General features: G+C 42.7%; 1 protein-coding gene across 1 annotated transcript; it reads right to left on the bottom strand.

Annotated features, from left to right (window-relative positions):
• Positions 1–39,775: 39,775 nt before the first annotated feature.
• Positions 39,776–132,527, bottom strand: adgrb1a (adhesion G protein-coupled receptor B1a). The gene is made up of 31 exons (XM_034528919.1): positions 131,810–132,527; positions 107,785–107,946; positions 106,942–107,046; positions 104,821–104,985; positions 104,248–104,412; positions 103,239–103,403; positions 102,534–102,698; positions 102,294–102,395; positions 102,100–102,206; positions 101,793–101,987; positions 100,842–100,910; positions 97,866–97,974; positions 95,689–95,832; positions 88,352–88,427; positions 84,927–85,029; positions 84,767–84,810; positions 73,093–73,219; positions 62,703–62,806; positions 61,577–61,679; positions 61,313–61,463; positions 61,154–61,223; positions 60,793–60,859; positions 59,012–59,097; positions 52,407–52,505; positions 47,723–47,894; positions 46,434–46,529; positions 46,294–46,333; positions 44,215–44,876; positions 42,319–42,354; positions 41,918–42,076; positions 39,776–39,970 (listed from the first exon to the last, which is right to left on the bottom strand). The coding sequence occupies exons 1-31, from the start codon at positions 132,525–132,527 to the stop codon at positions 39,776–39,778; spliced, it is 4,761 nt and encodes a 1,586-aa protein (XP_034384810.1).
• Positions 132,528–144,179: the final 11,652 nt, after the last annotated feature.

The raw sequence follows: 144,179 nt of genomic DNA, 5'->3' as shown, positions 1-144,179 counted from the left end.
GCTTAATTTGTGTAATCACTGAATCATGAAAGCTTAGACTACATTGAAACAAAAATTTATTTGTAGCAACACATTTGGCCAATTGAATTGGCGTGGTTTTATTCACAGTTGGCTGTGGAATCATCAAAAAGAGCAATATGACAGAAAACAGCTTGAATACAGAAATGACCAGCGTTCAAGTGGATCAGTCTTTTACATAGTCCACATGACAAATACTCCACGAAGGTGACCAGAACTTACACCTTGACTTGTACTTGAACTGTAATCTGTGTTCTTTCTGTCTCGTCGTATCTTATGTGATGGTGTACCTTGAATGGAGTTTTTCAGCTACACAATAACATTGTTTTCTCATCAAAAGCGTTCATTTTTTTTTCAACTTATTTGACCTGCTATGTCCAAGGTCAAGGACATAATTAAGACACACTTGTAAATCAGACTTTCCGAGTGCTCATTGACCTGCGAACAAAATGCGTTTGCTGTGTCAACTCGAAGAAAACAGAACATTTAAAATGAAGGACTTTCCACTTTCATTACGGGACAATTAAAATAGGTTAGGTTACCACCAAAAACACGCCTGAACAAGGTCTGCCAATAGACTAATGTGCAGTGAGTGTAAGCTAAGAAACACTAAACATTTTACACAACGTTATTGTGTGCTTGATAACTTACCTTAATATTCTCCAACAGACAAAATGTGTTGGGCAAATCCAAATCCAAGCAGTCTCTCTTTCTTGCCTCAGGTTCTGAGTCCACCATGTCTTGAGCTTGCACATAGACTGAATGTTGGCTTCTGCACATGCTCAGACCCCTGACGGTTTTTCCTACTTGAGTGTTTTAAGTTAGCTTAACTCAAACCAAAAAAAGTACTTTTTTTTACCTGCAATTAACTGTTACTTTGTAAAAACTAGTAGGAAGTGATATTTTTGATAGTTGAGTAAAGTTAACTAGTCAGGACAGCTATTACATTTTACAGTGTACCATCAAATCAATGCACTTTTGTTGTGTTCACATATTTCATGTTAGTTGATAATGCAAGTGTTTAACCTTTATAATATGGCCTATGTTTAATATAACCTAACCTTTAAGAGCTATTTCAGCACCAGCTTTCCACCTTTGCAAGTTTCCTCTCCACTCGCTATGACATTTCCAAGGAATAACAACAGTAATAATATTCTCTTGTATCTATTTCAAACTTGCGCCTCTGAAGCAACACATTTCTCATCTTAATTTTGGAGTCCAGTTCATATTGTGCTTTCTCTGAATGTATTATTTTAAAATGAGTTGCGATTGCCAACAGGGAAATGCTCCGGTCCCTTTGAGCTGCTTTCTGCATCTTGATCTAATTCTTTCTGCTGGTTGTTTTTCAGACGTGATGTAGAGGCGTGATACTACACCAGAGTCATTTAAGGACTTCAAAAGACAATTTTAAGGGGGGATTCTACAGGTAATAAAAGTTTTCTTCACCTATGTTTAACATAATACAGACTATTAGATAAGCCTAGATAGGTTTTACAAGTGAACGTAATTTGCCAAAATTACGATGTCAGTACAAATATCAGTACCCTTAAATTCATACTGGTACAGATATAGTACTTTATTACATATTCATGTGAATGGAAGCAGTAAGTACATTTTGCTTTAAACATGCTGTAGTGAAGCCAACGTGAGGCGCACACCAGAAAATGACACAACCATTCTTGGTCGTGCACCTCACATGCAATCATGTGACTCTAACAAATAGTTTACTGATAAAAGCACTATTTACATGTTTAGGCCAATTCGTTTTGAGTTTAAAATCTTAATCTGAGTAAATATTTTGCAGTCAAATCCAATTGTTTCCAGGACCTTTTGTACATTGATTGAACTAATATATAATGAACAAATGATGCCATACACCATATTAAACAACAGAGCCTGGGCTACAACACTAAGTAATCCATTTGGACATGCTCCAAACACACAACTCAACAACCAAATCCAAACAAAACAAAATGTGAAGATGAAAATTGACAAAGATTATGAAACGTATGACATGTTCCCAGCCCTCAAGAGCCGCTAGCAATATGCTACACGCTAATGGCGAAGGGTTCTGTAACCCCCACAACCTACGGATTCAAACACTACCTTCCAATCTCTCCTCAGACAAAACATCAGCAAACAATGAACCAGACAAATCATTTCGTTTCCAGTGACTGTACATAAAAATCACAATTAAAAGGAGTGTTCTTAAGACTGAAACCGGACTATGTAAGGCGGAGATAATGACCGAGTTATGGAGAAATATGGTTCATGCAAAAATATTTTATGGTGATTTGAGGGCACAGAGCATTATTTGATTAGCTGTCCAGGGGCTCCCATGAAGCCATAGACTGTATAGAAGTAGTGGATGTAGTCATTGTCATGTCACTCATTGGTCTTTGGACTGCCATTTTGACGCCTTAAATTCAGCATTTTGCCGTCGCCATATATAATACTCTGAGATTGGGCAACGCCGTGGTAGCAACCTGCCAATCACCTTGTAGCTCCACCCTAAAGCATACCCTGCTTTATGGTCTATTTGAATCTAGATGGATCATAATGTACTAAATAAACATCATGCTGGATTGCAGAAGACTTGAAACTAGAGATTGAGACCATAAACTCACCAATAAATCAAGAGAGAAGTAGAGTCATTTTCTCAGAGACTTCTATTCAGTCTATACAGACTTCTTTTGCCAACAGAGGAGTCGCCCCCTGATTATGAATATAGCCTTTAAGGAACTTCCGCATTGACTTCACCTTTCAGAACCAGAGGTAACCGCACTCTTCACATACACTAGCATTACAGAAACACAAAAATCTGATTACAAATTATAATTCCACAAGATGCAATTAATTACATGAACAGTGGAGTAGTATATCAAGATGAGCAGTTAGGTCTGCTCTTGAGTAGATATACTTGATAACCCTCCAGAGACACAAATGACATTGTTAAATATGTAAACAATGCCACTTTAGTCGCAGGTATGTATTCCTAAAAAAACAATTATATCACAAGGATTACTTTTTGTACAGGTTTTATTTTGTAATGGCCAAATAGTTTGGTCCCAAGACCTGCAGTTCTACATCAATGTTGCCGCAGGAAGTCCTCTGACTTCAGAAATGGTTAGTGACAAGTTCCCAGAGAGGGACTACATCAAAGAGCCGTTGTTCCCTGTTTTTCTTCCCCCTTGGATTTCTTTGCTACGCCTGTGCATAACCCCTGAAGGGAAAGGCTGTCATGCCTGCCCCTCCAATGCTCGTGTGAATGATTGCTAATTTTTCTTTTTTAAACGATGTACTCCACTTGGGACTGATTCGAAATAGAGAATGTTTCATAAATGTGCCAATGTTAGTGGCTCGAGAAGGGTAACGTTAGTCTGGTGGTCCATGACTTTGGTCCAGACTGAAATATTACATGGATTGCCATACAATTTGGTACACACATCCATGGTCTGGGGTGAAATGAAGCCTACGGCTTTTTGGTAAATCCATGTTTTTTCATCAGTGCCTAGAGGTCACATGTTTTAGTTATCCAGTTAAACAACTACTAGATAACAGGTGTCAAACACAAGGCCCGCAGGCCGAATCCGGCCCACCATGTCATTTTATGTGGAGGCGTGTCTTATCGCCATAAAAACAGTTACCGCCGTCCACCATGGAAGAAATAACCACTATCTGTACATGTTGTGCAAGTCCCACAAACGTCGGACCATCAAGCCCTTTATTAATCTGATATATTATATAGGATGACGGCCGCTTCCAGACAATCAACTTATCCTCCATAGTTTCTGATTCAACAACGGCAAGACGTCAGTGATGTCAGGCGGAGCATCTCAACGCTAGTTTGGCTGTGCCGACAGCCTCACACACTTGTTTCGCCCGAGTTAAAAAATTTGCGTTTGCACGAATTGCACAGGTTATGACACCCAGCTTGAATCCTGGACAAACTGCTAAATATTAGCATGCTAGCAAGCTGATGTTAGCATTTAGCTCAGAGCAACACTGCACTAATAAGTACCGCCTCACAGAGTGTTGGTCTTGTTAAAGAACGGGTACATACAACACCGTTCTTCCCTGTTACCAGTGCTAGCCGATTGGTTAACCTTCTTTACAGCCAGTCAGGTACTGAGTACTGCTCTTCAGCCATCACCCTGTGAACCTACCTGAAAGCTATGGTCTACATTCAAGTTGCACCTCAGGTCTTTTCCACAATATATTTTGAACTCAAAGTCTCAGACAAATTAATGTGTCTAGAGACACTACAATATTGCAGTTTACCTCCCAAACACCCTTGCTTTGACCCATCTGACTCTGTGCTGCTGTTATTCTTCACACTTTCATAAGTGCACAAAAATATGGTTTCCTAATTTCCTCCACATATCCAAACAGAACTTATTTAAAGCTGCTCATGTAAGAAAAATATGGTGAGCCAACACTTGCGATTAGGCCACTGACTTAGTGCTGGGTGGCTCAGTGCTGCAGCGTTTACAACAATGAGCTCATTAAATTTCTGCTCATGCAATGTGACTATATTTTCTGCTGCCCTTTACAGCACTGAAAATAAGTGAATTCTTTTATGCTCATGAATACAATTAGTTTAATTAGTTCACACACATTTAAGATTGTAGAACATCTCACTATGGAAATCCCATTACAACTCTTGAATGTGCCACTCTCTCTTAAGATTCCCTTTGGATGAGTCACTTTGATCATTATCATGTGATAAAGAGGCCACCGGGTGCAAAGAATAATTCATATACATATACCACACAAAGGTTACAGATAGGTGGAGATTAGAGAGCCACTTTGATTCATTTCACAGAGTCTAATCAAGTTCAAACTCGTAGGCTTTCGCCGACAATTGAGGCAAGAATACGGTAGCAACGTTACCGTTTAAACCCAAAGACATTCTGTGGTTTATACACATTTATACGCAGTGTTTTGTTTGGTTTCTGCACAAATATGAGGCACTGTCATAGAACTCCGGGTGCTTCTGCATTTCTGATTCAACAATGCCAGGACAACAGGAGGAGAATCTCAACCAGTGTTTGCTGGTACCAGACAAAGGGTCAAGGGTTCACCTAATTCATCAGGAAACAAGATGGCGATGGTCTCCGTGCACAACTTGAGGCTTCAAAACTGCAGTCCACAAAACAATGGGTGACATAATGGTAACTACGTCCACTATACTTACATATAATAATATATATTATATATATAATAGCTGGTATATGAATGTGCTATGAAACAGTCGTAGTTTTACTTTGAAGTCAAGACCAACTCAACTCATATGATGTATCAGTGAAATCAGATAAATGTCAGGGGACCAAAGTGAGGATAAGGAATATGTTTTGTGTGGAGCCCGGCCAGTCTGGCATGCTTAAACAGAAGGTGAAAGGTTTTCCAAATAGCTGTTCCTGTTCTTTGGCAACTTATTTGGCTACATCCGACTCTCCTTGACTTATGCAGATGTTCCTCCCAACCTTTAATCTGTAGTATTTAGTCAGGCAGAGCTTGCTGAAGTGGCTGCTAGGAAAACCTTGATATTAATCAATCCTTCCTTAAAATGTAATGAGGAGACATTCAGACAACTCTTCATTTTTAATTAATTTTAGTTTGATCACAATATATTTTGTAATACTTCTTAGGGTTAATGACATTTTTCAGAGATCACAACATCACTTTTCTCATCAAAAAATGGTCTGTCAAAAACGTTTTACGATAAATACAGAGTTATTTTGTATTCAATAAAAAACAATTTTAAAATCATGAAATGGTTCATTTATAATCAGAAAAAAAACTGATGATTACCAGCAGAAATGGTCTAAAGGTCAGAAGAGTTCATTTAAAAAGAGTGCTACGGACACAATGCTAGTGTAAGTAGATTGTATCCTTTGACAAACAATGTATAAAGCTTCTCAAATTAACAATGTCTTGAACAAGCATGAAATGCAATGTGAACGGGAATTAACACACAATTATCACCTGCAAAGTGTTTGACCTCCTTCAGCTCATTGTTGTCAGCCCAAAGCTTACATTTAGTCCAGTTCAGTCTCTCCCGCTATTGAGATTATGAGTAATCCATTCGTCACCTATTAAGGAACAAAATATAGAAAATATTGTGAAAAACGGTGACATCTTTTAATTGCTACTTTTCGCTTTCCAACAGTTGAAAACTCAAAAGATATTTATCTTACAATGATGTCAAACAGAAGAAAAAAAATGAAAGGAGCGGGGACTGGTGAACGTTTAGCAGCTTTGCTTTAAAAATGACTCTAATAATCTCTTGTTGCTTGGATAAACGCTTAATCGCAGTTGGTGATTGATCTATTGTTGCTGCAATAATCGACTAAATGTAGTGACTAGAGATTAATTTATTTTAGCTGTAGTTTAAACAATTCATTTCAAAAGGGAAGCTTCTTTCGAAACTACAAGATATTCTTGACAAATATGCATGATATTGTCTGATAACAGTCCATTATATAGATAATTAAAACTCCATGTAAATAAAGATATTGCATATAGGTTGGACTATACACAGCTCAGCAGACATTGAGCAGTGTTGATCAAAACTTGGAAACCCACATCGAAATGATTAAATACCCTTACTGTCTTACATAAAAAAGTCAACCTCATTACTGATGCAACGCACGTTTTGTTTAGTTCACATGAATCCAGTCATCTTAAAGTTTAATTGGGAATTTTATGTCACTTGCAGGTGACAGGAGGCGTATTTTTCCCAGTGCAACACCTGTCGTCCAAGGTCATCCTCAATAAGGCCCTGCACAAGGAACAAGAGGGCTATTTGATTTGCATGCATAATACAGCATTTCTATGTTAAATGTCTTGTAAAAAAGTGACAGTCATAATAATATAATTCAAAAATTCAAAGATTATCTGCTCCACTTTCAATGGCACAGCTGGTTACGATCCATATACTATAGTCCTAGTTTTTACAGTGCAACGCCTCCTGGTTTGGGTTTTTACTGGCACAGGGCAGCCTTTTCTATTGCTGTGAGGAATGGCTATAGCCGGTGTTTGAATATTAATGAAGTGCTAAACTTTGAACAATATACTTGTGATATTAAAATCCCACTGTTCTAAGTATTACACTAAAAGAGTTGGTTGCTCGGGGCAGCGTTTCTTCAGAGGGGAAATTAAGTTTGGTCACTGTGGTGGAGTAGTGCAGAGAATGAAATGCCATTTTATCCCATTGAATGTGACATTTTTTTCCCCATCTACCTCCCTGCACCTCACAGAGAGGAAGTCGGAGACATGACCTTTTCTAGTTTCCTTGAGGCTTTGCTCGAGCCAAATGCCCTTCGATATTTTGCTGCACATCTGAGCTAATTGAATTTAAAAGCTTGCGTGTGAACCCAGGCCTGTGGTAATGAGAGCCGAACTGCTTGAGCACAAAAGGTCTGTCAATTGATAGAAAAGGTGGGCGATCCTTCTGACAATTTGCTTCAGACAGAGCCTCCAAAGGGCAATCTCCCACCCTGCCTGATCCTCTGCGGGAGCCAAAAGGGCATAGAGGGACGAGTGTTGAGTTATGGCCTCCAACCCACCGATCCCAGCCGTCTGCTTTATCAGTCAGACATCTTCCTGGTACTTGATAAGTCACAAGCGGTGGAGATATACCCGCAACAAAACTGTCGGAATCAAGGAATTTCCTCCGGCACAGCTGTGTCAAAAGATAGGTTGACATTTGTTCTCAAGTTTCTTAAAACAATGGTTTTATAGCCGTTTTTACCAGCCACGATAGCAGCACCGGTGTTGCTTTTGCCTGGTGAGTCTGTCTGCAGCACAGGAGTTTTGAGTACTTGCTTTGAGTACTGGCCTGACCGGCTGGTGTGATCACATGATTGTTTATTTGGTGTAATAATTCCCTCCCGTTCACACAAGAATATGGGTAAATATTCATATGGGCACTTGTACCGAACCTTTCAATTCAATTTGGCACCCGATTTAGATTATTTTGATGTTCGTTTTTTGATAGGAAGGTATACATGGATAGGTATATCGTAACTATTTAAGTATGCAGCTTGACCTCGAAGCACTTGAACCATGCCGGTTCTCTTGCCGTGGTGGGATCCGGATGGAGTTGTAGGGGGCATGTTGGAGAGGCTACGAATGACCAGAGATCAGGCCCAAAAGGAGCACTGAAACAGCACTGGGAAAAGAAAGGACCCTGTAAACGGCTACCAGTACCAATACCAGTACTCTTAAATTGATACCGATACAAATAGCAGACTTCATTGGATCCATATCATGTGAATGGAAGTTTTGAGTGTGTCCCACTCGCTAGCTAATCCTGGCACACTACACAGCGGTTGCCGCTGCTGAAAAAGTCGCCTCTCAATGCCAGGATGGACCGTGGGTTGTGTGAGCATAACGGCCCTCCAGCTCCCACAAACTGTGGCAGCACTGTTGGCGTTGTATGCATGGTTAGCATCGTTAGCTGCAAGCCGACGGCTCAGACATCACTGTGTTCCAAGCCGTGTGCAGGCTGCATGGGTTGTGGTTCCTACGGTAGTGGACCAAGCACACGTCTCATTAAATTGAAGTGCACTTGATACCCAACCCTAATATCAATAGTTTCTCTTTCTCTTTGCTGGAGCACAACTTCTTCCAATACAGTATAGCAACCTCTAAAACAGACTTCAATGCACAAGCCTGCCACCACTGACCATAGACCAGCACTAGTGATGCTCTCTCTTTAACATGACACACAGTTTTACAGAGAAAGTACAAGTACTTTACCCAAACTGTTTTTAATGTAAGAAAAAAGACAAGGTTAGGATACAGTACAGCATAACATCTGTCCCTCTGGTGCAGTAAATAAGTAATAATGAACTGACTTTGGAGAAACACAGCCCGCTCCTGAATAAAACCATCAAAATCATATTAACAGCAGATTGGACTCACAAAGCTTGTAATCAGGTAGAGGATCATTGACCTCCGTCTACCAAACCCCCTTATCCATCTGCAGGGCATTGGATGCTGATACATCAGCCATTACTGCACACACTCGCAGGTCAAATATCTTGCTATGATAATGAAGATTTAAGAAATTGGACACGAAAGAGAGAGTTTTACAGTAAGATATTGCCACTGCACCAGCACCCCGCATAGCATTATGGAACAACGAATGTCACTCACTTGAATGTAAATAGCTCACCCAGAGAATAGGCCAAAGGATGTGTCTGTTCTTGATTTGTTTCTGCATTGTTAGGCCCACTACTTATGCATTCAAGTGTCTGGCTCCATGGACCTGCCTGTATTCAGTCCCACTCAGCCCACACACTTAACACTAGAATGACATCGCAAACACTGTCTAGGCTCTGGGAAAGTGTTATACTTATACAATCTTTACAGTTAAAAAGTTTATAATTCATTTTAAAGATATCTTTCTTATGAAAGAGGCCTATGGGGAAAATGCTTTTTCTAGAGGCTGAGGGGCATCAATCTAATATAATTAATTTCACATGGCAACATTAAACAAAATGCCACAAATTCTCACTTTCAATTACTCAAATAGCGATGCTTGGTCAGTGGCCCTACGTTTCAAATTATGAGGCTCTAGGTTACCCTCTAGAGCTAGTTTTGGATGCGTCAGGGAGTGTCAGTTGTTACTTGCATCATATCTCATATCTCTAGGTTTACTTAGTTCTGAAGTTTATTTAGGCAACACAACTTCTTGATTAGCTTTAGGCAACAACACGACTTGGTTAGCTTTAAGCAATACAACTACTTGGTTAGCTTTAAGCAACAACGCTACTTAGTTAGGTTGAGGCAACAAAACTAGTTGGTTAGCTTTAAGCAACAACGCTACTTAGTTAGGTTGAGGCAACAAAACTAGTTGGTTAGCTTTAAGCAACAACGCTACTTGGATCACAGCGTCACAGAGTGCTGAAAATCACAGATGGAGCTAAGCACCGAGTAATTGCAAGGAGCCTTTACACCAGCATTACCTTTCTCGATGTGGTTGAACAATATATACTTCAACAGTTTAAATGTTATTATTTCTATCAATTCTAATGAAGCTCTTCTGAAGTCCTTCTCTAAGTAATGTATACAACTGACATGTTTTGTGCATATTTCGTGCATTTATTATTATTATCTTATCACACCTAATGACAACCTTTTACAAAGTTATTTTCATGGCAGCCTATACTGGCAGTGGGGTAAATAGGTTAAGGCATGCAAAACCTTCACAATGATCCTGTAATCCTTGTCTCTTTAATGCGTACCCGCAGCGGTCTGAAACAAGAACAGAACTTCTTCACCTCACCCACCCACATGCAGCCGTACACCCAGGAACAATAAAATCAAACTGCTGTGGTCCTGCTGATGTCTGGACCATCCCAGAGAAAGACATTTTAGAGCTGCCTGGTGCTCGTAACGGGCAGCTCTGTGAGCAGGCAGCAGTGATTAAAATGACATCAGCACCATGGAAACTGAGCATCGTGTCATTCCCTCAAGGAAAATCACAGGCCTATTTTCCAGCCGTACTTCACTCTAGGTAATTCAATATGAATTTTAGTGCCACAATTAGGACCTGAAATGTGTTCCAGTGAAGAGAAAAGGAGGGCAGGCCAGAGTGGCCCTGACTTTGTGTAAAAATATATTAGAAGATAGAAGAAAGTGACCATCGGCAGAAATTCCAGACAGAAAGAAGATCTGCACTTACTTTTGATTTGCTGTAGTCATCACAAGCAATACCTACCAGTATGACTCAACAGAAAAGAAAAACATAAGGAAACATGTGTTGTTAGGACATATCTATTTGATTAGTTGTGTTAAATTTCCTATGAAATCTGAGCTGAAGCCAGACTCAATGGTGACTGAATTGAATCGTATGGCATTTCCTGTCAGTAACAAATAGATCAATATTATTTTTGTATGATGGTGCAGAATGTGTATTTTGAGAATTCATTTTCTGAAGTTGAGTTCAGACTGAACCCAAAGCAAGTATTTTCACAAATCTGACCGCTGGAATGTTTTCGCAGTCGGCCCAAACAGCAAATATACCAGTTCTAAAGACGTTAGCTGCAGCTAGCTAGCACCAGACACACAGCCGTGTCTGTGTGCGCAATTCAAACACATGTTATACTGTAACTACACTCCCAACAAGGAACTGCAGTTCTATATGTTGTTCTAAACCTATACTGACGTATCTTTGTGACCCACATCTTTTGCTTGTTGTGTTGATTTATCTTATTTCAATGCTAAATCAACTTGTTATACTCAGACCTGGCCAGTAGAGGGCACTAGCGGAACATCTTCAACATGGGTTATGCTTTTTCTCAGGAACTGCTAGTTTTCTCCTCATTTTGTCAAAAGACCGACTGACAACAACAGACACTTCTCTCATCGTTTCTCCTGCTTAACAGGACATCATTTCTGCTTGCACGCCACCGGTGATTTGTGATTTCCACCTCTACTGCATGGCAGGAAGGGACTTGTCAAAGCCATTAGGAAGAATCTCTCCATCAGCTTGCAGCTAGTGAAGCTTTTAAAATAGCCCTCCTTATATGAACTGGTGCTCTGTAGCTTCCCCAGGTGCTCTGTACCAACACCATACTTAGTGGGGACACCTGATGGCCATCGTCCACTGCAGCTCCGAGCTCCTGAGCTCTAACGCTCCGCCTGCCTCAACCTCCCAGATCACAGGCTTTTTTCTCACCGCTCCACGTCTTCATCTCATTTTGCTTCGCAGAGTGCAAATTCAAATTAACTCCCGTCTTTCCTTTGCCGATACAATTACACACCCTCCAACATTTGCTTTGCTATCTGAAAACACTTTGAGAGTGTTGGAAAGTTGGATCAGTAAATCGGGCTGTGTATCTTCTGGGAGTAGTTAAGATTTATTCCAATTATGTTACTGCATCATCCTTATTATCCCAGCTGACCTTTGCTGTCAGTAACATTATTGCTCTTCAGATGTATAGAGCACCCTTGTCTCTAAAAAAAAATACTTTCCCAAACTACGGAAATTCCTTTGTCAATTACGTTTCGAGGTATACATAATTTTTCCCTGATTACATTTGTTTTTAAGGGCCTCACAAATATGTTTTGAATCAATGTTTGCCAATAAATAAACAGGACTTTCACCCAAGGGTACCGGTGTCTGCCTAAACATAATCAAGATGTTTTGTTTCAATCTATGATGTAAAACAATTTTTCTAAACTGACAGTAATCCAGGTGAAAATACATTTCTACGAAACGTATTTTAGAATGCAGTTTAGTTGTTTGGAGGTTATTTTAAATAGACACGTCTGCAGAGAGCATCTTGTCGCTGCTGTTGTCTGATTTATGAATTGCATACAGCATTGTGACGTTTCCGAGCTTATTTTTATTAACATCCTACAGTAATTATAGAGAATCTGTCCGGAGGGGAAATTATGGCCCGTATAATGATACAGTGTAACTCATTGAACCCTGTCTTTGTGCAGCCGTGGCTATGATTTTATCTTTCCTCCGAGGCCCACGGAGATCTAGCCACATAGACTGGCCAGACTTATTACTTCACTTTACAGTCCGTCACAACACTGACGGCCTCGGGGAACACACCTGACATGAGTGCAGAAAGGGAAGCAGGTAAGTACTAGATCATATCGGTCTGGGTTTTGTTTTTGCATGGCATTTTTGAGAAAAATAGCAATCACGTTAACAGTTTGCGCAGCTTATCAGCCAGCAATTACAGACTCCTCTCTAAAGCCATTTCTTAAATAACACAGTCGAGGAAATCCAGTACAACAGCAGCTGTAATACTGGTTGGGTAGCTTTCTGATCTTCAGTGGTTGTTTGGAAAGAGAGGCATGAAAGTCAGTGAAATACCAATTTGAAGGTCACGACCTTTCGTTGATCTGAGCAGATGGACCGGTGTGTGATCTGAACCTTTCAAATGGAGGGTCAATGTGCGTAAGTGACGCTGCGTGTCCAAACAAGGGGAATACAAAGACTGAACATGTTGTTCTTATGAAAACAACTATAACAAATGAGTTCCATTAGACCGTTACAACAACCGAGTCTCTATTGACTGATGCTGACCACTGCCAACTGCAATGATACTTTTATATACAAATAGATGTTGCTTCTGTTCATTAAACCTGATGGACTCCATTGATTGTAGAAATTTGTAAGAAAGATTAAATGGATCATATTTCCCATGATATGCAAATATATAGTGAAGGCAATACATAAATTATTGAATGAATAAATTGACAATTGAAAAAATAAATTATATAAATACGTATTGAATGAAGTACTGCTCCCTAAATATTTGTATATCAATATAAATTATATGAATAAATAAATGTTTGTCTTTTAATATCTATTCCGATGTCAGTTTGTGTAGATGTTTGCTCTGCCTTGCAAGAACAATTGTACAGCGTCATCCTGCTGCTTTCATGTTTGGAAATACTCTGAGAAAGATGTGTGAGATCCTAAATCGCTGACTTTTACCATCCCCTCCCAATAACACACATTAAAAGAAAAAATAGCTAGCTAGCAGTTAGCTTTTTTACCCCCTGGAGAACCACCCCATGTTAAATAAGATTATTTTTTTTACCAGTGGTTTGGTTTGCAACAATTTGAACAAACAAACAAGTTTAATCTCTAGTTTTTCCTTCAGAAGACATCATTTTAAATGTGTGCTATAAAAGATACGTCATTCAGTTACTTATTTAAGATAAATACAAACTTCTGACCAGTAAATAACCCCATCGCCTCAACATACATACAGCATTTACGTGACATCAAGAATGACAGAACCTTTGTAACAAATTATTTCAACAGTTTAACTATAATAGCTTGGTTTATGTTAGTTAGGCTGCATTCACACCAAATCCGGCGTTGCGCCTAAAACACCGGTTCTCTGATTGACATGATTGTGGGTAATGCATTTAACCTGCGGAGGAGTGGAATGCTGGGAGTGCCTTGGTGTGACTTAATAGCTTTTGTCTGAATCTTTGCTAATGACAAAAGCAACCAATCATAATTGTTTTATTCCGCCACCAGAGGATGATTGCACCAAGAGATTGAACAAGAATGAATAAACTAATCAATTATGAAACAATATCTCTGATCATATTGATTTATGCGTGTTCTTAGGATCTCAAGGCATTCAAAAGGTGGCTTCTGTGTCTTTCTTCTGTGTCTTTTCTTCTTTGTTGCCTCACTGTTTAGATGCATTGGTAAAGCCACATTCAAGGTTGCATTAACTAGTGGTGATGTGTCGCGTTGTATTACAGTAAACAGGGCAACAAACTGAAGCCGATCAAATCCCAGACCTGCACCTCTCTACTGATGGAGCTAACCCACTTGATCTTGTTCAGCCTGTCCCATTATGTGCTGTGACAGCCTTGATAAAACTTTTAATTGCATCCCTCTGAGCTTTTCTCTGATGCCGGAGACAAATTGACTTTGGGCTAAAAGTCAGATGGTATCAGACATTTTTACTGCAGTCTGCAGCAAATAATCTTTTGTATATTTGATCTGTACCCCACTAATGCCAAGTGCAACACACAGAGGAGCAGATTTCCCCTCCCGTCTGCCCCAAGCTCTTTACTTACACCTATTTATATGTTAGTGAGAGAGCTCAACAAACTGCAACTGAAAAAAGAAAAGAAAAGAAAAATATACGTCACATTGAGTAAAGGCTGCAATCGAATAAAACATTTAAGTAAACACAGAAGCAAGTCATACACAAAAATGCAATAAAAAAAAGGTTTACGGTGGGACACAAATACTAATAAGCCATGAACTCAAACACTCAACATGTTGATTTTATTTGAGACAGCATTATTTCAATGATATTGTAGACACTGGCTTCACACCAAAAACCATTAGCCTTGGACTTAATGTTAGAGCACTTACACTTTATCATGTCATGTGATAGGATTTTATTAGAATCTTCACATTGAAAACAAGAATTGTATGAATCTGCCAACCAGTCATGTTGCAGTTCACATCCATGTCTGTTGAAACATCACGATTAGTGTGAAATTGTCAAAAAAATAGCATATGAATTCTGGATTTAAGGCCAACCATGTGTTTTTACGAGGTCACAGTAAACCTTGGCCACCAAACTCTCATCAGTTCGTTCTCGAGTCCAAGTGGACACATATTCATGTAGGAGGCACTTTTGTCCAAAATGAAGTACAAATAAGGTCAGAGAGAGAGAGAGAGAGAGAGAGAGGGACAGCATAGAGCATATGAGTATTTCAGAAGAAGTAGGTCTTCAAGCCAATTGTGAGGACAGATACATAACATCACCAGTAGGCTCACACAGCTCGGTAACTTTCACCGACTATGTCTAGATAAATGGATGAAAATGTGCTTTATTCACATCCATTCGTCTGTGCATTGACTTACATGGAATCTACTCGCAACGCTTTTGGTGTGAACGCCCCCGAAGTGTTGAGAAAATGTATCGGCTAATTTTAAGTGCCTCATTCTTTAAATGTGCCTGCTGGCAGTCGGCTTAATGGCATGCGTCATCTCAACTCTTTCAGAACAAGTAGATCATATATATATATATACATATATATATACATGTATATATATACATATATATATACGTATATGTATATATATATATATATATATATATATATATATATATATATATATATATATATATATATATACATACACACTCACACACACACACACATGTATGTATGTGGAGATGACCATATAGAACTTTTATTGCATTTACACGGATATGGCCAGGGAACGTAATGAACACATCCATAAGTTTCTTAAGCGCTAAATAAACTTCACGAACAGCGCAGCATACAGCGGCTTTCCCGATGTTCTGCATCGCCGAAATTGTAGAACAATGCACCACACTGTACGACAATGTACCACAAGGCTCTGCATACAGACAGTCAATGCTGCGGCGTTTGGTGTTCAATGTACGACTCGAGAAGGTCTTTAATAAATTATTCCTTGTGGCCAGAATGGATAGCGTTCGTATAGGAAGTCGTCATCACGTGATAACGGATCTTGGCGATCTCGAAGAACTCTCTCCCTATAAAACGTTAATCTAACTAATATCGCGCCTTCATTAATGAGGAAGGGAGCTGCCATTTTATTCTGGGGGAGTGGCCAGATTATCCAGCTAGACATGAGCCCGGGTGAGTGCCATCCAATCATCAACAGCCCTGTTGTGAGCCGTACACTTCCATCAAGGGGCTGCATTTGGTGGCTGCTGTGAGCGAATCAGAATTGTGGAAGTGACAGCTATCTCAACTGTTGATTGTTATGTACTGCAGTCCTCTGTCAGTAAAGTTTTGCTTAGTAATGGAAGGATGGACGAGTGCAGGATGTGTGAGTATTGAGTGGAAGTAGAGCAACTTCTAAAGCTATTCTTTCAGAGTTGGAAGAGTTGAACACAATATGTATATATTAGGACAGGAACAATATTACTTTTGGGTAGCATTGGTACAAATCTTGTTTAATCTCTTTGCCACATTTCCAGCTGTCTCTGCATAATGATACAAACAATTAAAGTGTATCGCAAGGTCGGGGAAATAGAAACCTGTAGTAGTGCTTCTTGGCTTTGTGGGTGTATAAAGACATGGACACACTTTATCTGGTTTTATCTTATGGTTTCGAAATAAGTCATTTGCAAATATGTAATACATATAATTCAGATCATATACTGTTTTACCATATATTTTTGGGCTGTCAATAATGTGACCATATTTTCACACGTCCTCTTCCATAACCAATCGTGAAAACCCATTTAAAAATGAAATTCCAGACTGATAAACATCTTTAACTCTGGGACCGCCCATTGATCCAACGGCCCATTATTCCGAAAACTCAATAGTCCGAAAAAATAAATGGCCGATGGGATAACGGGCTGTCAGACAAAAGTTTTCAGACATTTTAAGATTTTACTTCATATACAATTTCTATTTCGACAAAATAACTATTCAATAAAGAGGTGCACCGCTACAGCACTGCATTTCAATGAAACTCACAGATGTTCATGATGTGTTGCTGAGTTTGTTCACCTGCTGTGTGATAACACTGTGGAATCCCTTTTCTCTGTCTGTGTGTGTGTGTATGTGTGTACCAAAGTAGAAGTGCACTAAGTGGTGTAATTGATTCTTTTTAGAGAAAAAGTACATCACACTTCTAATTGCAGGGACAGGGTTTAAAGGTTTACAAGCTTTGCCACTGTGACGTCCAAATGCAGGTATCGCTGGAGGAAAACACTCCCACACCCCTCCAACTGATAACACAAACATGTTTAGATATTTCAAAAGTTTAATTAAAGGTTTTTGTGTTCTAAATTACATTGATCCTTAGTCTTTTCTTTTTGAGCAACGCTAATATCTGAAAAAACATGTATGATCTAAGATTACAAATATATCAAACATTGAAAGGTAGAACGATTAATATAATAACATTTCTTTTCAATTTTGTGATTGGCTCATATTGTTCCTGGGAACGTCCTCCAACTATACAGTTAAAAATAGTGATGTTCTCATTAGGCAGAGTCTGGCAAGCTGTTGTGACAATCTATGTCAAATTATGCTCTCAAATTACCATGTACCATTGAACAAAGCTGTTCAATGAATCACTGAGATGACTGACTGGCATTAAACTGCCCCCTAAATACAGGGGTGTTGCTGTTTCTTTTTTGCATCTACATATGAATATAAAATCTGACAGCTTCACAGTTGAAACATTACTGAGCTGTGAAGCCAATAATCATTTTTTATTTTTTTTTACATTCGGGGAAGCACAACAAGCTAAACCACATTACACAGATTCAAATATCAATAATGAGGTTGCTTGTTTTAAGATGTTGTCCATAATTCAAGAACTCATAAGCTAACTCTGACAATAAAACTGATGAAGTGAGGACATTTTGAAGAGACATATGTGTAAACTGCAACTTGACTGTTTGGCTGATAATATTTGAGTTAGTATTTGCAGCAGAATTAGTCTGTATCGTCATAGAAATGTTATATGTATCAGAAGAAGCATTTTTGACATGTGCAATGTTTTCATCAATACATATTACAAGTGAAAAATACCAGAAAAACACAGTATATCAATTGTGCTATGTTTGTAAGTCTCTCTCTCTCTCTGTCTCGGCATAATGCAACTGGAGTGAGTGAGGTTACAAAAAAAACTGGATCCAGCTGAGATGGTAAGGAGGTCGAGGTGAAGGAGGGGCAGGCCACAGGTGACAGAGAGAACTGAGGCTGGAAGGAGGAGATTGCATAGAAAGCACAGGAGGAGGAGGTGGGATCGTTAAGAACAATGGAAGGGAAGTGATGGAACTGATGAACCTTCCAGTGGAAGCAACGTCCGGGGAAGAGCCCTCTAGAAAATGAGACATATGCGCTCTCCCTTTGCTGTGCTAATGCCGGCAGGTATTCAAGGGGGCGGTTGAGATGGAGGAGGGCTTCGTGGGTCCTGAGACGCAGAGGAGGGACACCTGGGGTTATGCGGTTCCACTACCAATACACACATTACCTCTTATGTTAAAATATTTTTACAGGATTTAAAAGAAAAAAAAGGGCTTTTCAAAGCTGCTTTTGCAAATCAGATAGCAGAGTACAAAATAAAGTTTCCACGGTGAACAAGCGTGCTTGAATACAGTCGGAGCTCTGCGTAAATGCATGTATTAATTATAAAGTCCTGCCTGTAATTTACAAAGCATTACATGGCCTTGCACTTCAAGATATCAATGATTCATTGGTTTCATAAACACACACACGACAAGGAGGAGGAATCTTAGATTTAGAGGACCCTGCTTCCTGCCTGTGGAAATCACACATTGGGATGCGATTCAACACAGGAGTTGCGTGGAATAATATTAATTCTATTTGTAAAAAATGTCGTTCCCCGCCAGGACAAGGCGGACATGATTAGGACACTGAAAAACCATTCAACATGTTAGTCTTGTTATTGTTGTTAACTTGAATCAACTATGCTGAGTTTCAAGACATTAGCCAGTCAACACCAAACGTGAGCTTGAATGGGATTTGGAGACACTTTCCAGTACATTACAATGATTTAGCTGACACTTATGCGAACAATAAGTGCATTCAACCATGTTGGTACAAGCCCAAAAGTGCCGAAATCATGCAACTTCATCAAATATGCTGATCTACTTCAAGTGCTATATTTAGAAACAATGAGAGATAAAGAAACAGGGTCTTTTGATGGGCAAGTCTGAACAGATGAGGTGGTTTTTGCCTTTAACAAAAGAGAGTTGATGCACTCAATGGAATATGGAAATAAATCCAGAAGTAGTGAACAATGACCTCACAATCGATAGTTCCAGTTACAATAAAAAAGGATTTATATAAAAAGTAAAGCAAACACAATTACCAATTTGAAAAACGTTTTTAAAGTACGACAAAGTATGTTTCATGAAACGGGGCTTTAAATACATCCCACCGTAGTCTGTGGTCGTTCGACGGTCCAGTTAAGAAAGACCTCAGACCTCTTATTTCCACCTGCTTCGTCGACCGATCCTCGGTTTTGTAGTTTCCTGACAGGCGAGATCGAAAGTTGCTGTGCATTAAAATGTGCAATCTGGGTTGGAATCAGTATCTTCTCCCCAAGTGATGTTCTTCACAGTACAAAAAGAATAAAAAAGGTGGAGACAGGTGCTCTCTTCTCGTCTGTGTTCCCTGACAACACAAATTGTTTCCTCGTCACATTTCCCCCCCCCGACAAAGAAATTATTGTTTTGCCAGAGCCAGACGTATGATCAGTGGCCATTTCACGTCCAGCCCTCAGCACCGAGCCATTGTTCCGCTCCTGATCCAAACCACTCACAAGGCGCAAGTAAACACTTTTTTTTCTGTGGAGAGGACTTGAGCAATGCTAACAGTCGGCGGGGGTTTTGACTTTTTAGAGATGCAACAAACTGTCAAGCATGTGTGATTCATCGTAGTCGCTGCTCCCAAGCAGAGGCGCTCCGCTTTGTACATCACATCCTGTCAATGTTTTATTCAGCGGTTCACGGAGAGTGGTTGCTCTCTGAATGGCACCGAGAGGTCAATGGCTCTCGGTGCACCATTAGCATCTCAACCCAGGGCTGACTGTTTGTGCTTATGTGTGGAAAGGAAGAGAGAGGGAGAGAGAGACAGAGAGTCACCTCTGCAACAGTCAAATGTAAAGAAAATTCAGGTTTTTCCAAAAGGGAGATTTATTCTGTCTCTTCGATTCCACCTTCATCCACACAGGGGCCACTCTCTTTCCCTCATGTGCAAACAAACGCATGGTGAAACACCGGTGGCACTCAAGGCTGCAGTGTTCTGCGTGAACGTGACGATTTTGTCTTACATATTCAAGGGCTTTGGGTGAAGCCAGTGGGGGTGATGCAAATCTAACTTGGCTGACATCAACGTGCTCAGCCAACTGTCTGTTGCACAATAATAAAAAATTTAAAAAATCAGCTCACCAAGCGGACATTTTAACACCGCGGGGTTCCTCCGAGTGTGAAAGTGATCACTAAATTGCGTGCAGATAACATTCGATATTAAATATATAAAACGATTTTTACCAAAATTGAGACAATAACTGTTGTGAAAATGTATGAATATGCAGATGTATGTTTTAGCTTTTAATATCTTGCTATGGATCAGAGGTTAGCGAGCTTACTTTGGGCTTACCTCCGGCTTTCTGGTTTTGCAAATCCCACTTCTTTTTACCGTGAGGAGAAATGCTGCACAGCGAAGCATCTAAGCAGGTTTAGTTCAGAGGAGCGGAACAACATGGAGAAGCAGCCTGTCTGTTACTCACTGGACACCTTTTGGCCTGAGGCGGGTTCCCCCTGTTACAACACTGGGATGTTATTTCATATGTGGAAGGATCTCCATGGCGATACGCACCACTTACGCTGTGCTCTCACGCCTTTTTAATTGACTGTTGCTCCCAATGGTCCACAGACGTTTACGCGGTTCAATGTAGCCTGGACCTTAGGCCAAAATGTTCACTTAAATGCACATCAAAGTAAAAAATGTAAGCTGGGATTTTTATAAAGCCTTTACACGTTAGACCCTCCATTAGCCCTCCTCGGGCCAAAAGGTCTTGCAAGCATGATATCTAATAATCAAGCACGCAAACTGCGGCGAAATGTTCTTATTACATTCATACTCCCAACGGGATGAACCATTTTTAGAAGACCCCCCCATGACATTTTCTGGATTTATATTTGAAGCCTTCCTCATAAGGCCATCAGTATGATGTTTGCACTCATCTACATTTTTATATATCGTGATAAGAAATAAAGCCTCAGAACGTCCGGATGCGTTTTTGTCTCAAAAAAAAAAAAAAAGAAGAAAATGATTATGCAGCTTAAAAAGGGCTGATGATTTGGTGAGGAGGATGTGGAAAGGAGATTTATACAACTGCACACTGGAGCGACATTGCCGATATACACCCGACACTGGATCTAATGGATGTTCATCAGCTCATCACCGTCACCCAGCAACAAACTGCAGTTTCACAGCCATGGGGAATGACAACTGAGAAGCTTCTCAGTGGCTACACAGCTACCCTGTCACTGACTGAATCCCATCAGCCAGTTACTGCCACACACACACACACACACACACACACACACACACACACACACACAGCCTGTGGGGGTAAACTGCAAGAGTGTCTCCTCTACCAACCACCCACATCAGTACTGACCTCTGCAGAGTCCCCGGGGGAGGGTTCTGCCACAGTTGTCATTGATCTTCACACACACACACACACACACACACACACACACACACACACACACACACACACACACACACACACACACGGTTTGATTGCAGGTTAGGAGAGGGAATTTACAATCAATACAGTACAGTTATCTGCAGCACACTCACATCAGAGGCAATGGTGTGTTGGGAATCATCGATGTTACGTTTTAATTGTCCGGCGACATGTTTTTCCACTGTTAATAAAGCATTGTGGTCTGGTGTTTTTGCTCTAATCAAGATTAACATATACATAACATCTCTATGGGCCACCAACTTTAGAAGCCGACAGTGTTGTTCAAAGGAACACAATAGAGCAAATCTTGTCAAATAATGATTATTGTAGTCACATTTTGCAGTGGAAAGTGGCATCAGTTGCTAAGCAGGTATCTTTTGCTCCACTTTTATTTGTTTATAACTTGTGCCCTGCAACACAAAACACTATGTATCTCATCAAACACAATATGAATGCCTTCTTTCCAGTGAGACTATCAACATGTATTATATTACACTATTACTTTCATTTGATAGTAATGAGTTCCTTTACAGCATTACTGTCTGTGTACGGTAGTGTGTTTACACGACTTTTGTGTTACTGTCACCAAAGTACGAATTATATAATTAAAGCATCAAAGGAAGAAGCGCCAGTTTACGGCAGATCATATTTAGCCTAAGCTAAGGGTGTGGCCATATTTATCGTTTCTCTGGCAGAACAGTGCTGGCAGGTCTTCATCCCAATATTGCGCGTGGGTTATTTGTTTCCAAGACAACAATAACCTGACAACATATCACCACCAACACATCGCCTCTATGCTCTTTTATTATCTATGGTCTACTATATTTGTCCATTCATGCGTTCACATGCAGAGTTACAACTCCGATTTCTTTTGTGTCTCACACGTGGAACACATTTTGGTTTGCATCTCTGTACATAGTGAATGTAATAATATTTTGGAAATGATATGCCTTCAACCAAAATTCATAATAAGTATGTTAACAGCTACATTAATAATATGAATGCAACATCTATTAACTTACAGGTTAAAACCTATGTGTAAACAATGTGTGAACAATACACACACACACACACACCAATGTCTCCATTAAGACTCATGATGGTCCAATTCAGCAATCATGTGTAACCTCGATAGCAAGTTGCCTGTGATAAAGATTTATGGCATGCTGCAGGAGTTAATAGACATTAAATATATAATGCGTGTGCCTTTAATGTGTTACGCCTCAGTTTAGACCATATTACCCACTATCAGAATATGGGATTGTAACAGGTTTCCCTGTTACCCGGTGAGTAACACAGCTTGAGGTCGTTCCAAATGCTCTTTTATTCGCAACAAACAAATACAGGCTCCGTGACTGCTTCGGCTTCCCCCTCTCCTCTCAGTCCCTCCTGCTCTTATTTGGGGAGAGACAGCCAGATTAACCCCAGCTGAGGCTGATCAACCCTCAGCCCCAGCTGAGACTGATTAGACATCATTCCGGCACTGTTCCCTGAACCACACCCCCCACTCCACCCACTCTACAGCTGAGTCTAACCACACCCCACTGCCACAGGGATCTGTCATATTTCTTGTAAATAAAAAAAAGGAGCAATTAATAAAAATGAGGTCTATCATGGTGATTCATCTTAATCAGCTTTAGGAACCTGCGGAGACACTTCTACTCAGAAATATGAATCGGCTACTTGATGTTGCCACTGAGTGCTCTTTCTTTCTTCTTATGTCTGCTTTGTAGAGTTAATGACACACTTGTTTAAAGTCGGTCTGGTGTCTCTGAACAAATGACATCTTCTTTACATCAATAAAGTCGAACGTAGCAGTGTTTCAGCTTTTTACCCAACAAAATAGGAAGAAAGGAGAAACTCTTATAATACGTAATCCAAAAAAGTCAGGATTTGCAGAAAAGCACATTCAGTTTATTAAATCGGCTAAATAAATAATGTCCAAACAAACCAAAAGCTACCAACTGAAGACTTATGGCCCAGGGGGAATAAACACGAAGAAGGGAAGACCAACCCACAAAGGATCGTATGATCTGGGCTCTTCTAAGCTTAACCAATATTAAACTAAACCTAACATAGATAAAGCAAAAACATGACTGCCATGCTCATCAAATAATCTCACATAAATATACACAAGTGCTTGAAGAGAAGGACAAAGTTAACAAGGAAATTCAGCGTCTTGTCAGCATACACTGGAATATTATCACCGACATGGATATGTCCGATATCCATATTGAAGGCCTATAATCCCAAAGTCAAAGGCCTGTTCTTGGTTTGCATTATGGGTTTAAAAAATGGGATTAAAAAAATGGGATTATAGTCCATATACACAACTACAGGAGCGCTAGACGAGCCAACATGAAACTCAAAATGCTCCGGGGCAATGACAAGCGGCAATGTTTCTTTTTCAATCGTTTTTTCCATTTCTGATCGCAATCAAGATTTTGATATTCAAATAAAATCTGAAACTGAATGCTCTAGAAATGTAGAAATGTTGTTTTGATTTGTATCATAAAAGACAGTAGATCTTTCAGGACACGGTTGAACAACTCTTTGTGGCTGGGAAGAGTCTGTTCCTATTCTAGTTTTTTTTTTTGTATAGCCCAAAATCACAAATTACAAATTTGCTTTAGAGTTTGCTTTACAATCTGTACACATGCGACATCCCTGACCTTTGACCTCACATCGGATCAGAAGAAACCTTCAGGAGAGCAACAGAGGAGGATCCCTCTCCCCGGATGGACAGAAGCAATAGATGTCATGTGTACAGAATGAACAGCATTACAACACATTCAATGAATATGAAATGTATGAATAATTAGAGGGCATGGACCACGATCCAGACCTCCACAATCCATGAAACAGAAGGAGGAAGAGAGGAGCCAACAAGCAAGCCGCTCCTGTGATCTGAGGACTCTGCATTAGTGAGTGGGAAGGTATTTGCATAGTTGTTAACCTTTTGATACACCGGGACCTGCTGTCTTTGGCCTTCGTGCTGACATCGGCTTCAGCCCCGGTCGAATCCCGAATGAGAAAAGGAAAAAGGATGTAAAGAGAATAGAATTGACATTGTGTCAAAATCACTCATTACTGCATCGAGAATGTGAGTTCACCCGTCTGATCTTCACCAGATTTGCCTGTCTGGTGGACAACAGGCTGGCATCCGGACAGGAAATTATACTTTTTTTTTTTTCCTCATAGATGAGATGGATGAAACTGGAAGATGAAAAAAAACATCTTTAAAAAGCAGTGTTCTATATTACACAGAGGATCTGTAGAAGCAATAAAGGCTGAGTGAAGAGGAGAGTTCCATATGGACAGATATGGATCCACGCTGACGTTGCGGTTCCGCCCCAGTGTCAACTCAGATAAATGCTCATCGAAGCTACTGTTTGTCATGTTTCCCCAAGTCGCATGTTATTAGTTTATCTGTCTATGTGGTGGAGTGTCTGACGCACACTAGTTGACACTCATCCTCTACACTCCATCAAAAGTAACGAAGATGGAAGTTGCTCTTGTTGGTATTGCACTTCACCGAACCACTACCTTATTGCGCTACTTTTCTTCCTGCTAAATTTCACGGAAATATACATGTATAAAAGATTTTGTACATACTGTCAGTAACTACGGATATAGATTCATATATTTCATTTGTATTTGTTCTGTGTGTGAAGAGGTTACATCTTGTATTAATTATGTTTCTTTTACTGTGTTTGTAATGACTTAATTCAATTCCAAGTCTTCCATGTGTCTTCCATGTCAATAGAACATATTTCAGCTCGCTCAAAGGAGCCTTTGTTTTAGGGAATATGGGTCTAGGATGACAATATTGTGAAATATGATACTCTTGTATTCTATATTTGTGACAATATTACAATTACTATAAAACAAACACTTGAAAGACATTGTGTTCTGTGAACTGTTACCCTGCACAGATGTACTAATAAAGTGTTGTTCATCAACTCCAACACGTAACTCCTGGAATCACAAACTCTTGTATTATTCATCCATTTATTCATTTACATTGTAAAATAAGCCGTTTTTAGAGTTATGGACTGAGTAAGCTGAGCACATTCCCCTACTTCCAGTCTTCATGCTAAGCTAGGCTAACCACAGCCTAATTCTGTTTCCAAACAAAAACGCAGACTTACACTCAGTTCATCCGACTCGTTTGACGGGACGGTAAGTGCATTTCCCCAAATTGTTGAGTAAGTAGGTAATAAGGCATAGTAATCACTAATAGAAGGTGATGCAATAATGTATCTTGATCTTTTTGAAACAAGATTAACTGTGAAACGACGAGGGGCACTCGTCTGAGACCTCCGCCTGAGAGGAGCACAGAGGATGGGGAACAGCCGAAGGTCATTTGTATCTCATTATGAAGAAGAGTCATCTTCGCTCAGCCAGAACAGAAGCCCCGAGACTCATATCATTTCTGTGACTTCTAAATCAGCATTATTACTATGAAAGCTTTTCTGGCACAGCTCATTCTTTAAGGCTGAACCCTCCTTCTTGTGGTGAACACGCACATCTGTATCGCCGTCAACATGCCTTGAAAGGGTTTAGCTCTTCTAAAGCGCGCCAGGTTGAACGTTGATCCTATGGCCTCAAAAAGAAAAAGAGTGAGTTTATATGATATAGAAATTAATCTTTGATCACATCACTTGCGAAACCATTTATGGAGGGTAAGAAAAATAATCATGTCTTGGAGTGTGGTCACAATCTCAGCAGTTTATTGTCATTTCCTCAACATGCTCTGCTAAAGAGGACATGCTTTGTTTATGCCGGGTAAACTTTTCTATTTCTTTACAGCCGTTGTGTCTCGAATGAACGGGCAACTGATGGCTGAGCTATTATGACTGTAGAGCTAAGCACTATTGTTGATTTATTTTTAATGAGTTTTCCAATTATGCAAGCAATAGTACCCATTAGAAGTTATCCATGAGAGCCGGCTGTGGAGCAGGCCTGTGCTGTACAACTCCTGCTTTCAGCTGCCGCATAGTGAGACTCTTGGGCCACACTTTGAGGACGAGGAGTCCACGCTAAAAAAAACAAACATATATGAATGGATTCAGGTGTGGATGAAAGCACATTCTTTTCTGCTATTAGCGTAGCTATTTTTATTGTGGGGGAAAAGTTCTGTTTTGCTCCTGCGAGTGGCCAGCTATTTGAACATTTTAAAAGAAAGTGTGTGTGTGTGTGTGTGTGTGTGTGTGTGCTGGTTCCTGACAGGAACATTAATCATTGACTGTGGGCAGACACAGATCAAGGAGGAAAGGTTTGCGTCCGGCCTGCTGGCAACATTTCTCAGTCAGAGCTGGAGTGACAGGCTGTAAATCAGGGTTTGTTTGTTGGATCAGTGGCAGGTTTGGCAGATGTTGGCGGCGGCTAATGTCATAAACACTTGAATGCTAGCGGGGGGGGGGGGGGGGGGGGGGGGGTACCTGCCACTGGTGTTGTGTTTGTTAGAGCTTTACACTGCTCTTTAGGCTATAGTAAGTACATCATGTAACTTCAGTGAGGAAAGAAAATGCCTCTGACAAAAACATTGTCCATCACAATAAACTGTGTGTGAGCACCAAGCGACCATTCATGTCAACAGAGTCCGCCGCCGCCGCTCGCTCCACTGGAGCTTCGTGATGGAGCCAGGTGTCTGTAAGAAGAAGGGCTCAACAGTCACCGACCTCCCGTTGCTGGGTTAGCCGCAGTATCCCTGAGACCGTGTCGTTAGCCAGGCTGGTGGAATAGACTCAGGTCCAAGCTGGGATAGCGTATAGCTTCCCTTTGGTCTCCGTTCCCTCTGGAATCCTCGTTTGGTCGTGCATGGTGGTCGGCTGTTATCTTCTCAAATCCAATGCTTCCTTCACCATCGGTGAAGCATGGGCTATGTAGTCTATCATATCATATGCCATCCAGGTGGGTGGGAGGACTTCCCAAAAAGACCGCTGTTTGTGTGCATCGATTCGTTTTTGTCACTTGTGTCCTGTGTGTACGTGAGTCACTTGCTATAGTAGTATATAGGATATAGTCACGGGAGATGTTAAGTCAGTCAAATTAACGTCAACCACAAGCTTTTTTTTGTTCAAGTTTATTTTGAAAAGAGGCTATGCAGCGAATGAGTGTCCCGACGCTAGATGGGAACCTCGGGTCACAGTTTGAAGCTTAAGGCCACTGACCTGATCTGTAACCCTGTTCATTCTGTACACATGGCATCTATTGCATCTGTCCATCCGGGGAGAGGGATCCTCCTCTGTTGCTCTCCTGAAGGTTTCTTCACTTTTTTTCCCCCGTGAAATGTTTTTTTCTATTTTTTGGGGGGAGTTTTTCCTGATCCGATGTGAGGTCAAAGGTCAGGGATGTCGTATGTGTACAGATTGTAAAGCCCTCTGAGGCAAATTTGTCATTTGTGATTTTGGGGCTATACAAAATAAACTGAATTGAATTGAGCAAGCCTCATATTGACACGCTGTGAGAATGAGTGTGAATGTCCCTGTGAGTCAGCCCCGTGATGGACTGGCGACCTGTCCAGTGTGAATCTGGACAGGTCGCCCAATGTCAGCTGTGATCGTTCTTTATTCATTTATGTTCCATCAAAACACATTGTTTTGAGAACAATATTCGTTTGAATGTTTCTTTGGTCACCCTTTTTTGTTACTCTCTATAATGTAGTACAATATTTTTTTTAAAAACTTAACACTAAGGTCACGCTTATTGTTTTTTATTAAGCTCAACCAATGTGAAATTGTGTGCATGTGCACCAGCGTTATTTCTCCATAAGTGGAAAAAGAACAGCCAAATGAAAAAGGTGGATGGGTCAATTTCACAATAATTTTAAGCCAAAACATAGAGTTTTTTTAAATGAAACTTAACCAAGTAGTTTTTTTGACCTAAACTGTCATAAACCTAAACAACTACGTAAAGCTACATTGGAACTTTATTTTGAAAAGACACTTTACAGTAACTGACACACCCAAAACTGGAGCGTCATAGTTTGAAGTGGAGGGCGACTCACTAAGCATTGCTATTTGACAAGTTGGGATTGAAATTCTTTTATGTGTATTGCATGAGTCAATTTATGAGTTAATAGCATTGTTTTCATACCCGTTTGCATTGTCATAATTCATGCCTCTTGTATAATCTTCATTTTGCAGCAGAAAGACACCGTTTACCTCATGTGCTCTGTCTGTTTTCCTTCAACACAATAGGCAAAAATGACTTTCTTTCTTTAAATAATAATATAATAATCTGTTGAATGTTGAAGTTAACATTTTACCATGATTGTTGTTACATACAGAAGGTCCCCAGGAACTCCAGCCAGTAGTTATTGTATGTTAAATAGGTTATGCAGGGCTAACGTTGTCTTCATTTTTAATTTTCAGGATGAAATACAATCAGCCTGAACTGACTATGCAGTATAAAGTGCATGCGGAGCCGATGCATCAACACAACGTGATGTTATCCAGCTTTCGGAGTTCCTCCTGCGAGTCGCTCTGTCCAGTTTGACCAGAGCACCTCCACATGTACACATGTCAATATAACAGTTCATGTTAGAAACTCACAGTGCTTCCTCGAGGTCACTGGCAGTATCCCATGTGTACGACCTGGGTCACGTAACAGATACACACACACGATCGAGATGCTGATGTGCTCTAATAACGGCTCGTGGACTGATTTTTGACCCGGGGGGCAAACAACAAATAGTTGTTGTTTTTATCCCTCTTCATTATTGCCTCCGTTTGAATCCAGAAGACGGAAGAAGTTCTACAGGGATCCTATCGGCACAGACAGAAGCTGTTTCTTTTCAGCTGTATCTTATTGATTCTGTTTGATGAACACTCGTGTGGGTCCTGGATAGGATTATGCCTCTGGACAAACATACATGCAGAGCTGTACGAGGAGAAACAGAGCGAGAGACGGCAGCGTAGATGTCCGTTCATGCACAATCAGACGAATATCATGGCAGAAACACACTGAGCCTTTATTTCCATGTAATTGGATACAGGCCTCTCCTGCAGATTAGATTTACAGTAATTAGTCTCATCATGCGGAGAGAACACTGCCAGTGTCTCCACATTGCATTAGTAAGCTCCCCACTTATTAACATTGTTAAAACAATAAGGAGAACTACAACAAACACGTCAGCATCCTGCAAAACGGCTCTGTAGTTTTCTTCCTCGTGGGGATTAAAAATGTCTGGCGTTGAAGAAATAAAAAAGGGCGACAATGGTCCGAGCTTGTCATTAGAAGCGTTGTTGCAAAGATAAGCTCATGGCCATTATAGGACGGGCCCGCATCCAGACATCTTGTCTGCATCCAGACCGTCTGACGGGCCTTATCTCCTTATCACAGGTATCACAGAGGGCCTCCCCAAGGACAAGTTGTATAAAACACTGATGTGAAGCTTTAATTAAGGCTACATTATCAAGGGAGCAAGAGTTGGGCATAAACTTTTTTCCCGTTGTTCAAATTTGTAGTAACAGGCCCGACATATGCCAGCATGTGTCTGCGTGTTTATGTTGTGTTGGTGCAAAGTTTCCATCAGAAGTCACGTCTAATCAGTTTGCAGCTGGAGTCGGTTATAACGGCCCGACATGGGACTCATAAAATGGAAGATGCAGAAAAACAGATGTCCTCGTGAATTAGTGAGGCACCCATGAAAAATTAACAGATGACCTGGGACATGAAGCCAGGGGGCTTATGTTCATTTAATTCTTCCTTCCACATGCAATATGCTGCCTCCAGTCATTGTTTTCACTGCCTGTCCCCGTCCAGCTGCAGCAAGCCTGCTTTTAAATCTGGCAAATTAGTAGTGACAGAAATGAGTCTGACGAATAAATAACAACATGGGCGCTGGGATAACTGGCTCCATCGGGATTACTGCTAAATGGCTGAAAAATGGCTCTGGATGTTGTTGTTTTTTTACATCTTCAGGCCACTGTGAGCTTCAGAAATGTATCAACAGGTTATCTAGAGGAAGGGTTTGCACCTATTTTTGGAGGACTACAATTCCTTGTGATGAGATGAGGTGCCTCAAGAACCCCCTGAGGAACATTGAAATCCCCAGCAGCACTGCAGACCAACCAATTGTACTCATATGTTGCTGTAAGGTAACTAAATGATGTCCATTTAGCTGAAAACCTTGTAAGATAAGATAAGATAAGATAAGATAATCCTTTATTAGTCCCTCAGTGGGGAAATTACAGGATTACAGCAGCATTGCTCACAGTAATAAGTAAAACAAGTAGTATAATAACAGAATTAAGATAAAAGAGTAAAAACAAGAAGAATATTATATATTGTAACGTGATGTACTATATTAAAAGGGGTCTCACTTCGAGGGAAATTATTGCCGGTACGGTAAAAGGCCAGAGAGACAATCTGGTAATACTACAAACGTTCATAATGAAGACACGTTGTGTCGTCAGCCCTAAGAATCACGTACGTGACAGTTCCGCGTCTCAAGATTTGCATTGCAATGCCAACATTCAGTAGCAAGGCTGAATACACTGTTCCCTTTATGTAGTGAGGCTTCAAGTAAAAAGGCAGTGGATGGGCTCGCAGCAAGAGACTGGAGGTCACATCCTGTCATAATTAACCTATAAAAAGGACTTGTACTGTCTGGCAATATGATTACAGACTACATCCACAGCAGCAGCTGCTTTCGTCCTTTATCAGTGTCTATGCTGTAGCATAGACATAGAAAATTAAAATACATTTTATTTCTATAGCACCTTTTTAAAACAAATTACAAAGTGCTATGAATCAGCAAAATATCATTGTGATATTTCAAATATATATATATATATATAATAAGAGAAGAATGCACTGAAATTAGTTATACAGTGAGATATTAAAAACGATATAACTGATTATGAACAGACACAACAAGGGAAACATCTGATCTGAAAAGTGAAGCCAGTGTGGAAGTGCCTGAAAACGTCAAACATCTTTCTGACAGCCATCATCAAAAATAAGTCTGATGGGATTGAAGTAAAAAAAAAAAAGACTCTTTTTCTCACAATGTTATATTTAGTCTCAATCGCTATAGTTTCACATCTTCAATCCAGAATGATGGTATTTCGTGAATTATGTTTCCATTTAGAGCAATATAGACCATAAAGCAGGTTATGTTTTTTTGTCCATACTTTTGTCTGAGAACTTTGACCCTTTCGCAGCGAGTTTTCAGATTTTGGTCACCTAAAAATGTTTTCGCCAGCTTTCCGTTGTACTTAAATTAACTCTCACGTCACTCTCATGTCACTCTTTGGTTCCAAAAAAAAAACAAAAAAAAACAAGTGGGCAACTGCCAAGAAGCAAAGTTGAGGCTTCAAAATGGCAGTCAACACAAACCATGGGTGAAGTCACAGTGACCATTTTTAAACCATTCAAAGAAAAAAAAAAGGAGGACACGCCGTGAGCTAGCAAGGGAGCAAGTGGTGTCACAACACATTCCGGCTCTAAAGGCTAAAAGCATCCGTCTGGAGCCAAAACAGCAGAGCAGCGTGAGCATTATTTGTTGACACGTTCACCTTTGGACTTGATGTTTCTGTTGGGCGTCTGATCTAATTAGCGAGCTTAATGTCTCAGAGGCCACGTGAGTGTGAGTGTGAGTGTGTTTCTCAGTGGTAGTTTTCAGGCCATATTTTGAGACTTTAATGCCTCAATAATTAAAACTAGAGTACACAACAAGTCTATGAATTCTGTCTTTTTTTAGTTGTTTTTTTTGTGTGTGTTTATTTTTGAATTACCCTGCCTCATTTGTCCTGTGTTCACTTCACTTCCTGCCTTTGTATGTATATTGTAATAATAATAATAATAATGCATTTAATTTATATAGCGCTTTTCATAATACTCAAAGACACTTCACATAATTAAAACATCCTAAAAGCTAAAAATAAATAAATAAGAATAGCTAAAATACAGGTAAAACAAATAAATAGGGACTTTGAGTCACTCAAAGAAAACAAAAAAACCAACCAAACAATCACACATAATAACTCCATTAATAAGTCCATTGTAAGATGAAGTTTGGACTAAATGGACACCTGTACAATCCAACCATATTTGATAGCTGAACATCTTGGCAGGGACCTTAATGGTCACCATTCATGGAGGTCATGACTGAAAATATAGAGAGCAAAACCTTTTTGTTTAAACGTGTTTATTTCTGCTGTAGAGTTGGACATTACACATGGAGGTTGCCTTGCTTTTAGAGCCAGCCTCAAAGTGGCCATTTGAGGCTGCAGCTTTTGGTCATTTCCGTGTTGGTTTTCATTTCTCAGCACCGGGGGGTTGCCACTTGATTTAAAAAAGGGACGGGACAAACACAGACTGTTGTCTAATATATACATTTGTGTTGTAGCATTGTGATTTCCCTTTGTTGGAACTCAGGAGTCCACTGTCCACATTACCTTTGACCATTCCAGAAGCGTGAACTCCTGAGAAGAATCATCTGTTTCCGAGTAAGTTCAACTTAACTATTTAAGGTGCAAATTGTGAGGGAATGCGTTTTGGTGGATTGTGAGGACCAAACAACCGAGATGGCTCTAGTGTGTCATTTGAATAATGCTCCCCTTGAAACTAGTAGGGTTAGACACCTTTGAGTCCCTATTCGCTGTCCTGTACGTGACAGCTGACCGCCGGTGTGATTGCAGTTTGATGGAAGATGCAAAGTGATGCTTTGGATGGAAAACAGTATTTGTTGTCCTATTTTTTTAAAAGGAGTAAACACAAACAGATGCTAGTAAGTGACTCACTGCTGTGCATGTTGCAAAATGTGCTTCGAAGACCCCTCCAGCTGAGGCCTAAATCATTTGCCATATTACATTCTTTATATCAGTTACTCAAATTAAACTTTGCCTACGCCGCTGCAGCTTTGTAGACCTCTGGCATGTGAAACTGAAGGTAAAACAGAAAACTAGGCGAGAGAGTCTCATGCCCATATGTACGTAGACACGGTTCCAGGTTGCTGATCACGAAACGTTCCCTTCACACCGTGTTCCAATGTCGATGGCTGGCGACACAATACTTTTACAGTTCAGTTAAAGCCAACACAAAGGGTTAAACGGTCTCAGTTAACCAATGACATGGTAGACCTACGAGACAAACAGCAAGTCATCAGAGCAGGACAACGCGTTACTAGCTCTTGTTGGAGATGAGGAGCCAATCGTTTCACAACGTTAACCACGTGGCTTTGGGCATTTCTTCTAGTGTGATACGAGGCTGATATAAAAATGTATTTACAAAACTTATTTTTGATTCAGAAAGATTGACACTCAATGTGTCACATGGTCTGCAGAGATGTACAATTGGCTTTTCTTTTAACATTCTAATTACGTGCAATTGCTTTTGAACATTCTTGTCAAATCTATTACGGAGGATACTTTTAGATCATAAAAGTGCACTTCATAAAACACTCAAAATATGTTCACTGTGATTCATTCAAATTGCTCACTTTCTTTTACACGTATCGTGAAAAGCTGAGAACAACAGATTTTTGCTCTGTACACTCAATGCTGGAGGAAGCCAGGAAAGAGGAACTCTAGGTGTAGAGTAAAGTCACAGAGTACATTGTGTCTCTTCTGAGCAGCCATTTGGCATTTGGATGGTAGCTGCCGTTATTTCGGAACGGGGGACTGCTGCTAGCGCCGATCTTTATTTATATATTCACGACCTGCTGCTGGTCATCAGCATCCCGTTCTTCCTCTTCCAGCAGCCGCAGAAACACGGCAGCTAACTGAAGAGATCAGCGACAAGCGTCAGGAAATGTCATCAGAGCGCCGGTCCATTTATGGCCATTGTCAGGCCCGTGTAGGACAAGGCACCAGTGAAGGCTAATGCCTGTTGATGGTCTAATTAACGCCATGAGGTTAATGTGTCTGGATGGATACTAACAAGGTTACAGGGCACTCTTTCCTCACGTTACGTCATCATCACCGAAGGGCGCAGAGGCCGAACTGGAGGAAAATCAAGTGAAGTCGTCGCATACAGTTATTACACCGTGAGTCGGGAGTTCAGTAGTTGGAAGATAATATGTGGGCGTGTTTGACCGGCGTCACTTTTCTGAACAAAGTGCCTTCATTTCCCAGCAGAGTCAGACTATGACGACAAATAAAACGGTTGAAACAACAGGTACCTTCATTTAATAGCTTTTCGTGACATTTTTTTCAAATGCCGCATAAACGCTTCTTTCTACTGTCTTTTTAAAAAAAAAATTTTTTGTATGCAACATTGTCTTCATGGGACTTAAGTGTAGCTGTCTCGCACTGCAGGGGAGTAGAATAACAGATGATGAATTAGAGAATGGTTTAGGAGACAGAAGAAAACGGGCTATGGCGCTCCGAAACTAAAATCACAATGAAACAAAGATGATCAAAAAATCCCAGAAAAATGAACAAAAAGCAAAACAAGCTGAAATAATTGAAACGACTTCAACCCAACAGCAAGCTGCTGCCAGCAACAGCTCCCCCACATTGCAAAGTGGCTTTATATCCTGGCCCTAATTGGACTAAACCACTACATGGGGGGGTTAGCTTATTGGACTAAACCACTATATAGGGGTTAGTTAAATCAGCAAGGAAAATTCCCCCTGAAACCTGAACCTGACTGGAACATAGCAAGCATTTGAAAGGTGGGCAACTTAGCCGACAATGTCACCCAAAAGAAGAGAAAGCAACTTCTGGGACCTCCCCTTCCTCTTCAGGTCAGATTGCCAGCAGCAACAATGAAACTAAGAAAAAGGGCAAATCACATTTAGAAAACATCAGCAAAGTTAAAAACACATTGCACACACACACACAGGCACATAAAGCTGGTTAAGGAAAACGTATTTGTTTTTCCGATCTTAATGATAAACTTACAACTAATGATTGGCTCCAATCAGGAAGTAAATGGTTTCACCTTCACTCATGGGGCAAACTAGATCCTGCTGATTGAAGGCTCTATTCAACCAGATGCCTTTCCCTATAACCTTACTGTGTAGTGTCAAAGTTCAGAGAATCTCGAGCTGCCAGAGATATATAATCAAAAGCATTTAATCATAACAAACAAGGATCGTCACATGGTCCGGTCCGGACGCGCTCACGTGATTCCGCGTTCACGTGATTCCGCGTTCACGGTCTACTGGCTGAGCGCTTCTCCTCGAGCGCTCCTGACGTAGCCAACACTTTCTGTCTGGCGTCACCCCGCAAGAGACCAAAATCGCGTCTCACAATTAGTTTTATTCGCAGTCCATTCGCTGAGCTAAGCTCCCATTGGTTAGTGGAGGTATTCATTAAAATACCTTTCAGAGACACAGCATGCTACGCTGACCAGCGAATAAGACATGAGGTTCACACCTGAGGGTTAGTTCCATTGGTCAGTTCAAAGAATGCCTCAAATCGATAAACTAGCGGGGTCAAAGTTCACACTTCCGGTCAAGGACAGGAAGTTCCCCTTCAGAATAAAACCTATTATCCTGCCTTCAGAATAAAAGCTTATTCCCGGGTTTCAATCGGCATCCCTTTTAACTATTGTCTAAACAATAAAACATCATTCATTCTCATGCATGACACAATAAATCATTACATTTGTCATCAGACAGAATAATAAAACAGTGATCTTCTCTTATGCTTCATAATACATTCCTCAGAATATTCCTCAAATGAATTACCATCACTTTCTTTATGTATTCATTTAAAACAGACTCTCATTTACCTATGGAAGTGTATATAAAATCCACTACAACTCAACAGTAGCTGTGGCCATGGCTCGGCTCGGCTCGGCTCGGCTCGGCTCGTACCACTTGCCAAGCCACTCTGGTCAGGCTTCACAAACAGTCGTGGAAAAGAGTTGGAAACACTGGGTACTGGGGATTTTCTTAAATCGGGCAAACTCTCGCTGGTTCATCCAATGTTACCTACCCTCGTCTGGACCTGGACCTGGACTAGCAAACACACAAGGGCACACAACTCCAGTTTACCTTTAATATATATACATGTATATTGTTGTGTTAAAGTTAAACTCAATCATCAAACTACCACATGTTGTAATTGGCCAACAGCTGCTCACTGTCCAGACCCAGTGACCACATCTCAGTCAATGTATTACCATCAGGGACAGTGATTCCATCACAAGATGGGCTTCAGCTGATCGCTGTAACACCTCTACCAATAATGAAGCTATCATATCATGTGTAGTTTATTCATATTTCTGTCAATTCTGACTGTGAGTTAGTTGTCATTAGACTACATCTCTGCATTGTCTGTGTTCTACTTATCTTAGCAGCAGCAACTAAAACAAGATGGATTCCACGTAGATTATGTGCACGTCATTTATCAACCGACTCATTGCAACTTGTTTGTTACGATGGCGTTCTAATTTGTCCATTTTAGTAATGTTCTTTACACTGGACCAGCTTTTGGAGCTGGAGCCAAGAGACATTTAGCTTAGCTCAGGATAGCACTGAGAAGCAGGCAGAAAGCAACCTGTTCTTAGGCACCCTTTAGTGTCTGTTTGAGGCTTTCAACTAACCGCTTCCTTACTAGACGCCCAGAGCTCCCTGATGTGATGTAAAGAGTGATCGAGTCTGCACAGAGAAACAGGAAACTGCTGTTTGTGTCCCGTGTGAAACTAAGACAATGACCTAGTCAACCGTGGTCTTTTTGCGTTATTTAACACCATTTATATAGCAAATAGTATCCCGAGTTAAAGTTTAAAGTAACCCAAACCACCATCTTTTTTCGAGCGGCCCCTGAAACGTCCAGAACTTAAGCTGGAGAGGAACCTAGCGTCACAGTTGGAAGCTTAGCTTAGTCATATTTGACGAGTTGAGAGTGAGAGGGGGTATTGAGGGTTCGCAACCCCAATAACAGACAAGAGTTCTCTGTAATAGTACCTGCTGGAACTCAAAGTGAGGAGAGAAGTACATCCAGCACATCATTCTCCCTAAAACACTAAGAGACAGAAGGTGTTAATTAGTCGACTCAAAGTGTTGGTTGGTGTATTTGTGGAAGTGTGGACAGAACACTCCACTCTGAAGGCAAGTTAAGGGTATCAGCTGCTGGCTCTTGGGGAGCACTATATGTTGTTCACCTAAATATCCTCTAAATATCACTCACTAAGTAGAACTTTCAAGGGGAAGTCACTAGACATGTTCTTACTTCTTGTGAACATGTAAGTTTACCTTGAATAGATCATAGTTTGAAGCTTATGGGAATGGACCAATGCGATATTTGACGAGTACCTTATTGAGGATCATTTCAGTAAGTACTGCTGTAACTGAATTAAATGACAGTTTATATAACGCCGCATGTATCATGACACATCGCATGCTCTCCGTCATTGAATGTGTGGAAACAAGAGGACTCCTGTTCTTTTATTATATAGATATGCTTTTATTAGAAATAAGACACATTCATTTTGTGCTCTGAAAACTGTACATTAACAAAGAGGCGACCCCAGTAAATTAAAAAGGGGGAGTGAGGGGGGGAAGTGTGAGGGTGTGTGTTTGTGTGTGGTGGGGGTTGGGGTCATAGGTCGGAGGTCAGGGTTTCAAACAAATACAGATTTGAGGGAGTGACTGGCGGTAATATCAAAACACACACTGTTACATTGCGATACAGAACACTCGTATAGTCCAGTACCCTGAAAGGACAAGGAGGGAAATGGGAGGATCGGTATCAGAATAATCATGTTCATATTTATAATAATGATAACAACTATCCCCAAGCACAGTAAGAAAGATATTTATAGGCTAAAATCCATTCTGTAGAACTCTGTTGAAATAATTACAATGCTGTACATCAGGACTCCAAATGAGCCTTGTGCTTTCTCAGTGTGCAACCACCGTCCCTCTGATGCACTCTGCCTTGTCTCTATCATCACCTTTTTTTTAATCCTCATAACCATATATATTTATTAATTTACTCATCTCCCATCACTAATCACACACGTTTGTTTTTCCCTCATCTTGAAAACGCCGTCCATACTTTGCATTTACTGTACCGGGTACTACTTGTACATGGAGAAAGTGACTCAAACGGCATGTGTCTGTTGAACGTGGCCTCCTTCTGGACGTAGCCGACGCCGCGCACGTGTTGACTCCCTCCGTGGGCGGCGTTGAGGTTGAGGGCCGATGAGAGCGCCGAGCCCGCCTGGCCCCGCTCTCCGGCGTCTTTTGAGGTGTCCGTCGATGAGAAGGCAACTGGCCATTTCGGCTGATGGGGAAAAGTCTTGGGTTTCTTCCCGTACCTCCCCCTCCGTTCCCTTCACTTTGTGTCACTGCGAGGCCGACCATGACCCCGTTGGGATCACGGGGTGTGAAACGGTGGGGCCAAAAGAATCGTGGGTGAGTTGTAGGAAGGGGGGGGGGGGGGGGGGGGGGGGGGGGGGGTACTGCATTGAGGGCCACATGGGTGTCTGCCTTCCTTTTTCTCTTTCAAGATTGATGTTCTAAAAAAAACAAATAAAAAAAAAACAAGTCTGGAGGCATCTCGAGCCGTATACAACAGCGTCCATCATGAGAAAGAGACAGCGGAAAAGTGACACAAGGATATTCTCAACAGTGGGGGGGAAAAAAAAGAGACATAATCATGATTATTACATTGTATTCATTTAATACAGGGTGGTAAACATTGCATGATTACCTATGCTTTGCGGCTTCTTACATGGCTATATGATGCACATAGAGTAGCTGAATCTGCTACCATGGCAATCTGTCTACCACGTGAGCCATTGTGGTGTCTGAGATCATATACAAGAAGATGACCAGTGTTTAGAAGACAGGAACACCCTCCAAACATCAAATGAAATGACATAGAAAGACACGCTTTTTTTCCCATTCTCTCTTGAATTGGTTGAATTAATCCCCCCCCCCCCCCACCCCCCTTCACATTGTCGCGGTGGGCTTGAGTAGATATCCAGAGCAGGGCAGTGTGTGTGTTGTGTTTCAGCTTGTTCGTCTGAGGGGATTGGAAAAAGAAGGAAGTTGTGGGTGCGATTCCGGTATCTCGGTCACACCTCCGTCTGAAGGTCCATGATCTCCTGGCCCACCAGAGGAATGGTGGCACTAGTCTTCTCCCACTCCACCGTCTGCAGCTCCAGAGGAGACGCTGCCACTGTTTCCAGGTCTTTCCTCACCCAGGAAGGGGGGGAGTGGGTCTTCCTGATGCCCTCCCACGCCCTCTTACTGGGAGTCTGCTGCTTGTCCTGATGGGAAGAGGACAGGGAGAAAAAGGCTTGTTTTTCTCAGGGATGATACAATATGTGAAGTATTTCAGGAGTTATATCGTAAGTTCTTTTGCTGGACCCACTGTACCTCGCGCTGATTTTTTTTTTTTTATCTGTCTGCCATTGCAATTTCCAACACTTCTTTGTTGATATATGCATACAAATCTAGCTATATATAGGCTAGTAATAAGGACTGGAATGCAAATATGATTGTGGTTTAGACACATCCTCAAATCACATCTTGGAGAAGTTGGTCTCTCGGCCTCTTCCACTTGTATCAATTTGATGACACATTAAAACATTTTGTTTTTTTTGTTGTCTTTGGGAAGAAGCTGACTGTGTGTGATCTGCAAATCCCACATGTCTGATGGGCTCCAGACACTATCTGTGTCAAAGAACTGCACGGTTGATCTGTGAAGTGGGACGCTATGCCAGGAAAAGACCTGCCTCCAAAGCTGTGGAAACAAATGGCTTTTGCAGCAGAGGAATATAGAAGTCGTGGAGCGACAGCAGCTACAAAGCCAACATGGAACCCACACTTGTTGTTGCTGACATTGCTGAGGGACAAGTTCCCAGCCAATCCTCTCCCAACCTAGCTTCCCATTGTTGATAGGGGGAACAGATACGCCCTAGGTCATTATTTATCTAGCTGATGGACTTGCCAAGCAAGAAAGAAACCAAACCCCTGCGGAGATATCTTGAATCTCAAGGGTATAATAAATAAAACGTGCAAGGTTATAATCCCGTTCGTTTCTGCAAAGGCAATATTAGTTAACCGTCAATTGGAGCTTTTTAGAGCATGACACTCTTAATACTCAGTAAGATGAGCACACGTGTCTGAAGATGTGTATTTTTTTAACTGTCTGATTTGCTTGGCTGGCTTCATCTCTGTAGCAGTGGTCATTGAGTTTATTGGGTCTGGTAATAGTTCACCTAGTTATGGTTATGGTTTGAATTTATGGCCCCTGACCGACCTGCAGTATTGGTCGAGCTGGGAGCGCTTGCGGCTGTTCACTGTACCACAATGAAGTTGAATTAGTGTAAACAAATTGCCGTGACATAACCCTGTATAGTTCATTGTATATGTCTCTTTTGCTGCTCCCTCTGGATATTGCATATCTACGTGAAACACATGACACATATAGAAGCATAATTGGCAGATAGTGAGATGGATAGATATTTCTGAATAAATTACTTTTGAAAACAATCTGCCTATGCTGCCAGCTCGACCAATAATAAGATGCTATGCCTTTTGATAGGCTTTGTTATCAAACAAGCTCTAACAAGGTATGATTTGGAAGAGCCGCTAAGAATTTGTCACATCTGATGTTTGATTCCGGGTTTCTGGATCTGGTGTAGCAGTGGATATCTAGTCCAAGGCTTCCTATTCAGTCACTGTTTGTGGTCAAATTAGCTATTTAAGACTACGACTTTTGGATTGTCTCACAAGAAGCCAGTTTATACAAGAGTAAAGTTTGAAGCTAATAAATATCAAAAATCTTTGCCAGACAATAGCCGGCGTGTTCCCAGGATGGTATTCGGCCAACGTGTTCCACCTCTTCTCTCAACACGCACCGTTTATCTGCACGCAACTAAAGCTCGCTCAAACGTTATTGGTCCATTCTAATTGGGACTAAAAAGTGACAGACACTTCCGATACCAACACCCTGTTGCCTAAAGTATCTGCATTCATTATACAGATATCTGTTTATGTCATTTGGAGTGACAACTACGCCCCTCGATGTCCCCACAGCTAATGTATCCTTGCAATAACATTGTAAGCAGATGAATAATGCAATCTTTAAAATGGCTGCGCTAATAATCAAAACAGGAAACCTCCACTCAAGTGCGGAGGTAGGAAAACAGCATTAGATATAGGAGAGGGGGAGGAGGGGCGGCGGAACAGAATAAAGTGAAACTCTTTACACTCATGTTGGTCTTGTCGCTGCTGGCAGAGGACACGCTCCATCTTTTGGCAGCTTTGGCGTCAACAGGTGGAGATTCTCTATCCTTGTCTGCACTGTGAATCTTCCTGTTCAGGTCCTGAAACATGTCCTGGTGGCGTTTCCGGGTGTGCATAATCTTCTGCACAGGGACATTGCACGTTAACGTACGAGGTAAACAGCACAGGCGACCATCAACCCTACTCCCACCCACCCCCACCCCCCCTTTCACATGTGATGTCTCGAATCCCAACACTACAGTCACACACCCACGCTTTGAATAAATCTGATGAATGTATGCAAGCATCTAGAGGTCTAAGAGACATCAGCGTTTTTTGGTCTAAATCTAAAATAAGCTCTAGGAATCAAAGAGACTAAAATTACCTCAAAGTCAAGCTCTGCATAGCGTGATTTTCGTCTCTGGGAGGGGGGGAGATGAGACAGAGAGATTAAAGATGTGTCTTGATATCGTGTGCCTTGTGAGCACGCCAATGCTGTTTCTGAACGGTTTCATTGTGTCCCTCCACGCCGGCCAGTCAACAACGGGTGTTTCTGGGACGCGGAGCGAGTCACGAGGGAGGAAACCTTTTTTTTTTTTTTTTGTTGCTGTTGGTCATTCTGACCCTGTTGGCACAAGTTTGCAGTTAACAGATTGTGACCGAAACGACCTTTAAGTCCTCCAATCACGGATTGGGTGAAGGAAAAGCTGAATCTTCAGGGCTGCTTGGTTGCCGTGGCAGCTGCCGCGTCGCACGGCATCATGGAAGTGTGTTTTGGCCCCGAAGTGAAAAAGACACCGGCAGGCAGATGTCACTGTGTCGTCTCATCCTGCACTAGGAGCCGAGTGAAAACTAACCTTCTTAAAGATGCTGTGCATACTTGGCGGGGTGGTGGGGGGATAGAAAAAAAAGCTGTGGTACTCATTGTGATGCGGTGTTTGAAGCTAAAAATAATACGACAAGCCCTCTTATTTGATTCATTACAGAGAGGGAATGACCTAAGCAGACATGTAGCACAGTGCTGCCCTGTGGAGACCTAATTAATTTAATGCTCCTTTTTATTTATTTTTTACGGGAATTAATATCCAGTTTATTAACATGTGGCTCCCTAGCCGATCATCTGTGTTAATCATTTCCCCCAACACAGAGTGGGCTAAAGCCGTGTTGGCCAAACACAGCCTGTGGCATATTACATGGCAAATAGGAGATTCTAGAGAGAAGAAAATACAATATCACTTGTAACTATATGAATGGCTGCAGCATATGCTAAATCATAGATGGCGAACAAAAGAATAATCTGGCATGATATATGGCATCATTCACGTTGATATGTGGATAGTAAAATAAGCACATCATTTGAAATGTCCCTACGTCGAGAGAGTGATCAGGAAGAGGACATGAGATGAGGAGAAAGGCACATTCACCATAATCATACTGCCATAATTGATCAAACACAAGCTAGTATTCAAATGTTGTAATGGAATTAAAGTTGTAAACATTGACGAAGATGGATATGGTAACTACAGTGGCTCTCGTATACATGCAGAAGTGTGTCCACATCACTAATTCAATCGGTATAGCTACCCTTCAAAATAAAGTTTCTATTCACACATTTATTTCAATGACCTTTTTATTTTGACGCCTTTTTGATTCTGTCAATGAAAAGCACCACTTCCTGTTGATGTTTCACAATAAAGTCTGAAGTGTCTGTGTGTATCCGCATCATCGTTCGACGCTCAGAAAAACGGACCCAGTATAAAGAGTCAGAAAGGAGGTCGTGGTGGATGGGGGAGGAGTCAGACAAACACAGGACTCGCACTAAGGAGACCTGTGTTTGTGTCCCACGTGTTTGTGTCAAAGTTGACTGACAGACGTCTGTCAGATTGAGCTCTTATGAGGCTGATATTGTGTCATCTGAAACCAAGCATAACATCTGTGCAGGAAGTGTTACGTTTGCTTGACAGAAGTGCTAGAAAAAAGAAACTGAGACTGATGTGATGCTGTTGTTCTGATAGGAATGGTGTTGTTTCAGTATCAAGACAACAAGGAAATGACAGTTGAGTTTGCATGAGAAGCAAAAAGCTCATTAAAACAAGCAATGAAAATGACAAATCTCTGATACAAACAAGTTTCAAAATAAAGGCCTGGTTGTTGACAATGTATGGCGAGCAGTAATATCACAACATTGACATGCATATCTTTTTTCTTCTTTTTTTTTTTAGCGTATGAAGTGTGAGGTTGATCAAAAAAACGATTATGCGGATCAGTTCGGTGGTCTTACCTCCAGTGAGCTCATAGACAGCGTGGAGACGGTCTCACTCTTGGACATCACGCCGGAGTTTCCGGAATCTCCCCCATCACACATGCTGTTGACTCCCTGGGAGTCTCTGGGCATGTTCTGCAGATTGTGTGCAGGTGAGTCTCTGTCGGAGCACGACACACTGATCTGGTCGGCGGGCAGGCTCTTCAGCCCGAAGCCAGGCACCGGCTCTCCATTGACAGGGTTAGCCATGTGAATGAGCCTGGTCTGAGGCAGCTGCTCAATGCCCATGTTGTACTTGGCCGTCTGCTCCTCTTTGCCCTTGGCCGCCTTCAGGGTGCCTGTGTTGTTGGTTGGTAGGATGACGTAGCCCGGGCCTTTGCCGGTGCCCTCGGAGCTGCTGCCCTCGCCGTTTCCTCGAGGCAGCTCTCCATCCAGCTGCTTAAAGAGCTCGCCATCGCAGATGTAGATGGATTTGGCCCCCGGCAGCTCCGTGCTGATTCCTTTGGCGGGGCCCTTCTCCCTGCGCAGAGTCAGAGTGTGGCTGGTGTAGTCTGCCACGTTCTGGAGGTGAACCTTCGCCATACTGGCCGGCATGGTGTTAAAGTTCGAACCCTTCTGAAGGGTGAGGGTCCCGGAGGAGGCCTTGTCCTCCCCCTGGAGAGAGGAGCGCTTCATAGTGCCTGCAGACAAAAGAAAGACACATTTGGAACGTGGCGGAATTACCTGCTTGGGGGCCCCTGTTCCCATTATCCATTCACATGCCTTGTGGTGTCTTCAAGTAAACACATTAAATACAAATGTACTTAATAAAAGACACTGTAATACTAGATTTCAATGCAGGGCTTCTCAACAAGACAGCGTCTCAAGATAACATCGGTGTTCTCTTAGCTGATACTGGTGCAAATATTCACACAGTTAACTGGGGCTTTTGTGTCCCCTGTGATGTGGGGCCCCCTCCAGAGGCTGCCAGCTTTCCTTTTGTCAATAATCCAGCTGTGAAGACACTGAAGCAACCTTCTACTCAACCTTCAAGTGTGTTTTACCATTACTGTCTAGCTCTAAACGTGTGAAGCCATGTGTAATTGTAAATCAACAATTTATGTAGTGAACGCTGGTTAAGCTACGAGACGCCTTATCAGGAAAAGACATGCTGGATTCTGCTTTTATAAGAGCTGATGTAGTTCAGATGTTACACATAGAATGTGGCAGTGTCACCACAGAAAACACTGACAAGTCAATTTTACAACCGTGAGCAACATAATCAATAGTTTGTCACCCTTTGACCACATCTCAACCTGCTAAGCGCTCGGAAACAAATGAGGGAAAGGTTTTTTTTGCTTTGTTAAAGCCTCTCTACAGCGAGAACATGGATGAATCCGGCTCGTCTCGACCCTGTGACCCAACCTCGTTTTCCTCTAACAGCTGCTGGCTCATGGCAGCGCGTGTATCCCATATAAGCAAACATCAGACAACGCTCTCTCTCGCAAAACACGACATGCCTCACAATCTCTCGCTGTGCCCCCCCACCCCACCCCCATTCTTACTTGACATATAAAAAAGGAACAACAAACAATCATCTCTCTGTGTTCTCTTCTGTCTTTTCTCGATCAGGCGTGCCCGCGTCTCAATAGCTTTTCTGCTCCAGATGCTTTTCTTGATATCCTGTCTCGAGAGATAATCAGATTTCCACTCCCAGCGGATATCAGAGCAGAGCCGGTATCTGATGCGGCACTGTCGGGAGGGGACTTAATTATACAGCGGCAGTGTAGGAGAGACTCCGACAGCCCTATTTGTCTGCATATAACTGCTCAGCACACGTTCACCCCACTCCCATCAGCACGGTCGAAACTGCCTTATAACAGTAATGTGCAGTATTTCTTGTCAAATCCGCTCCTTGGCGAAAGGGAGGCCGCTGTGATGTTGATCGTAAGACACGAGAGCAGAACGGAGGGGGAGCACGCCTCGCATCGGTTCCGATAACGTGGAGGAATTATAAGCAGTCAAAATACAAAGCGGAAGGCGCAGAGAGACATCCGTGTCTTTCAAGCAGCGGTCCCCAAACACAAAATCAAAAAACGCGTTCCACCTGGAGCTCACCTGATCTGCAGGCGATATCCACGTCTTTCTCAAAGTCAGTCTGAGGACAGAACACAATATGTATTGCAGTCAGTGTGCACACCCTGTACATATTGAATAATAAATCCTGACAGGTGAAAAGAGCATATGCATATTCATACCATGAGCTGGGCGTGGCCATTCTGGAAAGATCCTCCTGAATCTCCATTGGCGTCCTCCTGGCGGTCCACCACGCGGCACTTCACCGCCTCCTGAACCTGTAGCAAATCAGGAGTGCACAGATCATGATCTGGGTACTGGTATGATGCATCAGTTCACAACATGTACCGCTGTGAGTGAGTCCAAAAGGCTAAAGTGAAAGGTCGGGGCTACCACCCATTTGTCCTAAATGGTGGAAGGACAAGCTGAAGTTCATGGGGGGGTCACACAAATCTAAATGGTTCACCCCATTGGAAGGTCATGGTCACGCCCCCCCTTCCCCCAGCCCTAATCACCCGAAGTCTAGGGCTCACCCAACCCATTAATCACCCTCTAATTTCCCTCCGTTCTACATTGTGGTTCTGTCATTTAGAATTACGCAAATACTATAGTTCCACTGAAACGAAATGCAACAATGTTTCACATTAAAAGCCTTCTAGCAGCTCAGGAGGGCAATCTACCTCTTTCCTTGGAGGGTTCTAGTGTGACCCAGCAGCAGGAAGTGTTGGGTTCCAGAAACCTAACACTGATCAAAAGGAACTGATTTTCTAGGATGCCTAACAACAATAGGCAAAGGGACCATGAAAACTAGCCAATCAATGTGCATTTACATGTGTTTGAATGCTGATAAATGTAACTTCCATTTTCAAATACATACATTACAAATTGCAACTAAAATCATTTGAAGAATGTTCCAAGTGTCAAAGTGCAGCTAAATGTTGAGGATGACATGATTCTGTAATAAGAGCTGTAGAAATGTGCTAGAAATGTAGTCGTTGTGCATTCATCAGTACATATCTGTGCTAGAAGATGGTATTGATGGTGCAACTGCAGGCTAAAGGCCTTGGGGATCATTAAACTCCAACAGGGGGTCCAACTGACGGCATGAGTGGAAATTATTCTCCGTCCATTTGTAGATGATATACAGAATATTGACATAATGGGTTGGCGGTAGGAAAAGGGGTTTACAAAGAAAACAAACACATGCACTCTAAGGACCACAGTGCTCACCACGGTCCATGGACCCTCATGACCATATTGATCAAGGGGTAATGTGGGTTGATGGTAGCTCTAGAAGAAAAGTCCGGGGGTCACCAAACTCCTTGAACCAAAGTGTTGGTTGATTGAATGGACAAACCAATTCGCATGGCAACATAGCCGATTCACATAAGTACACACACAATCTCTGCGGGAGCTCTAGAGCTTCAAACAAATGGAGAAGCAGTAGCCGTCTGCGGTGATGTGGGGGTACCTCTCTGCGCAGGATGCAGTGCACCATGACGATGACAAAGCCTTCCAGCGAATCAAAGACGGCAAAGAGGATCTGGAAGAGCGCCGAGCGCCGGTCTGTGATGGCGAGGACAGCCGACATCCAGGTGAGAGCCAGCAGGGGCAAAACCACACAGGAGCTCCACAGAGACGCCCTGCAGGACGGGAGGGGAACCGCAGTCAAGGACAGCACGGGTACTCGAGCAACATGACACAGAGGGCAGGCCTACAATGTTTCTAACATATTATATTTGTCATTAGCTAAGACTATATATTTTTTTAACATCCAAGGCAGGTTTTCGATATCAAACAATTTCAAGAGAAGAACTGGATGTCTGTTCCTTTGTAAAATCAAGAAGAGCATGTAATTCTTAACATCATCTTAAACCAATCTGCTTAACAACCTGGTAACTGCCCACGTTGGTAGCATTAATGCGCAACGTCACAACGAGTAATTGTGCTACTATCACAAAACAAAAACATACATCCATTATCTGCAGGTATATATGTTTCATAGTTCACATATATTACATGCATGTATGTTAAAGATGGTTCAGTCAAACCATAGAGGATCTAGTGCCACAGGAGAGAGAAGGAGGAGGGATGTGAGCAGTGGTGAAAAACGAGTGTGTGATGAGGCTGAAACAGAATGCAGACAAACGGAGGCAGAGCGAGAGGACAGAGAGGCAGAGCGAGAGGAAGAGTCCCACTTTGCTGTTCTTGTTTTGTCTTTCTCGAGAGTCATTCAATGTGTTCTCTGTGCACAGCAGGAATGGACACGGACAAGAACTACCCACTCGGATCGCCTGACCTCACCTATTCAATGGGTGCTCACGTTTATTTTTTAAAGTTGGATAATATTCCAGCAGTGGGGTGAAAAATAAAAAAACTACTTTGCTCAAGTAAAATTCTACGGCGCATGCAATAATGGAATCCGACTATTAGCGTAAGAAAAGGGGGGGGGGGGGGGGGGGGGGGGGGGGGGTGCGTTCACAGGTTTGCTTTAAGTGTAGCACATTCAACTGTTCCACAGCAGTAATTACAAGGGCCACGTCAAACTAACCAATCTGCAGCTCTTTGGAACACAAAGAATCTTCTCAATCAACTTTTTCCAATTCCTTCTACCGTTTTTTTTTTCGATCAGTGTTTAGCTGCTTTCAACGACACCTCATGGTTTCACAATAAAAGCCAGGGGAAGGGGGGGGGGGGGGGGGGGTTGGCCCTTCAGCTCCTAGAATGCTTCCTAAACTTTCTGTGTGAAGGACGCGTTGACAGCTTCACACCGAGCAAAATAAACTCAAAGTAGTCAATAGATATCTAAGAAATGTATATAATTATTGTTTCTGGTCTAACAGCACAATTACTCTTCAAAAGGAATACATAACCTGGAGGGACACACCGCTCTTAAGCTGCATTCATGTCACATTAAAATGTCCCAAAAACTGTTATACCAAAATAGTGACTATGAGTAATGTTGGAGGTGAGCACCAACATTACCAAACTAATCAAGCCATGATGATACAATCACTTCAAATCATGCACTAATGGAGATTTAATAGTGCAAAACTATTTTTATTATCTACTGTCCGTCAGAATAATGTTGCTGATGACACAGAAAAAGCCATTGGAACCAACCACTCACGCCTTACATGGTTTCAAAGCAATTGTCATTAGAACTAAATACAGGCTGTGTCCAACGCCACTCACTACTCAGCAACTACATGGTGGACTATGCGGTAAATTCACCATTTGTTATGCTGTCCAGATGCATAGTGAGAATTATTATATCCTGTATAAGTATCCCACAATGCATGGGGGGAGGGGAACGTAGTCGACAACATCATGCATTGCGCTGATGGAAAAAAGGCAGACGGATGAGACAGGAGAGAGCAACGCGACTGAGACATAATAATATATTTAATGACTCGAGCAGCACAACACAAAAATAGATTTATAAATATGCTCATTGACCCCCTCCAGTGACAATGTTAGCGTATACCGCTTTACTTGTTCCACTCTTTCCTTTCACAATAAAAGCCCTAGAAATATACACCGCATCACTGTTGGTCAGTGAAAAATTCACTCAAGAGCTTTTTTTTTCGATAACGACGTAACAAAAGGAGCTCGTTATTTATCACAAAAATGTAGGTGTGTATTTATTCTGGTTGGTCCAGCAGTCGACGCTGACGTGGCACATTTTAACTGCACGACATCAATGATATATGCAGTGAAAACAAGTGTTTTTAACTTTGTAGGAGTACATCTACATCTCTCCCGTTTAGTGAGCAGGGAGTAACGTAAATGAGTTTGGACACAGCCGTCAATTCATCACCAAAAAAAAATCATCCTAGTTTGTAATGAATATGTAGAAGTAAAATGTGATTTTAGTATAAAACTTAATGAACATACTTCGTTAAGGTACTTAGTTTCTTTCCACCTCTGGTATTAGACAGGTAGACCAATGCTGATGTTGGCCATTATTTTTCTTTAATTGATTTAATTAATTTTCACAGTTATACTCTGGAGGACATACTCAGCCATAGTTTTGGTTAAAAAAAAAGAAGCTGAAAATAGGTACAACGTAATAGTACTACCGTAAAAAAGGAGCAAATGGCTGAATCCTCCCTAAAAGTACAATCCAAGTTATTTTTGGTCCGCACATTGTTTTCCATATTTCATCATTCGTGACCAAAGTCATTTACTTTCCATTTGCAGGGAGTGCTGTTCTCCGATACGATCCACCGGACAGGAAATATTACGCTCCACCAAAAACATGACGACAACACTTGTTCATCCAGTTATGCCCACATGGTTTTATATATGCTATTAAAATAATTATGTTTGTGGTATTTTCAGTGAATACAAGCCATAGCCTCTTAGCGGCAATTTCTGCTGACATTGCTCTCTTCACCGGGCGTGACGAACTAACGCAGCATGGCAACACAAGTATGAAACCAGAGGTTACGTGTGGCAGACACTGTCAATACTCTACTAATTAAATATTGTTGGTAAAAAAGAGGCTGGCGTGTGGTTGTAAAACTTGTGGCTCACGGTGGCACCAGAATGAACATTTTTCATATGAACATTGGAAGATGTGGCCTGTTGCGTTTAGATTGGAGGTAGATTTAGGTGTCGACGGTCATTTGGCATTATGGCATGTTCTCGCAAAATTAATAAGTAGCAAACATCAGCAACCTGTGCCAACGATAAATCCACGAGTAATAAGCAATATGACGTACGGTTTTATGAACACATTAAATGAGCACCTGGTGTTCTCGACCGGCCGCGTGAACGGGATGGTGGAAGAGGTTTGTTTTCTCGGACGTTTTTTAATGCGTCTTTTGGAGTGACGAGACACACGACGTGTTCCCACCCGTGTCGCGGAGGAAGAGGAGTGGTCACGTTGTTGGAGGCGGGGCCACATTCATTCCAGTGAAAGTTGCTCAGTGGGCTCATGCAGCCAATGCCGATACAATTATTCCAGCGGTCTTCTGCATCCACGGGGCCATTGAGCACGCACACGAGCGCTTCCTTTCACCAAATGTTCATTTACATGAACGCATGCGACTGTTAGTGCATTTAACAAACCTTTAGGACCGAGTGATTTAAACAGGTGTTTGTACTGGGATGCATCAGCTTTCCTTAAAAGACTCTGTAGTCATCATCGGACATAGATACTAAACCTGAACACAATCTGGTCATAATGAGAGAATGATGACAATATTCAAAATGGTGACACTGTTCCGTATCATACTTAGATCAAAAACACATCACGGATCGAGGAAAAGTTATGAGCTGGCTACGATAAAAGGTCATAGAACCAGAAAAAAATATATAATGCGAATGGTTAAAAGCTACCATTGATTTTGAGTAGAAGTAAAAATAAATATAAATAAATGTATATCATATATAACATACTCTAGACTAGATTGAATTATCTGCTGCGTGGTTAACACACTTCACTCTTTCCTATCTTGCAGTCGTCACAGCCACTAGTCAGAAAAAAAAACAATATGCGTGTGAAGTGTGTCAGCAATGTCAGATTGCAGACTATGAAGTGCAGTCATGTGTATTAATTGTTCAGTCACAGCTATTTAAAACAAAGATGAGCTATTTAGAGGCTGTTTTTAGTGGATTGTAGCAGAGAGCAGCACTACCTGTAACAAACGAAAAAGGCCTGGTGGATTGATCGTAATGGAAGTGATCCATCTCGGCACTCATAGATCACCTCAACACACATGCACACGCACACGCACACACACACACACACACACACACTCTGACTGACATATATAGTGTCTTGCTGTCCCTCTATGCAAACACGGCCATGGCCCCCGCAACATTCCCATCAGCTTTGTGACTTTGATGATATCACACACACATACACACACACACACACACACACACACACACACACACACACACACACACACACACACACACACACACACACACACACACACACACACACACAGTCTCAGGAGCCTTTCATACTGAGTGAGACCCTGACGCCCTGGCAGGCAGGGAGAAGAGAAAATGACAGAGGCAGAGAGAGAGGAAGGAGAGGAGAGAGAGGAAGAAGAAGAGGGAGAAGAAGGGAGGCGTACAGTAGAGGGAGAGAACAGAGGCAAGGAGAGAGTTAAGGAAAAATAATTAGCGGGACTAACATGGCGTTACTGGTAGCTGTGGTGGAAACGTCAGCCGAAGAGATAACTCCGCACTTGGCACATTTGAGCGTCATATTGTACAGTGGCACTGTCATCTGACTGCAAAGTCAAATTAACACGCTGTAACATAACACAAACAGATACAAAATGCACCCGACACACACACACGCACACACACACACACACACACAGACTCGCACGCACAAGCAGTCGCGCGCACACAGTGAGTCACAGTGTTTCCTCGCACAATCTCTCTCTCAGGGCTACAGTCCAACCGGATGACGTGTGTGTGTGTTTTTTTTGGGGGGGGGGGGGGGGGGGGGGGGGGAGGGGTTACCTGTGTGTGTGTGACTCTGGGATGTGGGGGGCCAGGACACATGATGTCTGGTTCTCTGACGACTGCTTTGATTGACCTGAAGGAGCCGAGGGGCCTCTCTCTCTCTCTCCGCTCGACCATTTATCTGCTGAAAGGCTTAATCTCGACGCCTGATTTTGAGCATTCCGCACGCCGGGATGAGGAATTCCAGCTCCGCCGCTCTGCTCGTGATGATGTGCCGGATGTGCCTCGAGCCCCCCCCCCCCCCCCCCCCCCCCCCCGCTCGTCTCAATTTGTGCTAACTGCTTTAAGAGCTAAGGCAAAAGGCGTTACGCACACAGACACCTTTCAGACACACGAGCAACGGGCTCCGGCAGTCTTTTCAGTCTGCGTTCACGATGGAAACATCCTTCCAAAAGGTTGTGATGATAGAGTTAAATAACATGAATGCATTCAGCACGTAACATGTGTTCATTTTTGTTCATCAATTTGGTTCCTAATAAACTCTCTGTTTCCACAACCAGCCATTCCCGTTCCCTATAGAGCTGTAGGAGTCATCACGGAGGGGAGGTCCTGTTCATTCCACATTTACTAGATAAGACAACTTCAAGTGACAACAAAATGTTAATAAGCCAATGCGTATAAAAACTATAGTTTTTGTAACCAGTGAGATTTTCTCTAAAGCAATCTTATAGAAATATGTGAACTTCTAACAACCTCTTAACGGCGCATTATGTGGCGCATTATGTGGCGGTGGTCACAAATGTGTGTGTTTGAGACGAAGGGAGAAGGTAGAAGGTGACACGACGTTCTACACTTCTATTTTCTAAACATTTTATTCTCCTCCTTTTTCATTGCACGTTGATAAAAGACTAACATCTTTCATCATAGTTTTTGTTATTGATATTCACATTGTTTGCAACCACTTGTGTCTTACTTTGTCGTCCTGGAATTGATTCTATTTGTCATTGTAACATTGGGATCTGAAAACATGGCTGAAAATAGTTCCAACAGATCCAGCAACAGGATTATTCCGATCTTCTTTATTTTCTCCTCCCAATAAGCTGAATAAGTACGTAACTGTCGTTGCTGTTGACATCCTGATTGTCTGAACGCTCTTGTTGCTGCTCCCATCTGACCTCTTCTGATCAATGTCGCCAACATTGATCAGATTACTTATCTGAGTACAATGTTAAAATGACAGAAATAACTAATGGCCAGAGCAACGGAAATAAAACCTGAGTAAAAAAAGGAGAGGATTCAGATACAAATCAAAAGAGGCGTTTCTTTTTTTTTTTTTTAACTATGTTAAAAATTTTGTTTTCAATTGCGACAACAAAGTATCTTCCATTTCCTCTGACTCTGATTATCATTTTCTCTTTGGCATAAGTGCCAGACACTCTTGGACACAAAATAATGTTTCCAGCCCTTTGTCATACCAAACTGATGGAAACACACGATTTCTCTGAAACTATTTACAAATAATTTATTTCATATAAAATATTTCAAAAAAGCGATGTCCATGCCATAAACCTGAGACGCCCGTGTTTCCAGAAACCATTTTGTCACCACGCATCTTTCTCATGTCTTCACGTCACTATAAAACATTTTTTTAATCATAGCTACAGATCATAGCTAGATACAGTACTAGAAATATCTCAAGTTTTCTGCCCCTGCCGATTGGAAATAAATGATCCAATGATGATCACAGGAAGCTGTTGTTTGGTTACATTTTACATGAAATGAGTTCACTGAAGGACGTGATATTACCTTTTTATATACCTATTTCCTCAGTACACAACCAAAAGAGAGTAACAGATCACTTCCAGGTATGATCACAGAGAACATGACTTCCTTTTCCCTCCAACGCCCCAAAGCTAAAGAAGCTTCTCAAACCACCAGCATTCCATTTATAACTCTGCGTATATCTCCTGTGTAGTTTCTGGAAAAAGACTGACTACACCGCTGGAGATATTGACAAGTAATAACAAACTAATCTGTTACCATATGGCCTCCCGCTGAACAACAATTAAAGCTGAAGAGCCGAGGGAATCGATTTTTGTAGCCCCTGGACGCTTAAAAATCACATAATGGAAGAAATTCAATTTCAAGTAAAAGGGCAATACGGCCGCTAAATGTACGCCGTAGGCAGTGATATTAAAAGGCAATCAAGACTTTTTGAAATACAACACCATTTCCGAGGACTTACGGGTGGAGAGGCAAACGTTGGCTGGTTGGTGAGGTGGGTATAGAGATGCATTGAGGCAAATAAATAAATATCCAATATAGACAAAAACAAAATGGATCTGGTACGATCGAGTCCTCAAGCCAAACGTAAACCTTCTTCGGTATGCTGACCAGGACGCTCCAAAGCTTTGTATCCAATGGAACACTAGGGATTGGACGTACTCGTTTAAACCACAACAACGGGTTTTCATCTGAAAGCTTAATGCTCTATTACAACCTGTAAATACACAGGCTTAACGATTGAAACCATTTAAGCATTCGTTAAGGACGAAATAAGCTCCAGCGCCGGTTGGAATTATGCTTCCGCTGTCTGTTTGAATTTTCTCTGACAATTAGCGTCTAATTTTTCTGGGGAAACGAGACTCGGCAGTGAGGGTCGTCTCTGAGGTGTGAGCAGACCTGCCTGGTGCAGAGGCTGCTGCGCACTTAATTGGATGCTGCACCAATTAATTAGCTTCATTAGACATGTTTTGCATTTGAACCTCGAGAACCCCCCCCCCCCCCCACCACCACCACCACCACCCCCCCCCAACGGGAAAAAGCAGAGCGGGTGAAAAGTGGTGTGAGGTTACCAAAAGGGGAAGGAAAAAAGAAAAGCATTCAAGCCTCTTCATTTACGTCTTTTGTTTTCGCAAGAAATAACTACAAACGGGCTAATCGCCACGCGGTTAGCACAAAAGGATAAAGCGTCATTTCAAACCAGTCCGGTTACGTTCAGGAGGGGTACTATTGCATTTGGGAAATACGTTGTATAAAGCCTTCACTGTCTCTAGAAGGAGTGTGTAAAGTCTGATGAACTGCCTCAAGTACAGCGTTGGATCGAGCACCAGACTAAAAGTTTGAAAATGAAAGACTGATCTGATGTTGTGGAGCTGCATTAGCCACGACTAGCCAAGCACACCCCAATCTCTCTCAGGTAGGGGCCCGGTTTTGACAAGGAAGAAGAACGGGTGGAATGAAAAAGATAATTTCACTGGATATATTGTGTTACCTTCTATTTGAATATGTCGTTATAGGAATTAAACGCCTACCTATCTCGTTGGGGTGCTCTCTTACATATACACTGGTATTCTTACCTGAAAGCAGTGGAAGCCGACACCTTTCTGGGAGTAGGGTTTTAGAACGCGTGGGAAAAACCCACATGGAAGTGGCCGCATGTTATTTCTAGCTGATACGGACTGGACACCATTGGAGCTAAGCGACTAGGCACTCATCACATCCCCCTACAGGTCCAGCCCCCATTTCTTATTTCCAGATGCATTTAACTTAAAAATGTACAAAATGTAGGGGAGTACGTTTGTGAGCGGCCGTTCTCGTAAACAACTCGCATTTAGAAATCCCCAAAATGATCGGTAGACGGAGATCTTCCCATTGTCTTGTATCTCAAGACGAAATCGGAGCCATTGAGACTGAAGAAAGGCTCAAATTTAAACAGCAACCTGACCAGTCCTTACTGTCAGCCAACCTACTCTTCTACAAGTCTACAACTCCATCAGAAGCAGAGCACACACACACTGGAGAAATGCAATCACGTCATGGCCAGAGTAACCTTGCACACACACATGCCCACGCTATTTAAGTCAGTAGAGTATATTAATATTATTGCATTGCAACTAGCAAGTGTTATTGTTGGAAAAGTCACAGCTTCTCTAGTAGCATTCCAGAAATGGTCAGCGCCTTAGCCAGTGATGAGTTATGTTCTATCCAGCTAACAGGAAGGAGCGTCAAATGCAAGGTCAATAGTGGAATAGGGAGGTAAATAGGCAGGAAGTAATAGTAAGCCAATCAGAGGTGCTTGCTAGAAGATTCAGCGGATTTGGAGATGGGCAGGGCTGGTAGCCATACTTTGGATAGAGGGGGGGATGTGGGTGGGCAGGTATTTTTTACCCAATCACTGATGACATGGAAGGGGGCTTCTGAGACTGATGTGTTCCTGATTGGAGAGCCCTGAGTGAGAGAGAGGGGATTCTGTGCAAACTCAAACATGACATATCAGACAGCAAAAACAAGTACAGTTCAACAGAGAGATCATTGAAGAAAGCAAACATTTTCAGAGAGAGAGAGAGAAAAAAAAAACATTTGAATGCACCAACAATGCCAATGGAGACAGAACAGCCTGCGGGGTAAAGTGGAGCAGGGCGCATGTGTGCTCTGTGGCTTTTTGGAACTGATACCAACAGCCCAATGACATTTTAAGACTCAAGTCGCCAATTGGTGACAGTTTTCATGCTAAAAAAATGGTGTTCTTTACCTATTCGTGTTTACGAGCACTATAAAGAAATATTTTAGTTGCAAGATATATTTGATCCAACCTTTAAAAGGAGCACTCCAACATTTTGGAAAACTTGCTTGTTTGCTACCAAACCCGCAGTGAGAAGCAGGGTGTGCTTACCTTCATGAAGACGACACTTTAAATAACTAAGATTACCAATATTGCTCCTTTGTGTTGTGGAAGTCCAGGATACGTGAGAAAATAAAACACAGAGCTGTCTGGGTTCATTCCATCATACAGAGATGCACTCAGCTCGGGGAATTACTTACGCTATCTAGCAAATCCAACACTGACTGAATTCATCTGGTTTACAAAAGCGGCATGAACCCCAACTAAACTGATTCTGATGTCATTTATTTGCAATTCACAGATCAGAAGGATCCCGAAACAACTACGTAATGATGATATATAGTGTCTGATGTCTTGCTTTGTCCTGTCTGTCTGCAAAATGACAAGCAAAGAGCTTTAACATGCTTGTTTTCTGAATGGAGGTTGGATGAGTGCTAGACTCTGCTAGCATTGTAGCTGCTCCATCCATCGACACTTAAAATAACGTAATTTAGACATAAATATGGTCCTGACAATATTGTTTCAGAGACCATTTTTGGTTTATAGTTTTGTCCGGTTTCTACTGTCAAGCTCCGGGGTCCCAGGGATGGCTACATAATGTAATTCCTCCATTTCAGATTTACTGTCTAGTTGAATATTTGAAATATCGACTTTGAATGTAATCGTTGCGCGTGAAAAGTTTGCTTTGTGTTTGAACACACAATGAGCAATGTAGAGTTTTTTTTCCCAAAATGTTGGAGTGTTCTTTTTACAAAAAGGCTAATAATAGCCGCCCACCTTCAAGCAGCAAAGTGGTTTGTCAAGTTAACTCATCTCAACGGTAGATGGAAATGACAGTGACCTACAAAACAGGGGCTTGATAGCAAGGTAGACGATTAAGTTGTGTTTCTGTTACTCTGTCCATTGGCTCTGTTGGTAATGCCACTGGTGATTATAACATTGTATTTCCCAAAGTAAGTGCTGAGTCCTTTTGTCAGAACGTGCAGCATCTTAACTCAGGCACAACGGGGGCAGCTTTATGCAGACTTTTGGTTCAGAGGGAAAAAATCTTCCTCAGCGGTAATGTTACAATGAGCACAATGTTATCCGAACCAACAAAACCAATGGCCAACGCTACACCAATCAACCCAAAGTTGTGATGAAATTTTGTTCTTTTCTTATTATTTAGTGTGTCATTTAAAGCCCTGCTTCCCTCTACTAGAAATAACCAAACAGGAGAAAAAAGACACGGATGGATCTACAGAACTTTACATCAATAGCAACACCTGCAAACAAAGAGCAGCTGGAGGAAAATGTGACACATTTGAAACTTAAAAGAAAGCAATGAGATGAGACATCATCTTGCTGAGTCTGTGCAGGACCAATAACCAGACAGCCTTCCCCACATGTCCTATCTCCTTTCTAACGTGATTCTATCCTCCAGAAACGTTGATCACAGTCTTAGCCGTATGAGCGAACTCGTTTTCTTTTGGTTTCTGATCTTATTTTTGGATTAGTCACATTTATCAATATCTTTTTTTTCTTCACCCCCCCCCTGGTGTTAAAGATTAAGCACCATCTTCAATCAAAATTCTGAAATGAAGGCTAGTTGAGGATAGTTTCAGGCAAAGAGACAATACCTGCGCTAGTCCCTCCCCCTAGCTGAGCTACCAGGCTGGTTATAGGTCACTGTGTAAAATGGATGTGTGGTATAAGGCATACCCCGCCCTCTCCTTTAGTTTCATATCTGTAATGCCGTCTTTGGACACCAGTTTGTTAAAAACGAGAATCCCAATAACCATGTTAACCTGCCGAAGAGAAGAGGGACATGATTAAATCAGAGCAAAGACACTGTTATCACTTCAGAACATGCAGATGTAATCTGATGATGACGATGATTATGAGGATGGCAGCATGCACGCACATATGATTTCAAAAACACACACATTATCTGTACTTACTGTTGGCTCTGCATTGTAAACACTAGACTGTACCATCCTACATGTTAATGACAAAAACTATCAGCCACACAATGAAGCATGAGAGTTAAACCATGGTTGAATGGATGGATTGCTAACATAGTAATACATTCCTTAATGTAGACCGTTTTATACATTACATATAAGCTGTGTGTGAAATCAAAGGTTGGGGGAGGGAATGTATTGGACTGCAGTGACTCCTATGATGCTACTGCTTTGGGGGTTCAGTCTAATCTCTCGTACAAGCCACTGTGAAGGCGCTCAAGAGTGGGCCGGGCCTCCAGTACGGGTGCCAATGGGAGCAGTAGCTCTTTATTGGAGAAGCAGCTTGTGTTAAAAGGACACCCTGAACAAGCTGTTCCCTTGTAGGTGGGGAAGAAGCTTTGGGAAGGGAATCAAGGAAACTGAAGCTAATGGATTTGAATAGTGAAACAAGGACACTGTGTTGCTACAGTGAGTATGTTGGTGGGACACCAGGAGGGTTGAGATGATGGTTTATTTATAAATTTGTCTCTGTATGATATTCATGGTTAATGTAGCACGGCCCTTGTTCTAATTTAAACAGCAGCTGCAAGAAAGGAGCAAGTGGAACCCCTAACTGTGCTGATATTCAATCATGTAGAGGCTATATTCTCCATTATCTTCTATATTGGTTTAATTATTAATTCATTATTGAATTATTATGAAATATACATTGGACATTTACCAACGCCACTATTACATTGTAGTTATCCATGTTTTTTAATTGAGCAAAAGCCCCCAAAATGCAACCTGACACACTATAAATACTTAATAATGAATCATAAATAATTAAGTGTAAAGAAAAGGGGAGATACATAAGATAGGGGAGGAGAGGAGGTAGTAAATGAGGAAAAGAGCATGCACCAAGGAATTGGGGTAGTAAAAAGGAAAGATGGAGGCAGGGATGAAAAGGATGAAGTAGGGACGGAAAGGATGAGGTAGTTATAGTAGGACCCGGGAAATAAAAAGGAGCATGTTAATAAGAAAAGGAGGAGGCAGGGAAGTAAAAGAGGACGTTTACAAGGACATGAGGTGGCAGGGAAGTAAAGGGGGAAGGTTACGAGGGAAGGAGAAGGCAAAAGATGGACGTTAGTAAGACAAAAGGGTGAAAGGAAGTAAACAAGCATGTTGACAAGGAAATGATAAGGCAGGGAACTAAAGGAGGAGAGTTGACAAGGGAAGGAGGAGGCAGGGAAATAAAGAAAGATCACGAGCAGCAGACATGGGCCAATAACTTTGCAATGATCTAATTTGTATACCGTTTCTATTTACAATATAATGTATTTATTTTATTTTTCTCATTTTAATATTGTGTTTTCGTTAAGATTATTATTGTGAAACATCCCTACAGAATAAATATGGTTTTCTTTTCGTTTAAAGTGGCTTACAACTCCTACATGTTGCATATTGGTCATATATATATATATTGGTCTAAATATGAACTAGTGGAGAGGTTTTAAAAGCAAACCGGCAAAGAAAGACTGAACAGGAAGGAAGAAATACCAAGACGACAGCTGCAGCGGGTCCAACAAATGCATAGAGAAGACCTCCTTCCAGAGACAGCCAGCAGCTACAAGAGAGAGCAAGACAAGATGGACGTGGAGAGACATGATTACAAGAAGGAGAGATGATGGCAGGGAAGGGAAGGGGGAAGGAAAGATAAAGGGTTGTAAAGAGGAGGGTGAGACACCAGGTGAACGGTAGAGGACATGACAAGAATGAGGATGGTAAAAGACGAATGAGACGGAGAGAGAGGTTAATTATGCTGCAAACATAAACCCCCATTCCATGTGCAATATCCCTGCATAAATAGTTAAAGAGGTGGAGGTATATACATTATTGAGACATAGGAATACATGCTTACTAGCTTGGTGTTCCATATCCTTTTGCCTTGGTGAATCCCACTGAGATGGCCACCACTAGGGCAGGGAGACCTGGGAGAAGGATACAAATGCACATTAACACGGGCCGAATGAGAGAGACCAGATGAACCACTTGACGAACACCGGACGGAGGGGCCCACCCCAGCCGAGACAGAGGAAACGCTTGCGTATGATGCGGTTCCTGAGGCGACCGGTCACCGCCATGTACGACTGCCACGCCTCCGTCAGAACCCAGCAGAACGAGGACAGGAAGAAGAAATGAAGGAACGCAGCGATCAGGGTGCACAAGACCTGAACGGACGGGAACACAAGTGGAGAAAAACAAACGGCGAGGGAGATTCTCAATGAATCATTCTCAATGAATACGAAAAAGCTGGCACATTGGTCTCAGGACCGGCTCTCACCTTATTCCGTGTCTGAGTCTGTCCGATGAGAATCAGGGCATTGGAGGAGATGATGGAAAGGCAGAAGTTAATGAGGATGACTGAGCGCTCAGAGCGAATGTATCTGCAGAGAAACAAACGACAACAATGATTGTGGTTTTCACCAAATTCTTACTCTTGTAGATTCTAACGCGACAGACCAATAGACAAGATCGTGACGGTCGCAATCGATGGATAGAGAGCAGTTTGAGAGCAGTGAGTCACTTCCAATCAGTAGCTATATGTATCCGTCCCACGGTGACAAAGGAAGCTGCGATAGCGGCTGCTCGGGGCAGTTAGGTTACATCACAACTATCCAAGCAATACGCAAATGATCTCAGCAACCTGCACAGCTGCATAGATGTCATCTCTGCTTGCTCTCCATGTGGCTATTTTAGCTTTGTAATTTGATGGATGTAGCGAGGTAGCCAATTAGCTACGAAGATGGTGTCCAACAGGCAACGGCTGCAACCATGCAAGGTGCCACCTGTCTATCAGGACTATCTAACCATTCATACACTGAAGGTGCTACCATGCAAGGTGCCACCTTCACCTTCAGTTTATTTGAATGCCACTGCATTCAAATAAAATAAAATATAATTATTCTTTGATTAAAACTAGTGTTAAGAGGTTAAACCAGTCATAGTAATATATATATATATATATATATATATATATATATATATATATATATATATATATATATATATGTTATATTGCTGCGAAAGAAATCTGCTTACAAAAAATGGATTTCTCACCAAAAACTACATTTTACAAGATTACAATTTAAGGTATCATAATAAATTAGGTTATAATCCTATAGTAACATATTTACTGAATAGCACTTGAATGCATCATAATGTAACTCAATGCCTCCTCCTTCAGCGTTAGCTGTTGGCTGCGTTATTAACCTGCTGCTTTCTAGATTTGTTCCCAGTGCAGCATTGTCAGAGTAATACTTGTTATCACTACTGATCATGGCAGGATGAACTGGTAACAAGGATCCTGGTAACGGAACAACTCTAATTGAAACCTCTCGTCAAAGAGTGATCTCCAACTTTCTCTTAAAAACCGACGCAATGTCTCAAAACAAGACGCTTCATCTCACCTCCAGACAGACACGTAGATGATGATGAGCAGCAACAATGTCAGCGAAGACACTCCGCAGCCCACGATCAGCGTCACGGATGGCAGCTGTGTCTTATCCATGTTCTGAAAAGTAAAAAGAAGGACAAATAACAGCAATGGAGCAAAAGGAGCGCTGTTGTAAATACTATCGTGAAAGAAAAAAAAAAAGGCTCGAAAGCACCAGCCGCTAACAAAGCGGGAGAGGAGCTTCGGCCCGAGTCTCGCCGAGCCGCGTGTAAAGACTTTGACAGGAGCTGTCAGCAGATGAATGCAAACGCAGAAAATAAGAAACTCCCGCGGTGACTCGATTTGTTGAGAGCTCACCTCCTAACTGGGTCACTGGCGGTGAAAATGCAGTGGTCTGGATTTTCCTTTCCATCACTTCAGTCCGATGCGTTTCAGGAGGCCAAAGTTCTCAGCCATTTGGAGCTCGAGTTGGAAAAACGCTGCTTTACGTGTTAATCTCACACAACCTTGAGGGAATCTAAACGCCCTCTTGTAATTACTATATCAACACGGGATTGTTTTTCACTTCAGGGCTGCACCCAAAATTGACTTCCACGCGCTGAAATGGATTTTAAGTCAATAAGACACATTCAATACTCCGTTTGAATCGAATGCTGGCATGCAATCTGAGATCTAAATATCTTAATTAGATCTGGAAAAACTCACGTTGGTGCAGATGTTTTGCAGACAGTTAAGCTTCCAGGAAGAAAACTAATAATAAGAGTCCCCAGCTGATCCAGTCCCACTATTCTAAATCCAGACTGCATCCTCCTGTCTCTCCACTGTGTGACAGATACACACATTCTGGTACAGCCCTTCTCTGACTGGCCCCAACATATTTAACTGGTTCTCAAAGGTCTCTCAAGGAAAACCTCTCTTTAGACGCTGGACTCGCCATCTTTGGTTCTCGATGCTGAGGGATTACTGTCGCCACGACTCATTCTGAGGGAATGGAAATCGCCCTCTCCCCCTTCTTTCCAGGGATAAATGGCTGACATGGTTTCAGTAATAGAGATGGAAAGACTCAATTTATGAATTCTCTACCGTCAGGGAATCATTTATTACTTACCTAGGAGCTCGGGGAAACTCGCTAATTTATCACGGCCCTTGCTTGAGATCTAAGCAATAGCACTCTGTACGACTGGTAGACTTTTAATTTTTAATTTTTTTTTAAAACAATTATTCAATTGCATCTTACTTATTTCTACTGTTTTAATTATTTCTATTTTATTCATTTATTCTTACTTTCCCTGCTGGACATGTAATAAGTCCCAAAAAAATTCCCAGAAGCAATAATGCGATATAAAACTAAATTATAGAAAAAGCAATAACTACTACCATGTAAACAGAATATAGATTTTTTTTATTTTGCATAATCAAATATGGGCAACTGTGCTTATTAATGCCAGGCCCGAAGATCAAGTAACTATCCACACAACATATCCCGATGTTCATAACAGGTGGAGATGGGTCAGATTATTTATTCTCTTAATGTAGCGGTGGGTCTGCTCATAACATGTGTTTTTTTCCTTAAGATGCTCGGTGGCATTAAGGAGCACATCATGTTGAACGCAGCGTTTGGCTGCTCTGGCACTTCCAACAGTGTTGCCCCTCTGACCTCAGCACGGACAGGTGCGCCCTGTTGCGTTGCACCAGAGATGTCACGGCCGACTGATGCGAGTTACATCACAGCAGCGAGGTGAGAAGTGACACCGCGAGTAAGAGCGCCAACAACACGCTGCGATGTCAGCCATGTTCATGATGTTGGGCTCTGTGGACGCCGACGCGGGCACTATAGAAAAATGGCCATTTTTAGGATTCAACTCAAAAGACTTCTGATTTCATTGGAGACCCACGGGCAGATGATTGGAGTCAGGGAGTGTAAGTGGCCAGCTGGCTGTACAGCCGAGTGTTTATGGTGGTAAGTGGAGTTGTAAAGGTTAGTGGGATGACTTCACACACCAGAGGAAGCCCGGCACAGCCTCGGGGAGCTGTGAGCTCAACAAAATAATAATTTCACTGCTTTAGCTCTAAGTGAGAGGCTTTGCTACCCTGACATGAATACAATTATGTGGGGAATGATGCGCGCGCATACACACACACACACACACACACACACACACACACACACACACACACACACAATGCACATGCAGGTGTCTGGCATCCACGGCTGGAGAGGAGTTGGCAGCCTCGGCTGCAGAGCAAGGTGACTTCAAGGTGATTTATGAATAAACCACGCTACTACACACGCACACACACACACACACACACACAGGCTATAAGACTACCATTCTTTACTATCCTTAAAACTGATAGCTAAATACCCTGCATGCTACGGCAGACATTGTCTTAGTTGCCATGGCTACACTGTACCATGGCAGCTGCAGCAGCAGGGTGGGAGGCTGTGTGTTAATGCTGCTTGGGATATTTGAGCTTGCCAATATTGATCTCTAAATATAGGCCCACTAATTAAGATTTTTTCAACTAACTGTCTTGATTACAATACTTAAAACAACATTCAAAGTTCTAGTTCAATATATTTATACATCCCTTTATCCCAACTTTTCTTTTAGAGCATCGCAGGGACAAGAACAACTTAACAATTGATTAAAAGTCAATAAAGCTTTGTAGTATGAAAAAGATATAGAGCACAGGGAAGCAAACCAACGATCAATGTACACGCAGAGAATGGAAGTAACCTTGCCCACATGGTCTGGCATCCCTCGCCTTCAAGCCCTTTGATACCAACAACAGCACTGCATCCTAACAGCACTGCATCCTAACAGCACTGCATCCTAACAGCACTGCATCCTAACAGCACTGCATCCTAACAGCACTGCATCCTAACAGCACTGCATCCTGCCACCATTTTACCTCCGGCGGAAAAGAAAAGACCAACACAGCCAATACAGCTAAGCTCCGCCCCCCCCCCTCCCCCCCCCCCCCCGCCCCGCTGCTACTCGTACTCGTAGTCTATGTATTGACCAGGTATGTTGTCTGTGTTACACTGTTTGAAATTCTGAAACACACTTTTTGCCAATAAATACACAATAATACATTAGACACAATTCATTCAAAACTAAAATAAATGTGTTGTTTGCTAAACACTGCTATAGGAATACCACAGTCAATGACCAATCACCTGTACCCAGAATGCACTTAGAAAACAGAGCTTTAAATAGGAATAAATACGATTCATGTTTGCTATTTGGTGTGAACAGCAATGGAGAAGAATCTGGAGAGAGGGTTTGGGGATGGTCATTGTGTCTAATATTGTTAAGAGTAAATGCGTATTGACAATAAACACATTGTATTTGTGTATCATCTTCATTTACAGCAGGCTACTCGTAAAAAAAGACTCGTCACTTCAATGTGCAGTTTATGTATTTTTTAATGTTTTCTGTTTTCGTGTGCAGAGAGGGCCATAGTTTTAGAAATTGTGTTTTAGCAATTGCAAAAAATCCTGTAATCTGCCATCTCATTAGTTTGAAATAAATATGACATGAGGAGTAGTTTCAACACTATATTGTTACTGGTTAGCTTCACACTGAACAGCAACAAAGGTTTCTGGAGAACTTCGAGGAATTTATGCAATAATCAACATTTTTACAGCTACAAATTATTATTATTTATTTATTATCCATTATACTAAAAAAACAAATATTGCCAAATCCTATTCTGATCTCAGGTGAGTGCAGCTCTTTTTCAAAGAAACTTTCCCCCAGCTCTACTGTTAGTCTCTTCCATAATTTTTTTAAGGAATTACTTTTAAATGATGTCCATACTCTTCATTATTCCTAACTTGTATGATACAACCCATAATTCATTACTGCTCTAGAATGAATAAACTTCAGCACACAAACCCCCCCTGACATGTAGATGTTTAGCAGAAACAATTCTAATTTGAAGCTGACAGCGTTGCTAGAGGACAGGTCAGGGGTTCAGAATTAATTTACTGTGGACCATGAATGTGTGTACCAAATTTCACAACAATCAGTCCAATAATTATTGAGATACTTGAGAAATGGAAAAGTCTGGGGTGTTCATCATGTGAACCAACTATGGATGTCCACCAATTGGTGTGCCCTTCCATCCAGAAGAATAAGTCAACCTACTACTACTGGTAGGGTGGGAAGAAAGGTCAGAGAATACATCCTCTGGGAACCTTGACTATCTGTATCACATTTTAGGGATTCACCAAAAGTAAAGCAGCATTATCCTTTGGTATACGTGAATCTCTGAGTACAGTTTTGCAGCAATCCATCAATTAGTTGGTTACATATCTCCACCGGGACCAAATTTGGAGACCGGCCGTCCGGTAGACATTAACATCGCAAGCGTCAAGAGAGCAGCTAAAAATGGCTCTTGAAAAGAAAGCAAGAAATAAATCGGGGGCCAACAATCCTGAAGGTAGTTCCAGAGGTAATCATGGAAACACAACGAGGCTCCATGCAAACCATCTCCGATAAGCCATGCGGTTGGTGGTTGGGGTGGCGGGTGGGTGAAAATGAAGGGGGGCCAGGACATGTTTCACCCCCTCCCCACTCCACTTCTAGCAGAAGATAATTGGCTGAGTTTATAGCCTGTCTTGTCTCCAGGTTTGATGTGTGCGCCGGGGCCAAGTTAATTAAATCCCTCTGATTAATCTGCACTGCAAAAGCGAAAGGGGGGAGAGAGACACAGATTACGAGTGCAGTGGAATGGAAAGGCGTCTGCTGAGACAGACAAACTTTACCTTCCTACTCAGCCAATGACGGTGGCTCGGCTGGAAGCCTCACGCAGCGTCCGAACGAGAGCGCTCCCATCAAAAAATAAAGTGACCAGACTGCGTTATTCCACATGAGCAGACACGGGGACGCTCCGGCTACCACCACGAGGAAGTCCACGGGATGTCATTTCCTTTAGCAATCTATCAGATGAAGCTGCTGCCAATATTAGCGGTACACAAATGTGATTGCTTGAACAAGATGTGCTGGTATCAATTACACACAATGGAAAACGTAAATGGAGAGGCTGCATGATAAAACTACTGATGCAAATATGAAAGAAAAGTGATTCATGCGTCTTATTAAGTGGGGCTAGTTGTAAATCTAATCCTTCAATTAAAATAAGAATGAAGCTAATCAAATTGAAAATACAATACTCAATCTCTATTGTAACCCAAGACAAACAGCGTATTGATACACTCTGAAGGCTAACTGATATTAGAGCTCAAATAATTAGTCAATTAAGTGATCGGTCATCCGACAACTCTATTGCATCCATCCATTATCTTTAAGAGCTTATCCTGTTCAGGGTCGGGGGGGGCATCGGGCGAAGGCAGGGTTCACCCTGGACAGGTCGCCAGCCTATCACAGGGCTCATCTAGAGACAGGCTCACATTCACACCTATGGGCAATTTAGAGTAATCAATTACCGAAGCTGCATATCTTTCAGCTGTGAGAGGAAGCGGTGGGGGGGGGGGGGGGGGGGGGGACCTGGTGGAGAACCCATGCTGTTGCGGGGGGGAACATGCAAACTCCACACAGAATTGAACCCTGTGCCCTCTTGCTGTGAGGAGATAGCAAGAAGTATTACCACGAATAATTTAAAAAAGTATTGCAAATTGATTCTGGCAAATAACACCAAATATGGACTGAATCCACTTTCTCGCACACAGTATGAATCTTGCTGCTGCGCCGTATAAACTATAATAGGTCTAATACCCTTTCAATAATTAAAAGTTATTTCTAGTTGTGAATATGTGTGTATTCAACAAGCTAAGAAATGAAACAGAATGAACGTCATGGAGTAGTTTCTACAAACGTTTCTTATCGGGATTCATAGTGAACAATTGGGGGTAATTCATACTTTCTGTGTATTGGGAGCTTAGCATAGCGACCGGAAGCAGGAGGAAACGTAACTGGATCTTGTTTGTTTCATCCGGGGATTTCAGGGGAAGTTACATGCTGGAACTACTTTTTAATGCACAGCTTCTGCAGTCTCGTTGTCATCTTGAGGTTGCCAGGAGACTTCAGGAAGAAATAGTAGGGTATCTGTCTTTTTGTTGTTGTTTTTTTTGCCTGGCTAACAGACATAATAACCAGGGAGCTTTAAAGGTGCTGTTAGATGAATTTTGGTACTTTTGGAAAGAGCTGCTGGCTCCAGCTACATATTTACTGCGCAGACATCAGAGGGATATCAGTCTCGCCGAACGCTCAGCAAGAAAGCATATGAGCGTATCTCACACAACGTTAAACTATTCTTTTTAACTTGACCTTCCATTTGCAACACAGCGTTCAGGGCCACAGAACAAATGCTTCTCTTCTGTAAAACATCTGCTGCCCATTTGAAGTCTGTATTGTATGTTGACGAGTAGACACACATTTGTACTCCAGTACCTCAGTTATCAATCTGTGGTGGCCCCTCCAAAGATTAAACTCAGATGCATACATGGTGGGATCCAAGAATGATCACACTCCTGTCGTCCTGCAAACTTCAGGCAAGCCTGTTTACTTCCTTGTTCCTCTTAGAATGTGGGCTAATTGGCCCAGGAGGCTTGTCCCTGCATCTATCCTAAAGAGAAAGGCTTACAACATCCACAATGATACAAGCACGTTCATTCATACTCTTCCCCAACAACACACACATACACACACACACACACACACACAGATATAGCAGTGGCAGTAGACTGTGCTCAGGTTTTTGGGACTTTTGCCTTCGACTGCAGTGCATTATTCCCCCCCCCCCCCCCCCCCCCCCCCCACCTCAGTTATCCCCATTTAAAAGCCTGCAGCGTAGTTGGACTGAGCAGGATAGACACGAGGGGTGGCGGCGAGAGAGTAAACGAAGTACTAAGCAGAGGGGGAGCGCTAACATATAATGCAGCCACTGAGGGTGAAAAATAGTGTGATGAAATGACAGAGGGGGTAGAGATTAGAGGAGAGGGCTAGAAGGGAGAGAGGAGCGAGAGCAGGAGGAGAAAGAGAGGTTGGGGTGTTTATCATGCTGGGGCTGTAGGAGGCTGCAGACAGAGCGGCTGGGCCATTTAGAAGCTACCATGTGTTGCAGTAGGAATAATTAGCGTGGCATCCGAGGCTGTCTTCACAAAATAGCGGGACGTGGGGAAAGGGGACAGCCAAATGAGGAAAGAGAGGAGTCGCCTTTTCCTCCATCTCTAGGAAAAGGAGGAGCAGCTTCTCCCTCTGGGTGCTGTGAAGCCTTCAAGCTAGACAAAAAAAAAGCTGCAAACAGGCTGTCGTCTGCACAGGTGGAGGCAGGCTGCAAGGAAGACTGCAAACTGTGGACGCCCCGTTATCCACTGATGACTATTAGCTTTTATTCATATTTCACTGATGTACCAGGATCTGAACGAGACTAAGAGTGTGCAGCCATGCTAGTGGCTCTGGGAAGCTGCACTGCAGGGCTTGAAGCTAATATGGTGCCTATAGGATGGCACCATATTGACAACGCTAATGCTGCTTGCATAATGCTTATGATATTCAACACATAGACTGCATAAAAGAATTGGACGTATAGTCACGATGATGTCACCCATTGGTTTGTAAGGACCGTCTTGGCTCGAAGCCTAGAATTCAGCATTTTTGCTGTCGCCATCTTGGTTTCTTTTTTCAACCAGAAGTGACACAAGAGGGCGGAGCTAAGAACAAACAAACATCGAATAACCAAAGTCCTTTCACGAACTTAAATTGTAAGGCAAAAACACACCCCAAAAAAATTATTTAGCATTTACAACCCAAGTTGTCAAGACATTTAATTCAAAACCACAAACATCATCGATGTCGGTCGGCTTCATCATCTGGTAACCATGTGCATCTGTTCAAAATATGGTGCCAATTGATTGTGCTGGTGGCCCTAAATGAAAAGCCAAGGATCACCAACATGTGTAGGCTCTTGGGACCATGAACGTCAGCTTACAAGTTCATGGCCACCCATCCAATAGTTATTGAAATCCGTCTGGTCCAAAGCGGTGAACAGACCGACCAACAAAAAGCCAACCTGCTCTCCCTCCAGTCATGCTGGGTTTTATTGTACTGACTCAGAAGCAGGGCCAGACCCATTTGGGGCCAGATTAATATTCCCTAATGAAAATAATCCTCAACAGCAGTAAAGGCTTATTTATTTGGGAATAAGCACAACATCTCAAGAAGTGCTCAGGCCCTGCACGGTATCATTGACATGGTAAATAAATTGAGTGTTTAACCAATTACTAATTACTTTCTTTGAATAACCCATTCATGATTCGGTCAATGACATGTCGATAGAATCAGAAATGCTGGACGCTGTCAGTGATATTGCTGGAGGCTGTGAAGGTGTGACCAAAGTCTGCCGTCATTATTCAACGATGCGTTGATTCGTTTTACAATAATCGTATTAGTCATTTAAGATACAATGGGGAATTTTTTTAACTAAAATGAAACAATCTCACTTTTAATCCCGATGCCTCTATTTGTAAACTAAACCATCAGTGAGAAGATTGGCTTTTTTCTATATGGTTGTTTTTTTTATGCCTGCTATTGTTGCCACCGGGTCCAATTCTGGTGAAATTGGATGAAATCATGCAGGTTCACTATAAAGCCCTTGAGCTCCGACTCCAGCAGGATGACCAGCCCGCCGTGGACAGACCAAGACACGGCTTCTCTGGAGAGCCGACAACATGTGAAAAGGATGTCAACGTCCCTCCATTAGACATGTAGCATCTCTGTGTGTACTGTAACTGTGACTGCCCAACGTTAAAACACCAACATGATTTGGTGTGTGAGAGGAAGCTAACCAGCTGGAACAATTCACTTCAAAAGGAAGCCTAATGACAAGACAACACCGATCTCATGACTGTAGAGTAGCTATGAAGCTGAAGCCAGAGAAAAAAGGGGGGATGCTGCATTGTGGAACTATTTCTTGGCCAACAACAGCCGGCCACAGTGTCATGTTGTCACGCCGACGTTGCCACGTGTGCTATCATCAGGACCAGTAGCGAGATGCTGTGCTCGGCTATCACAATCACCCTGCGCCATAGCTGGAGATGTTACACAGAAGACAGATGGATGAACTGTGTTTTGTCAATAACTAGTTCCAGCATGCGACTTCACCCAAAACCACAAACCGTCCCCCTTCCAGTCTTTATGCTATGCTAGGCCAACCAATACTTCCCAAAATGCCCAACTATTCCATTTAAATTGCCACTGACTCCTCAGTCGACCAATCAATCGATGAGCCAATAATTTCAGCAGCGGGCGCACAAACCAGCACCTCTATCAAAAAAATGATGAAACGTGCTCAGTGGTGGTAAACCCGAGCTGTCTCCTCCCGGCCCAGAAAGCGCACTGCCCCCCCCCCCCTTGTCTTTAAGAAAGCCTCGGTGCCAATACTGTTACCAGGGCAACTGGTGAACAAACTGCTTCCGAGGCAATTTCCAGTCTAATAATAACTAATCACGCCGAATGAAAATTCCCCACAAAGACACTGCCCTTGCCCCAAAGAAACTGGGGCAGGTTTGAGTCACCGGGACGCTGCTGTGGTTTTTAACAGACATGTCCATCCTTTCTCACACACACACACGCACACGCACACACACACACGCACACACACACGCACACACACACGCACACGCACACACACGTGCGCTGTAGCTGGACACAGATCTCTAGCCTACTGTATAGTCTTATTGAACTGTGCCTTTCAGTTCAGATGACCAGATTGCCATGCAGCGCCCCTCTCCATGGGGGCCTGGTAACCATGGAGACGCAGTTGACAGTGTAATATGTGAAAATATGCTAATGTGTGAACGAGAATTGTTTCAGATGGAATAGGATGAGTGCGTGTGTGTGTGTGTGGGGTGGGGTGGGGGGGAAGCATGCAGGTAGGATCACCAGCTATAACATGATGTTAAATCCCCCCCCCCCCCCCCCCCCCCACACACAGTGATGACCACCATCTTAATGCACAGGAGAGCTCAGCGCTGCCCTTCCTGTGTGCATTTCCTCTTGGAACACAAGCAGTTTATCTCCTTCTAGGTGCAACATGAATAAAGACCCCCCCCACACACACACACACATATACACACACACACACACACACACACACACACACACACACACACACACACACACACACACACACAGGCGATAATAACCTAATAACCTTGCAGCATGGCTTTGGCATGTCGAGACAGAGAAAAGGAAGGAGGGGGAGAGAGGGAGGGTCTGTTGATATGTAATGACAATGACGCCCTTTGGAGCAAAAAAAAAACAAAAACAGCTGATGCATTCTCATAAAAAGCAACCCGTACATTTTTTTTTTAAAACACATCTGCAATAGCGTGTACTGTCTACGGAGTGAAGGGAGGGTGTCGGACTTACCATTTCGGGATTTAGCCGTGCTAAAATGGCGAAGGTGGACAGTCTGTCACACACGCATTTGGTTCGGAATGAGTCGACTAGCACGGCTTTGCAGCCCCTGGCAGACCAGGATCCCAGCAGAGAGGAGCTGCACGGGAGGAAAAAAAAAACACACGCGCGTACGCACACGCACACACACACACAGACGGACACACACGCACACACAAACACGCACACACACAGAGAGAGAGAGAGAAGCGACGCGGTGAATAAAGACACAGTCCCGGCATAAAGAAGACACTTGAGCGGTTCAAATCCCACCGCGTTGCATTCGCAGCTATTTAATCCACTTTACATCTCCGCCGGTCGCGAGCGAAGGCGAAGAGAGCCGAAGTGAAGGCGGCGACGAGGAGGCTGCGAGGCGGCGTGCTGCAGGTCTCTGCCCGGACACAATGGAGCTACCGACACACTACCAACAGCCCCACAGATGTAGTACTGCTGTTATAATTAGTGTATTATTATAATAATTATTATATTAGTAGTAGCAGTAGCAGCATTACTATTATTATTATTGTTGTGGTAATTAATAATAATAATAATAATAATAATAATAAATAGTATTAGTCGGCTAGTAAAATAATTACGAATATTAATTATGAATACATGTTACCCATATTGTTATACCCAGTGTGCACATAAGATATGAATTTAGTTTTTTTTTTTTTTTTACAAAGCCCCTGACTTTTAATAATAATACCATTTGTAAACTATTTAAAAAAGAAAGAAAAGAAATGAAGGGCATACTACAGTTTATGATGCAGGCGTGTAGTGGGTGCTACAAACATGGCCTCTTCAATGATTATCACTTTATTTATTTATTTTGTCGTCAGGTAGAGCAGTTATCAAAGACTAAGCATGAAAACTAACAAATGCTCCCCATCAGAGCTGTGTTGCCATGGTAACAACCAATTACACATGCTGGCCACTGGCAACAGATCATATCAGAAAACGACAACAACAAAATGTGTAATTAATAGCATTCATAATTCCCAGACGCTTGCTGGTTCACTGACAAGTCTTACTGAGACACTCAAATGGAATGGACCCATGTCATTCATTACACATGGGCTTTTCCTGCTATATTACAGGTCAACAAAAAGGTCCCCTTTTGATGAAAAGATGACATTTAATTTCTGATTTGCTGTAGTCCTGTGTTTGTTTGACCCGCTCATCCACCCTGACCTTTTCCTTATGCGGAAAGATACTAAAACGTATTCACGTTTCCTCCAAAAATTAAAAATAAAAGATTGGGAGGAATGATGTTGAAACGTAACTGACAATGCAGCTTCGAGACAAGGCTGGCTACTGGTAGTAGTGTTACATGTCTTCTGATCACTGGAAGCTTAATCACCACCAACACCCAATAGGAATGGTTAGCAATAGATTTTGACTTCATCAATGACGTGGTCAAAATCGTTTAGACTAGAGCTTTGACTTAGCGTCTCATCATTCTTAACTCACAATATATTCAAGTTTCTTTCCTTCCAAATATCTATTTGTTTCTGTTCTGTAGTTTATTGTGTACTACACTTCTTATATTGTGTAGTGGGTTAAATGGTGAAAGGACTTTTTATGTCAGCCCCCAATCAAGCAACAATGTTGAAAGTAAGTTGTGTCAAGGTTTTTGTTTTTTTTCCAGATGTTTTTTTTGCAGAGTCAAAGTGGTTTGTCACACTGCGGCTGCAGGGTTTGGTCATTTGACACCTCTGGCAATTAGGCCAAAAAAAAAAAAATCCATTTGACTGGGGCCCCTGACACAGACTGGCCTCGCGCTGCTCTGCTCCAGTGCGCGGAGAAATTAAAAAAACAAGTCCAAATTGATGAAAAAGCAGCCAAGTGTCACCGACGACAGATTTCAATTCTCCTCGCGCAAATCAACATCCACTCGATCGACTCAAACTCACATTGACTCGATTGAGCAGCAGCGAAGCTTTTCTGACTCAAACTTGTACTCCGGCCACTGAATCCTAAATGATTTTTGTGAGGCACTGACCAACAACGAGCTCTCAGAGTGCCAGTAGTCATGGATGGTTGTTCGCCAGAAGCTCAAAGGAATCTACGGACTCATTTCAAATGAGTTGGTTATTTGACTCAGGCACTTCCATTTCATTCCATCTTTGTTACGCCTGGCTTCATAGGTTTGCTTTGATTTGATCCCTTCCACAGCATTTGCTGGTGCGTGATCATCTTTTCCTCTTCTTGAGGGTAGATAGATAGATAGATAGATAGATACTTTATTAATCCCCAAGGGGAAATTTGTTGTCATAGTAGCGCCCAACACTTTGAAGACACCAAATGGAATAGACTAAATAAACTAAACACACAAAATAAAATATAAGAACAGGGATGACAGCTATATACAAAACATAAAATAATATATATATATATATATATATATATATATATATATATATATATATATATATATACACAATAGAATACAAATAACTGTGCAGTGTGTATTAAGGAAATTCAATAAAATTAAATGTAAACAGAGTGTGCAAAATATGTAAAATAATCGTATTGAGACTGGATTAAAACCAACTGGGTAGTAATCGGGTAGTTCACGTCCGTCTTCAAAACGTTCATTTTGACTACACTACACATCTGTAACGGGTTTCTGTCTCTATCGATGCGACGACATCTGCCCAACGACGTATAAACACCTGGCCAAAATAGCCCAAAAAGCTCTTCTGTGCTAGCTGCTGCTCCAGTAGGAGTCTCCAGGACCACATCTGGCCGTGACCGCCCACACAATCGCAGCCCGTTTGAGGACATTCTGTGTCCTACATGGACAATGGTGAAACGTGACGGTGCCAGGGCACAGCCAAATGCAGAGAACATGACGGGGTAGCCTCTAGGTCAATAAGTTGTAGTTCCATCACGAGCCTCCAGAACGGCCTGCGTCATAGATTCTAACAGTATGTAGGGGCTCGACTGATGACATGAACGGCATATTTGTTTGTGCGCTTGTTTGTCTGAGGAATAAAGACAAACAAACAAAGGTCAAGTAGTGGATCCCATCAGGCGCTCCAATCAAATGCTAAACGACATATTACCTCATGAAATATATTAGTCATTGAATTCAATCTGAAGGTTTCTTCCCTTTTTTCCCTGTGAAAGGTTATTTTTCGCTGATCCGATGTGAGTTTCCTTGGACAGGGATGTCGTATGTGTACAGATTATAAAGCCAAAGGCAACTTTGTAATTTGTGATATTGGGCTATACAAAATAAACTGAATTGAATTGAATATTTCACCTCATTTGGTGCTTGGATGACGTCTAATACAAAACCAAATTTCCCACAGGCGTTTCCTTTCATTTGTCACCTGTCTGTGGACCACCTCAACAACAGCAACAACCTCAGCAAGTGATAACCGAGGATATTTATCACAGCCCTCACACATCCACTGGTCTGATAACATCATAGACAGAGGTCTGCAGACTGTGTTTGGTTGTGTGTGTGTGTGTGTGTGTGCGTGTGTGTGTCGGTGTGAGAGAGTCAGCCCCGGGAAGTGACTCAGTGCTGACATTAGCACATCACCTCTAACAGAAATCCAATATATTAGGACCCAGTGCAGTTTCTCTGTGTGGCTGACATGGTTAAGCCTCTCTGTGAGCCTCACAGTGGCCCGCAGACAGTCTTGCCCCATCGTCTAATTGGATAATTACGGTGCCGGTCCAGCAGCCCTGCATGGAAGAATGTCCTCTGCCAACAACCGGCCACATGGATAAAAGGCAGCCTGCCAGCACAGAGGAAATAAAGGAGGCTGATATGTGAAAAAAGGACATGAGGAGGAGGAGCCCTGCTTGTTGTTTGGGTTCCGAGATCATGTATTTTATTTGCGATACACAGAACAAGTTCATATCTGAACTTTTGTATTTTTAGGGGCATTATTTATTGTCGTGTTAATATGCATTCCGATTATGATTCTTCATTTTTATTCAAATGTCACATTCAAAGTGCTGTAGGAATTTTTGCGTCGAAGCGGAAGTTAGTTCCCGCGACAAAAAGCCAACGAGACTTTCTCATTAGATACTTTATTATTTCAGAACGAAGCTTCCGTGGCAAAACGTTCATGATGGATACACGTTTTTGTTAAGGGTTCAATGCAGTCACCAGAAGTAAAAAGCTATAGTTAGGCCATAAAAGACCACTAACACCACGGTCACATGACTCCACGTCCCCACCACGAGGCTAAAGGAGGCTAGTGTTCTGGTCAAAACCCGCCTTTTAAAGACACGTACAAGCTTGTATAAAAAGATGTATTACTGATGTGTTTTTTTTTTTAATTGTAGAAGAAAACTTCAACATCTCTAAAGCTGGTGTTCACCGCAGACCTTATTTCAGGCATCCACACAACAACACATTAACTTTGAGCTGAGGGAACCGGAAGTGCAGGACACGCTGACTCATTTCCTGGTTTTAGGGCTCGTTCCTGCAGCACTCTAGATCATTATTCCATTAATTTGACTTATCAGCAGCTAAAACAAGACTGAGGAAGTCATCAAGGTTATCTCGGCTTGAGCTTGGGAGACTACACATCTATAACGGAAACCATGCACCATGGGGACATGTCACATTGCATTATGGGAATTGTTGGATCCAGGGTTTTTGACCCATATACCAGGGACTTAAAGTCAGTGTTTCTGCTGCTTCTGCTGCGTATGTTTGTTTCTATGTTATCTTTCTTTCAAAAGTCCCCCAACTTTATCCAAGTGTAATACCAACATGTTGGAGAAGGACTGTAAATATAGATTTTTACATTTCAACATGAACAAATACATGAACATACAGCCTACTGCTTCTCATCTTTACCGTGAAATTATGAATCAATATGTCGACTCACTGATATCATTAATTGTATTGCTTACTTAGAAGGTACGTTTAATTCACTGCACACAACATTCTTCATAATAAAATAAGATACGTTATTATAGAATGTGTGATGTGGATGAATAGTGGCAAACCAACGGACAACCAACGTTGCAGTTCCACCATCTTTAAGCGTTAGGTGTTCTTTCTGGCTTGCAGCAGTTGGTTTTAATCCAGTCTGACTCCCTGTACATTACCTGGGAAGGAAGCGCACAAACAGCTTGCTATTGATAACACAACCAGCAGCAAAAATGTGTGTGTGGAACAAACTTGGGCTTTACTTAACGTGGCAGCTGCTACCGGGGGGGGGGGGGGGGGGGGGGGGGGGGGGGCAGAGAATTCTGCTGAACCAGACTTTCAAATCCAAGCAGACACACAAGATAATCCTGAGCAGAATACAAACCGTTTCTGGATCAACATCCCCATTCCAAAAATAATTTATGTGTGTACAGCATAACAATGAAAATGAACAACCGTACTTATTCAATCCGTTCTCATCAAAACTCGTCAAACACAAATACTCGGGTGTAAACCCGACCGCGTCACTTTTGCTCTGAGCAACTAATGTCGTACAAAGAGTGAGAAAGTCGGATTAGGGTGTGGCTGAGGGACTTTCACCCAGGAGACCTCCATTCATGTTCAGTGGGAAACTAAGTCAACGTCGACTTATCTTCTCATAGATTTTGTTCATAAATGACAAACATACATTGTTTTACACAAACCACAATCTATTCCTAAGCCTAAACGAGTAGTATTGCTTCCTAAAGCAAAAAAAAATTAATAAACCTCCATTAGAAGTGCATGGAACCAACGAAAACTGGCACGCCGAGTCCAAGATTGTCATCGTTTGAATTATGTAGAAAGCTAATATTTTCCACATCTCTGTGGTAATAAAAACGGCGGTTATGTCATGGCCTACAGGATTGTGTCCAGACACGTAGGTGAAACTGTGCATCAGTCAGTCAGATGAGAGGGTATTCATCAATGCCTCAATGCTCTCAAACAGCTGGTGAATTGTCTGGCATCCGAGTTAGAAGGGTTCAGCATGCTTTGAATATAAATACAGAAGCAATGTGTGCAGTCTGTCACCTGTAATGGAGCCACTTTCTATTCAGGAGTACTCGTAAACAAACATGCCCTCTGCCCCAGTGAACTCCACCTCCGCCTCCTATAATTGTATTACGACAATTGATGAAAAATTCGAGTCCACAGTCGTCCGCTCCAACGCCTTTGATGAATTGAGGCAGTTCCTCAAACATCAGCACGGACTCTGGAAATTAAGTGAGACAGCGAGATTGATTTGCATGATCAGTTAGTCACTGCAGTCTGGTAAACAATGTCTGGCCTCTGCAGACATACCTCTCTCTCTCTGGTTTGATCTGCCCTGTGGTGGACTGTTTGGAGTCACACGGGTTCGGTTGGATAGCGCCTCCGCCAACCAGTCATGTTCTAGTTTACATCCACGTCTATCCTGTCACATGTCAATACGTCATCATTTTATCCTCTGAAGGCATGTTTGTGAAATTGTCAGAATTGCTATCGGAATTCTTGAGTTATGTGGGAAAAAAAACGTCAGTTCCAACTTGAGTGCAAGTGAACGTGTTTCTGAGATATAATAATAATAATAATAATAATAATAATAATAATAATAATAATAATAATGCATTTAATTTATATAGCGCTTTTCATAATACTCAAAGACACTTCACATAATTAAAACATCCTAAAAGCTAAAAATAAATAAATAAGAATTTTAGGTTCACAAGAATGGACAAATGGATGGACACATTGAAAACGTAAAGCTTCTGGCCCTGGCTGTCGCCCGGCATTCAGGCGTGACAATATTCAGAGCTAATCTCCAACCACAAGATAGAGGGATTAGTGGAATTGCACGTGCATGCCGTCCTGCAAAAATGTCCCATTAGCACACAACAATGTCCGTGTCAGTATGCTGGCTCAGCTAGATGAGTATTACAGGTGATCCAACAATGTGTTCAGCCACAGCAACGAAGTCTTGCTTGAAAGTTGGCGACTTCACCTGGTTTAATAAGCTTGCCCGGTCATCTCAACTGTGCCTGCATCGTGATTGGATCAAAATATAAAAATCAGAGCTTGCGACATATTAGATGGCATATTGGCGACTCATCTGGTTGCAAAGAAGAAGTCTAAATGTCTTGATTTATTCCCTCAGTAAACATTGTAAACATGAGTTGATGGTCTCAATCTCTTCATTCATTACATTATGGTCCATTTAGAGTGAAACAGACCGTAAAGCAGGGTATGCTTGAGGGCGCGGCTATAATGTGATTGACAGGTCGCTAGCCTAGCCGTACACGACATCTCAAAGTCACTCCTCCTCAGTCCGCATATGATAACTTCTGTTGCAAAAATCAAAATGGTCGACGGCCAAAAATGGCGAGCTTGTGACTTCTATATGGCGGTCCACAAACCAACGGGGGGGGGGGGGCGTCATGACGACTGCGTCCACTTCTATGGCGAGAACCCTTAGCGTAAGTGTTTTAGTTTGAAGGCACAACGTTCACCAGTGTGTTAGAAAAGGACAGCATGGGGCTCTGGGTTGTGTGTTCCTGTGTTCATGGTCAGGTAAGACGTTCCTGTAAATAAACCAAAGTAATAATGTCGGACTGAGTGAGAGTGACACAGACAGAAAGACGCTGCAGATGTTCATCTTATTGATATTTCAGGAGATTGAAGTGTGGAGCAAGTGAAGGCCCTGGCAGCCTCACAGCTCTTATCAACATGACAAGGACGCTTCCAGAGATTCCAATTTCTCTCCCAAATATTAACTCATTAATCATAGCTGCTGTCCGAGGTGGATTTTAATTTTGCATTGAACATGTCCCCCACACCTCTCAACCAAACAGCAGGAGATTGCCTTCTTTGTCCTTCTTTGTCTCTTATGCCTGACGGTGGCGACTTGAGATGGAAAAATATATGTATCTTCGGCATTTTAGTTGACGAATTAAATTGGGCAGTCACAGAGGATTTGAAAGCTTTATAAAACGTCCCTTGTTTATTAGCTTTATATTTCTCCCTTTTATTTATTCGATTCGTGGTAATATTGTTTGGGAAAACGCATGCCCTTCCAATATTTAAAAAACTTTATTTGCCGCAAAAAACATTTATTACATTAGCAACTATAACAAGGCCTCTCTTCCTTCGCTTAGGAAACTGAATATTCTCTCAGTATATGCAATACATATTCATCAGATGTGTGCTTATTGCTCGTGGTGTACAGATACTGAAAGCCAAAGTACACGTTTGCACGTTTTGCGTTGTATTCATTTAATTTAGCTTAGTTTTTTGTTATTTGTTCTTCTCCTTAAAAGGAGCAATATCTGAGATCGCCTCTGTTAAACTGCTGTTGATGAATGTCAACACTTCCTGCAGCTACTTCAAAATAAAAGCCTACCAAAAAAGGGAGGGACTACGGCCCTGTGAAGCTTTTAATGAGTACGGTCTGCAGGAAATGAGTTTCTCTGATGTCAGCTTAATGCCAATTGAAAAAAAAGAAGAAAAAAAAAAAAGAGTAGAAAGGACTGCAATTAAAGAGAGAAACTCACAGCAGCAGAAGGGCATTTGATCACATGAGTACATTTAACTTGAACTTATGAGCGTATTTAATGTATGCATAAATTGTTTATTTGAAGTTTAATATTCATCAATAAATCTGCAGAGCGTAATTGAGAATGGGCCTTAATATTGATATGAAGTAAAATAAAATAATATAATACTTGAACATAAATGTAAATCTCCCCACTGCGGGACAAATAAAGGATTATCTTATCTTATCTTCACGAAAGCCATAATTGCTAAATTCAACTCGAGCAAATATGACAAATGTAATGATTATAATCAAATAAATGCCGGCTTCTCTCGGAGCGTGTTTTTCTCAACCGTCACTTCGAAGCTACATTTCTTCACTTTCACGTTAACGTTTAGTCCGTTTCTTAATATTCACTCTGTCCTCTTTCATCCCCAAATCGTCTCCGTCTGTGAGTTTCACGTCTTTCCATCCTTAAGGCAAGAATGTTCTGCTTTTCGTCTCTGCAACACAAGTGTGCGCACCCATCTAAATGCAAATGTCCAAACCTGCATTGCAATAAGGCGGCCAGACATTTGCCTCTTTCTTTCACCTTCACTATTCCCCCTCGCTCGACGCTCTACGAGCTCGCACTATTCTCTCGTCTTGAACAAGTAGGGCACTTTAAGCGCGAGGAGCAAACGAGCAGTGCTTCGAAACGTGGCCACAGAAGCAGTCAAACTGTTTAATATTTTCCCCTCAGTAGACTCTGAAACTGCTCTCCGTCGTACGTTTTGATGTGCGTGGGCCGGGAGGAGGAGGAGGGGTGGTGGTGGTGGGAGGAAAGCTGTGAGCGACACTTTTAATTTTCCACATGCTGCATCGGCGTCGGAGCGCTTTTCACAGACAAGAGCTGTCCAAAGCACTGGCTTTGTCGAGATAAATAAATAAATAAAAACACAGTGACCCGCCGTGGAACTTCCAGAGGGGACACGGTGGCTCTAAAACATCCACTTGTTGAACCAGGAACTTTGTTTGGTAGACTACATGTGTGTGTGTATTCTGAATAATAATTACAAATGCTCAGCTTGCTAGAATGAAGCCTTTTGACTTGAAATAAACCTAATATCATATTGCTTATTAACCCTAGAAACAAGAAAACTATGACATCTAGAGTAAAGTCACTTTACTAATTTGTTCATATGTTTTCCTACAAAAAGCAGTCAGGTTGGTTAGATCCTGTTTATAAAACGTCCCTTGTTTATTAGCTTTATATTTCTCCCTTGTATTTATTCGATTCGTGGTAATATTGTTTGGGAAAACGCATGCCCTTCCAATATTCAAAAAACTTTATTTGCTGCAAAAAACATTTATTACATTAGCAACTATAACAAGGCCTCTCTTCCTTCGCTTAGGAAACTGAATATTCTCTCAGTATATGCAATACATATTCATCAGATGTGTGCTCATTGCTCGTGGTGTACAGATACTGAAAGTACACGTTTAGTACACGTTTTCAAGAAAAAATATATACATTACATTTTTTGGATGGTCTTTATTTTGTGTTGTATTCATTTAATTTAGCTTAGTTTGTTGTCATTTGTTCTTCACTCAGGGATATTTCAAAATACTTTTGTTTAGGCAACATAACTACATCCATCCATCCATTTTCAATACCGCTTATCCTCATTAGGGTCGCGGGGGGCGCTGGAGCCTATCCCAGCTGACATAGGGCGAAGGCAGGGGACACCCTGGACAGGCCGCCAGACCATCGAGGGCACATGTAGGGACATACAACCATTCACTCTCACATTCACACCTATGGGACATTTAGAGATCAATTAACCTGCAGCATGTCTTTGGACTGTGGGAGGAAGCCGGAGAGCCCGGAGAGAACCCACGCTGCCACGGGGAGAACATGCAAACTCCACACAGAAGGACCGCTCCGACCGGGAATTGAACCCGCGGCCCTCTTGCTGTGAGGCGACAGTGCTAGCCACTACACCACCGTGCAGCCCCCACATAACTACATAGTCAGGTTTATTAATAGATCTTCGCTTGGGTTAAAATAACTACTGAAGTACGCAAGTTACGTGACAAATAAGTCAATGTTGACCTCTCACTTCACACGGGGAAACGAACAGCGGCCTCCTGGGTCAAATTAATGTTGGTTCATGTTTATTCCATCTGGTTCACGTTTACGTGGATTACATGACATTCATTCATTTTTGTGTGGAAATCTACGATTTACAGCGGATCATTTTTTCAGAGGTATAGCTACGACACGGGCTGGAGGAGAGCAACCAGACAAGTTTCGACGTTCACGACATCACATCGTAGCAACCGTTGAATGGAACACTTCCCATCGAAATTGAACACACATTTCCACAAAATCAACAAAGAATAATGCAGATGATTGGCATTTGTGAACATTACGTGTTGCCGCGCAGACAAATACAGTTAGAGGTCCTAGTTCTCCAGTCAGGTGCCATTATTACTAAAACAATATGACATCACTGAAAGAGCTCCAGTGAAACATCAAATGATGAAAGTACCAAAGCATGACGTAAATATGACTTTACGTGTGTTTAATGTATTAATGGAACGAATATCCATCCATACAGATTTGAAGGTTTTGTCAGCTGCAATGTTGTGGCTTTTTAGTGAAGAGGAAGCTCAGGGGATGATGAAGTCAAGTATTTATTGATTTATTTGACCCTGTTTTTGTGCAAATATGCCACATTTCCATGATGGTTTGTCACTACCATCCAACATGTTCTGCAATATCTTTCTTTCTAATTTTCCATGGAGGTTTTTGCATTTTGAAAATACTCATGGAGCTTAGTACTAAAATAAATACTAACGTTTGTTGCTATTTTTGGACTCTTCACCAAAATGTGTTTGTGAGGCCTTCAAATCTGAGCCAGAAAGACCTAAATGTCTAACTTTAACATTCTGGAAACCTTTAGTTTGATAGTGGAACCAAAAGGATGATAATCAGGTTACAACATATGTGTTACTGACATGTATTAGTGACTGGCAGCATTAAGCAATGTACAGTAAGTTCAGTTCAAAAATATTTTTGGCAGTAGAGGCTGAAATATCTTGACTCCGAGTCCCTAATATGGATATCATCATCCATAGGGTCAATGCAGGTCACCACATTAGGCTGTAATCACGGTCGGATGACAAATCAACAACATGGCAAATCTCACCTGTCGCTCTCGTCCCAGGTTAAGCAGGTTTGGTTGATGGTGCCCTAATGAACAGAAACAAACATCACACATCATCACCATGACAGAGTACCGCTTATACAACGCAATAAAAACACATAGCTTCACAACTGAAATTTGCTTCGAGACCAAAGTCACTCACATTGTACATGTGAGAGAACTCAACCACGACCGGAGCAGAGAGGGAAGCCGGGGTGGGCTTGATGGTCACGGACAACACCTTGGAGTTGAGGACTGTGCTGTTTCTAGAAAGGAAGAGAGAGAAAACGGTCAGTGGATATTCATAATAATCTGTGCGTAGTCACAGTGCCTCTTTGAGCTAAACGCTAGCATCGGCATCCCAACGATGATGCTAACTTGCTGATATCAAGCAGTTACATTGTTTACCATGTGAGTTAACGAACCAGGTCTCAGTCAATTAGCATGCTAATGATTTATATGAGAACTTAACTTAGAAGCATATGGGGCAGATGGGAAAAATCAGTTTTGCAGATATTTTGCAATTTATCTAATAATATATTATCATTCATAATAATAAGCGCCCTGAATATTATCTTGGGGTGCAACCGCCGCGCCCTGAAAAGCAGAAGCTTGTGCACATTGGGTGCAAAGAAACCCGTCGATGTGTCTGTTCTGCTTACAAATTAGCATCGATAACACCTCAATTGCTGAATGAAAAAAAAAATGAAAAATGAAACAGGTGATTGACTCATAAACGCCGTGCTCGGCTCTGGAGCGGACATGTATAATCCAACCTGCCGAGTAAACCCTGAGGAGTTTCGGGACTTCTGTCGCCTTGGAAGCGGTCCACATTGTCTTTTCGATAGCTTATCTTTCAACATTTTGGGGGGCGTTTTTTTTACATTGTCCCTGTTTAGTATGCATTGCAATTTCTGCTTTTTAGGTGCCATCAATCATGCGGGAGTAGACAATCGGGGGGGCGGGGGCGGGGGGGAGTGATTTGCTACTGGAAGTACCCACACCGAAAGCTTCCAGTCGGCCAAACATGTTCAACAGCCCGTGCTCGGTTCTCCGGCTCCTCACAGCCTCACTGTATCCCGTACGCACAATCGCCCTCTCGCCATTCCAAAACACAATCAGTCAACTAAAATGTTTGTGTCGTCTAGTCTCTTGCCTCAAACTCATCTCCTCTTTTTTGTTTTTGGGTGTGGGTGTGGGTGTGTGGGGGGGCGGGGTTGGATTCAAATGCAGAAAAAAAAGGATGAAAAGCAAAAGAAAAGAAAGTAAAGTAGAGCTGAGATATATGGAAAGCAGCAGCAATCCAAAGTGGGAGGACTGGTGAGAGTAAGGGTCTGCTTCATGTCCCAGTTTTCCGTATGTTACCAGTTCATTAAGTGCTTTAAGACATTAGCATAATAACCAAAACTGCCGCGGTCATAGATAACAGGCTTTTTTTTTTTTTTTGCACACAGAAGCATGCGTACAAGTATGCACACACACATACCCAGAATTATACGGAGCTACACATACACACACACACACACACACACACACACACACACACACACAGTGCTGTGTTAAAATGTATGTTAATCATCAGCGGCGACTTCCTCCAAGAAATCTCTTCCCTCATAGAGATTAAAGACCGCCCACTGCTCGCGTGGCGCTGTATCTGCATCAGATCCTTGTTTCCGTTTCGCTGATGTCCAAATGCTCCGCAACACTCCACCAGGAACATGGTTTCACAGTGTCAGTGTTTCATGTAGCTGGCTTCTTTAAAAGGCCAAGCACCACAGTCCAATATTGAAGTCAAGTACTTTAGTCAAGTGACTGGGATACTTTAAAACCAATTGGATGTGTTTTCATCAGAAGTGATCCCCAAAGTGGCACCATTGGATGAGTTGGAGTGATTCTGTACTCAAAGAATCTTCTTCCAACCTGGTTTTAAGAAATGCTGCCGTTCAGTTTAAGTTCCAAGTACCACTCTTGACTGGAGAGGTTCTTGGGAGACAAAGGCCGTGTTCGGACCTGGCCCTTATTACATTACACCTTACCTTTAAAGACCCTCACAGAGCCGCTATAGCATGGCTGTAAACTCTTTCCAGTTATTATGTCTATTGATCCATTGTGCAGTCAGAGCTTACAAATTCATGATGAAAAGCCAACCTTTTTTGGGGGGGGGGGGGGGGGGGGGGGGGGGGATTTTGCTGCTTCAAAATAAAAGCTTTTTTTTAAATTGCAAAAATAACGTGGGACTTTTATTGTGAAGAATCGATGTGAAAATGTGTGTGCATTTTAATTAGCGGTACGCAGAAGAACTGCTGAGGTTGATAGGGGAAGTTTCACAGGTCATAAACCAACGGTTATGTAGAAGTCATTAAAATTATTATTATTTTAAAATTTCATGCCAATAATTCCAATAGATAAATTTCCATCTCTGTCATGGTCTGCTAAATATCGTGTCATTCACCATGAAAACTAAACAGACTACACATTGTCTGCATGTTGGTGTTTTTTAAAAAGCATTATCAAAGCATTTTGCAATATTCATTTGAATTCTTTCATGGAACAAGTCCGAGGCCCAAAAGATCCAATACATTCTGTAATCTGCTCTGAAGAACCGTTCATGCTCTGAAGAACCATTGATGTTCTGAAGAACACGTTCAACCGTTCCTGTTCTGAAGAACCATTGATGTTCTGAAGAACACGTTCAACCGTTCATGTTTTGAAGAACCATTGATGTTCTGAAGAACACGTTCAACCGTTCATGTTTTGAAGAACCATTGATGTTCTGAAGAACACGTTCAACCGTTCATGTTCTGAAGAACCATTGATGTTCTGAAGAACACGTTCAACCATTCATGTTTTGAAGAACCGTTCATGTTCTGAAGAACACGTTCAACCGTTCATGTTCTGAAGAAACATTGATGTTCTGAAGAACCGTTCATGTTCTGAAGAACACATTCATGTTCAGAAGAACACCTTTAACCGTTCATGTTCTGAAGAAACATTGATGTTCTGAAGAACCGTTCATGTTCTGAAGAACACCTTCAACCATTCAGGTTCTGAAGAACACCCTCAACCGTTCATATTCTGAAGAACCGTTCATGTTCTGAAGAACACGTTCAACCGTTCATGTTCTGAATAACTGTTCAGTTCATGTTCTGAAGAACCAGTTCAACCGTTCATGTTCTGAAGAACCGTTCATGTTCTGAAGAACACCTTCAACCGTTCATGTTCTGAATAACTGTTCAGTTCATGTTCTGAAGAACCAGTTCAACCGTTCATGTTCTGAAGAACCGTTCATGTTCTGAAGAACCAGTACAACCGTTCATGTTCTGAAGAACCGTTCATGTTCTGAATAACTGTTTAGTTCATGTTCTGAAGAACCAGTTCAACCGTTCATGTAAGTATTCCATGTACCCGAACCAAACTGTGAAATACATTTTGTTACATTCCTTTTTATTCCCTGACTTCCATATATGAACATAGCCCTCTAAATGATGTTGACAGTAATGTATTTTTCATGACCAGAGGGGAACGTGCTCCACAGTCAACAACGCCTCTGTAATCTCGCAGCGGCGCTTGTAAAGCAGGCGGCCTCACCTCTGCAGAGCCAGAATGCTGCCCAGGTTCCTGTACAAGACGATGCCGGTTACAAACGTCGAGGACTCGTCTGCATCTGTGTAGGGGAAGAACACACACACACAGACACACACGCACACACACACACACACACACGCACGCACGCACACACAGAGCAAGGAGGTCAAAGTCAAAATAAGACAGGAGTGTTTTTGAGCGGTGTTCGGAGAGACTGAATGGTCCGGTTTCTGTGAGTGCGCCGGCCGGCTATAGAAGAGAATGCAGGTCAGCCATGCTGCCTTCACTCCTCCAGCCCCGAGAGCTCTTTACACTGGAGTTGGCCTACATGACTAGTCAGCTATAAACACACACACACACACACACACACACACACACACACACCATCTCCATAGTGACAGACACCAGCAAAGCCTGACACTGTCTTCTCCTTAAAAAAAGAAAAGAAAAGAAAACAGAATTAAAACTAGAATTACCGCCTGGTGTCTCAGTTTCAGTTTACACCCATGTTTGTCCAAAAAATGTTTTCCAAATTAGTTTTCATTTGTATGAAAGTTATTTGCTCAAAGCTTTCCGTGAGTATTGTGTTCATAGAAATGGGAGGAACCTGAGGTCACAGCGACATCATATATCATCACATCATATCGTTTGCTCTGTACAATTGCAGAGATACTGTAGGTTGACTCTCACCCTATGTTCAAAAACAATGACAACCACTACTTTTTAAAAATTCCTCCTATTTGGGCGAATGGAAGTGAATGGAATCAACTGAAGACCCAGACTGCCTTTACTTGTTGGTCGGTGACGACGTTTAAGAATCCCCTGTTGTGTGCTTCTCCTGAATTGTGCAAATATTATCACACATACGCTTTGGTAGTCCCCGGAAAGTCTGCAGAGAAACCGTCTGCATATTTTGTTTGGTTTTCAGATTATTTCTTACATTTTTAGGAGATTTACTCGGTGCATGTTGTGACACCATCCAACATAAAATCATTTAAGAAAAAAAAGAAAAAGGTCCACCTTAAAAATGGGATTATACACACATATGTTATTTTCAGTGCCAACATCTTTTTTTGACATTAAAAAAGCCCAACATCTAGGACGGTGCAGGACAAATACACACAAAAAAAGACACATACATGCAGTCAAGTCACAGACAGTGGAAGTAGTTAATTTCAATCAGGGCTTAAATGATTATTACTTCCTGTAGCTTTCACAATAAATTAGACACATATCATAAATGCGTCTTTAATCTCTCACTTAATCTCTTTAATCTCTCTCACCTTACGTTTAATATAGTTAATATATTGCTATACCCTTGTAACACACTGTAAAGTGTCTTGTTTCTCAATGGTGCTGTGTGAATAAAATGACCTTGGCTTGCTTCGTATAAACCTACTCTGTTTGCGAGTTTCTCTATATCTTCCTATACAAAGGCCACGTTTGTATCGTGCACAGGGATCAACTGCCAAGGGCACCAAACACAGCTTGAGCAACTACTCTGTCAGACGTACAACAGAAATCAACTGGAGTATTGGTTTACAGCGCAGCCCCAACACACTGTGGCCTGGAGGACTCTGGCGTCATGTTTGTTTTAATGAAGGCTGAAGTCAACACGCCACATGGCACTGAACTCGTGATCCAAAAACAACAAAAAGAAAAAAACACGGAACACTTTTTCCTGTGAATCCCGACTGCAAGGGGCGCACAATTTAAATCCAACCCGAAAAGCACGAGGTAGAGAGGCAATTACAGAATGCAAATGCAACGGATGGCTAAATGTCAGCCGCTGATAGTACGAGAGGTAGGACGCGATTGAAATAGTTTGACTTTAAACTCTGCTGGAGCCACTGGGTGTGTGTGTGCTGAGAGTAGAAGAAAGGTCAGGGCTCACACTCTGATGGAAATGTCCCGGAGTGAAAGTGTCTTGATGTGGACGGGGTGGGGGGACGGGGACGGGGTGCTGGAGAAAGAGATGGACCGACATCACATCCACAACCATGCTGAATTGCGGTGAAAAAAGGATATGAAGTCTCTGATCGCGGCGCGGGGGGTGGGGGGGGGAGGGGCTTCATCGGCCCACCGTGGCCACGTGGTCATGATCCGCTTTGCAGTTACGTGTCCAACCTGCATTTAGTTAAAGCTGCTCCTTTCATTTTGTGTTGAGTTCTTTTGGGGCGGTCCCTGTGAACAAAAGCGCTAGTGTTTCTGAACACCAGTGTCCCTTTAGGAAAACTCTCATTTTACTGCATCAAAGTCTGGCAGTCTGCCCCGCTCGGTGCTGGTTCTGGTTCTGGTTCTGGTTCTGGTTCTGGTTCTGCCTCTCTTCCCTTCAGTGGGCCCAGCAATACGGCCCTGTCATCCAGCTGCGCGGTGCCGGTTTTGCCCTCTCTGCCCTCAGGTTATCCGACGCCTGCTTTACGGTGGGACATCTATCGGCTAATATTGATCTGTGCGTCTCTACAGCGCTCAGTGGGGGAGCGCCCCCTGCTGCCGTCGCGGAGCAACAGAGCGGGGAGGGGGGGGCAGCGTTGGATAAAAAATTTCACAAAACTCAGGACTGCCGGACTACATAAAGGCGGAGAAAAAAGCCCCGGGGGGGGCGACGAGAAGCCTCTCTCTTTTCTGGCAGCAGTGTCAAAGGCGAAAAAAAAAAAAAAAATAGAAAGGAAAGAAAACACAACTCCCATCTGCAGACATCCAGCTCTTCTGCTCCAGCGACACAACATCGGCGAGCCCGAGGAGCAGTGTGCCAGGCAGCATGCAGAGGCTGGAGCTCCCGGGCAACAGCTGAGCTCCCATGGGCATCGGGTGGGGGGGGGGTGAGATGAGTGTGTGGGGGAGGATGGAGTATTATATGTCCTGCTCTCCCACTCTTTGGCTGGCCCATCCTGTATGCTCAGCCAGATTGTCTGTGGCCAACAAGCCTGCAGGGACTTCGACCAGCGATTCGATACGTCGTGCGTCTGTGTGAGAGACGGTTCACAGACCACTATACATTAGTTTGTGCCTGTATGTCTGTATGCATGTGTAACGCGGGGGTTGGGGGGGGGGGAATGATCAACTACAGTTCACAAGTTGATCATTCCTGCTTCAACACACTTGGAAGGAGGATTCTTCTCAACCAGTTAGCGCTGAGAGGAAGCGGACTTGAAAACCTCCAGTGACGCGCGTTCAGAGAACGAGGTAAACATCATGCAATTTTAACCATGCTTCCTGCAACCTCGTCAGGTATTATTTTGATCACGAGCGTTCGAGGTATCTCGCCTCGTAATGGAGGCTTCGACCAAAAGTTCAAACGGAAATAATTCCACTTTGTCTCTAGATTAATTTGCCGCGCGTCTCCTCGGATCTCCTCAATGGGGTTTTCCTTGAGGGAGGCCTCCACTGGTGTGAGTGGGACTCCATGTGGAGAGCCACCGGAGGAAAATAACACACAATAGAAGGTTTTGAGTTTCCTTCGAACGTCCTGCATGTGCTTTACGGAGCTCAACACATCAGCGTGCTCCTTTCATATTACATATTATTATTTTTTTTTATGCCTCATTGCATGTAAATGTTCATTAGGGGCCGACTAGAAAATTAATATATGATGATAATGTATGTAATTGTTAAGTCACAATTTGTATATTTGCACTTTAAAGTCGAGATGAGATGAATCCCTTCATACTGCGCACAAACAAAAATATATGTATTAATGAAAAAAAACCCGACAACAAATCATTTATTTTTGTCATTTTCTTCCCGTCAAACAAAACACGATGTTAACGTACGCGAGCCAGCGATATTAATATCAGGACATCCATCCGTCAATCAATCTGTAACTTAAACCTGCGTCCTCAACAATCACTTTGTAACTGACAGCAAGTCGAGTTTACGTTGATATAAAAAAATTCCAGCTGTAATTAACATACGCAGCTGAACCCGGTTAGTTCATTTGTTTTCTCTCTCAGTGTAATTGATTGTTGTTGGGTTTGCGCGCAGCAAAGAGAAGTCAAATCCTCTTTGGCCTGTGTAACACGGTTTCATTAAGCTTTCGGAGGCGTTAGACAAAAACACATTTCTCTCCGTTCTCTTGGAGCCCAGAAAGTGGGCATTTTTAAAAAAAAATTCTTATGAGAAAATGCATACTTCAAAAACATATCTGGAGATATGAGAAGGGGACTAATAAATCAGAGTAAACAAGACATCAGCCATTTTAATCCCCTGTAAGCGGGTCCAAGCTGTATGCATAAAGAGGGCTGGCTGCTGGTGTGACATTGCCACCGTGGAGACACATCTCCCAGCTGGGGGGGAAATTGCCTCTAATTGCTCCTGATTGGCTCCTGTTGACTCCTGATTAGGAGTGACGGCCTCATTAGCATGCTGGTGGCGCAGGGCTGTCTTTAATGGCCGAAAACATCCCGACTGACAAATAACCCAGACTGCTACTGAAGACTGTGTATCTAACACCTGCCATGCAGTCAGGAGACTAGCTCTTAATAATGTTTGCAGCTCATGATGCACTACCCAACATGAATATTGATTTTAAAATGCTGGAAAATCCAGATTATATTCAATGGCAATGTTTCTGAGTCCTTGTGCCTCATTGGGGCCTTTTTGGGGCTTTTTCTATTTTAATTTTTGTTATTTTGGAAGAAGAAAACAGTGTAGCCAAAATATAGATTCCTATATGTGCATGTCCCCATTGAAGCCCATTAAAATCACAATGTTTGCTCCCATTACAGCATGCAAACACAAGTTCCTTTTATGTACGTTTTTTTTAATCTAGAACCCTGGCTTCAAAATTACAACCCGATGCTTATTATTGGCATATCATTATATAATAATAATAATTAAATAATATTATTATATACAGCTTTTAGTAAGAAAAATATATTTCAATTTGTGGAAGTTGCATTATGCAAAGAAAGTAGCATTTAAAGGGTTGCAATTCTGTAAATGATAACCTGTTTTGTAGTTCTGATAAAAAATTAAGTTTGATAAAAAAAATCTTTCAATATTTTTAAATATTGAGTTCAGGGCAGCCTCCACTCACATACGTGAATGTGACTGGAATTTAGATTTGAGAAACAATTGAGAAAAATAGCTAACTGAATAGCTGTATTGTACCAGAGTGTTGCGATGAAGACTGAGCGGAGCCTGAAGGTAAAGCTCTCGATGTAGCCGTTGATCTACATCCTGGCCCTCACCAATGGCAACGAGCTCGGCAGAGGGATCGAAATACGGCTTTGGACGCAAGCGGCTGAAATGAGTTTCATGTTCAGGGCGGCTGGGCTCACCCTGAGAGACACTCAAGGGCATGCAGCCCTTCCCTTTTGGAGCTGTTCTGGACACGTCCACCTGGGACCCGGAACACTATGGTCGAGATTACACCGTGTATTCATATATATCCACGTGGCCTGGGGAACGACCTGGATAAAGTGCAGCGTGCCACGGATTTCATAGGAAGTGGTTTAATGACAGCTGTCCATGTTCACTGGCTGCTACGGTGTTCAAATGCAGCATGCCGGTTATTTGAGCTCCAGAAACTAAACTGCTTTTACTTTGGTTGTACTGAAGTGGTGGAAACAGAGACTGATATCGTAACACCTCGCCATTAAAAGAAAGCTACATATGGCCACATATCGCTAAACATACCTAAGAAGAAATATGGTGAAGGGAACGTTTTGCAGCTACCACGCACATGCATATATACTCTACCCTATGGATACAGTATCTGGCCTGTGCAGTTTATTTTCCTTTCACCTGTTCGACCTTAATGAAGTTTATAGTGCTCAGCTTCTGAGGGCGATAGTCGGAAATGTGTACACATAGATACACATACATGCATACTTACGCACATACATACATACACATGCATACATACACACACACACATACACATAGATACACATACATGCATACTTACGCACATGCATACATACATACATACATACATACATATATACATACACACACACACACATACATACATACACACACACACACACACACACGTATATACATACACATACACATACATACACACATATATGCATACATACATACCACACAAACACACACACACATTTATACATTCATACATACATACACATATACATACACACATACATGCATATACATATACACACACACACACACACACGCACACACACACACACACACATGCATACATACACACACACACACATACACATAGATACACATACATGCATACTTACGCACATATGTGCATACATACATATATAAATACACACACACACATACATACACATATACATATACACATACATGCATATACATATACACACACACACACACACACACACACATACACACACACATACACACACATGCATACTTACGCACATACATACATACACATGCATACATACATACACATACATACATACATACATACATACATATATACGTACACACACACACACATACATACACATACACACACACATATATACATACACATACATACATACATAACTGAACAAAAACTGAACGTTTTCATGCATAAGGTGTACCTAATAAAGATGACACTTCACAAAGAATGGATCGGGGCCTCTGATAGGTCTGTGAATTGCGCTTCACTTACAGCACAAACACGCGCAGGATTTGCACAACGTAACACCCAGAGAAGAAAGCCTGACCGGAAACAATATGAGATATGAGAGGAAACACCAAAAACATGCTTTTTAGTGACAATTCTAAGCGATGAATCGTCACAGATATTTCCAGAGCCCCCCCCCCCCCGACACACATCCTCGCTCGTCCCTGCAGTCGGGCCACGCCGTTGTGTAATTCTCTTTTCGTGTGTGAGCAACACAAGTATGGAAATGCTCCTGCTTGCAATTCAGCGCCAAGCACATTATTAAAGGCAGATGTGCTTTGTATTAACAATTTATGAAACAAACTCTGGCCTCCTGGAAGACGATGTGTCTTTTTGTTGTTGTTGTTGTTGTGCAGCTGCTCAACAGCGGGCAATGAAATATGATGTTATTCTCCTGCGTGTTTTTATTCTCAACATTAAATACAGCCGTCGCCGCGTGCGTTTGTCTGAGCGGGGCGCTTTGCTTTGCAGATTTATGCCAGTAAACACTGTTTTATGAATCAATTCCTGTTCACACACACACACACACACACACACACACACACAAACAGAAGGCTGATAGGCTGTAATCAGTATCCGTGGGAACATGTTTTGCTCTTAAAAGACATATTCTTATACATAATCCAAGAGACTCATTATTTGTGGTCCGATGTTACTTGAATGTCCACAGGATGAGCTGATGTCGCCCTCCTGTGTGCTACCATGCTCTCACCTGGCTTGCCAGTAGACAGGATGTTCTTGGGGATGGTGACTCTGTCCTCAGAGCTGCGGGCCCAGTCCACCATGCCCCTCCAGCCCTTCATGGGGAAGCTGATGTCTGCGTGACCCACCACCGGACGCTTATGGACGCTGAAAACTGTAACATAGGAAAAAGGGACGACTGAGACGTTCCCTTCATGCTGAACATGCTTCCTTTTGAAATGACTTTCTTACATCTGCTTTTTCCCACATTTGCATTATTGTGCTGCTGCTACTTCTGACAACACACTGCAGGAGAGATCTTTCCTCTGTGGTTCACCAACCTACTAAAGGCTCTGACCACCTCAATCAGAATATTAACCATAATTCATGGGCCTCGCATGAACAGAAAGTGTTCTACCAAAGTTAGTTATTTCACGTGAGATTTCTCTGTTCTAAAGTGAGAGGAGCACATCTAAAAAGCATGTAAAAAAAAAAAAAGTAAGCTTGGAACTGAAATGATTAAAGTCTTAAAACTGGATTTTAACCCTCCTGAATATGGGGCCTCAAGGTCAGACGGTAAAACAGGCCCTATCTTAAAAGTCATATCAGTTCAAAACTAACTTTTCCCTTAAATCAGCATAAACCATCTGACACCATTACGCCTGGAGCTGTGGGGGTCCATGGGGTTCTGGGGCCCCAGGACAGTCGCCCTGACACCCGGTTGGTATTCCGGCCTTGAATGTCAGATATTGCTCCACTTGTTTTAATATTCAGTGATTGTTCCGTCTGTGCAAATAACATGCGAGCTGACAAAGCTGATGATGGATGCAGGTGTTTTGATGCACCGCTGCCAGTCTGTGCGTTAACAGAGGTTATTTTCTATTCTATGGCCACGAAGTAATTCACCTTCAAAAAGAGAAGTAACAAATCTGAAAAGACCATTTTATTATTTCCCATTATCTATTTGATTTCCCATTAAAAAAACCAATCTGTTTAATTCAAAGAACAGCTAAATAGTCAAAGAAATAGAGAATAAAACTAAGTGCTTAGAATGATGAAGTTTGAGTGTGATCACCCCTCATCCTATACAACAGACTCCTCTGAGAAGTTTGGAGGAAGACAATGGGGTCTAGCGATGTGTTGGCAGCCGATGAGTGCAGCTCTGCTTGTGTTCGCGGTGTGGGAGGGAATCGGAGGTCAGCCGCCTCCCCCGGGGGAGGCCCGCTGCTGGTGTGGGCGGCTATTTGGCTCTAGACAGCGAGGTGGCACCGCTATAAACACGACCTCTCATCTGGCTCCCAATTCCCACATATTCTCCCTCGACTTAACTCCAGCTCTGCCTCGTTTTTATTATCTGGAGGTCACAGAGAGCAGCCGAGTGTCTGTGATGACTACACGGGCATTTTGATGAAAAAAAAGAAAAAAAAAAGTAGAGCGTTTATAGTCACTGGGAAATGGAAGAAGACAGCAGGTAGTTATGAATGTGGATGTGCTAGACCTGCTGCCCTGGAGAGGGCTAACATTTACCAAGGCTTTGTTCTCTCGGTGTGGATGCAGAAATAGAATGCTGTAGAGATGCCTCGATACAATAATATTACATTAGTTAAATTCATAACAAAGGACGTTGGGCAAATCACAACCAGAGGAAAGACCCAAAGTGGGACCCAGTCTGACCGATCCAGGTCCAGACTCAACCCAGAACCTCCAGTTACTAAAGACTAGCTTCAGTTTTACTTGGCAAATGGAAATATAGTGTAGTGTAGGATTCTGAGTTATTGGAGGTTGACTTATGGGGGAACGATTGTGTCCATTCAAAAAGAATCAAACAGTAAGGCAGTGGAATACTGTGACGTGAGCTACAGGAACGTTTCATCTAAAACCTTTAAGGGTCTAGTGGACAGATGGTGTTATTATTTCTGCATAACCTCAAACATCTTTATCTTTATTTTATATATTTATAATATATGTGTGGCAAGAGAAAAAACGGCCAATAATATGAATGAGGACATACAGCGCTAGCTGGATGCAACACTGGCAGGTAAACTTGAGAGTCATCGTCAGGTCACCCCGCCCCTGTCCTCTCTTTTATGCGTCGCCATTGGAGATATGAAGATTCATCTTCAGAAAAATACAACGCTGCGATAACGGTATTTGTTTTGATCAGCAGGGATAGCCGTGGAGATCTCCTGGATTGGAGATAAGGCTGACCTAGGTTATCGGTGACTTCATACATGTCTTGAAAGTCTTTCATCCTCAGGCCAATGACATCCACAAAGTCCTCCAACAGACGGAACAGCTCTTTGATGTTTGGCCCCAGCTGAGAAAAACAGAGGCACATGAAAGCAGAATGAGCAAAAAAAGGATTGTGGATTTCAGGTGAATATAATACTGTGTGTGTGTGTGTGTGTGTGTAGAAGGAAGCCTTTTTATAGAAATTGTATGTGTGGCAAACATTGCCATACCAGTTCAGTGCCACGACTTCCGCTGTTCTGCACAGCTATGACCATCATTCATATTTAATTGTGTGCACCGCTCTTCATTTTCGATGCCGACGGTGTTTTGCAATTAACTCCGTTCTCTGTTTTAAAACTCTGGGGACGCACTCTGAAAAAGGAGTGAGCGCTGTGGACCTGAATACGACGAAGACGGTTCGAGAGGACGGCTCCACGACGGAGAGGACACCTCACGCGTGTGAGCTGCATGCGCAGGAGTGGAACGAGTTCGGGTTCAGGTTCAGTTGAGACCACGATGGTCTCATTATATACAGAATATATAAGGAGTCATGGGACACGACATTGTTCTTGATGTTGCACTGCAAGAACATCTTGTATTTAGTTTGGACTAGAACACCTAAATTCCAAATGTTAGTTTCTGTACGTGGCCTCAGGGCCCACTTAGGATATTACAACGCAAATGTAAACATAAGATGCAAAAAGTGTGTAAATCTAATATTACAGGGTAGACATTATAAAATATTGGTTTCTGTCCCAAATAATAAGATCATTCCCCTAAAATGAATCAACGTCTATAGTTTAAACTCTGATGTGCAACGTGAATGCAAAGCAATATTTATATTTATACTTATTAGGAATATACTTAAGACACAGCAGGCCATTTAAAAACAGGCAGCTGGCTCATGAATTGTATTTTGTCGAGCTTCAAGGGTACTTTGACACTAAATGATGAGTACATGTTAAGCACTTTATTACACTATCAAGTAATTCTGGTGTTGATGGTAAAACAAAGTGTCAAACTTTTCCCGGATCTGGACTAGGGATGTCACGAGAACCGGTTTGGTTCCAATTAAACGCAACAGTTCAGAACTCATTTAAAAATAAAATAATACTGTTGGTTCTGTAGGAACCGTGGATCGGGGATCGAGACCAACGGCGTCCCGTCGTCCCCGAGACGATAGAACTTGTGCTACATTGTGAGCAACAAATCAGATCTAGTTAACGCTAGCTGTTAGCAGCCGGCGGGCTAATCACCTGCCAAGGTTGCGTTGAGTTATATTGTGATGCATTCAAGGTCTATTCATTAAAATATTAAAATGAGTGTTGGGGCGAAAGGTACATTAAAACTTTATCATCACGTGTTCAAATGTAATGCTTTTTGGGGAAGAAACACATGAGGCGGATCAACAGGGATTAGTGATGAAGTCACGCAACCAGTCTGTAAATGTAAATATAGAAGTATGCTGATGTATATGGGATTCATTGCTGTGGTAGTGAGACTTTTGTATTGAAGTGTACATTTCTGATACCGTGACATCTCTAACTGGACAACACGAATACAAACAGAACTCCTGCTCAACTTCATGAAACACAAGCACATTTGCTTTGAGATGTTCAGTTTTTTTTTTTTTTAATCTAATCTCCATCTCTTGCGTTTCAAGATTATTGAATGTGTTGTCCTCACTTCCAGGCTGTTAATGCCGTTGCACTTATTTCCATTTAGCGGTCTAAAGCTGCCGTTATTTTCTTCATAATGCTTTATTGATTTTCATTATTAGCACACAAATCAATGTAACTGCATTTCATATTCGTTCTGTTGCATGTGATTATAAGCTTTCATATTCAGCTTTACAAGATTTACACAGATATGGGACGGATTACTCACTTTCTCCCACTCTATGTATCGGCGCAATTCTATCTCGTGAAATGGAAAATGATAAGCACGATACAAACTTCGAAAGGACGACACTCATCTTCAAAATCTATCCATGTTAACTGCTCTATATACAATGCATTGGGATGAATTGGGTTGACTATACGGGTCACCACAATAGAATAATGCTCATTTGGGAATAACTAAAAAAACAAACATTCATCGTCTCCGGAAAAGCTTGATGACATCACGACTTTGAGACTTCTCTGGTTTCTGGCTTTGAGAGTGAGACGAGCTCAGGTTCAAACATTGATTGAGTGAACATCAACGTCAAAATAACTCTCCATTCTTCATTTAGATGGTGTATATATATATATATATATATATATATATCTAAAAGCAGACAGGGTGCCCACTGAGAGACAATTCCCTGTCCCAACTATCAAGTCACTCCAAGTTACTCATGATTTCACTGAGGGTAATAAAATGGAAACCTCCAGGCTGCTCAGAAGCTTGAACATGCACGTTCAAAAATATGAAATATATTAGTCACGCTGAACAACTCAACCGTGATCCTATGTATTTTAGTCACGTGACTGTAAATAAGAGAAGCTCTTCCTGAAATAATAAGCTCTTGACGAGGATATTAATAATAACCTTCTACGTAGTCCTTTCATAGTGGAGGGGCTACTTCTTGTACACAAAAGCGTGCCGTTTGCATTTAAGCCCAGGTTGGTTTGTTTGCTGTTGTTCTGGCATGCCGAGTAAAGCGCGGACAGCTGGGCGGCTGAATGGAGACGAGCGCGGCAGATGGATGAGTGGGCGTGTGCGGTGACTCGGCGACTCATGAGCTATAGATATTTCTGTCCTTCAGCAGCTCTCCTCCTCCTCTACCTCTGTCAGCCGGAAGAGGCGCAGGTGGGCTGTCGGTCCACCTGCGTCTTTGTCAAAGTGTCCAGCTCGTCAATTCTGCAGCTCCACGGTTGTTACCGTTACTGTTCCAACTCGAGATGTAATTACAGACGGTGGCGACGGTGTGAATCCACTTTTACTGGAGAAAGAGAGGACGATACTAACCAGTTGCGCTTCCTCCCATCTCTCCTTGTTCTCCTCCATCAACAGATTGCTGACTGACTGCACAAAGTTCTGGAAAGACAAAGACATTTTTTTTTTTTTCTTCACAGGACGTCACACTGTTGAAGTCAAGGATTTAAAAAGTGTAACAGGATGATAGTCTGTATATTTCTTCTCATCCAAAATCACATTTCATGAAAAGACCGATGAATATCTCACTAGTTATTCAGTCTATCTTTTGAACTCAAACTGATACTTTTCATTTGGTGTCTGTGGAGGTTGAATGGAGTGCCTCTGGACAATCAGCGAGGTAAAATGCCTTTTTTTAATTTTTTTTAAATGGAGTCTGGTGGCTTTCAGGAGAGCATATTCATTCACATGTTTTATACTTTAATAAATGACAAAAAGTGTCCACATCCCTGATGATTTCATGTATTATACAGTATATTCACTTCACCTCAAAGTGCCACATGACTTTGAATGAATTGAAAACGTTCCCACTGGGGCCAAAAGCCAGATGTCGGCGGGTGTTTTTCTTCCAGTTAAGGAGTTTAACCCTCAGGGCAACCAAAGACACTATCGAATTGCATTATGAGAAGTGTATTCATGTGCATAATAAAAACAATGGATGCCATATTGGGGATTATCTAGTTTGATAGATTTAAAATGTTAAACTGTAAATTGTGCTGGCTCTGGCTGAAGTTACGCTCTCCCCTCACACCTGCCTGGTTGCCACTGAGCATGTGCAGCTTCAACAGAGATGAGGAAAGAAAGATGGCGGACGTGTCGATGCTGTTCGTTTGGAGCGTGGTTGAGCTGATGAATGACACGAGAAGGTGTCATCGGATGGGTGCCAGGACTAACCCTTCCTAGGCTTTAACCCCCCCCCCCCCCCCCTCCCAAACTGCATTACAAACAGCAGCACAAGACCAGCAAACCAATATATCAATTCACCCTCATGTCTGCACTGCTGGGGCTGTAGTAGGCCCTCCTGAAGATCTCCGTCATGTTCTTCAGCACGTCGACGATGGCCAGCAGATCCCCGCTGTAGCTGGTGCCGTCGCTGGACGTCACCTTCAGCTTGGTCATCACCTCTGAAACGCCGTCTCCCACGAGGCCGCGCTGTGCTTTGGACAAGTGTTCCCGGGTCTGGCGGAGAGAGAGCGGGTTCTGTTAGTTTTCACATCGACGCCTTTTAAACACGACATCCTGGAATAATCTATTCAGTGAGAATCTTTTTTTTTTAAATCCAAAATCTCACCAAAGTTTGTATACTGCGATAGTCGTTGGAAATGCACTTCATATAGGTGGGGTTCTCCCAGTAGGCGATGCCCTCCTCGTCCAGGCTGCAGCGGCGCAGGATAAGCCCTGTGTGAGGACACATAGCACCATATCACCAAAGGGTCTCCAATGCAACTCCTAGAGGTACCAGTGCACGTGGAGGTGGGCGCTCACCCATGGCGTTGGGAGGACAGCGCACCGCCGCTGTATCGCCGTATGGCGTCATCTTCCAAACGACATTGGAGAAGTTGTCCTCGCCACATATTTCATGAGGTTCTGTTCGCAGAAAGGAGAGCGAATGAGTGTCGTGTTGTGGATAAATCACGTACAATGTGTTACAGCAGGGGTCAAACATGTCTTGAAGTGATGGAAATCCTGCTGACGACAAGCAAACTGGTGTTCCCGTCCACTGACCTGGGCATCTCTTTTCATTACAGCCTCGGACCTCTTCTCGCTCTCCAGGACAGGCCTCCCCTCCAAAAAAGGGCCCATAACAAATCCTGTTTTTCTGCTGGCTCCCCCCTCCGCAGGTTTTAGTGCAGCCCGTCCACAAAGACCACGGCTGCCACTTGCCATCCACTGCAGAATGCATACAGTGGCTTCATCAGGCACAATGGCTCCCACACCAGTGACACATGTAGACCACATCACTGTTTCCAGTGTATCCCACGTTTGTTTTCTGGTTTCCCACTTTTTAAGAATGTTAAACCATGGCAACCCACTTCACAACGGGCCTCATCTATGACTCGTAAGCTTTCTTTACTTCACAGTTTCCACCCTTTGGACATTTATGGTCTATATCATATTTTTTTTTAAAACTGACACTGTGTAGTTAATAAGCTTTGCAATAACTTTTTTTCTTGTTAAGAAGATATGTGGGAATTATACATTTCAGTATTTTAATCATTTAAATGTAAATCTGTTGTCTAAATGTCCTCCTGCAGCTGAATAAATGGCCCTGCTTTGCTTTGTTGTACTGCGTGATGCTTTTGTGACATCATACGACGTGTCTGCATGATTAAATACCTATTTTATATCCAATAGTTGTATTGTAATACTGGCAATGCAATACATTCACGGACCAGAGTAAACGTTTCTGATCATCTGCCTCTTTCATACCCGGACACTCCCCAAGGAAGCAGTCCACCGTCTCCAGCCATTCTCCCCTGCACTCGGAGCCTCCGTACGAGGGGCCGTTGCACTCCCTGGTTCTCTGCGTGGTCCCATTAGAGCAGGAGGCAGAGCAGGAGCTCCAGTTGGACCACTCGTTCCACACGCCGTCCACTGAGAATGTCCAGAGACAACAAGCAAGCAGAATAGACAGCGCACGCATTACGGACAAATTCAAAAAGGCATTTTCCTGAACACTTTTCCACGTCCACATGGTGCTCACGGCTGAATATTTCTACCTGGACACATCAAATAGTCAGAGAAATACATGTTCATGAGATGGAATGTTGTAGAACATGTATGGACCAGCTTCACGGGTTCAGAGAGGCAAATGTGTTGACGGACGAGGACAAGAAGCCTGCCATCAAAGGGGCTTCCCTGGTGTTACAAGACAAAAGTCTGATTGTATGAAAGTCTACCTCGATGATGATGGTGATGATGATGATGGACAGGTGGCTACCACGCCGCTGTACGCGCCAGGTGTTTTTCGTCTTTGAACTTGAACCTTTTCACAGTGTGTTTTCACTTTGGGAATTTGAACATTTTCGAACATTTTGGTCGCCGACCAAAATGTACGTTTCAGTCGTATTTAGCTCCGCCCTCTTGGGTCACTTCTGAATAGAAACAAACCCAAAATGTCAAATTCATGGCTTCAAAACGGCGGTCCAAACCAGTGGGTGACGTCACGGTGACTACGTGCACGTCTTCTATGCAGTCTGTCTGAAGTGCTGGATACACTCAGTTTGTTCTACATGAGGGGCCTCCAGATGTGTCAGATTGTCAGCACACCTGCATGTAAAGTTCCCACGGTCACACATCTTGGATTGCACAACAGCGAGCCGCTCGCGGACACGGGGAGATTCACCTCATGGGCACACGCTTAGGCTTCACCTTTATGACTGATTCTTTTTTCTTTCTTTAACATATTTTTCAAATAGGTAATGAATGTGTTCCTTACCTGGACAGACAGCTATGTTGCAGAATTTGGTCTGTTTCTCTGGGCCGTCGCAGGGATCTCCCCCAAACTGTGGGGGGGCGCAGGTCCGCATTCGGAACCTGTAACCTCGGCCACAGGTCGAGGAGCACAAACTCCACGGCGACCACTCGTCCCAAGCGCCGTGCACTGCAATCAGAGCAGCTAGGGTATGATTTAAAGACGGACAGCGACACCAACACATAACTGAGACTCTGAACTGGACCGACTGGTACACATAACTGGGTTCTTCTATGCCGAGCCATTCTCTTGGGATAATATTGCTTTCGAGGCTGAGGAGTCTCCCTGCCTGTTTGCATGTAGGAGAGCCTGAGAACACCGTGGAATCTCTCTAATGATAGTGGGAGTCATTTGCAAGCAAAAGTGAGGGTGGAAATCAACGTGGGGTGGGGGGGGCTCACGGGTTTGCTAAGTGCCGGAGGAGGGGAGTCAGGTGGGTCCTATATGGGTGAGGCAGGGTCCAGGAGAGGGCTGGGCGAGCGCAGGAAGGTGGCAGTGGGGGTGGAGGGAAGGGGGCTGGGGTGGGTGGGGGCTTACCTGGACAAACGGCAGAGTTGTTGCAAGGTCTCTGCTCGCGCAGTGGCCCACTACACTGGGTGCTGTAGGAGGAGGACACACAGAAACGAGTGCGACTCTGCCAGCCCTCCCCACACGTGGCAGAACACACACTCCACGCTGACCACTCCTCCCCTGACGCTGAGTCTATTGAGGAGGGTAGGGTGGGTAAAGGACAGGAGGACAGGAGGGAGAAAAAAGAGGGAGAAGGGAAAAGGAGAGGGCCATAACTAATTATCATGCAGGATGCAGCCACTGTGGCCAAACCAGGAAGGGTCGTGGTGTGATAGAGGGTAGGTGCTAGCGGTGACACATTGTAGGGGCCGTCTCCTCTAAAATTGCCAATCATGTGGATGAGGCTGTCCCATTCTACAGGTTCCTCCAAATGTGGATGATAAATGAGGCGGCCGTAGCTGGTGGTCCTTGATGGGCCTCAGTATTCCAAACCACTTGCACGCTGCTCAGTTCAATAACAATGATAGGATGTTGCCTTAATCCTCTGCGGACCATCTGATTTGAAACAGAGCTGCAGGTCCAGCCCATCTAATGATCTGTCCAACTTCATACTCGGCGTCCTTCAAAAAAGGAGGCGGCCCCTGAAACGGACCCCCGCTGCTGTTCTGCTCGTCCTTCGTCATCTGTGTGGGGCTCTGATGTCATATCCTTTGCATTTACTTCCAGGGGAAGTGAATGCCACTGGCTTAGGGTATGTTACTCATCTTTTCAATGGCCATGACTGCCGATTTTATGGGTCACTTTGACCCACGATAAGGGAAAATTGGGCAGTCACAGCCGGGAGGGGGGGGGAGGGGAGGGGGGGGGGGGGGGGGGGGAAGCAGGGAGAAGAGAACTAAACAGGAGTTGGGGGAATCGATCAGCAAATTAAAGTGATGCTTCACACAACAGCTTTTGTCTTTGTATCAGAGCTGCACACTCTGTAGGCTTGAAAGATTGGTCCTTGACTTCTCTCCAAAGAGCAGTGGGTGTGGTCAGCTTCGATGTATATCAGTCACAATGGATTGGATAAGTTCTTGTGGTGGACAAAAGTCAAAATATCAAGACTAGCGATCCACAATCCCTCAGCCCTTCCATTGGCACATTATGTTAACATGGCTACATACTGACACAGATCCATGCTGACCACAGACTCTTGTCTCTGTGAAGAAGCTTCCTCATACAGCCACCGTCTACGGTTATAGTTCAACATTTTGGGTGATTTGCAGATTTGAACTTTTTTCCCCTGAGTGAATACCAATGACTTGTCTGAGCTTTAAGTACAAAACTGGGACACAATTAGCCGAGCTAATCGGAAACATCAGGCTTGACTTAAACATTGCTTTCCTTACTTTGTTGAACTAAATGGAACAAATAAAACACATGTAGAAATATTCCTGAGTTGTTATTTCCAATGCCCGATGGAGCTGTATGATACCATACATACATGCATGGATATGATACAGGCATCGGTGGATGTCCAGTTGCAAAGGTCTTTTGTGCAACGGCTTAACAAACTTTATGGGATTCATTCAGTCTGAAAACTAAAATAACTTAAGTGAAAACCTGAAACATTTGAAGAAAACCTTAAGAAGAAGACTGAAGGAGCAAATTATTTCATGTTAAGGGGACCTTAAATTAAAAAAATAAATGTAGGGGTTTTGTGCAACCGCACAGACATAAAACTACAGTCAACAGACAGTCGGAGAGATAAAGTAGCAAATAAGCACACGTCCCAATGTGTTGAACTACGTCTTTCAGCTTACAGAGGATTGACTGCTTGCTACTCCTGAGTATCACTTTAACAGAGAGGGAGGACTCCATTTGTCTTAATGTTTTGCAGACAGGGCACAGTGGCCTGTTATGACCTCACATACAAAATACACCTTCACTATGTTCCGCCAGGGTCCATGTTGGAATCAGTCCGTTGTGGACGAGGCACTACTTTGGGAGATTTTGATAGATGTGTGCATTAAAAAAGAAAGAAAGTGTGTTGTTTGCTGATGTCGTTGTGTGTGTGTGTGTGTGTGTGTGTGTGTGTGTAGCGGTGGTCACCCAAGCTGCCTCAGTGACTGATGCATGGGATCCCTCTGCGTCCCGTTGTCTTACCTGTCTGCGGGCTCTGCTGTCCGCTGCGGGGCTTGTCTACGTCGTCGCGCTTGCGGCTGTCCACCGAGCGAAGCGATTGGCTGCGGGAGAGATGGCGACCTTTGCCTAAAAAAAGGGGGCGAGTCAAGGCCGGGGGGGGGGGGGGGGCGGGGGGAGGAGGGTGTGGGAGTTAGCAACCAAGAGGTCCTTCATGAACGGCTCATGTTTGGGACACAACCGTGACGCGATTGGTCACCCAGAACAGCATCAGCCAAACTTGGGACTTTTTGTAGTGCTGTCGGTGTCAATGTGCTGTGAATGTGTGCGGCGCTCGTTTCATGTGTTCAGCTGCAGTATGATAATGTTTTGTTTGATGTTAATCATGCCCTCTTATGGCATGACCAACTGACAAAAAACACAAACACATCTGCAGTATTAATGACAATGTACCGTTTGAGTTATTTGTCGGACAGAAAAAAACTACTTGTTCTGGACAAATGAAGAAAGCTTTGAGTGGGAGGACAATTCAGCTTCTTTGTTAATAACTTCTACATAATAGTGCTCAGATGTTAATTCCCCGTGTCCTCTTCATTATTCATTTCTCATCGATCAAAAGTCCCCTTTCCAACATGCACTCCTTAAGTCAAAACATTGACTTATAGAGCATTGACACACAAGTGGATGAAAAACATGTACAAAAGGAAAATATTGAGAAAAAAAAAATAGCTGGAAACAAACACTTTGCACACACCTGATGCTCATATTTGACCACAAAGCGTTAAAAAAAAAAAGGGAACTCGCTGACAGACACGGATGTGCAGAAACATAAATGCAAGCCAACACGCAGAGAATGGGGGAGCTCACCGGTGCTGCAGGGCTGTGAGTTGCAGGGCCGGCCCTCCTCCAGCACGCCCTCACACAGGTACAACTCCTCCGGGGGCGACTGACACGTCCGGGTCCGGGTTTGAATCCCGCCTCCGCACTCGCTGCTGCACTGTGCCCACTGACCCCACGCACTCCAGCCTCCTAGAGACAAACACAGGCGGGCAGTGTTAATTATTAGTGTCAACCATTGATTGGAGAGAAGGAGTGTCGGTTTACAATGGACAGTGACGTGATTGCGTCCGTGTGAACAAAAATAGTGTTTGTCACAAAACACTGATATGTATATCCAGGTGATATTTCTAGTTCCAATATTTTCCTTTTAGTGACATACCGTATGGGCTAAAAAACATAAACTGGCCAAGAGTCATGTGGACTGCTGTTTTGAAGCCTTGAGTTCTGCATTTTGACAGTCGCCATCTTGGTTTTGGAACCAGAAGTGAGAGGGTGGAGCTAAGTGCAATCGAACACTGAAGATGAACACATGATCAACTCCCAGACCGGACAACACCAAGGTAGCAACCTGTCAATCTCCTTGTAGCCCCGCCCTAAGGCATACTATTATTTACTAAATGAACATCATGCTGTATTGAAGAAGACTTGAAACTAGAGATTGAGACCATAAACTCATGTTTATAATGTTTACTGAGGGAATAAATCAAGAGTCTAAACTTTTTTTCTCATAGACTTCTATACAACCAGAGGAGTCGCCCCCTGCTGGCCAACAAATGCAGGTTAAAGTCCATTGCCATTGGACAAACTCCTTTTGAGAAAATGAAAATCATACAGATATTTCAAACCAAATGAATTTCTAATTATTAATACACACACATACAGATGAACTGTATGTAGTTATTTTCAGTGTGGATTAGAATGTACTTCCAGATTAACATATTTTTATAAATGAGTTAGTGCTTTCAATAACTGCGCCACTAAAACCAGTTTGTGTCTCGGCACGTGCAAACAAAATATTAAAAATGTTATTTTGTACATATGTTGGCAGCTAAACCTTGAGCTCTATGAATGTATAACATGGATAGAAAAGACAAAAACACAAACTAATGCAGAAAATGAAGCGTACTTGACAAATAACAGTGTGTGTGTGTGTGTGTGTGTGTGTGTGTGTGTGCTTGGCCATTCTAATTTACTGCGCTCCATTAAGATGTGTGCTGATATGAGATGGAGCAGGTCGAGGGCCCCTCTCTGAATGGCTTCTCTTTCTCTTCGCCCCGCACACTTATGAATGTTTAATGGCAAAGACAGATGCCTTTCAGCCCCCACAGGCAACGGCAAATATGTATTAATCTGCATGAATAGAACATGAAGTTGGCCGACATCCAGACACACACGCTTTTTAATTACTCCCAAGTCATTTTAATTTGGGGTTGAGGACACTTGATTCAGTCAAGAGTCAGATATGCACGCACTCACACACATTCACAATCTACAGCTGTGTGTAATCAAACTTTATGGATTGAAAAGCGACTTTTTTTGGACAGAAAGTCCCCCGTCCGTGAGTCATTTCATTTCTCTAGAGAAATGAAATTAGCAGGCACCAGTGATCCCAGTCAATATCTCTTCGCCCAAGTGCGTGTTTGATGCTGTGAAATGGGACTTTTCCTCATGCGTCTGTGACAACACTGAAATGGACAACATTATCCACGGGACACGCCCAACCCCCAACCTGCAGTGCAAACATGATGCTGCTACCAGTAATTGAGACCTCTCAATAGCTCAACATATCAATAGCCCTACTCCTAATGAGCTGCCGTGCGTTGCGGTCATCTCTCTATTGCATGTTGTTCTGGAGAACCAAGCAACATGTGCACATTAAGTTGGCTTATGTCCAGGCCCACTGATATGGGGGCAGATTACTGCTAATAACTGCCCTCCGGACATGAGTTCCATTTTAGGTGCTGATCCCAATTAAGTAAGAGTATCATGCTATTTCAGGCCTGGGTCAAGACCTTTCCCAGATCATATCTTTACCGAGGACTGAATGCTTGATAACAATATTGTTTTCCTTGCCATTGGCGGGGCATGAGTGCGAGGTGGTCGGTCTCTTGGACAACTCGTCCTGGGTTAAGTCTGTTGGTTGGTCCGTCCATCCGAAACCACAACTTCTAGATAGATAATCAATGACTTGGAAATATAATTGCTTCCCCCGATGAGGACATAAAAAAGCTTTTGGCTATCGGTGTGACTACGGTTGAGTCTCTGAAGGAAAAGTGGTTCTATAGTTCTGGGGGGAGGGGGGGGGGGGTTAGCAGATGTTGCACTGCAAATTGTTTATAGTCTGATTAGCAACTTGAGATGTGAGACGAAAGTTGGATTTGAGAAACTACGTGGACGACCGGGTTGTTTCACAAGTAGACAGTTTTCCAAGCTCATTTGAATCCAATCAGAAGCTAAATCACGGTGGTTCAGAGATTGCATTTCGGCTCATGCGTTTCACTTATTGTTCTCCCCACTCGGATTGTTTGCCTTGCTTATGAACACAGAATCATTTTTATAGAGACTACCACGCTACCAGCTGAGCACTTCAAACTTCAGGGCGGACGGCATTGAACATTAGTTCATCTGACCGTTCTAATTATACTTTAAGTATAAGGTAATGCTAATTCAGCTAATTCTGGGTCCCACTCTTAAAGCACAAATATACAATTATCCTTCCATCAGTTGTATTTTTAACCAATTTTGAGCAGAGTTATTTTTAATTTAGATGTTTTCGGTAGAATGGGTCGGTTTTTGTTGATTGTTTGATTTGTTTGCAACTACATTACGTGTCATTTAGCTGACGCTTTTATCCAAAGCGACTTACAATCATGTTACATTCATACACTGTAGACACAGCTACAGGGAACAATGCAGGGTTAAGTGTCTTGCTCAAGGACACATCGACTAGGGCGGGGATTGAACCGCAAACCCCCTGATTGAAAGACGGGCATGCTAACCACTGACCCACAGTCGCCCCCTGCATTACGCATTCATTGACTTTTTCTGAAGTACTGTATGTTTTTATGGAGCAATTTTTGGTAACCAAGATCATTTTGTCATATGGAGGACATTAAAAGTAACCTTGACCTTGATTCTAGTAAACAGATTGCCATAACATTTCTTGAGCACTTTCATGGCCCCAGTGGGATAAACTGTTTCTATTTAAATGGTCCTAAATTGCTTCCTTCAGGAAGAAACTTTACATAATTGGTCATAGTGAGGCTCTAGGGAAAGCTACATCATTGGTACTTGATTGCTGATTCTTGATTGAGGAGCACTTCCATATGGTGAAATATCATAAACTTTAGATCTGGACCAAAGAGTGGTTCAATTGGTGATTTATGACATTCATGTCAGTCCAGTCACCAGAAGCACAATGCCATTCCCAAGGCAACGATTTGTCACCGTCATTCAATGACGCGCAGACTTTATTGCTTATTCCCAAAGAAAGATGTCATTTTTAAAGTTAATGAAGAGCGCAGGGAGCAAAAGGAGCACCGGTCCTCTCCTCAACATGTGAGCTCACACCAATACATTAATAAGTCTGGAGATATTCTGTCTATATTTTGTAATTGACTAAAAGTCCGACCAAAATCATCAATGGACCCCAAACACAAGTATTGCGTGTGTATCCGATGGCTGACATATCTTATTAATCTGTGCCACAGCGCTGCATTGCACTTCCACTGTTACACTGAGTGAACCTTAAGTTGTATGAGGAGCTTCTGAATCTATAGTTTGTGGACAACTTATTGACCTTTGTTCATGTCCTATTCATTGATCCACATTGTTCCAGACCTCTGACCTTATGTATAATTCAGATATGGACCTTTTGAGTTGCCTTCCTTAAGCCTGCTGGCGAGTACTAGATTTCTCTAAATAAGTTCATTGTGAAAATGGTCATTATTTAAAATGATGCCATGTACACTTCTTAGTGTAAACCCAATTTGGTCCCAGATATCATATTCGATGTGGTAATGTGCACAAGTAAATGTTGTACACACCTATTACCAATAGAATCACCCCCATAGCCCCCCCCCCCCCCTTCATTTGCTTTTCCATTCAACCATCGTCGAGCAGCCCTTCCATTGTGAAACACGTCCATCTTTATTTTTATATTGCGATTCCAGCCCAGTGGGACTAAAGTGAGCCCGATGCTGCCGAATAACCTTCAGCTTCTCTCCGGGATGATTCTGGGTTTATTGTAAACAAATATGCTCTATGACTATAGAGGGAGATTAACTGCACTTTGGAGCAAAGAACAGACACTCCTACTGTCAAATGAAGGCTTTGGCCAGGCGAGAAAAGAGGGGCGGGGTCCATTTACAGATAAGATTCATTCTTCTGGAGGAAAAAAAAAAAGACAAAAATGACAGGACTATGACATTCTTTTCTTTCCTGCCCAATAATCAGACTCAGCGAGGAGGGGCGGGGCGGGGGGAGAATAACGCAGTGTTGTCTTTCTCCTTCTGGAAGGGCATTACATTATGTTCTCAATAATTCAAAGAGGGTCTTTAGTCAGATCACCGCTGGTAGCGCCCCGAGTGCACCCACAGTTACCCCCCATAATCCGAAAACTCATCATTCCTGCTTCACCTGCCAAAATACCTGCTTTACTTTGACCTTCAGCTTTCTCCAAAACACACACACACACACACAAGCACACATTTCCCTTCAATTACTCTGAGTGTGCGTTGTATGGTTTTACAGTTTACTGAGAGTGCATGCATGTATATCTTGTAAATTGTGTGTATGTGTGTGTGTGTGCGTGTGTTTTGGAGAACTTCCTGAAAGTCACCTTCACTTGGAGCGCTGGGCAGAGTGGTTGGCCATCTCCTGTTACAGCTCCAGTTTCTGAAGCTTTGAAATCATCAATAACTGCAACTAACACCTCCTACATAGCCAGCCCCCCCCCCCCCCCCCCCCCCCCATGAATCCAACACACACAGTTGTGTTTCCATCACTTTAGAGGACATTGCATTGACTTACATCCCTTTTCCTGGAGTATTACTCCAACTATAACTGTCACCAGCCTAATCCCTAACCTCAACTTCAACCTTAACCTACACTCAGACCTAAACTTTAACCAAAACCTTAACTCTAACCTAAATCTAACCTTAAACCAAATCCTCACCCTAAAATGACTGACGTTATGGGGACCCATATTTTGTCCCCAAAAGAAGGGTAGGCTCCCAGAATACCACTGTGTAAAAACCTTCATGTCCCCACAACACGAGTAATACATAAAGTTATACAAACACACAGGCACACACACACACACACACACCTCAGTCAATCAATACATCTGCAGTAACCCTATATACAAGAGCTTAGTGTGTGTGTGTGAGAGAGAGAGAGAGGGAGCTGTGATGAGAAGAAAGGATGGGTGAAATATGATGTTGGAGTTGACATCCATTGTGGAAACGCGCAGGCAGCTGGGGAGGGCGATGGAAATGTAATAAACAAGGAGACAAGAGCCCTGAAAAATAATATAATCATGAAAACATGAAATGCAAGCAGAAATGGGACGATTAGTCCGCACCGAGCTGTACGGCTGAATGAAGGATAAGGCGAGTGCTGACACCCAGAGGACAGAAGCAGTCAACTGCACGGTGGAGATAACAGGCGGAGAAAGGATAGAGCGCGGGCGGGGGGGGGGGGGGGGGGGAATGAAGGGAGACAGGAGCAGAAAGAGGGAAGAAATGTTAGGACAGATAAGAGGAAGGGGAAATGAAAGGGGGGGGGGGAGACAGCAGGCTTATTCCAAAGTGAACAGTGTGTTAGAATTCTACATCAATCACAATGTAGTGTCCTCATTCAATAGAGAATATTTATTTCATTCTAGTTCCAGCAGTGAAAGATGAAATGGGATGATTCTTGTGGGACACGATTGAGACCAGTGACCGACTGACTGCGACTCGTGCATTAAAGCACCCAAACCTGTTGAATGACAATACCAGTTCATATTAATCATATTAAAAAAAAAAAAAAAAAAAAAAAAAAAAAAAAAAAAATATATATATATATATATATATATATATATATATATATATATATATATATATATATATAAATACCAAAAGACGGCATCGATCAGTGTCCTCCCGAGGCACGGGGAGCTTAACCTGAGGCCGACCCCGCCACAGAAGAGCCCGCCCCCAAGCCGGCACCATTGGGTGACATTCAGCAAGGCAGTCACCAACACATCGCGCCACCATTCTGCTTCTGGATGTAACCTCTGTTTCTTTTTTTTTTTGGTTGCAGTCCATATATTACATTTTTGAAGCTTTTTAATATTTTTTTTATGTTAATAAATTACAGGCCCCAAAATGTGAACTAAACCACTTTAGCGAGAGGTCGAAACCGAACGTGAACACAGCTGAAATATGGATATGAATCGTTGGGTCATTACGGAGGCAAAAATGTGACGGGAAATTCCACAATCCTCAATACCATAGTCGATATCGTGGTAAACAACAAACACAAAACAATAAATGTACATTATTCTTAATGAATTTCAGAATGTTTTCTGTTTTTTTTCCCCCTCTGAAAACGTTACAAGATTATATTTGGACGCCTGATGATAACGATAGAATTGCCCAATAACATCAGTTATTGTAAATCAATGCAACCTCCATAAGTTATAAACATCCGCTATCATCAGCTATTAACTAACTCAGATTTCAACACAGATTATTTTCCACAATTAAGCATTATCAGGGATATGTTCCATAGTCCCCAGGACAACGAGAAACCATTCTCTCAGAATCAGAAACACGGTGTTGATCCCTGCAGGGGATTTTTCATTTCTCTACACTTCATTTCAGAATAGAAGTAAATATAAATATTAGAGTACAGAAATATGTCAAATAAGTACACTAAAATATGTAAAAGCAGTGTGACTCGTAATAATAATAATAATAATAATATGGTGTTAAAAAGCAAGAATAGAATAGAATCCTGCCCTCTCTTTTACTTCTTTTAGCTCAGCTGTTATTATTACCAATAGAAACGATTTATGAATATATCTTTGGTTCAAATCAAAGACGACGAAACATAAAAAGATGGCGGGTTGTTATCCTGTTTCCTGCTCTATTGTATTATTGTCAGTGAGAAAGATCTTTTGAAGCAAATCTAGAGCATCATGGGACACCGAGTCCTTCCATCCTTTGAGGCGGGTCAACAGTTCCTTCAGGAGGGATGAGGCCGCTTTCTGTGCAGGTTTTACACAATGACCTCCGACCTCAGAGGAAACACTTCCCTGGTCAGACATATTTAAGTGATCTAAGCACAGTGAGGAGCCATTCAGCCAACATATATAAGAAGTGTATGTTGAAGTACATTTATTGTTTTGTTCCCGTAGGTATCAAGTTGAGTTTTGGTACTGACTACCAAATTGCAGGTATCGTAACCCTCCCTATGTGACGCCATTCAATTCAAAGTGCCGTTAAACGTGTTGCTCGTGTTTTACAGCGACTCAGAAGCTGTTCTTACAACCGAATTATTGTGGTAAATATACAAACTATTAATCCCACACGCTCAAGCAGATTGTTGAATCAGCGTGAATCGGTTCCATCTCTTCAGCCGAGGAGACACACACCATTACACCCCTCGCCTTCTCCGCGACGCTCAGCCCCCCCCCCCCCCCCCAAACCCCGTTGTCTATAAATACATATCATGGGGGCCGCTCTTTGGTTTCAGGTGCAGGTCAGCCAACCAGACATTTCAATTCCGAAGATGAATGCCCCATTCCAGAGGGAGCGATAAGAAAAGGCTCAAAAGGTCTCTCACCACGGGGATCAGATGCTGTTCTTTCCTTTTTTCTCCAGATTGACTGACAGGTCACAGAAATAAGGCGTCTTACTGTTTTTTTTTTTTTTTTTTTTTTTTTTTGTGTCCCTCTCAACACATCCATCTTTCGACGGCTGATAAAGCCTCCGTGCTCCGACTGCAACTTGGCGTGCAGCCGCTCCACTCAGCAAACTTTTTTTTGGAGTCTATGTTGAAGAAGTACTTAGTCTGCAGCTTGATGTGGTTTGCTCCCAGTTCCTATGGGAACTGCCAGATCCTCCGTGTCCATTTCCTCCATGGACTTAAGTGGATCCCCCCCCAGAAGGCTATTAGGACTGGACTCTATCCAGCTTTTTTCTCCATTCACTCCACAGTTGATGAATGCGTCATTGTTTCTTTTTCTTCTCACTGTTTCTCCAAGTTACTTCGGGAAACCCACTTAACTGCTCTGTTTCAAACCCATACGCATCCACTGGCGCACACACACACACACACGCGCACACACACACACACACAGGTCTCGGAGCAATGCGGTTTACCCTTCCCACTCTTTAGAACCCTCTCATACATCAGAAGCCCTCGTCTCCCCACACAGTGTGGGATGAGACTGCATTGTGACTCAGAGACAGAGGCAGCGACTGAGCGGAACAGAGGGAGGGATGGACGAGGCGGTGGGGTGGGGGGTGGGGGGGGATGGTGGGCAGGGTGCTGGTGGGGGGGGGGTTCATCCTGGTGGGCTACGCAGGTCGCGGTGAACGATGGACATGCAGCCGTAGAGGTGTTGATGGAAGCTCTCAGCATCCACCTCCACTTTGGTGGGCACATCTATGAACTATATACAACATTAGTTTTATGTAGTTCTACATTCTAGTCTACATATGGCCAAATGTATACAACCCGGCTGTCCACATGGTTTGGGTTCTAGATCTCTAAGTTCCAAAGCAGGGAACTCCTAAACCTCTTTATTTTCCATGAGGTTCCACGTGTTCCACATTGGATTCACCTTCAGCTCTCTTCACTGCACAGACTTGTACATTGTCCATCTCAACCGGATTTATGTCACCTGATCAAGATTAGATGCATGATATTTGAGCATCAGACATTTCTGCATGCAGCTGCCGGTTCTGCTCCATTTGCGGCGCAATTCTTCTCATTAGAAATGTTAGAAACGTTAAAAAAAAAGAACAAAAAAAAATAAATTGATACTGTACAATCATGTGCAGCATACAAAAACAAAACAAAAACATTTGGCATTATCAAATGTCCATGAACCCTAACACATTTATATTCAGCATTTCGTAGTACTAAGCTCCTCTCATGTCAAAAACGAAGACGGCCACAATCAAAAAGCCGAACTCGAGGCTTCCAAACACCAATGGGCGTAGTCACAGTGACAATGTGGACTTTATTTATGTATTTTAGAAACCTTCACGCACTGCATGGGGCGCATCACTACTTCAGATCATTGTGTGCTTCCACTTTGTGTTTCGCCATGACGACCTGATCCCCCAACATCAGTGCTGGTGGGACGCCTGAGGCTGGAACATTAATGTTCACGGTATTATTTGTTATTTATTTGCATAAATTCCTATAATGCTCATCATCCTGGTGCCATAAATATTGATCAGCAGCTGAAAATAGACCTGAACAAGTGCACCATTACCTCCTGCTTGAGTAACATGGAGTACAGTCCTGAAATGACTAAACGCTCAAGAACTAAAAACCCGTGAAACATTTGCACCTTCATTAGGTGAGAAAAGGCTTTTTAAAGATTCCATCAGTAATAACATAATACAACGAGGTGGCGACGGTATTCATGTGCATCTTTTTTTCGTTGTAAATGGAGGCGTGTGAAGCAATGTGGCCACGCTTCAAAACCAATGCAAAGCTTCGTATCCTCCGTGTGGGGAACGGTTCCTTTAATTGGTGAGGGATTTTAACATCGAAGACAAAGTCTCCTGCCAGAATGTGGCACAGAGCCTTTGAAATGTGTGAGACGAACGGCCTATTAGAGGAAGTCTGTCAGGACCGCACCGGATTCTTGATGCTGATTGACCCGCCGTGTGTCTGGAGACATTGTGCCTGCATGTAGAAGCCACCTGGATGAACCCCTCCTGTCTCGGTGTCATTAGTAGTAATGCAGCTAGCAGCAGCAGCAGCACCAGCCAGGCCTTTGCCTGCTATTAAAGAGCATTTAAAAGCAGATGAAGTGCCACGCTGCCTTCAGGTACCTGACGCTCTAGTGCCACATCGGGACCAGCACGGTGGACGGGTATTCAGGCTGGAAGCTGAAAAAGAACCGGGCGTCTGCATCTCAGTTTGTACTTTGCTCTGCAACGATAACGTGTGATTATACAGTAATGACAGATGAATACAATAAATACATTCCAGTCTAATAGCTCAGACGACTGAGCACATCATGGACGGGGGCCCCTTTTGAGTGTTTGTATTCAATTTCAGTTTTTCCATTCTTCAAATAGAGCATTATCTTTTTCTTTCTTTTTTTTTTCAGGGGCTGAAATAAAAATGCTTCCCAAAATGAAATGAAGAGCGAGCACGGAATCGTGTCGAGATGTTTGGCATCAGACGGTGAAAGTCAACAGAACCGTCTGCGCTTACTCTTTTGTGACAATGGCTCGCGGGAAAAAAAAAAAAAAAAAACATGAAGGCAATCCGAAACACCAAAATGTGATTTTGTCTAATGGGAAATGTTAAAAAATTCTATTTCACTATAATGATAATAATAATAATAATAATAAAAAAAAAAAAAAACATGCCTTAACTATCCTGTACGCAGACTCAGCATTTGATTGTCCGATTGACACAGTATCTTCTCCCTGCTGCGGGGGTCCCGGACCTTTCGGGATAGGGTGTGACTATGTACGTTTTAGTCATTTGGTGGACTGCAAATGTTTTTAGTGGACATTTGATGAACAGCTAAAACACAAGGAAGTTCATGAAAGTAATGGCAGTTCTGGAAGGAGTTGTGTGTGTGCTTGACCCCCCCCACCCCCCGACATGTGTGTAATACAGCTGAAGTGTATCTGTCATCAGAGGCATTCAAGTGACGGCTTAAAAAAAAAAAAATTATGTGTGAATTGGCAGTTTCCCCCACCTGCCAAATCCCACTTCAACAACTGACACGTGTTTATTGAATAATGTATGCTCTCCTCAAACTATCACACATTAGTACTTTTTACAGTCAGATGCGTCGTGTGCTCAGCTCATAATTCCCCACCGATGAAGGCATTTGGCTGATGTCAGCAGCCGCAGAGACCGAGGATAGTTTTTAACCTTCAACGATCAAACTATCGCGGCATTAAAAAGCAAAAACGTATCTCCTAAATTGAAAGCAAAGATCATCATCAGGCTGAGAGACGAGCTCACATCTGGAGGGGAGGGAGAATTAGATTCAGCTTCACCATCAGTGGAGCCTCGGGGGCGTCTGAGCTGCGATAATAGACCGTGTTCTTTGGAATAGCAGAAAATAATTAATTGTAATTTTCATTTGAGATTAGATTGCACAATATAATCTTTAGCGGATATGAAAGCAATGATAAGATAGGAAGTCTATCGAGCACATGAACGAGACACTGTGAAGAGTGCACAACCCTAATCACGTTGTGATGCTTTGATGAGAAATAAATGAGAGTAAATAAATCAATCCAAAATAAGACGGAGGAAAAAGAGGAGCAGCTCCTGGAGGTCGATTATTGCAAAGACAGGAAGTTGAGACGCAGGCATAACTTTCCTGATGTCGTTCTCATGTTATGTGTGATACGTTTGACTGGTGTGACTGAGGCCTGGATCGGTTTGATGTCGAAAATATCGATTATGGCGTCGACAAATACACGAAAAGCCTGAATACTCGGCTACAAATATATTTGGTATAGAGCTTTTATTGTGAAAGGTAAGAGCAGGCGGAGTGGATCGAGTCTACGCTCTCTTTGTTGAAAAAAAGGTTGAAAAGGAGAAATAACGTTTTGGATTGAACTTGTAGTTGTTCCATAAATAAATATAAGCAGAACCAAACTTGGTTGAGGCTTTATCAATCTTGATCCAAAATAATTATGCCGCCTAATATATATATATTGAGGTGCAAATAAAAAAATGAATGAAACTTCGACGCATCAAAGTTTCATTCATTTTTAGCTATAGCTAACGTGGTTCTTTGGGTTGATTTGTACATTTGGATGAACACATTTTGGATGAAAACATGCCCTCTTACTTTGAAATAGAGGCCATTTATGGACAGGATTTATGGACAGAAAACCGTGTGTGTACAACGATGTTTCCAGCTCCCACTCCATGGGGGTCTCGGGTCAAGAGGCTTTTCAATTTTAAATTATTGGAGTGGAACTATAAAAATGAAACCTTACTAAAACAGATAGATTGACTAACATCAACAGTTTTCGTAATTATGTTGAACATTGATGTGTTCCAATGATCAATTTCCTTTTGAACTGAATAACATGTCTGACATTTGTTCATCATTTGGATTGGTTCTTTTGGTACTATATATGGTTCGGTGTTTGTACCTTTTCATAATCACACCAACAGACCATAATGATAACTTAATAACCTGCACGTTCTCAGGGTTAATTCTCAAATGGTAAAGACGCAAAGTAACAAACAAAGGACTCGTTGCTGATCCATTTCAAAACCAGAACATACAGCCTCAAGTCAAATCATCCACATTATGGTCTGGATCACTCGGTGACCCACGTAAGAAGAACAGGGCCCGGGTGAGTTCTGAACCACAGACACACCTGACCACGCGGTCACAGGAAGCTCTGTTAGCGCCCTATCGTGGAGTTAAGAACACAAAAGGTAGCAGAGCATTTATATCTATAAGAACTGCTATGCTTCCGGTAAAGTAGGGGGCAGTGTGCAACCTCAAAAGCAAGCAAGGAGGAAGAAGAAGAAGAAGAAGAAGAAGAAGAAGAAGAAGGAGAAGAAGAAGAAGAAGAAGAAGAAGAAGAAGAAAAAGAGATGTTCCTTTTGGAGGAGGACGGACGCACTTTTGAGAGAAAATACGTTCCCAAAAAGGAGTTATTGGTGCGACTGTAAAGAATCCAGAGATTGTGAGAATAAAATCACGATATAACGAGAGAGAGAGAGAGCGAGGTATGTGTCCTTGCTGCTGCAGCCTCCGGTTCCTCTGGCCGCTCCGCTCTGCTGGATTCCAGCTGGCGTTCACATCATCAGGACTGAGCCGTGGTCTCAGCTGTCTGGACACAACCAGGTCCCTGCTGGACTCCAGGAGGACTCTAATTAAATGACTTCTATGTGGGACATGTTTTAAATGTGCACACATTCCTTTAAACACAAACAGACATCTTGCTGAAACACATATGAGCCATTTCAGTCCAGATGTTCATGAAACAATCCAAATGAATTATTGTATCATGGATGTGAACTGGTGACACAAAACTACAGACACAAAAGAGTATAGTAGAGTGAGCCATCTGTGTCGACTCAGCAGAGTTAACGTTACATGAGAAAAGTGGATCCACAGGAGAATACGTATAATAACAATGAACACATATTATAACTTTTTTTTTAAATATATGTGTGTGTTTATACAATGGAAACATTCCTGAGATCCTTACTCCATTAGGTTCCATTATACACTGAATTGTTGGCACCTGCATTTTGCATTTTTCTCGAAATGAATAAGAACATTTCCTGCATCAATTGATGCTGAGAAAAATTCACCAGAATGCCAGAAATGGAAGTGGAATATACATCCAACTTCTGCACCGTCATTGCTCACAAGAAGCTCCAGTTTACAGGGACCGACTGTGTCGTGTGTATGAGTGTGCCTGTGTGTGTGTGTGTGTGTGTGTGTGTGTGTGTGTGTGTGTGTGTTACACATGTGCTTGGAACACGTCTGCAATAATGAGTTCTTTTCTTGGCCCTGGCAGGGTTTTGACCAAGATCTGCTCAGATTATTGTGTGTGCGTGTGTGTGTGTGTGTCCTATGTCTTGAGTGGGTGTTTGTTTCTGACAGTATGTCACCTCTGGGTGTCATTCCAGGTAATACCGCCAAGGAGAGCAGCCTTTACAGCCGTCCCGCGGAGCTACCACCTGCTATTAACTAGGACACAGAGGCACGCTGATGCAACACACACACACACCCACACACACACACACACACACACACACAACTCGGATGCACAGTAGCAATAACCTCGTACATTCCAGTGTGCTCCAGGTTATTCATCTTCATTGTCCAAGTCATAAAAACTGAAGAACGACAGTGAAACAGTCGCCCAAGGAGACACACGCACACACACACACACACACACACACACACACGCACGCACACGCCTTCACCTTTCTGAGACACGACGCGGTCTTTCATAATAAAACACTTTTTCTGAGAGGAGGAAAATGGGATTCTGTTCTTCCTCGGCTCTCCTAGATTTCTCAAAAAGAAAGAAGAAGAAAAAAAAAGTGTGCGATGAAGTGAAAAATAGAGAAAGAGAGAGAGTAGCGGCGAGCAGGCGAACGGTGACGAGCCGCCTGTCAGAAGACACGGGGATCCTTATCGTGCCGTAACGTCACCCAGCCGACCGTTCTCCTGCAGTCACACATGACTGATGAGGGAGGTAAAGAAAGTTCAACTTGTCTTTTCTCTAATCCTCACACTTTTCTTTATGGCAGGAAATTAATGGCGTAAGACACACACACACACACACACACACACACACACACACATCGCCGTGCTCATCCCGGGAGCGGGGCTTTTTATCATCCGCTGTAAGTAGTGCCGGTAAAATTGCTTAATTAAAGCATGAATGTTTAATAAACCCTCAGGCGGCGTGGGGAGGGACCTGAGACAGGCCGTGCATTGACAAGGCAGCACCGGGGGAAGGAGACGGACAACTCCTCGACTCCTTCGCACTGACTCTTAAGTCCAAGTGAGTCCTCTGACAGCGAACAGGTGGAGCCGCTAAAGGCCAGAGACTTCGTGAGTTTTCCAAATGTTCACTTCTTCTGTTCTGGAGTGGCAGCTCCTGAGCTGATGCAGTACCCTTAACCCCCCAGGCTGCTCTTTACTTTGATGTACAGACTCGGCCCACTAAATGTCTTATAGGCACGAAGGTTGGATGATATTTTTGATTTTGTTTGTTTTTTCAACCGGCCTCCGTCAGCCAAACAACCAGTGATTGCCAACAATATATTTGCACAGGTGTGTGCGTGTGCGGCGGAGCCAAATGTCAAGAAAGGAAAGCTTCTTAAACCTATTAAGAGATTTGAAGTGGTCATACGACAAGGAGAAATGATGTGCATTATTCTGCGGCGTATATTAGCGTCAACGTTCCGCTACGGAGCTGATTTACGTGCTTGTCTTATCAGCCTGAGCGTGAACAGCACTCCGTTAGCTGTTATGTTACCGTAGCTATGGTGCTTGAAACAGAGTTACAGCTGTAGCTAAATCCTCGTATTAACATAAAACATCACCAATCGCTCTCCAATACGGCACATTGCTGAATGTACAGTGAAACTCGACGTGTTCCCAAAGAAGACATGAAGGTGGCAGATCAGCTCAGGAATAAATACACAAGAGATGTGTCTTTGTAATATTAAGAATTCATGCAGTCTTATTGGTGCTTCTATCTTGATGAAAGAGAGAGAAGTTAACGTCTAACTTCCTCCGGTCTGAAGCATTTCACAAGCTGCGGATGGGCTCAGGGGTCACGACCTGGAAGCAGTTGTATGCTGGAGCCGACAACCAGCAGGAGGGGAACAGGAAAGCAGCATTTAAAGTGCCGGGTCACAAACATTTCAATGAAAGGAGGACCTCACTGTGTGGCTCCTCCTTTGTGCCATCTGAGTTGCGCCGCAGCAGCCGAAAGCGATGCAGACCTGTGTAAAGGCTCCTGGTTGCAGGTTGAAAAGAGGCGCACCTGTTTTTCTTGTTGTTGAAGACACCCATTTGTTACACTGGGCTGCGTCTTTGTCTGCCGTGTGTTTCTAGGCAACCACCGAATGACAGCTAATGTTGGTTTAACACAAACCACTTAGCGCCGTGAACCGTACGCCACCTCACCGTTAAGACATTCAACCTATGAAGGCGACGCACGCTCGCCAGTGCCTTTGCCTCCTGCCGTTTCCTGTTCAGATCGCGGCAACTACGGCCGGTAAAGTCGTGCAGCTCCGGGTATCAAGTTCCGATAATGAGAAACGCTAATGACGTTGGCCGCTTTTCTGCTCGGAGACTTTTCAACTCGAGGCGCTCCCGCAAAAAGAAAAAAAACGGCGACACACTCATCAACGCAAAAGGGGCCCCCCCGGGCTGCTAGAAAGCACTGTGTCGGATAAGGACTTACGAACCTATAGAGGCGGTGATGTCTTTGGGCCAACAGTATCTACTGCGGATGCTTGAGCCCAGATCTGTGGCTACGGCTGGATGCTGCCACCTATCCATGCTTACAACCGGCATTCTCTTTCTGTATAACAACTACAGCAGCACTATATTGTAATCAAGCATCCTCTTAAAGGTTTACCCATGGTGCAGTGCTGGGCCTTCGGGGTATCGCACATGTCAGAATCCTTCTCCCACGAGAAGGTAACACTGGACTGCTTACACTGACTTCTCTGCTAACACTGACTGCTTGGAATCGCATCCCCCGATCTCTAAAAATGATCATCAGCAGGGGTGGACATGCGGCACCACATGAAAACTTTTCAAACGGGCCTCCGGGGCTCCCCGGTGCTCTTCCTGTGCCGTCTCTCTGCGGTTCACACCTGCCCACACGGCGCCCCCTGTGGTGAGCGCCGCGCCTCACTCCCTCCACATGCTCACACACTAAATCAGCTTTATTCTCTCCCTCGGTCGGCCACCCACACTCGGTCACGAGGGACCGGCGCGTGGTTGCACCGGTGAGTGTGCGCCGTTTTCTAGTGGTAAATGTCTCTGTGTGTGTGTGTGTGTGTGTGTGTGTGCGCCGGTGCTGTGTGTATGTGTGTGGACAGGAGCTAATGCATTCGACCTGCTTTAGGATTCCTCAGCGCTCCCTTATGGAGGCGGGTTGGAAATCCCTTAGTTTAGCACCGTTGTGGTCTGGTCAGCGCTCACATTCATCTTCCTCAACCGCAGCCGGCCGCCAGCAAACTGGAGGGAAAAGTGAAAGTCAGAGGGGATCATGAGCATTTCCTGCTCCTTCTTTCTATACGCCTGTCAACTCTTGTTGGACCGTCTGGTCTTTTGTCATTTCTTCCCCCCTCCATCACTAGCTGTCAGGCAGCTCTGAGTCAGCTGTGATCTAAGTTGTGAAATCATCTCGAAGCCGTTCTGGCATTTACAGAACTGACTGGACCAGTGGAGGCAGTGCAGCTCTAAAGGAAAACATAGTTTCAAGTCCTATTTCCTTTGCTGTCAGTTTAACACACACACACACACACACACACACACTTAACAAAATGGTTGTCCAGCTGCTCTAAGGCCAGCTGGGTGTGCAGTTTTAAAAAATATGGTTCAGTGAGAAATGTGTCAGTGCTCTCTGGTGGACAATCTATGTGACGAAGAAGTTGTGTTTTCTATGCATGAAGGTAGTAATCTTATGAAGTTGGCATTAGACCATGAAGTTATCTCTAAATAAAAATGAATAAATGAAATAACTTATACACGTTAGAGGTTGATCAGTTGTGGATTTGTATTATCTATGATAGAAAAACACTTCAGTTGAGCACCCTTACACTTCTAAATCTCACCCTGAAAAAACCTTTCGTGTTCATATATATTAAACCGGAGAGGAGGATCCTAAAGTGTATTTGTGGGACAGAATGAATGTCAGATATGACATTAAAACTACTAAAAAATCAGCTACATTACACCCATATTTTAATTTCCATCTAGGGCAATTATTCTGTAGATGTAAATGGGACAACATATACAGTATATATATATATATATATACATATACACACACACACACACGCATACACACACACAGTCAGGGCTGAAAGCACAATCCAAAAACACACACACACACATACTAGTTGTTATCAGTGCTTCTCGCCTCGAACTGACACACATCTCCCCATGACAGAGACCTTTACGACACGCACACACGCAGCAACGAGTCATCGCTTGTTGACAGCTGTGTCACTGTCACGGCTACGAGTGCCACACTCAAGTCTCAGCCAGGAACCAGGATTTGAGAAAACTGGAAGCAAAAGAAAGAAAGCTCGGAGTACAAAAAAAAAGGGAAAGAATATGTTCCCCAGAGTCCAACACAATGACAACAAAAATGAATATCTATACTCTGTGGCGAGTTGGCAGTTCTTGTCAAAGTTATCGGACGAGTTCATCTTTGTGTGTTCACGCATCAGTAACAATAGCAAACGACAAACAGACAGTTCTCTCCAGCCCTCTATTTTCTATATCCACTTCTGCTGGATCCTGTCCCAGCATGCATTGGGCCAAACTGGGTCTGAAAAGTGAAGCCAATGTCAACATGCCTTGACCTTGCTTTCTCTCTACTGACCACAAGGGGGCGACTCCTCTGGTTGTATAGAAGTATATGCTTCATGTGTTAAAGCTGCATTCTCTCTACTGACCACAAGGGGGCAACTCCTCTGGTTGTATAGAAGTCTATGCTTCATGTGTTAAAGCTGCATTCTCTCTACTGACCACAGGGGGGCGACTCCTCTGGTTGTATAGAAGTCTATGCTTCATGTGTTAAAGCTGCATTCTCTCTACTGACCACCAGGGGGCGACTCCTCTGGTTGTATAGAAGTCTATGCTTCATGTGTTAAAGCTGCATTCTCTCTACTGACCACCAGGGGGCGACTCCTCTGGTTGTATAGAAGTCTATGCTTCATGTGTTAAAGCTGCATTCTCTCTACTGACCACCAGGGGGCGACTCCTCTGGTTGTATAGAAGTCTATGCTTCATGTGTTAAAAATGCATTCTCTCTACTGACCACCAGGGGGCGACTCCTATGGTTGTATAGAAGTCTATGCTTCATGTGTTAAAGCTGTATTCTCTCTACTGACCACCAGGGGGCGACTCCTCTGGTTGTATAGACGTCTATGCTTCATGTGTTAAAGATGCATTCTCTCTACTGACCACCAGGGGGTGACTCCTCTGGTTGTATAGAAGTCTATGCTTCATGTGTTAAAGATGCATTCTCTCTACTGACCACCAGGGGGCGACTCCTATGGTTGTATAGAAGTCTATGCTTCATGTGTTAAAGCTGCATTCTCTCTACTGACCACCAGGGGGCGACTCCTCTGGTTGTATAGAAGTATATGCTTCATGTGTTAAATCTGCATTCTCTCTACTGACCTCCAGGGGGCGACTCCTCTGGTTGTATAGAAGTCTATGCTTCATGTGTTAAAGCTGCATTCTCTCTACTTATGGCGCATGCCATAAATTCATGCCTCATGATCTCGGTGCTTGTAGCTGACATCAACATCCAATCATGTTCATTCAGGTGTACAGGGTCGCCTTCATAAGTACGCTTCGGACTACTTATCAATGCTGTTTGCTGCTGCACCTTGACCTGCACCTCCAGGCAGCCTCAGTGCCAAATAACAAATGGCTGCATCTATTTAACTGCCTCAACCATTATAGTGGGAATTACGGCCGATGAACCAGCGTTAAATGTATACATTTTTTATATTCATGAAAAAAAACAAAAAACATTATTATGCTGTTATTTTTGTTTATTTTAGTTCAGGCCAAAGGAAGCTGTGTTTCTTGACCCCGTTTGGAGGAGCCTTTGAAAAGAGCCGGACTGTGTTGGTGTTTCAGGGTGTCGGCATTCTGGAAATGCAAACTTCCTTGTATGAAGTATTATACATGCACTCCATACTACTAATTTAGGGTTTTCAAATGTCCCACACAAATATCTAAAGAACATGTACAGTACATTCCACACAACCCTCGTCTAGCAAAGGAATGTTTTATTTAAATTTGTTTGCGTGACACTGCTTACACCTGAGCCTTCATTCTGTGCGCAGAGTGCTTTTAGACTGTGACGCTGTGTCCTTGTGTGGTGATTTTTCGGAGCTTTATTAAATATTTCACACTTGAGAAAGACTGCAAAGCCAAAACGTGAGAGTGCATGATGTGCAACCAAGGTCACCCACCCAGGTGGTCCCACGGCTTTGTGGGTAAGTTGCATCTGTCCCCCTTCACCTTCCCTTCACTGCGGTGGTCACCTCATCTCCACTTTCTAGAAGCCATCTCAAAGGTGTCTCTTTTGTTCAGATTGAGTCATGTGCTCTCTCATCTCCCCGCATCTCTCTCATCCATCCTTTAATCGCTCACTGCCTCCCCTGCTGTCCACCGGCGGCTAACAAATGACTCCTTTCCCCGCACCGTGCCACACCACATTTCGTGACACAAATCACACCCGTCCACACACATGCACGAGCCCACATCGGAGATCCACCGAAATGTATTTCCACAGCCAATATCTGTAGACTGAAGCTACCAACAGACAACATTTTTTTTCCCCTCCCCAAAACCTTTAACTTTGACCATTTGAATGTCAGCACGTTCCAGAAATAGCCCTGAAATCACCGGTCCTCTTCAACTTAAAGGTTAAAGATTGCGTTCACACAGTGAGCCATGGACGTATACAACACGGACTGCTGCTCAACTGGAATCACCAAATAAGGGCAGACTTATTTTCTCTTTCTTTAAATGATATTTCAATGAAGCCTTTCTTTGAAATACATTTTCTTGGATATTTGCTTTTAATTTCCTCCTCGCTATTCAGGGACACTGAGACTCTTAATTGAAACTAGAGTGGTATTGATAAAAAAAACAGCAACACAACCCTTGGTGTATCCATTCATCCCTTTGGATTTGTTCAAAAGGTCACATAGAATCAGTGTAGGTTAAGCACGTCTTATTGATCATCCCATTGACACAGGGGAACAGATAATCATTACATGTCATTTAGCTGACGCTTTTATCCAAAGCGACTTACAATAAGTGCATTAAACCATGAGTGGGGGTTACATGTTTAGATTAAGTCCCTTATCACATGTAACATACTATTGTTGTTTTTGTTTGTTCAATCTCAACACTGTGGAACGCCTCATGATGATCTCACTGGAGGGACCAGAAGAAGAAGATGCAGCATGTGTAGAATCTGCTGTGAGAAGAAAGCCAGGCGGCCTCACATAAAACCCTCTGAGCAAGGCAGCAGGTCAGACCAGCAACTTCTCCAATGTCTGACAGTGACACAGATGACGATGAACTGGTGCTCTTTTACAAATAAGCCACTCATATGTATATGTACATATTTATTATTTGTCTACACTGTACATATAATTTAATATTTGTTTTCATTTTCTGAAAAATTGGTTGTAAATGGAATTTAATTAAACCATGTATTGTTGTTATAATATATAAAAAATGTATAATTATTAATAGTTGTTTAAAAATTGTTATAACAATAAATAACCACAAAGAAATAAGAATAACATTTAATATGATTGTCTCATTTCTGTGTTAAAAAAAATCTAAGAAAACACTTTGAATCTGTAGACTACTGCCTAATAGTCTTCTTATTGTCATTTGATGACAGTTGCTCATATACTGTAAGCCTAAATAAATATATTTATTATTTTGAACAAAGGTTAAATGTTATTTCACAAGTTTCAAAAAGCGCCCCCAATTTTTTAAGAAATACCCCTGGATTTTCAAATAATTTACATTTCCTACCCTGCTCTCATCATTGCATTTATCGTTCAAAAGTATTATTGTTGCTTAACAGATCATTATTAACATCCCTGCAGCAAACTATGCTTCGTTTGTATCAGGAACATTTGAAATGTTAATTTGTCAGCAACAGCATTGTGTTTTTGTTAGTCAGGTTTGAAAAATAAATAAATTCTAAATCACTTTTAACCCTGAATTGGTATTATTTAGTTCTCATCTGGGTCCTCGGTATCTCAAGTGTTAGTGTGTGTACTTGAACTGGTCAACCTTTTGTTGTCAAATGATGTGTATGGTATAGGTTAAAAGGACATTATGGTGGATGAATGAATATAATGATAATTGGAGGTCTGTGACGAGATCTGGACCATTAATACACGTCCATCTACGTCCGACTGAACACTCTCAGCGATCCATCTCGCCACATCAAGAGCACGATGCTTCTTGCAGTGCCACAGAACATTGGCACTGAATGTACATTTTTAACTCCGTCCAACACAGACTTATGACTTGGAATGCTGGGCTGAGAAATTGGCTAAAATAATGTCTGGCTGCATAAAACAAAGTGCCAATTCACTCTGATTATCGAGCTACTTCTGAGGAGCACCAGAGAAAAGCTTTTAGATTCTGCACATCGTGTTTTTTATATAAAGTTCCTATTTGAAACTTTTCTCTGCCCTCTCAGTGATAAGCTGTTTGGTCAAAGAAAATGGCTTTTTTTAAAGTTGCATTTCCATTGACTCGTTATGCTTTGGGTATACAGGACCATGAGGTTGAGCACAGGGCTAAGCTCCCACACTGCCTGTTAGGAGGTAAAGTCCACGTATAGCCCCCAACAGCTGGACACGAGCAGAGCCAGAGTCCTGACAGCGGGTCCCGGCCCTCCGTCTGCTAGTGGGAGGGACCCTCACTCCCCTCTGCAGAGAGGGAGTGTCAGATTGTAATCTATGAACTCCCCGGTCACCGAAAGGTGCTGAGACCAAACGGGTCCAGCTGCACATTTCCTGACCCAAGCAACAACTATCTGTCCTCATCAAACCCGGTCCACCCCGAGACAACTCCCCCTCTTCGCTCTCCTTTAATCTACTCCCCCACTCGGTCTCCTTCGTTTTCCCTCCACTCATCACTCATCACAGCACCCTTCTTTTCCTCTCATCATCCATTCCGACTCCCCATCCTTTTTGTAAATCTTCATCCACCAATTCAATCCACTAAGTCGCCTATCCAGCCATATTATTCACTGGCTGCCTGCCTCTTCTTTTTGAGCTCATCACAGGGTTGCTTCGCTCACTCTGAAACCAGGATTATCATCCGAGAGACGCTTCGACCGTGTGGGTTGAGGCACACAGAGGGAGAATAAAAGCTATAATATGCCCTTCTCTTTCCATCTCTACTCAAGCCAACAGTACATGGTATATTCCTTTTTTTTTCTCGCACCTTAAGGCATAAACAGCCCACACCCCGCTGTTGAGCACCGTAAGTGGGATTACATAAGCGGCGTAACTAGCAGAGCGGAGGCTGCGGTGGCGAGGGGATATTAGCCGCTCTGGAGACTGGAGGAGGATAAGGCAGGAGATACCCACCGCAACATCTCCTCTGCTTAGTTGGCTTCCCATGACTGGCTCAGTGTCAGCCCACTATCAGGGAAAGATGGGGAGGCAGCGATCGTGGCTCAGAAGAGGAGCGCTACTGAGAGAAAGAAAACCACAGGCTGATCGGGGGAAGCGACTGAGAGAGGCAGAGGAAGGAGAGATAGTTAGATGGTGGAAAGGTTAGGGGGAGGAAAATGGAGCCGAGAAATGTTCCATCCCTTTTGGCCATAGTCCTGACGAAGCCAGGATAGAGATGTCAGGCCACATCCCGTCTGCCGAGAAGAGAGGAGGGGAGCCGGGGATCAAGCAGCAGACAATTAGACCTCAAGCCACAGGCCCTACTTTCATCGCATTTCTGCCTCTTCCCGTCTCCATTCCTGTTTTGTCTCTCTTTATACCCCCCCAAACATCCCTAGAGCTATCCGATATCAGCACTCAATTCTCCTCTATTTCCACAGGCTTCCCGGAGGCGGATCGAGTGTCCCTCCCCGGACCGCAGAGGGATGGAAGACGGTGCCGACCTCGCAAGGTCACAGAGCTCGCTTCCATCAGATGAAACCCTAAACCTTCCATTTGCCTCCTCTCCCCTACATCAGCCAAATCACTTTTGAGTCATCGTCACAATCATCCTCACTTTTCAAAAATACACATTACACATTTTTATTGGCTACTAAAGATGCCATTTCTTCTATAATCTTGCTGAACGCCAAGGGTGACCTTCTAAGCGCAGACAAAACTAAACAATATTCTGTTTTTCACATATTATCATGAAAGCAAAGCTCGCCTTTCCTTATTGTTGTACAGAGAAGCAGAGGTAATTGTCAATCTCAGCACTTGAATGCTTTAGGAAGCAGTTTATGTATACAATCGCTGTAGCAAATCATAGTCAAGTCAACTTTGTTCACAGTTAAATGTTGGTAAAAGCTTTCCTACTCACCATTTATTTCGGCGTTTTTCCCACTCTCTTTCATGCCGGGTAAACAGTTTTCCAGGTAAACTCCATTGTGATAACAGCTATCTCCCTCGCTGAGCTGCGGGGGCGGCTCCCAGCACAGACATGGAGTCTGCATGATGCCACAGGGCCTGTTGGACGTGCTGGAGGCCAGACAATCCTCCAGCCACTGGCACAGCATCTGACAGGCCGCCATGCTGGGGTTGCGCTTCCCGACCACCAGGTACTCAGTTTTGAAATCCTCGTCGCCATCCGAGATAGCCTTTCCCGTCCGAGGAGGTCCCTTCCTCATTTGGAGGAACTGCTTCCCGGCCTCTAGGAAGGCCACGGGGGCAGAGGTGTCGCATAGCCTCACCACCTCATCGAAGCTCTCCATGCCCAGGTACGTGCGAGTGGTCTCCAGGAAGGACTCATACTGGAAGGTGCGGAGCTGTGATGGCACGCAGTCCTCTGTGGGTTTTGAGACCTTGATAAAGATAGTGTAGCGCCGCGGATCGGGGTTCTGCAGGGTCCAGGAGCAAGGCGTGGTGGGGAACACCGATGAGGACAGGAAGAAGCCAAAAAAGCGGCTCTGGACTAAGGTGGAGCAGGAGTCAGACTCTGGGCCCGAGGGGGCTGCATGGCCCTCCATTAGGAGCAGAAGGGCAGAATACAAGAGCAGCCACCGTGATTTGCCAGGATGCCAAGGAACAACACTTGTCATGGTGCGCAGATGAAGGGAAGGAGAAGGTATCATAGGTTGATGGCTGGTTTCCTCAACTTCCAGCAGTGTTGGGCAAAGGAAGAGGAGAGGGAGGAGTAAGGGTAAGAGGATAAGGACGTGGTGGAAGAGGAGGGGGAGGGAGGTTGCTCTCAAAGATCCAGCGATCGGCCCATGGCTGCATCAGTTGACCCCGAGATTCACGGGAAACCTGTGGAATGAAGATAAGATATGAATCAGTTCATACCATCAGACAACGGAACGGAATTAAACAGATTCTATTTATCTCTGCAATAAGAAATCAATCTGTTATAGTTTGCTTTGTAAACTGAGAGTGACTGCAGGCCATGGAGAACAACAACAAGTCCGACAGAAGCAGATGGACGGAGGGAGCCAGTGGTTCAGCTGAGTCTTCAGACTGGTCTTTTCCTGAGAGACAACAGCGTTACTCACGTCTGCTCCCATATTTCATCTGTCAGCTCATTAATTTATCCAATTATAAGACTATTAATTACAAAAGGTAACACCTGCAGCCATTCATTACTCCACTTTATCAGGGATGACACCCAGACAGCAAAGCCATGATCAATTGTCCTTTTAGTTTTGGCTTAGTGAAGTCAAAAATATTCTTGAGGAGCTCTGCTGTTTTAAGTTGTTATTATCAATGTGTCTTTGTTGGAAAGCTAAGACGTGGACAATAGTTTTAGAACGGAAAACACTACCATTCAATTACACACTTCCCGTGAAAATTGTTCTGTTTTCAGCCGAATGTGCCGATTGATTTGAAGGGAGTACTATTAGGGATGTTGTCGTGGGTTGGTGAGTTTCTTGTTTGAAAGCAAAAAAAAGGGGCTCACATCTGTCCGCAGAACGTTTAGTGCAGGTTTAGAAAGAAAAGGAACAAAATATTATGAGAAGCAGGCTTTAATGAAACCTTCACTTCACAGCTAAATTCACAGTTTAGGTTTTTGGAAAGGGATACAAATGAGTTTGATTATTAAAAGAAATACTCTGTTTGATTTTTTTAGGTCACTCAAGAGGCTGATTTCACAAGTCAAATATGAGGGCTCGTCTAGTGGCAGAGTGGGAGCCCCGTCCACCCAATACATCACACAAGGTATCCAATTATTCAGAATGCATGCAATTGTTAGTTGACCAATTAACTAAATCAAATTGTATTTCCAATAGCAGAAAAGCAACAAAATGATCATTTCTCAAATTCAAATGACAACCAGGTACATGTGGCAGAACCTTTGACAACAGACACCAGTGGATCCCTGTCTAATTCCTTGATATAGATTCCAGATGGCGTGAGCATACATGGCCGCAGTGTGCATCGTCGCACTGATCAATCCCAATGATCTGTCGGCCTGAGAGAAACACGATGTTTCTGTGGGGATCGGATGGAGTTCAAGATAATTTGTCTCTAAAGAAAGAAGGTTCCTTTCCAAACAAAGCTAATTAAGAAAACTTGAAAACTGTGCATCTGGCCTGCTCAAAAATAATTTTTTTCTTGGTTGATATTATGGTAATTCAGGATGTAAATTCAAACAGCTCAAGAACTTTTAATATCTCAAATCGGAACAGAAAAGAAAATCTTTTATTTGGGAAAATAACTAAAGCCTTTATATGCTTTGGGGTGTTTATTCTGTTATTTGCGTCTGTTAGAGACGTATCTCCTGAACTGCCGGATGAAAACGCTGACTACTCCCAGGCATGACAACCTGTCATGTAGCCCCGCCCTAAAGCATACCCTGCTTTATGGTCTGTTTGACTCTAAATGGACCATAATTTACTAAATGAACATCATGCTGTATTGAAGAAGACTTGAAACTAGAGATTGAGAGCACAAGTACAACCAGAGTCACCCTCTGCTGGCCATTAGAAAGAATATAACTTCAAGGCACTTCCTCATTGTCTTCACTTTTCAGATTGGGAGGTTGGGCACGATGCCCACATCTGTCGACATTTAGAAAAAAACTTCAGTAGCAGGATTTTGTAGAATAGTTTGCAGAAATATTTTTTTTAAAATGTAGCAACATGGCTGAACATACTTCTGATAGTCTCCAGAATGCATACCGCTCTGCAGCCTTCTCAAGGGAGAATGCGGTAAAAATGTTGGGAACACATCCTTTTGTCTGATATAACCCCCCCCCGGTTTAATTCAGTGATGTGAATCCTCAAAAGCCAAAGCTATGGCAAAGCACCTGGATCCAATATCACTCACGACCCAAGGGCTTCTCTTCAGGTACAGTAATTCATTGTAATTCATGTCTCATTGTACCTCAGGCCGCCTCACGTCTCATTCTGCCCCCTGACAGCTCTCTTGGCTTCACCCTGCACCAAAAAGGTGTCAAGGGAAAACTACCTGGACCTCTTTCAGCAGACGGGCCCGACAGTAATGAAACGTATAGAGCTTTAACAGAGGATAAGGAGCCGCTCTTTATTGACAGGTCTGCCTCATTTATCACCAGCCGCGGCACACCCCCACCTCCTCCTCCTCCTCCTCCTCCTCTTGCTGCTCCTCCTCCTGCTGCTCCTCCTCCTCCTAACCTGCCGAGAGGGAGTCTGATCACCAAACATGCATCACTCTATTGGAGCTTCCTGTTCGTGTCAAGTCTCCCCTCATTACGAACACCGAGCACTGCCCCCCCATCTCCATCCCTGTAACACACACACACACACACACACACACACACACAGACCCCCATCGTCCATCATCGATCTTCATGTTTCAGATGCTAACAGATGGAGAGCAGCTATTAACACTCGTTGGTACTCTGCAGCAGAGGAGAATAGGATGTGGCAGTGCAGGAAGAGAATCGAGCCAGAGCTGCACAGTGGCAGTCTCCTGCATCGAATGTATGATGGCTTTTGAAAGGCTGTCGGGAGCACAGGGCTACAGGATCTTAGAAGCACAGCGTGCGCTGGTGATTCCAGGCTTTTCTATACAGGTGGCCCCGATTAATGCATTCATGAATCCTTGTTCTTAAATACATTACTATATATTTGAATCCCTACCTTTAAGTCCCTAGTATTGGATCCTAGACTTCCCATACTGATAGCATCTCTTCAACCCTCCCTGTCTGATAAACACTCACTACTTTAAAACGCCACATTCCAGTTTGTATTACAGGCTTTCTGTTCCAAAGTTGCTAGGATAACACTTGCCACCATGAGGGTTATTTAATCAAATTCAACAGAGAAGACAAGCTGAGTCGTCCTGCCAACGAGGAGTAAAATGATGTGAAGGGTGCTCAAATCTGTCAACTGACCCTTTAAATAATGCTTAGAAACAATAATTGTCTATATGTTCTATATCTGTGCTGGTGTATATGTCTAATACATACTGAAATAAGCAATTTCAGTAAATAAATGCCAATGGTGGCATGGAAAGGAAATCTACAAACACTAGATAGCACCGGAGAGCCGATTGTTCAACTATAACACTTTCCACTCAGTGACTGTATCGGTTGCAATTTTCCAACAATGAATTAATCAATATTGTATCAAACTATTAAGCAAGGAATCTCTGTGTCTATGTCCTCCACCTAGTCGGTGCCATATGGACACGTGATGCCAATATTGAGTTTGCATTTAAAAAAAAGTCGATGCTGCTCTTTGCAGACTGTCTTCATTACTTCGATGGAGTCAACGAGCAGTTCCCTCATGGTGAAGACCAAAATAGAGCCAAAATTAATTAAATTACCAATTGAAACAGCTCCAATCCAGAGCAAATGTGGCTCTGTGTGTGCCGTATGTATATCACGGCAGCTGTTTGGTACGGTGAAGTTATTGTTGTCATCAGGATCAACCAAATCTGACCAATCAACTCTATAACTCAAACTATGTATAATAATATAATATACCTGTATATGGAGCTGCAGCATATAGCGGGCTGCCTGTGCACATTCATATTTAGAGTTAGGAACTTCTGCGCTGGGTGGAAATTCTTAGTATTCTGTAGCTTTGGCATAATTCATTCTTTTTAGCCCGCGGCGGGAACAGCAAGCAATTAAAAGAACAAAGGTGTTGCATTAGCCAGCAGCCCAGAAGCGTGGATCCATGTAAACACGGCCAACAGGCTGACTCTGTCAGAACAATGGCCCAATCACGGAGAAGCAACAAGGCCCTCAGACAGAGATGTAGAGGGAACGAGAGATAGACACGGAGACAAAGAACGCACTGATGAGAAAATGATAGAGTCACACGGAGCATCACTTCTCACATCGGCAGCACGGGGATTACCGGCTGATTAGCAGAGTAACACAGGGACCCGCTGCCACACTCTGCCGTATTAAACTACAAGGCACAAAGCCACGGGGGCTGTGCGACACGCGGGCGGATTCCCTCTCCTCTGAAGTACAAATTGCGTAAAAATGTGCCCCTCGGCGTCATCTAAATTCTTTCACAAGGAAGAGACATCAGGAAGAGCATTGGCAATGGTGATCGCGGAGGCTGCTCGGTCCGGGCATATTCAATTCAATTCAATTCAGTTTATTTTATATAGCCCAATATCACAAATTACAAATTTGCCTCAGAGGGCTTTACAATCTGTACACATACGACATCCCTGTCCCAGAACCTCACATCGGATCAGGAAAAACTCCCCAAAAATAACTTTTCACAGGGAAAAAAAAGGGAAGAAACCTTCAGGAGAGCAACAGAGGAGGATCCCTCTCCCCGGATGGACAGAAGCAATAGATGTCATGTGTACAGAATGAACAGCATTACAAAGTTACATAAACACATTACATGAATATGACAATGTATGAATGGAGCTCCAATCCATGAAACAGAAGGAGGTAGAGAACCGCCAGGTTCAATGGACCATATGAGACGTGAAGTCACAAAGACTCAGACGCAGAGTTAATAAGGTGCAATGGAGAGATGTAAATTCATCCATAAGGAGAGAGAGAAGAGGAGATAGGTGCTCAGTGTATCCTAAAACATCCCAACAACCTATAAGCCTATAGCAGCATATCTAGGAGCTCGACCAGGACAAACCTGATTCAGCCCTAACTATAAGCACTATGAAAGAGGAAAGTCTTAAGTCTATTCGTAAATATGGTGGAAATAAAAGAGAAGCTTGATAACTGAAGGCTCTGGCTCCCATCCTACTTTTTAGGACTCTAGGAACCACAAGTAGCCCCGCATATGATGCACAGGAGGAGGATCGGGAAAGAAGGGAGTAGTGGAATGAAAGTGGACTTTTTGTTTAAAAGCAGGTGTGTTCCAGTATATCACCAGTATCCATTATTATTATATGCAAGACGTTCAAACACTAACCTTAGAATGTGGCAGAAAGTATGCATACTGTACACGTTGTTAACTTAGCAGTGTGCAGATGATTTCACCACGTCAAGTATTTTTACAGCAAGAGGGTATTTGTCCTGGTTTGAGATCATAGGAAATGGCTTTTGAAGGTTCCGTCCTGCTTCTGGCCACATGCTTACTAAAGACACAGCGTCTGAACAAATGTCCTCTTAGAGACAAGTCAGATGACGCAGTATAAAGAGCCACAAAGCTGTCAGACTGGACTGGCTCGTGTCCCTTGTGAAACAAATGGTCAACGTGGAGTTATTTAAAAGCTACTGTTCATGAAACAGTCTCAGTGAAGAAGTACATTAGGCTCCTAATAGTCAAAGTCAACCTAGGGAGGTCATACAGAGGCATTGGTTAACACCAATGCCTCTGTATGACCTCCACCTCTGTACGACCTTGACTGGTCGTGTTGCCTAAACTCAACCAAACTGCGACGGATTCAAAGTTAACCACTTGATTTAAACTGCGTGATCAAGTACGGCCTCCAGCAGTGGTGCTGATATAGGACACCTTTACAGGATAGAAACATTATACTGCGGGGAATACACTTTCTTTTTTTTCTTCTTTTGTGGGGGGACTTTTTCCTGATCCGATGTGAGGTCCCGGGACAGATTGTAAAACCCTCTGAGGCTAATTTGTGATTCTGGGCTATAGAAAATAAACTGAATTGAATTGATTGAACCACAGCTGCTGTGTCCTTTTTAACCCTCTGCTGAATGATCTGCTTTGCTAATCTTGACAATTAAAAACAAGATATTCAGGTAATGATTCATCCCATTGGCTATTAGGAGCCTAATTTACTGCTTCACTGACTGATGAAAACTGAAAAAAGAAAGAAAAAAGATTTCTGTAGGAATTGTGCAAGCTTTACAGGAAGCTGAGGTGCGTATATGTCCTATTTATACATACAAATGTGAGGTGTGGGCTAAAATGAACTTGTTAATTCATAACTGGTTTGTAAACTTTCTATACACATTAGTGAGATGTTATTATAAAGTTGTAACCGATCGTTCTAATACTTTGTCAAATGGTTAATAAATAATTTGTAAAGCATCGGTAAACATTCTTTTAGTCAATTTATAGATGTTTTTACAAACAATTAATTAAAAGTTCACAAATGATTTGCTAATTATTAGCAAATACATCAAATCGGTGCAACAATAAACGGTTTATAGATAGTTTTCTAATATCATCAGAATGTTATTGTTTAAGTCTCTTATTGGCTATGACATAGTTTACGAATATGTATTTCATATTACACCAACTGATGAAAAAATAACATTATAGCAGTACTGATAACAAGTCAACAATATTAATTACCATTTTTTTTCATCGTTAACTATTAACAGTTATTACGTTGAATTAATGGTAAATTGATCATTAATGATGGTTATTATGAAGTGTTATTCCTCCATGACTATTGTGTTCCACTGCTTATGCTCCTCTTCCAGACTCCAGGCGAGGGAGGAGGGTCAATGGAGGAAAGAGCACAGCAGGAGGTTCCTCTCCACAAACTGCGGCTGTAGCAACTGAACCTGCGACGTCTTGCGAGGCTCTAAAATTAAACCGATAATCTTCCGTCTCTGCTGATGAATGTGTTTACCGTGGTAAATGTCAAAGCCTCTGTAATAGGCAAGAGGAAAGACAATACACACACACGCAGACAGACGCACACCATCTTTCAGAGGTTTCATTACACGTCCCGCAGAGCTCAATGGGAAGTCTCTCAGTGAAAAGTGGGGAATGTTTAATTGATGAGAACCCGACTCAGAATACAGTAATAAACAGTAAAGGACTGTAAAAGGAACGAAGCCATGCACAATTCAAAATGCACATTCCGTTTCACGCCAAAGCTTCCGTCTGTGGAAACGGAGCCCATAGGCTTTACATAGTGTTCGAAGAGAGAATTCATACCAGCGGTGTGTGGGAGGAATAACCATCACAGCGCAACATATCTGCAATGCAACATATCTTGAAGGAGGCAATACGCCACCATAAGCCACATCCAAATGGCCTCCAACCATCCAGTGATGGTTAACGTATTGTTTCACAGGCCTCCCCCCTCCACGTTGCAGTAATGCAGCTTTAGGAGAGAACACTGGTCGAGTTAAAAAAAATAAATAAATGAAAACAAGTTCATTTACAGCAATTGCACTCAACATCAGCACCAAATGCAGCTCATCAGCAGTCAGAGTGTTGAGAGCGCCTCCAAAGATGCCAGTTTTTTTATTTCCCATGATGACCGAGTAAAAGAGACAAAACGTATCCCGAAGGGCTTTTTGACCACTGCTGACACCACAGAGCAACATTTGTTCTTGACGCGATGCACATTCCTACCAACTGCGAAAGGACGGTGACACCGATGTGCGGCGCATGCAAAACAGTGACACGTGAAATAAGAAGACGACCAGTCGGAAAAAAAAACAAGATGCAGAGGAGGAATACGTCAACTGCAAAAGTCTGGCCATGTCTCGATTAGATATAAAGGAAGGCGGATTCTAACAACATTAAAAAGTGTCTTTTATCAATGATGGAACATTGCGTGAAGTGGCAAACAGACCACTGTGGTAAGAATCCATCTGGATATTAACAACGATGCATTTTAGACATCTTTTCATTGTATTACAACATGACAGAAGTGAAATAAATCGGTGCTGGAGGGATTGTAAACTGGTTGGTGATCACACACACACACACACACACACACACGCACACACTTGTTGGAGGGGATTGTCCATACTGGGAAAGGATTCATACAGAAATACCTGCCATGTTGAACATTAATTTACTACCAGTTCTGATGTGTTATATTACATTACAGGAGGAATGACTAATGGCGCTATATAAAAGAGAACAGCTTACTGGCTGCATATAATCATAACTTTATCTTGGCTCAACCTACGTGCCACCCACACTACATCAGGGGTATAAGACGTGGAAGTGTACTCAGTGGACACAATTACAGCAACAAATGTAAAGCCAGATGTATTTTTAAACCAATGGGCTCCTGTGATTTTCTTATCTCAGATTATCTAAGTGATATGGTGCTGGGCTCATTTAGTCGGTTTCTATTTCTTTGAAGTATTTATTTCTTCTTCCACTCTATGTGAATACACATGATTTATGTATTTTTAGGTTTGTTTAGCCGAACTGCACTTTTTCCTAAAAAAGCATCTGTGTTTAATTCAAATGAGCAGGAGTATGAATACACATTTTGTTTAGTCCCTTATAAAATCCTGCAGGAATGAGTCCTACGATCTGCAGATGACTATGAAGTATCAGTAAATATCCCACTTGTGAATTTAGAAGCTTTCACGAAAGCCATTTGCTAACAAGTGGCTTAATGAGACAGAACTAGAAACTAGAACACAAGCTCTGCCTTCATTCAGTTAAGTCACATCCTTGAGATCCAAGTCAGCTAAACACATCCCTGTTTAATGCATCTATTGTGTATTTTATTGTATATTGTGTTTTCTTTGTATCACTATATATATTGTGCTTTGTCTTGGTCACTTCATCTTCCCTTATTTCATCTCTGTTTGTTATAAGCACTTATTCTTGTCTTTTGTCTGCCTTTATGAATATGTTTAATGAGCGTGAAGTCATGTGACTGTGGTGTAGTTTCCTTATAGCCTAACGACAGCTTTTTACTTCTGCTCAACGTGCTTCAAAATCATAAAAGTGGGGTTCATTTGTGAAGATGATCCCGCACGATGTCCAATGAACATTTAATTTTGTGTGAAAATGTGCAGAGGTAACAGATACCTGCAGGACTTCATTGCCTATGAAGCATTTCCCCATAGACTTCATAGGTAATGGAGGAGGCCAATGTCCAATGGAATAGGCTCCATGATAACCCTGTTGCACTGATGGTGAGATTACAGCCAGAAACACAACACTGTGCCACTAAAAAACATGAAAACATGAAACAAAGCAGGTTTCAATACACTGATTTGTAATTAATGAAGCTGGAGAAAGTGCTCACCAGATTTCATTAAAACCTCTCCATTAGGTTGACATTCGGTCCTGAAGGTGGAATCCAAATGCAAAGGATTCATCCTCCTGGGAGCAAAACATGTTTTCAATAAATGTCACGGCATATGCCCAATAGATTGAAATTGGTCTTGCGTTGGCCCGACGGAGGTGCAACTCAAACCAAACGGGTCCCCAAGAGACACATCCTTTCCGTGAGTGGCAATCCGGTCGTCTCGCTTCAGACTGTTGGACGGACAGAGACACTGACAGACTGACACTGACAGACTGACACCCCCTGCTCAAAGCCCACAGTGAGGGGGGGAGGGGGGCAGACAGCAAACAGACGTCGGCATTGTTTACAGCGTCGTAACACTAGTGCCACTAAAGCACCATGAGTGTGACAGAACATGTCTATTATTAGGTTTACTGTACGGACTGTGTGTACAGACTGTGTGTGTACACGCTGCTCGGCCCTCCAGTGTGACATGAATACAGACACAGAGAAAGCTACTTTGATAGTTGAATTATCTGTTAATTATTACAGCAATACATTCGGATAGAATTTGTTTTCTTTAGCTTGCCCTCATTGAAATGTGTTGCTTTATTTTTGTTTGATCAGATTGAAAGGATTTACTTCAGACTGTCTTTGACTGATGCCATGAAATATTCCAGGAAAAATGTAAAAGAATTTACGTAATAGGCCGTTCCTACAGAATTGCATTTCTAGGTAAAAGCTTGGACCATGTTTACTTCCTGTCAGCTGTCACTCACATACACTGCAGCTGGTTAATATTTTGAATGTTGAGTTTGCAGTTTGAACTTATTTCTTAAATCTGCTCTGCGGATGATTTGTGTCTGTTTTGACCGACAAACGCAAGAATAAAGATTAATTTGAAACCAAAACTAATGGACAGAAGTACCACCCGTCGGTTTCTCTACACTTTGTGATGGCTCAGCGGAGCATTTGGCTTTATTCAACGTTAGCTTTAGAATAACTTCTGTTCATCCATAACAAAACGGAAAGAAAACCGACGACAGCTTTTTCCATCTGTTAACTTTGTTAATAAATTAGAACCTGTAATCAAGCGTTTGCATTTCCTCAGCTGTACCTCGACCTCCAACACTTCTTAAATGCTCACTCCAGAGCATAGACTGTATTAAAGACTTGAAACTAGAGATTCAGACCATGAACTCATGTTTACAATGTTTACTGAGGGAATAAATCAAGAGAGAAGTAGAGTCATTTTCTATAGACTTCTATACAACCAGATGAGTCGCCACCTGATGGTCAGGAGAGAGAATGCAGCTTTAACACATGACACATACACTTGTATACAACCAGAGAAGTCACCCCCGGGAGGTCAGTAGAGAGAATGCAGCTTTAACAAATGAAGCATAGACTTCTATACAACCAGAGGAGTCGCCCCCTGGTGGTCAGTAGAGAGAAAGCAGCTTTAACGCATGAAGCATATCTTCTATAAAACCAGAGGAGTCGCCCCCTGGTGGACAGTAGAGAGAATGCTATTTTAACAAATGAAGCAGACTTCTATACAACCAGAGGAGTCGCCCACTGGTGGACAGTAGAGAGAATGCTATTTTAACAAATGAAGCATAGTCTTCTATACAACCAGAGGATTCGCCCCCTGGTGGACAGTAAAGTGAATGCTGCTTTAACACATGAAGCATAGACTTCTATACAACCAGATGATGAACTCAAGTTTAAGTAGAAGTCACTGCTCCAGACCTAAGAAGACGGTGTAATTTCTTGTAATTCATCACGAGTTACAACAGCCGCATCATGGCGCATGTCTTGCATCATAACATAGACCCAACTAATCGATGATCAAATTCCCGTCCAACTGCTTTTATAATCACTTTTAATCAATTAGTCGTTGCAGCCCAACGAGCATTCCACACACAACAGGCGACAGCTGTGTTTAAGTGGATCCAGAGTTTAATACAGCCGTAATTGGCTTTCACCGAGATGAGAGTTTATGATTATGTGTAATTTCTGATTACACTCTTGCCACGTATGGAGCAAACAGCACAAGTGGTTTTACAAACACATTAATGGGCTGATGATGACAAACTCTCGCTTCCACGTCTCATGGCTGCGGTCACAGCGGTGCTCAGCCCACAGCCAGAAGAAAAAGCAAAGCAAGATTAGAGTCATGATGCGCGTGTGTGTGTGTGTGTGTGTGCGAGCGTGTGTGTGTATATGTGTGTGTGTGTGATCTCTCCCTCCTAATGCCCATATCTCTCAGTGGGGATGTTACTGATGGCAATGTGGCGGTCCTGTTTTTTCCCCCACTAGCGCCATAAGTCTCTGTATAATGGCCACTTTGTTCTAAGACG

The sequence above is a fragment of the Cyclopterus lumpus genome, chromosome 25, assembly GCF_009769545.1.
Source record: "Cyclopterus lumpus isolate fCycLum1 chromosome 25, fCycLum1.pri, whole genome shotgun sequence".
Lineage (NCBI taxonomy): Eukaryota > Metazoa > Chordata > Actinopteri > Perciformes > Cyclopteridae > Cyclopterus > Cyclopterus lumpus.
This window is presented reverse-complemented; position numbering and strand designations above follow the sequence as displayed.

What these genes read in the sequence shown, in the direction of transcription:
- adgrb1a (XM_034528919.1), bottom strand. Translation starts at nt 132,527, where the DNA reads ATGACAAGTGTTGTTCCTTGGCATCCTGGCAAATCACGGTGGCTGCTC. An exon ending in TAATGAAAAGAGATGCCCAG is followed by an intron (nt 102,396 to 102,533) that starts GTCAGTGGACGG and finishes TTCTGCGAACAG; the next exon opens with AACCTCATGAAATATGTGGC. An exon ending in CCGCTGCAGCTGTCGTCTTG is followed by an intron (nt 59,098 to 60,792) that starts GTATTTCTTCCT and finishes TCTCTTCGGCAG; the next exon opens with GTTAACATGGTTATTGGGAT.